The 122,631-nt window shown below is 43.2% G+C and overlaps 3 protein-coding genes across 3 annotated transcripts; 2 read left to right on the top strand and 1 right to left on the bottom strand.

The window, feature by feature from the left end:
- Positions 1-34,377: 34,377 nt before the first annotated feature.
- Positions 34,378-59,327, top strand: ddhd1a (DDHD domain containing 1a). The gene is made up of 13 exons (XM_073482748.1): positions 34,378-35,252; positions 37,215-37,391; positions 47,022-47,150; positions 48,592-48,739; positions 51,580-51,689; positions 52,008-52,114; positions 52,201-52,463; positions 53,415-53,490; positions 53,892-54,041; positions 54,296-54,360; positions 54,466-54,638; positions 55,110-55,307; positions 55,393-59,327. The coding sequence occupies exons 1-13, from the start codon at positions 34,454-34,456 to the stop codon at positions 55,578-55,580; spliced, it is 2,583 nt and encodes an 860-aa protein (XP_073338849.1). The 5' UTR covers positions 34,378-34,453; the 3' UTR covers positions 55,581-59,327.
- A 3,837-nt stretch (positions 59,328-63,164) lies between these two features.
- fermt2 (FERM domain containing kindlin 2) lies at positions 63,165-110,937 on the top strand. Its single transcript, XM_073482929.1, has 15 exons — positions 63,165-63,344; positions 65,367-65,524; positions 79,602-79,835; positions 92,200-92,328; positions 96,631-96,856; positions 97,022-97,124; positions 97,815-97,922; positions 100,714-100,848; positions 101,444-101,493; positions 102,101-102,225; positions 102,367-102,473; positions 102,566-102,784; positions 107,138-107,262; positions 107,556-107,697; positions 108,308-110,937. The coding sequence occupies exons 2-15, from the start codon at positions 65,368-65,370 to the stop codon at positions 108,479-108,481; spliced, it is 2,034 nt and encodes a 677-aa protein (XP_073339030.1). The 5' UTR covers positions 63,165-63,344; position 65,367; the 3' UTR covers positions 108,482-110,937.
- Positions 81,693-85,778, bottom strand: LOC141010172 (uncharacterized). Its single transcript, XM_073483041.1, has 2 exons — positions 84,968-85,778; positions 81,693-82,045 (listed from the first exon to the last, which is right to left on the bottom strand). The coding sequence occupies exons 1-2, from the start codon at positions 85,776-85,778 to the stop codon at positions 81,897-81,899; spliced, it is 960 nt and encodes a 319-aa protein (XP_073339142.1). The 3' UTR covers positions 81,693-81,896.
- Positions 110,938-122,631: the final 11,694 nt, after the last annotated feature.

Here is a 122,631-nt window from a genome sequence, read left to right on the forward strand (position 1 = left end):
AAATAAACGAGGGAGCTCTATTCTTTTTTTTTTTTTTTCCTCCATAAAACCCCATCAAGAGGAATGCTGGTAATCCATGTCTACTCCTCCATCATGCCTTGTTCCTCTCATTACCAGCCATGTTGTTCCTATTACGCCTCAACATCCTCTGCTCTTATCAAGATAAATGCGCTGAGATATCATTTCATGTTCCCCCGTTTTGCTTATTGCCTGCCCAAACACAGAACACAGGTTCACTGCACTGAACCAATTTGCTGCATGGTTGTGGTGTGGGAGTTTTTTTTTTTTTTCCTTCATCCATCCCTCCTTTCTCTCTCTCTTCCTCTATGTGAAAGCTTTTCCACTGACTTTCCTGGCCGTTCCGCTCATTTTTTTCCCCCTTCTTTAACATAAGGAGTTGTTTACTTGGCTCTTGTTAAAGATGGAACACAAGCCTCAGAGACTTGGGTTAGTTAAGAGTGATGCAGAGAGAGAAGGGCAACAGAATGTACGCGACAGATATCCATAACATAGAGGACGGCCAGTGTGCCCGAAGAGCATTAGAACTTGGTTTGACAGTTTCCACATCAGAGTAAGTATCTGGGGATTTTCAGTCTGAAATCGTTGTCTACTATTTTTGTTCCCATACACTAGATGAATTTGCACAGATCCTCTTATTTCTCCATAACAGAAAACCCACGAAGGGTGGCGCCCTGGTAGCTCAGTTGGTAGAGCTTGCGCCCCGTGTACAGAGGCCGTGTCCTCGCCGCAGCAGCCAAGGGTCATATTCAGGCCTCTGGCCCTTTGCTGCATGTCATCCCTTCTCTCTCCAGCTGTTTCCTGTCACTCTTTGCCTAACCTATCGAATAAAGCCACGACAAGGCAAAAATGTGATGAAACAAAAAAAAACCCATGACGGAATAACTCTGTATCATGTCTATTACATTTTTTCCATTGGCACTTGAATCAGGACTGAGATGGACCATCTCCAGAGTTTGGTCAAAGCGCAACTGACTGCTTCGAAGAGGGTTGTGGTGGGGTCAGACGGATCCATCCTCTAGATCCATTCTGTCATCACGCAGTGTTTCCCACACATATATTTTACTTGGTCCGCCCCGGTACATGTTATACATTTATGTTTTGTATCCGTCCGTCCACACGCTCTGCAGAGAGAAGGACGATCTCTGGTGTTGCATCCTTCCTGTTACCGCCCTGATTGTGATGCGACCAATCCTGTTTAACGAAGGCTTACTCCTTGTTTTGTACAAACTTTTAAGTGCACCTTGTTGTGGCGATGTCGTTCGGTGCGCGTCGATTTTGATCGGCTACATAATAAACGAGGTTCCCCTCACTTAATAAAAACTAACTGCTGACGAAGAAAATGGTAGAGAGGAAACAGAAAGGGGGACAGAAAGGAAAGAGAAACAGACGGGGGAGGAAAGCCAGCGTGCGCGCAGGTGGACAGTTAAAGCAGCACTGTGTAACGTAGGGAAACTCTTCAACAGTAGTATCAAATAAAGATAATATTATGTAGTGTCCCTGTTTCATACATTTAAGCTACATTATGTTCTAACAGTCATTTCTTTGTATGATCGTCTGATTTCATGTCGTTCCTCTCCGCACAAACTGCAGACGTGCAGAGAGAGGACGAGAGAGAGACGGATAGAGACTGAGAGCAGCGCAAGTGGGAGAGAGCCAGAGAGCGAGAGCACGGACAAGAACAAGCACAATTAGCCAGTGTGTGAACAAGCTCTTGTTTATTGACTTTCAGGGGGAAACTTTATTAACCTGCCCAGCCTTGAATGGAAGACACCTGCTGTTGGCACTTAGGCTGTCATTACTGCAGTGGAGAGCCGCAGGGAGGGCCCTCGCCATGCCCAGCGCTGCCTGCTGTTCCATTGTCCAGCGCCCCATCATCCAGCAATTGAGTGCTACAACGTCTACAATGAGATTGCCCTTTGTTGGGTATCGTCGCTAAGCTGACAGACCTTTTTCCCCTCACTTGTCAGCAATCAAATTATGGTGAACAAACCCACCGACTCCGGTTTTGTTCCTTTTGTCTGTCAGTAAAAACAGGCGCTGCCCGTGATTGACTGTTTTGTTGAGGTTGCCGTTGGTGAAGTGGGTGATTGCGAAAGAATTAAACTTCACCACAATGCTAACAAAAAAACAACCAGTTCGGGTGGATAAAGAGCCTAAATGGGAGACACTGAGTCATTGTTAGCTTTAAGTGAGCCAATAGATAAGACTGGGCATCCTGATTTCACACACTTCCCTGTCAACGAGGAATTCAAACTCGCTACACCTCCCGTCATTTACAGTTGCTGCGTGAAAAAGCAGCCGTATGGAGTTAATTTTGGGTTCATTTTTGTCGCTTTGGCTATCATTTTTATTGGTTAAGTAATCGCTGACATCAAGGAACATGTCAGCATTGCTACAATGAAGTCCAATTGGGCAAAAACGGAAGAAAATGTTTCATGTCAAGTTTGACATGTACCCCTTTCGCACTGGACAAAAAACACAAACTAACATCTGGCTTATGTCTTTAGTGGGAAAGGGTACAATCTGAATTAATTCCCTGGGTCAAATGCCTCTCCAGTAGTCATGCAGTCGTCATGGGTATGTATCGGCTCCAGCTCCGATCGGCAGTGACGAAAGTTTGACACCCAGGTGGACATGCTCATTTTCGCCTTTTCCATTGTAATGCTACGATGCATGTTCCAGACATTGGTGCGTAAGCAGTTTTACACCCAGCCCAGCAAAGCTCAAAAATCCTTCACTCAGCGCTGAGTTTGAAAGAGAGACTGAAGGAAAAGATATGAAATTAACTTCAAAAATATTGCTGCCAATATAAATGTCAAATAAAACTGCAAAAATAAGAGTCAGGTTGCATGAAACAAGAATTTTCCTTCAACATCTGCTGGAAAGAAACAGGAATGCATTGTTACTGATCCCCTCCAAGAGTCTATGATCCGATCTGACACCGAATATTTTATTTTGCAGAGACAATAAAACAGTAGCTGTCAATAAGACGCTGTCTGTATGCACTTGGTGAATAAAAACAATTTCGATCTTGCTCGCAGAAAGGGGAACTAACTGTCACCGAGGAGATGAGAGGATAGATGGGTCCTCCTACTGAGTGATACTTCCTCTAAAGTGCATGGTGTCAATGGCTGACTTTCAGCAGAGCAGATAAAACCCAGCTATCCTGGCTTTTATCGTCCTTCCCGGGCTAGGGAGCACTGATACCGCCCATTACAAGGACAGCACTGAGGCGAGCTTGGATGCGTGGGCTTCAGTATGTCTGCAGCTAAAAGGAGCATCTGTGCGTATACTTGTGTGTGTGTGTTCGTCCGCTAACTGAATACTAAATAAAGAGGTAGGGGAGGTAGAATTATGGCGATAAAACCGGAGTGTGCTTGGTCGTCTAAAGTCTCTTTATGCAAGTGTGTATTTATTTATTTGTTCTCATTCAGGAAATTAGGTAACTGGAAACCAAGAGCAGTTTACAACCAAACATCCACAAATATACAAGCTGTGCACATCCAACTTTTAACCTTACTGGAGGCCAACGTGTACTCTGCAGACCCCTCGGGCAAACATTATGTTGATGATCAGAGCTCAACAAAAATAATGTTGCAAAGTCAGCTATTGGCTTGTCCTTCCGTCCTCCCAGTGCCCAGGCAACAAACTATCCATTTGTTTATACACTGTTGGAGAAGATGTGATAGCAGACACTGAATTTCCTGCTTTTGCTTCTTTGTGTGCGATTTTCTTCTTCTTCTTTTTTTTTTTGTCTTCGCTCTCATTCCTGTCACAGTTCTGAGCATGTTATGAGAGTCGAGGTGATTAGCTGTAGCAAAATTCCCAAGGATTACCAGTCAACTAACAGTTACAGGTCAGCCCTGCCTGCCTTCAGAAATACCACACTGTAAACAAGTCAAAGCATGACATAAGCACATGTTTTGGTCCAGGTTTGCTGCAAACCTGCATTCTACTGTACCCTCGAAGAAGCTGCTATATGATTGTATTTAAGGAACGTGCATTGGGTGCAGATGAGCTGTCAGTTTGTGTGTGTGAGCAGTGTTAATTAGGTGTGGAATGATGACCTTTGCCTGGCCTAAAGGGACCTTTATGCATAGCAGCCACGGGGAGATTAATAGGTAGTGCTAGGCAACATGAGAAAGCGGTCTGCAAATTCTGTCTCAAGTCATTAAAAACACTTCATTTGGCCATGCCAGCACATGCAGTGTTCAAGCGTGGACTGTAAAGCTATGATTCAACCATCTTCATGAATTTTGTTAATGCTACGTTACCCAGAATAAGTGACACGTAGGGCCGCGATGAGTGATAGTTTGTATACTTGTTGCTCGTGGCGTCTCGGCGACCAATTTGCCGGATAAAAAGCGGCTACATGTTGAACAATGCACAGATGACGGACTATTTGTGCAGATGAGGAATGAACGTTATTGTTAAAGCTTTTGTTCATTGTTCTCCCGCTAACAATAAAATATATCTCCGTGTGAGACGGGTCGATGTCTGTATAAATATAAATGTATTGTCATCTTCTAAAGGCGTTCATTTTGTGACTCCCAAAACCTCCATTCCACCCTCCGTCTGCTGCTCGTTGGCCAGACTCTGCTAACCAAGAGAAAAGGCAGAGAAGCGAGTGTGGTGGATAGAGCAGTTTAAATAGATATTATAGGATTAAAGGCACCGCCACTTTCTCTCTCTCTCCCTCCTTCTCTCGCTGCATCTTCCTCTCTGTCTTGAGTCGTTTTCTATCTGCTCCCTTATGTGTTTGAGCACGGCTGAAGCCACTTTTTGTGGTGCTTTTCAAGAGGAACCCCTTTGAGAGGCAGCTCCTCAGGGACTGGGGACAGGCAGTCGGCCAGCTTCCAGAGTAAACATATAATCATCCCTCGGACGGCTATAATTATATCTGGGACGTGAAGGAACAGAAGCGAGCGAGAGCCAGGCAGATACACAGTAGCAGAGGTAAAGCAGAAAGCCGTGCACTTAATATTTGTTTTCTGCCGTGAAATAGAGCTCAGGTTGTGTTTTCGGGCAAACAGGGAGGAGAGAGGCTGATGGAGGCTCACGGCCTGTTGTGGCGAGTTTCGGGTTTTTGTTCTGGGCAGTTTTTTGCGAAAGTGTGCACTTTAATGTCAAGACACGTCTGCGTCCATGCACACACATGCACACACACCTTGCATGCACATCTCCACCCACATGCAGTTGAACCACACAAGAAACAGTGGGTGGTTTCAGGGCCAGAATGGGGAGCTCCCCTCAGGCCTGTTCTTTAATCCAACGTCTCCCAACAGAGCAACTTCAATGCGGTTAACTAACTCGCAGGCTTTGTGGTCAACTACCATTCCACCGTGCCACGCTGAAGAGAAATTGATTACAGCGCCTGGCTGGAAAATGAAATGACTTCCAGGATGGTTTTTTTCTGTAATTAAAAATGAATTTGTCGCTCCCGAGCAGCGGCGAATACCTGTTTTCCTTTGCATCACCTGATTCAGTTTGAAACCAGCCAAGCCTTCTTCTTTTATGTGAAAGTTCCCCTCTAATTTTCCTTGTCTATGGTGCCCCGAGGCGGGTTGGATGGGGGAGGGGAAGGGTGACATCACGCCATTTAGGCAAATTCCATATGAAAGAAAAAAAGGAACGGCTGAAGCTATTCTCCATAAAACAGTGGAAACACTATAAAGTTATAGGAAGCGATTAGCTGATAATTAAGCAACCTAAACAAACCCCCCACCAGGTCTCACACATCATTACCGCCTCCCAAACATACAAAGCGGTGCACATGTGTGCACACAAACACACACACACGGTGGAGGTTGTCTCTAGGGCCGCAGGTTCAGGCATCAGGAGCAGCAGGGACCGAGGAGGGAGGGCTGAGGGAGCAGGCTGCAGCTGGGGTCAGGAGAAGGCACGTTAATCACCGCTATCCTGTCAACAACAAAGAGTGGGCCTCACCCAAATGCTCTGCTCGGTAGCCATAATAACACCACGTAGGTATCACTGTGAGTCAGGCAGAGGTGTCACCGGAGAGCCGAGGAGAAGGAAGTGAAGACATGGTGTGATGATGCAATTACAGGAGTAAAACAGGAGAGGAGGGGAACACAGAGTGCAGCAGAAAGCAACAAAAAAAAATCTCAAGTGGTTCCTTTTCTTGCTTAAGTATCACTTACGACCACAGGGGTTTTTTTGGAGAGGGATCCCACACACCCGCTCACCCCCAAATTAAAAAGCGATAAATTATCATCATTGGCTGGTGTCTGACTGACTTATTGCTCGTATGCCCCCGATCATCCCCGTAAACACAGCCACTCTTTTCACTCGACAGAAACTGAAAGACGCTGAACTTGGATACATTCTCTTTATTTTGTTTTTACCGTACCTCCATGACCTGTGATCTAGTGATTTTTAGGTAGTCTGCAGCTTGAGGAGGCTTTTCAAGTCCTCTGCTCCTCTCAGCCTCCACACACACGTGCAATTTTGTGCAAGTTCACCCCAAGAACTAGCTCAAAGTTCAGTTCACACAGATTAAAATGAACTAGTCCACATTCAACATGTGCCAATGACTCCCAGACTTACATATATGATTGCTGCTGGAAGGAGGCAGTAGTCAGTGTTACTGTAGACACTGTAGATAAATCTTTGATAGCGGTAAGTGCTAAACTCACTGAACACATTGCATTTCCTGTGACTAGCCTACTTCAAAAGATAAGTCAATTTAAGTTTCGCCACTTACAGTAAATTAACACAGCACTCTTCAGATAGCGAGCATCGTTACTTGTAAAAAGGTCAGTGTAATCGGTAAATGTGGGGAAATGTCACCGCAGTAACCCCACAACGCGACATATGGCTGTTGGAGATAGCCAGCAGGCACACCTGCTGTGAAGCAGTCACAGTTTGGTTAGGTTTAGGCACAAAAACTTCTTGGTTAGGTTTGGCTAACAAAACTACTTGAAAAGGATCAAGTAAGTAATTAGTAAGCTACGTTAGTAACATAATTGATTTGTTACCTACGTGATGGAGTTTAAGTACGTTACTTAAGTTAAAAGAACACAGGACACGAGCAGAGTGAGAGCCCTGTGCTTGTTTGTCCCAATCACAAACCCCTCCTGATTTCCTCCTTTGCTCCCCTTATAATTGCTACAGCCACAAGACGTCGCCAACTAACAAGCTGCTTGCACAGACAACCTACTATACAGCCTTTTTTCCAGTTAGGACTGCCTGTTCACATTCATTTGCCGCAGTTTTTCCACACTGTAGACTAGTGCACGTCTCTCTACTTAGGTAACCAGTCAAACTAGCAGGCACAATTTGCATAAAAATTGGATTATGCAAATTAATTTTTTTCTGTTTGTATTTTTAAAAACTCCTTCAAAGATTCACATGAGCCGGCTTCAGCTGCACCAGAAGCTGTGCTTGAAGTGCCAGTTGCACTAGCCATGCTGACCTGCCTGCTGCTGTACAACAGGCCGTGAGTGCTGTTAACTCCTGCAACAGTCAGCAGATCTCACGTTCATTAGTTGCAAATGGATACATTCTGTTCACCTTTCACCAACAGCATGAGCGTGTTCAGTTAAACACACTTTAACCACCTTCATGCATGTCGTTTCTTTTTGGTTTAGCCAAGTGAATGTGTTGTCTCAGGCTCCAGCAATTGAAACACAAGCCTTTCCTGCAGTGACCAGACTGCGACCCCACATTGGGTCACATTACTGAGCAATGGGCATGTTTAGATTTTTCACTCCAAAAGAAAACATCATTAGGATCTGAGAGTGGATTTCACTTTTCCCTCATGTCCGCAACTCAGAGGTAACGGTGGCCTCCCCCCACAGCAAGGACCGTGGCCTTAGACCTGACCTTCAACCTCCTGGCCCTCCACAGTATACACACACAAACACACACACACACACACACACACACGCATGTAGATCTGCATTTAAAATTTAAAACAGTGTTGCGACTTGCACAAGTGCAAACCGTCTCCAAGTGGTCTTTTTTTCTCTCTCTCCCATCTGGACTGTCTCTGCTCCAGCAGTTGTCTGATCTGACACTCAGCCTGATAATAGGGTCGGGCCCAAGTGAAACCAGAAACAATTTGTTTTGGTCTGAGCTATCATTCCATTTCCCATAAGCCATGCCTCTCCCTTCTCTCCTCTCAGCCCCTCTTTGTATCTCTTGCCAAGAATTAAAAGGAATGACTTTAGACACAGTTACGAAAAGCAGCTGCTGAGTAACTTTCCTCTCAGAAACACACTAAAGGCCATCCCAGATTTACATATCTTATTCCAAATCACAAACTGTGCATGCCTTTTAGAGAGCCCCAAGGCTGAAACAAGGCCCTCTGCCTGCTCAGATTGAACAGCGTTTCGGAGCCCTCCTCTGGAATGAATAAGGGAGGAAGTGGAGAGGCCGCACTCACCCTAAGGCAGGAAGTGACATACGCTCAGTGACGCTAAGCAGCAGTTGTTTTGAATCTTGTAAGACAAAAAGAGAGTTCTTTAGAGCGGCGATAGAGTGAAGGGGAGAGGACGAGGAAAGGAAAAAGGTAATTTGATTAAAGTCGTTGCCTACAGCAGCATTTCCAATTCTAAACATGTCTGTCCTAAACTCGCTGATGTAAACACGGCGTGCTCTCTGACCTCTGCAGTAAACATCTGTTCAGGGATTGGCTTTCACCCTCGTTCGAGCACCGCCCGACATGGCATTGATGAATACACTTTTAATCACCAAAAGGAACACATAAAATGAATCTTCATTATCTACTTAAGCAACTTAAGTAAACAATGCTGTCCTGTGAGCACCAGAGCCACAAGTAAGGCTGTGCATGCACACAAAATGTGACATTTCAAGCTAGTGATTAGTCTCTAATCCATGGAGGTTTACACAAACTATGAGTCTTAAATATCAAATGACTTTGGGGTGAAGAGTGTCAAACTTAATCCTAATTTATTTTAGGTCTCACTCCCCTTCATCACTTCTAGCCAACGCTGCAATTATCACTCCCTCTGTCTGTCCCCAACCCTCGCTACCAAATACATGTTGCTACAGTGCTGTTGGTATCATCTGAAAATGGAGACAATTGGAGTCTCGGTGCCTCAGGATACAGATGGACATCCCTTGGGAGAAAAGGAAGACCCTTGAAAGGGTGAGCAGCAGCCGGTGGGTCCGGGGCCTGGGCCTCGTAAAAGAGCCGCAGCCGGCTGGGCCGAGGGGGAGGAAGGAGGCAATTAAAAGACCCGCAAGTGGCCTAAACGCTGGTCACCAGCTGACTTTTATCGCGTCATGAAATAACTACATGCAGGGGCGATGGCAAAGACAGAGAGAGCTGGAAATGGAGAGAAAGAAATTGAGATGGAGGTCGATGGGTGGTGTGACTGTATGCTGGATTGGGGCTAGGCCTCGCCAGACCACCGCTGAGAAAACGGGCAGGCTATCAAGACAGACGACTTCCTACTGGAGTCTGATTATCCCCTGGAGGCCCAGGGAGAGCCCTATAAAAGCCTCCTCATTAAGACCGGACCATTTATAGACGCCTTAATGAGTCTAGGCCACTAAAAGAAGAGAGGGAACGAGGGACTGATAAAGAGAGTGTCCACTTACTACTTTGGGGTTCCTGTCTCTGCACCTCCCTGCCCTCAGAGGTCCAGTCGAAAAAAAAATCACAACAATCACCTCTGTAGGTAAAAATCACACACACACACACACACACACACACACACACAGCAGGGATACCAATCCAAACAGAGCATTGTCAGACATTACATTTTACAGAACCTAAAGTCAACCTATTTGTCCTAAAATCTTTGCTTTAGCACTGATTCTGTCATATATCTGATTTCACAATACGATTATCAAGGCCTAATAATTATGCTTTCCATCAAATTCATCTTTAACGATTCATCTTTATTGTGTGTTTTGTGTCTTTTTTTGCAAATGAATAACACGCACAATACTAACAAAGTTACTCATTTAATATAAATTTTTTTTCATCCGGCACTTATGTCCCCACCGCTCACAAAGTGACGCCCCTGCATGATATTATGTGTATTATCAACAGGATATCAATATTTCATTTTAAAACATCACTTCAATACCGGTATATCACAACAACCCTGTGGCGTGAAATTAACGGCCAGCTAATTATAAAATAAGATATTCAGTATTCTTCAGATTTTCAGAATCAGTCTTTCTCATCCATTTGCAGATAAAATAAATCATTTTAAAAATGCACTCTGATGCAGCATGCAGTCTGCAGAGTAACGAGTGACTTAATTTATCAAATAAATGTAGTGGAGTAAAAGTATTTGCCTCCAAAATATAGTAGAGTGGAAGTATAAAGTAGCAGAAAAGTAAAAAAAAAACTCAAGTAAAGTCCCTCAAAATTGAACTGCGGTACTTTGTAAATGTACTCATTCACATTTCATCACTGGTTTTCCCCCCGATGTATGCTGGAATGTACTCAAACCTCCTCATGACCTTTAATAAGATTAAGAAGTAGGATAAATGTGCTACTTAGGCAGCCCTGGAATCATTAATAGGCATCCAAACCACTTTATTGCTTTCTTAAGTCATGCAACAGGTCCTGCAGTTTTCACATCTTGCTTAAAGTCACCACTCACTCATTTTAATACATCATCCCCCGAAACAGCCCGGACAACAACTCACACTTTTATGCCTCAGAGGCAAAAACTCCGTGCATCCTGGTCCCCCGCCCCTCCACAACTGATAAACCACGCTGATCCTATCTGAGGACAACAGACGCTACATCTTGACACCAGCTCTTTTGGAGTGCACACACATGCATGTGTACCCACCTGCGGTAAGTGTGCACAAGTATTTAGATGCACAAACAAACACATTCACAAACCACACACTGCTGCTATAATCTTAATTAGAAGCAAATGCAGCTTTAGTGAATAATTCAGCTTCATTAAACGGGTACAAAAGGAGAGGAAAATTACATCTTCCTTATTTACGCTTTATCCAACACCATCCTCGAAAGCACATTGTAAAATCCCTGTCACACTAATCTTGCAATACTTATAATAATGCATTGCCCATAAATGGTGCAATAAAAATGCTGGCAGTAGTCCTGGAATCCTTTCACAGAGCACTTCTAATAACCGCAGATGGATTGCTCTCTCTACCTCTTCACTCGCTCGGTGGCACACTGGGCGTTATTCTCCCCCTCGGAAATAAAGAGGCGTTTTGTTCTGTCAGAAAAAGGGCTTTGGGGTGGTATCAGTGCGCCACTTTGTGCCAAGGCAGAGAAAAAGAAAAGCGAGAGCGACCGAGACGGTTTGAAGAAGAGGAGGCTTAGAGGAATGATTATTGACAGTCTTGCAAGCAGAGGGACAGAGAGTCAGGAAGGGATGAGACACCACAAAAAGACAGCATGATTAGAATCTTACACATTTAATTAGATAGTTCCCCTCCTGCGGATCCCTTTAGCATTTGAATCCAGGTCACAGCGTAATGCCGCGGCACCCTTGTGAAAGGGATATCATAAAGAAAAATAGTGTCCGACAATCAAAGAATAGCTGAACTCAAGGGCTCTTTTTTTTCTTTCATCCGAGCCGGGAAGCACCTTGGAGCATGAAATGTGGCTCCAATTGTTTCTCTGTGTGTGTATCCACCCATAGCGCTGCAGAAGGGTTATTGGCAAGCAGGAGGAGGGGAGTTTCGGGAGGGGATGCTGAGCTGAGAATGCCAGGAATGTCCAGCCCTGTTTACAGCCCGGGCCGGTTCACACCTGCAGGTCAGGGTGCTATCACCAGCCCCGGCCCCTCCTCTCCCTTCTGCCCTCCTCATTACAAGAGGGTCAAGCTCAGAGGTGACCTAATTAGAAGCTCATTACATCACAGACAATCTCCATTAGCATGCCAAGCTGCCCTGTTAATCCATTAGCACCACAGAGGCCCCCAGGGCAGCCTTTACATTCCTGTCCCTGTGGCCCTCACTCAGGGCCCCCCGCCACACACAAATACACTGTCACACACACCTATACCTGTTTTGATGAGAGACACCAAAATAATGTCCAACCACAAACATGAACAATTAGACAAATATTAATAAAATGTTACCCATAGCCTTATATATTAGATGAATTATTATGCTAAGTATTTACCTTGAAGAGAAAATCATGATATATATTGGTTTTCAATCACTACGTTAACAAGCACACTAGTTTTGCACTACTATTCAGAATGTGAAAATATTCAAAATATGATTCAGGTCTTGTTAAAAAGTATATTCTGAATTAGGCCTTATTCCAAATGTAACATTTTTCAATAAATCAGATGGGATATGGCGATATTATTCAGGTTTAAAGAGCATTATTCGGACATGTAGCGCATTCAGAACACAAATCTCACTTTGGGTTTTTTTTTATGTTGCAACTTTACATTTGTTTAGGCCCAGTTTTCTATTTTTCTTTTGTCACAGTGCTGTGGTTAGGGTTAGGCACAAAAAACACTCGGTTAAGGACTCCAAACTGCGATCGCCTTCTTGGCAGCCTTATGGCCTCTAACCCCACTACCATCCCCGCCACATCCTCCACATCCTGCTGAAGGTCAGGCATATTATGTGAATGTAATATGAGACATTTTGTACAAATGTAAATATGATACATAGCCTATGACACATACAAACTTGGACGTATCTGTGGTTTGCAGAACAGTTAGCTGCTAACATTATACCCTGGCGACTGGGCTGAAATGGCCCAAGCTGCTCCAGTCGTTCCACTTTTCCATATTTTGATGTGATAAATAACATGTAAGGCCATGTTAATCAGAGTATGCACAGTCTCATGTAAACTGGATAATTAGTGGAATAATCATTTTTATTTGCCATGTAAACGACCTAGTAGGAGTATTGTCTTTTTTGGAATATTTAGTGCATGTAAATGTGGTGATTATCCTTTAGGCGTCAGTCTTTGTTTTAATCGTATTATTCTGAGTAAAGTGTTATTGCTCTTAATTAAAGCATATAATTGTTTGATGAAAAAGGTCAAACCTTTCACCACTGGAATAAAGTAAAACAAATTTGTGAAAATCTGAATATATGCTGTGCAGTTACTTGAATTTTCTCAAGTAATATTGGTCCTATGAAACTTCTATTCAGGAAGAAATCACTTTTTGTTTTTGGTGGGACCCGGCCAACATGATTCGATAAAGCGGCGATGTCCTGACACTTCAAGGTCTTGAGGCACAGTGGGACAGGACAAGGAGGAGTGGGGGTGGGGGCCAGCTACTTCTGGGCTTTTATACGACTGTGGTCTCCAAGCGGGACTCCACCTGAGTGTTTTGGCCCGAGAACAGGCTGGAGACAAACTCAAAACATGTTAACTCTGTGCTCTGCCTTTCTACATCTGCTGAGGAGCATGTGCTGCTCCAAGATAAATCCTCTCCTCCCCCTTTTGACCATTAGAGAGAAATGAAAAAAGAAACACAAAACTGAAAGTCATATTTCAGCGGGCTGTTTTTTGGCACTGAAATTGCAAAAAGTTACAACCCTCTAAATACTTTTGTGTATTTGCACAAGGTCTGCTTGTCATTACCGTACCACTTCCAGCTGAAGTTTTAAAAAAGTGAAAAATTACAGATCCTCGCACAGTGAGGTGCTGCGGTGGAGTCCAGCATGTGTCAGTGCTCCCTTTTCCACTGTTTACCCCCATAAATGAACTTCCCTCTCTGGGTCTTTGTTGGATAAGGCCTCTAAAGTGCTGGGTGCAGCTGTGGGGTTGTGGCCCAGTGCTGGGGACTGAAAGAGCCAGTATCTATCTCCTCACTGGGGACCTGGGAGACACTGAGCCCCACTACCTTCCCTTTGAAACCTCTCCCCTCTGGTGACTGGCAGACCATACAACGCTCAGAGCTTTGTAAGTGACTCCATTGTCAGGGGCAGATTGAGAGGAAAAAAGGGGGCTAGCCCTAGGGATAGAAAAGCAAGGTGAAACAAAAAGGTCTGGCTCTGTGGTCTGAAGAGGGCAGGGATGGATCAAAGAGCTGGGTGCTGACCTGCGGCCTTTGTCCGTCAGACAGCCCTGGCTTCATTTAACCTCTCTCTGGAGGCCGGCAAAGCCCACTGGGATATCGTGCTACACAGAAGCCATGCCCTATGGGGACATCTCAGTGCCTCCTCTGCAACCCCTCCGCCTATCCCTCTGTCTCCTCCTCCACCCCTCCACCTGGGACAATATCACAGGCGAAAGTGGATGGGAGGGGTTGGTCTGTGCTTCGCCCCAACCTGTCAGGGATCCACCACAAAGGGAGCTGAGCCCTCACTCCGGATGCCCGGCGGCCAAGTCTTACCTTACTACACAGCATTCACATGGCCTTGCTGCCTCCCTGCCCCGGCTCCGCTGGGAGAGCCACAGCATGGAGGGAATCAGAACAGAGAGGAGCTCTCAGTCGCTCACCTGGGGATGGTAAACCTCAGCTATGTGGCAAACAAAGGTGAACTTAGTGGATCTCTGCTGCATTGTTTAGTTGGGGAAACTTAAATCTTCGAGCCTTAATGAACTGTTGAATAGAGAGGATTTTCTATGGTTCAAGGGGCCATGTTTGACTTTTAAAAACCTGTCCATCATGCTTTCTATAGGGGCAGGCCATACAAACAGGCTGTGCACAATACGTCCTCGGATCTGTTGTAAATTTTCCGCAACAGCACGAAAATTGCGCTGTTTACGGCAGCAAGTCATTCACACTTGAAACGTAATGAGCATGTAAACTGCTGCTGAGGGCTCTGCTCATCTCGATTATCATTAAATTCAAATTATTAGAGGTTTAGTTCCTTATAGAGACGTTGTAGTGACATTTTAGCAATAGGTTTACCAAACAAAAGCTGGATTACTGTGTCATCAGAACCAGAGGTCAAGGTGTGGAGCAGGTGAAGAGGAGGCAGGGTATGGGAGGCAAATGGACGCAGAAGGTGTACCTGCGCTGAGATGGGGATGTGGGGTCTAACTATGTTGGGAACGAAAGCGGCCAAATCGTCCTGCTTTCATTAGTGCGCTGAGTGAAGCCTCTGCCGAGGCCTCGATTCCCAAGACTCTCAGATAACAAGTGGCTTCCCACACTGAGGCTTTCTGTTTTCTGTTTCCTCTCCAATAAAACCAGCCAGGGAGCGAGAGAGAGAGAGACGGGGGAGCAGCAAGAGTGATAGACGGGTGGGGAAAGGGGAGAGGGGACCCCCTTGGTCCGTTGTTATCTGTCTACCTCAGTCATTTTGGGGAGGAGGGAGGGGGGCAGTTTGGTTTATTTTCCCCAAGCCCAATGAATGGCTGCCGACAAGGCATTTCTGATGGCTGTGATAAGATATCCCACCCCCGGTGTCCAGCCCCTGCAGCCCTGACCAGACCTCCTGCTCCAGCCTTTCAAGTAACCAGGTTAACCATCCTTCCAAGAGCTGGTATTGAAAGACAAAGTAAGGTGGTCTTGTGCTGAAATGCACAAATGTATCTGACTGAGTGAAAGCGGAAGGCAACGAGTGGAGGTCACTTATATGACCTCCCACACACAGTAATGCTCAGACCAAGACAAAAGCATTCCATAGGCAATGCCAGCCATCCTGTTAGTGATAGGCTCTAGATAGGGTCTATATAGGACTCTACTCCACGCAGCTGGCGGGTGTATGCAGAGAATGTTGTGTTTGTCTGAGGCCCAGCCACGTTCATATGGATGCAAACATTTTGGATGTACAGAGGTCAGCACTGCTGACTGTTTAGCCAGCTGCCAGCTGCTATCATACTGTATGATCAACATGTATCCTGTATATACACTGAAGAGAAAGAGTCATTCATGCATGTGTGATTTGATGTACATGAGTGAAAGGAGGATTGTCGTAATGCAAGGTTTATTGAAGTTCAAGATGATTATGCAGAGAGACTTTGTCACATAGAATTTGCATTGGTTAAACACAAAGTTAAAGGGACAGTTCAGTCCAAGACCACAAATAAATATTTTCCTCTTACCTGTAGTGCTAATTATCCATCTAGGCTGTTTTGGCAAGAGTTGCAGTTTTGGAGATATTGGCCATAGTGATGTCTGCCTTCTAGAATATTATGGAAGTAGATGGCACTCATGTGCTTGTGGTGTTAAAGTGGCAAAAAAGTACATTTCATGACCCAGTTACTCAAGATATTCCACAGACCTAATCATGTGCAGTTTTTTAGGAACTATTTTCTTGCTACCAAATTACATGGTATCACAGTGCAAACCCAAGAATAGCAACAGCTGGCTGGTCAGGAAGGACTGCCGAAGAGGTTGGTGTGTTTACTGGGGAAACCACGAGTCACAATTCCCTGTATTAGCACTGCCACTAAGCAGTGAAGGAGAAGCAGTTGTTTCTGTCTACGTTGCTGCAAAGTGCATTTACATTTCTAGCGAGGTGCACGTCAGGCTACGGCATAGCGCAAGCATCTACGCAAAGGCTAGGCGTAGGTATAATGTAGACTTGGTGAAGAACAATGAATCAAGCTTTTGTTAGCTTCACTTGCTAACTTTTTGTCCATGAGTAGCTGCATGTGTCCTTCTGAGCGGTGATACAGAAAACAAATAGTTCCTGAAACAGCACAGCACACTTATCTATTGATTATCTTGTTTAATCAGGCTGTGATTTCCGGAAAGAGTGCAATCTAGTTCAATTATATTCAAGAAAAAGCAGATATCTCTACGGCCGATATCTCCAAAACTCACAACCCAACTCACACCAAAACATTCTAGATGGTGAGAGAAAAAACATGTATTTTTGACTTTGGGATGAACTCTCCCTTTAAATGCTTTTAAAAGATCTATATATCTGTGCTACAGGTGCCGTCATATGAGCCGAGTCTGTGTGACAACATGTATGGACCGTTTCCTCCTCTCTATAGAGTACGCCTGTTTAACGCCACATAAAAAAGAAGTTAGGAGGAGGCCAAGTAGGGAAGGAACAGATGAAATCCAGCGGGGGCGGCCTTATTACTTCCTGTCATGTACCCTATCATCCCTCCTACTCTCCCCTCCCGCGATGATAATATGGCAGGAACACATTCAAACAAACACAAAAAAGTGCAACAAGATGAATGTAAACACACGCTCAGATAGAAACCGCATATACATAGCCAATATAACAGGCTGAAAGCACGCATTTATGATGCTTTCTTGTCAGCAGCGAGCATAAAGAGGAAGAGATGGGAGGCAGCATGGGCACAGAAGCTCAACACATGTACACTAATACACACAAACAGTCAGCCGCAGCATACTGAGCCAAGCTGTTTTCATTTAGAGGTCCACTAGAGAGCATGCACACCACCAAATGGTCCTAATCGAACCTCCCTGCTCTGCCCTGTGCGCTCACCTCACTGATAGCGACTGGAGGACGCGGTGGAGGGAGGGAGGGAGGGACGGAGAGAGGAGAGCAAGCGAGTGTTTGTGTTGGAGAGGTAGGGTGGCAGGGGTGATAAACTGTGACCTTCTCCTCATACTGCAACATGCCTAATGGCTGCTCTGAGTGCTCCAGCTCAAGGTGTCTGAGCCACTAAATGGACGGGTATTTTTATCCTACTCACTCACACACACACACTCATGTATTAACGCACACTGTGAATGGTGTGTAGAGCCATGGCTGACGTCCGGGTGCACCACAGGGTGAGCTTGGGCTGGCGAGTTGGCACGCAGCGCTGGCAGTACTCAAGTTCCTGATAGCTTTCAGGGGCCTTTGATGTTCTTTGCATCCCCCGGCCCCCTCGCCGCTCCATCCCCCGGGCCTCCCCCTCGCAGGAAATTGCATTCTGTCCGCTGCCATAGCAGATAAATGAGGCAGGAGAGGGGCTGCACACTGTCACCAGCCGACCTGGCCTGTCTCACACTGCAACCTGCAGTGTGTTAGCCGCGTGTGCTCCTATCCAACACCCACGGCTGGCTTTAGGGAGTGCACATGCACGTAAACATACACATGTGTCTCCTGGTGGCTTCGAATTACAAATGCTTACAAGTGATATTCTGCAAGTTGGACATTGGACACATACATGAATCAAATAATGGAGGTAAACAGAGAAATACAGGTGCTACAAACTCCCAATAGCAGCAAAAAAAAAGGCTACATACACTCTTCCTTTATCTCCCTGATATTGGCTTTAGCATCAGACAAGGATATCAACACTGTTCACACTTGCAGCTAGCGTGTCACAACTGATTACATCATGGTGAGATTCCTGCGATCCCTCCAAAGACATTGTCTGGGAATGTCGAGAAATAATACAGCTAAAAAGAACTGCTCACGCAATGGGGACCCCAGTGGTACTTACGGGCACGGAGGCGACTAGAAATTTACGGGACGCTGCCTATGAGCGCGTGTGTGTGCATGTGCATATGTGAGATCATGCTTTGCGGTGTTTTGAGATTGTGTGTGAGTGTGCACATGTGTGGCTATAGGTGCATGTCTGAGATCATGGGCGTATGTGCTACAAGTATGTTTGATTAGTGTTGCACTACATGCAACAGGGTCCACTGTAGCAAAATGAGTTACAGCTACATGGTGATGTCAGTCCTATTGGAACCCAATAGCACGACCCCACCCTGCATGCTATAGGCTTAGAGGTCTTATACTAGGGGGCCACTATGTCTCAACTTAACTGGTGCTCTCAGATGTTTTAGTGTAAATCAAATATTTCAGTCACATTCAATATCCACGTCAAAGTAATGATATACATGCTGCTGAACTTGAGCCTTATATTTCTGAGATATTTTGGGAACTTAAAGGTGCACTTCCACACTCCCAAGCGTAAAGTTTTATGTCGTGTATGACTCATGGAGGCCTCGAGCATGTTCATTACATGGAACATTTATTACTTTAATACACTGTCGTTTATCTTCCCACTCAATAGCCCTCCTATTTTCCACAGTGGGATGACTGAAGATGTTACACTGAAGGTAATCTGCTCCATGTTCTGTGTGGCCTCGACCGAGACAGGATGTAGCGTTCTGTTTAGGCACATCTTTTCTCCTCTGTTACTTGTTACCCATCACTTGATCTCATTTCTGTCTTTAATAGTTGTAAAGTTGCTGCACATTAAATCACTTCTTACACTTATCTATATTTGGGTAGCCATACAAATATAAGTGTGTCTGCCTCTTTGATCACCGATCTGGTCTTTCAGTATAGCCAAACTCACAATGGTCTCATTGTCTAATCTTACTCGTTCTGATCGCAGGTAATAAAGCTACCTATTAGAGTAACCAGGGTTACCAGTTATTAGTGGACAGGTGCATCAAGAACCTTGCTATAATCACAACTTAGTTCTTAACCAGGGTTGGTAGGGTTACTTTAAAAATGCATTCTGATACAGTTACTAATTACCTGTTAAAATATTTAATCTGTAACTTTACTGGAATACAGTTAACGTTTTTTTGTATCCTGATTACATGATCAAGTTCCATGTCTTCCATTACTCCCCAAGCCTGTACTGAACATAAAGGATACGGCGCATCACTGGATATGTTTCACGTGTGTTTCCATCAGCTACCTTTATGCAAATATATTAAAGTTCCAGTGTGTAGGATTGAGTGGCATGTGCACCCCTGAACACCCCTTGTCTCACCCTCCCCTACAGTGGCAGCTACGAATGTAGCTCTGAATGTGTCCTCTCTAGAGCCAGTGTTTGATTTGTCTGTTCTGGGCTACTGTAAAAACACGGTGCTGCAACACGGCGGACTCCTCCAAAGTAGATATGAAAGGCTCATTTACAGAAACACAGATTCTTAGTTTCGAGTGATTGTACACTAATTATTAACGCAATAACATAATTATGAATATTGTATTCGATTTCTGCCCCCAGATGACCTTAAATCCTACACACTGAACCTTTAAGATTGCGTAAAAAAATCATTATTGTATTAATAATCATGAATATATCGTTTAAACGGTGCATTTTTTTTCTGGTTCATGTGTTTCTTATGGCCGTGCATATGCAACAAGTGCACCTGTCACTTGAACTGAGGGCACTACAGTTGCTTGCACCCCCAACACCCTGCTCTTTATTTTTTCATTTGGTGGAGTGGAGGCATGTAAGACGTTAATGTGAAAAACAGAAGCAACATCCAGATTTATTTGATGTATTTTCTTTCCTTCAGCTATTGCACTTTTCTCTATTGTGATATAGAAACTGTTTTTGCAAAATTTCGAGTTTCTGCCGTTTCCACTTAGTCTTGCTTGACCAAAAGGGGAATAAACAGGTGTCTGAAAATGTACCTCAGCCATATTAACCTAGAGTACAATTACAGAGAAAGATGCAGGTGACAGAATGTGGAGTTCATAACATTGCTGATTCAATGAAGAATTCAGCCATGTCAGTGAGGATAAAGTTGGAGAAAAATATCCACTCTGGACTGTGTTTTCCAAAAATTAAGAGAAAAAGATGCATTTTTAATTAAAGAAATGGCCTCACTCCCTCACCCCGTCACCCCTTCCCCCTCTGTGTAACCAACAACACTCCCCTCCCCTACAACACCTTCCTGTTGATGGGAGTGATCCTGCATGTGGTGAGTGAGGAGAGCAAGGACACCATGTGGTTCTCTCCTGTGCAGCACACACACCACATGCACATACACACATTTATGTACACACCGACCCCATTACCCACCACCACCACCTCCGCAGCTGCCCCACATGACCCTTCATCCTCTCCTGAGCCGTAGCAGAGCGCCCCTACACATCAGCGGACCCCTGATTGACAGGCTGTGAAGATACACCAACATGGTCTCCATTTAGCTCAAGTACCACACCGCCATCACCTCTGAAACCCCCCGCCCGCCCTCCTCTCCATGTCCCAGGAGAAAACACACTTGAGCCAAAGTGTTTCAGAGCAGGATGTTTCCTGGGGAGAAAAGGTTTCGTCTCGGGTCACCGTGCACTGCTGGGATGGAGGGTGCTTTTTCACGAGGGTGTGGGAGGGGGGTGGTCAGCTTATGGTGAGAGGATGGAGGAAAAACCAAGAAGGGGAGGGGTGAGTGAGAAATGGAAACAAGGCGTGTGGATGTTTGAAGAAGCGAACCATGGCATAGGTAGGGTGGCAGTAGTGTGTGTGTGTGTTTGGAAGTGGAAGCTGGGTGAGTGGGTGGTGGGGTAGCGGGGTGTCTGGGGGTTAGAGAGTTTGGAGAGGTGAGGCGGCGGAGGGGGGTGCAGAGGGTGTTTAGTCCTGAGAGGAAACATTAGCAAAGCGAGGAGGAAAAGCTGCCAAATTAACTTCTCACCCTTTCAATCACACCCCTGAGAGTTCCTGCCCCACTTTACTTCTGCCGATCTGGCTCCACTTTTTGGATGAAGGAGTTCTTTTTTTTTTTCATCCTTTTCCTCTTTTTTTGCACTGTAGAGAAACATTGCACCCTCACACCAACCCATGCACAACCTCATGACCCTCTACACCCTTAACCATGCATTTCGTCCCCCTTGTTGCACCCCTGCTTCACCCACTGGCCAAAACCAACTACAAACACGACTTCCGCAGCCAATCAGCTTGCAGGACTTCCCTCTGCCTCCGCTCCCAATTCTGCGGCAGCGGAAGGGGCTTCAAGCATGCCTCTCAAAAATAACAGTAATGTATCAGAAATCAAACTCGTACCTTGTTAAACACATCCACTCTCAAACACTGGCCAACAGTGAGTGTATCGAGCCCCAGAGAACAGAGAAAATCGCTCAGTGCATCACATCATTCCAAGAAGGGAGAAAAAATCTGCATTAATGTGGGTTTAAAAGATCACCAGAGAAGTGGAGCAGATGGTCTTTCATGACTGGTGCTTTTGTAAAGCCATCCATGTGCATTCAGCTCAAACCCGCTCCAGCCCGAGCAGCACGGTCTGGAGTGCGGTAATACAGTTCAGACCTCTCTCCTCCTCTCTGTGGTTCTCTCCCACCCTCGCTGACATTCCTACACAGAGCCATTCTGGCCTAATTTGTTTGTATTTGTGCATTTTTTTTCCAGCTTTCCCCCTCTTTTCTGCGTCGCCTTCTTTCTTTTCTTGCTCCCTCTCTATCATGCACCAGATTAGGTGGTTGGTTCCTCCTCTTCAGGTCCCTTCAATCTAAAATAGATGATTAGAGTCATTCTGCAAGACAAATGTAACTTTTCTGGACGCTCTAAATCTGTTTAGGCACATTTAATAGTGTCAATTATTGTGGGGCCAGACGGGGGACTCGGGCCTTTCTGTAGTCAGGGCCCTTAATAACATTGGCTACAATGAGAAGCAGATGCTGACCCGCTTGGTCCCTTTGAAAAAAGACATTTGAGTAGCTCTGCTTCTAATTTATGAGCCCTCCTCCACATCTGGAATTCTTTATAATTAAAACATAAACCCCAAAGTTCTACTTCCACCTGTCAAACGTTGAGAAGATGAACATAGTAATGGGCTTCTCCTGCACTGGTGGAGAGATGGAGGGACTGGCTTTGCTTGTTCTTTTTTTAAGGGAGGGAAAAGGGGCAATAAGGGGGTGCAAAGAGAGCCCTTCTTGTGTGATTGTTTTGCTTTATGGCAAGTTCTGGTGCACTCTGTGATTCCAAGCTCTGCAAGCCACTACAAATAAATCCACAACAGAGTTTTTGGCATATTAAAATCACAATTTGGTCAAATCCTCTCAGGGTCAACCATAGGCAAGAAAAACTAGAACAAATATTGCGCCACTTTCTTTTCTTTTGAAGTCTTTTTTTCCTCAACAATCCGATTCAAAGTGATGTGAGACAAAAGCTTTACAGCCAGACAGAAACAAAGATTTCCGATCTCACACTCAGTGCGAACAGGAAGCATCACGCTCGAGATTTCCCCTACACGTATTAGCAAGTAATGAAAGCAAAGAAATGGATTTGCCATGGTTGGTGAATAACATAATTGCCCATAATAGGGTTTGTTCCAACAGATCAATAGGACCTACATGAGTGAGCGCCGAGTGTGTGTGCATGTGTACGTGCCTGCGGAGGTGTGCGAGCGCAAAGCCTCTCAGACTTAAAGCTCCCTTCATTAAATCGAATTAAGATCCTGCACCCAGCAGATTAATTTTCTTTGTCTTTTTCTTCTCCTTTCTTCCTCTCCTCCCTCCCTCCCTCCTTCCCTCCTCACACCCTCCTTCTGCGGAGGGCAAGACAAAAGCAGCTGTGAGAGGGGCCGTCGAGCTTGTGGAGGTTGGAGAGTGCAGCTCGTGCAGTTAATCCTGCTGTGAGTGCGGCCATGAGGACAGCATTCCTTCCATTTTCTCCGCTATTACCAGATCACCATAATTAAGTCTTCAGTGTTAACAGGGCAACCAGAGAGCTGATCCGCACCAGCTTCCTGTGGCTACTGCTAGAAATGGGGAGGGGGGTCCCACATGGGAGCAAAGTGAAAACAAAACGCACACCTGTAACACCTGCAATAAGGCTCAGGGACATATGAGCCTACATGGATGAACAGAAAAACGCAGCCGGACGCATATTTTTTATTCCCACAGTGAACGTCAGCATCCTGTTGGTGTCACGCTGCTAATGGGCTCCTCGCAAATCTCCCGAAGACAACTGCCCTCTGTTGCTGCTGTCAACTCGCACTGTCGGCTGTGATGAAGAGAGGCAACATTGTCTGCAGGTGCGAGGCAGTAAAAAGTTAGCTCCCAACAACGACATAAAAATGCACAGCCTCAAAGGAGATGTAGGCGGGTGTTTTTAAGAGGGAGGAGGTTACGCTGTTGTCCTGAGGGAGAGGAATGAGCACAGTGTGTGACAGGTTTTAGGAAAAGAGTGGGGCAGCAGCAGGGAGGAGAAAATGAGCTAAACAAGGTGGACCAAGAGGAAGAAGAAGGAGAAGAAGAAGAAGAAGGGGGTAGACGGTTAGTTGTGCACACAAAAAGGGGGAGGAAGTGGCAGAAAAATAGGGTGAGAGGAGGGGAGAGGGGAGAGGCGAGGGCGAGCTACTACACAGGGAGGGAGAGGAGGGCCTCTTTGTGGATCATTGACAGATAATGGGCTCATTAGGCCAAACGTAGCTTAAAAAGGCTGCGGCTCTCTAAACAAACAGAACGGGCGCTGAGGAGACGGATTTAAGCGCCCGACATGGATAGAGATATAATGAGGCCCTCCGCCCGCGTCCTGCAGGAGCAAAGGGAAGCCTACCAACTGGCCGCCCGCTCAAATTCCCCAACGATCAGGCAGCCTGCTTCAACCCCAGTTGCCCTCAGCTCCTCTGAAACTTTGTTTCTGTCTCTTTGGGTGTGTTTAAAGATGTGTTTTTCAAAAATACTTGTTAATCTGAATAAAGTATTATCCCTCTGTCCACACTAAGCTTTTTCTCCACAGTGAAAACTTTGAAAATGTGTCTCGTTCACCATTGCTCCCCGTGGTTGGGGTTTGGTCCATGGTTAGGTTATGGTTAGGCATCACAGAGATAACCAGTTGGAGTTAGGATAGAGTTGGGTTGAGGTTGAGCATCTCAGAAAATGACTGGTTGGGGTTGGAGATAAATTTGGGTTCAGGTTATGGGAGCAGGACACACAAATTGATGGGTAAACCAGACTCGGTCACGGCCAGCGGTTTTATGACGTAAAACACAACCTCCTGTCACCTCTGACCCTCTCTGTGATCACTTACTCTAAATGTGTTACTGTTAGGTATCGATGTCATTAATGGTTATCTGTTATGCTGATGTTTAACGTTACGTTTTATCAATGTATATTTTGCTTTTCTTGCCCGATCTATCTTTTCTACTTTTTGCCCTTATTTGTGATCTTTGTCTTCACACCCACACCTACCGTGTTCCTCTCTGCCTTTGAAACATAAAACACGATGATTCACGGGTTTCGAGCTGCGATCAAATCACTTTTTCATTCTCGTTAAGTTGTCTGACAACAGAGACGGAAAAATTGTTACTTTGGTTGCATCAAAATACCGGTGATCACAGACAGCAGCGGGGTACAAAACAGTAGTTTAAGATAAGATGAGTCTCATCCTGTTTTATCTGGTGTCTCATCTGTTGATGCTGTTGGTCCCGCACCATTAAGTTCGCTTTGATGCTCAGTTTTGCTGTTTGTTGAAAGAGTGAGCATGAAGAAGAGTTTTTGCCATCTTCCTGTTTTCCTGTGAGCTGTAAGCACTGTCGTCATTTTAGCTAGCTTCCTGTCTGTTTTGCGAGTTCAGTCAGGACGACTATTCTCTTGCTCATAATCATTTGAATAATCAGCTGTTCTCATCAGCCGATCGTATCTAGCCTATCGTCTCACTGCTGCCCTTGTTCAATATGCTTCTCTCTGCCGTTTTGTCATTCATGCTGCTGCCGTGCGCGCCCACCGCCTCCCCATCGCCGCACAGTCTTCGCAGATTCATCAGCTTCATTATTTCATCAGCCTCATGAGCCATCAATCTCTGCAGAGTCATCAGTCACCACCACAAGCGTCTGGACTCCATGGGGTGATTTTTTTTCAAGACTTAATCATCAAATATCATCTGTCATTATAAACAATTATTTTCTTCAGCCACTTGTCTCTCCTGGGTGAAATGGCATGTTGGTCATGCCAGGATTGCCACAGTAACACAAGGGAAATCACCACAGTAGACAGAATGTTGGAAATGTCCGGTCGTGTCTGTCTACATAAACGCCATTGACGACAACTGATGACGTATAAGGGTCTTGAAGGGGTGTCTGAGTTCATACAGGGAGATTTCAACCACTATTCCTCATGTTCTGTGGGGGCAAGGGGGCACTCGAAAACAAGGGGTAGGGGTAGAAATTGGAAATGGGATTGAGCCTTAGTGGTCTGGCCGACACCCCAGCCGCACAAGCAGTCTGTTTGTTGATGAGTGGGAAATACTCATTTTGACTTGTGCATTACATTGGTTCTCCCTCACAAAACACCTGGAGTTATTTATTTCCCGTCACCTTATAAAAATGCTGCCAAATTCATACTGTTCACAAGCATGCTGTATTATTCACTCATTAGACTCAGCAAGCCAGCACTGTCCTCAACCCCAACTCTCGCCCCGAGGAGCAATATTGCAAATGAAAACCCTCAAATAAAAAGTTTCTGAGGAGGCAGAAGAAATGCGAGCTGCAGTGTTTAAGGCTTGTGGTTAAAGGATGCTGTTCCAACAAAGACGTTTGCGGGAAACTTGAATTCCTATTAAGCAATTGGGATGCAAGTTGCATTGCCAGAAGGGGATGGGCCTTCAGTTGTGTTCACTCAGATGCCACTTAGAGTAAAGAGCCATTTCTATGCAGCAATTGCTTTGGTGAATAACAAATTCCTTCAGAGGTCCAAATTGATATTGTATGACAGCGCATGCCATTGAAGTGCTCCACTGTAGCATACTATTAGGTACCATGGCTGTAAGCAATAACAGAGCAGTTTGCCTTGAACTCCTTTGTAATCAACTCAGGGAAACGTTAACACAGGGCCCGGCCATCCAACCACTGAAACTGCCACGAGATTTATAGTGAGAAGAAGTAAAGAGGCTGCTGTCTGGTTCTCCAGGAAACCAAAATATCTTCCTCCTCCTCCCATTACAGAATGTTTGCCTTTGTTTGCCTTTATTAATACCAATATATTACACTGGGAAAAGCAGCAGAGAGCATTACTTGGAAGGGGCAGAATAAAAAATGGAGGTATTGTAAGGGAGGCCGGGGCGGTTTCTGTTCATCTCCAGCTGCTTCCCTGCTCATCACGCTGAGAACTAACATGAAACACACTCACGCTACGGCCTCCTCTCACACACATCTGACATCCATTAAGGATACTGATGGAGGACCAAGCCTCTGAGGGGACTTGCGGTCCCATCTCTCAGCTCCTCTCCTCGAAAAGAAAGGAAGGGAAGGGGGAGGACGAAAGAGATTGAAAAAAGGGGATATTTCTGACAGCTATTGGCAGATTGGTCCAGACTTGGGCTACAATGCATGCTCTCTCCAGATGGGCACCCAACATCTTCAACATATATTTTTTAAATCAAGATCATAAGAATATGTTCAATTTGGTAGACACTCTCTATGCAAAACACAGCCCTTGTATCACCAAATGGTGAATGAATAACATGTCAATTTCTTGAAGATGCAATATGTAAGAATTGGCCAACTGATGAATTCATATTAAAAATAAATAAAATAATATATCACCAGAGTAAAATGTTAGATCAGTTAGCCATGCAGCTAACAATCTGGGAGCTTGAAGCACCAGAGAAGTGCTGGTGTTTACACTTCTGACACAGGAGCTTTGGACCAGGACGGGCCAGGGATAGCTGGTTAGCATGCTAAACATGCTTAGCGACACAATACATAGACGTCATAAGAATGTTTTTAACCAAAATTCTTACATATTGCACCTTTAAGTCATTTTGGCTTGAGGACGGGTCCTGGTCCAGAATAGACCCCATTAACTTTTAGTGCAGATGCGGATCAAAGGACAGATCCAGGACAGATCTCATTTTCTTTATCATTGAGAGGTATGGGGTTTTAGACGTTGTTAATTTCTACAGGAATAATGCATGGATCAGATGTATTTCGATTATTAGTTTCTGGATCTAACCAATTTAAATAATCTTTATTTGATATTGGATGATGCTTGATGGAATAAAAGTGGACTGTTGGGCCTTGGAGGAGGTATACAACCATAACCAGACCATAAACCATAAACAGGAAGGGCAGTGAAAAAGAAATCTGAACAGATGGGGTGCAACCAAACATCACATAGCCCTATTGTACTTGAGAATCGATTGAATAATGGAATAAACATAATAGATTAATAAACAACACATAACTGCAATGCTGAAGGTTCTCATGACAAATAGACAACAGACTAGTAGACAAAGGTTCAAATATAGCTCTTGCCCTAGTTACCACAGCAGCAGTTTTGCAGAGTCTGGAGCAAACCTGTCTTGGAGAGTCCCCGGGCCATTCTGTAAAAACATTCCAAAGCCGTCTGTGGGATATGTCTATTCCCTGGGAACTTTTTCCCACTCAGATAAGTCAACCCTGACGGTGTGAAACATCATCTGAAAACACTGAAGATCGGCCCAACACATGTAGGTCTCCATGCAGGGCCACAGAGGTCCTAAGGGCAGAACACTCACCTTGTAAATGACAGGCAGATCTGAAAGAGAAAATGTACTCAGGCACAATGTGTTAGGCATCACCTTTGTGCTTATATAGGGGTTGTCATCATTCCTTGACGAGAGGGTGAAAGGTTGGTAGTCTGAAAGCAGCGCAGCACAGACTTTACTTCAGGTACAGACAGTGAATAACAAACTTATTTTAGGAGTTGGTTGAGAAGATCAATGCCACTCCCATATAAGTTCACTGAATTAACTCAGTTATCTTAACTGATACTAGAAACAGCTAGTCTAGTGACAGCTAGTGACCAAATCCACAATACCAGCAACTCTAAAGCTCACTAATGGACGTGTATCTCATTAAATTATTTAAAAGAAGTGTAAAAATGACAATTTGTGGTTTAACAAGGTTACTGTGTTGGACTATTTCTTGGCTCGGCTCTGACAAGACAACAAAACTATTTCTGGGTCCAGCCAAGAAATAGTTCGCCCTTATTTCCAGTCTTTATGCTAAGCTAACTAGCCTGCTGTTGACTGTAGACTTGTCATTAATAGACTAGAGCCACGTTTTACCACAGGAATTTCCTCCAGAGACTAGAAACCGTTGGAGGAATTCAGTGTAATTCAACCGCGGAGACCAGGGTCAAAATTAAGCTCCAGGAACATTATTTTAACCCCCAAAACATCCCTGCTCTGAGGGTAGTATCCTTCAAAAGCAGTTTGTTTTTTGCTCATTGTGCTTCGACACATCAACAAGAAGCAGAAGAAAGCGTATGACAGATGGTCCGAGGGTCGATCCCAATGCTTGCGCAAATATGGATGCCACTTCTGGTGTGTACTTTATGAGAGTGGTGTCAATCTCCTCAGCTTACTCTTAGCATGAAAGCAAAATAAGTCAACCAATTCCTTTAAAATGTCACATTTGGCAAGTGCACAAAAGAATGATAGATACACATACAGACTGACGGTGCTATCATTGGGAGAAAATGAGCCGGGGAAGGTGTTTGTCTAAACACGGTAACACTAGCTCCCTGTCTGATGTGTATAAAGCTGAGTGAGAGGAACATCACCCTGCTGTCTCCTCTACTTGTTTACTTCGGCATGTTACCCCATCGGGCCACCCCACGCGGACCCCCACACACGTGCACCCACAGCCCGCACAGACAAACAGAGGGATAAAGAGAAGGATAGCGTGAAAGAGAGGAACGACACACCTCATTAATCTTCCTGGCACTTTCCACTCCACGGCTGTCGGTTTTACCGGCGAGTTTACTTTTACGCGGAGGTGAAAGTGACTGATACCCAAAATGCAAAGTGTTCAACGTCAACCGCAAGTAATAATTTAAACAGTTTGTAGTTTGCATGCCATTCTATTTTCTGAACTCTTTCATGCCCTCTGCATCGCTCTTGTCTCTTAAAATGGACTTCCCTATATGTTTGGACAAATGCTTTCTTCTCCCAGCCGGCATGTTAAGGAGTGCGTCTAGTCTATTATGACGTGCTGAAGAGAGCACATCAAAACGTTCATGTACAGTTACCAAGCTTCCTGATTAGCTTCATTATCTAAAGATGGCCCTCGTGAAGTGCACTGACTCACCCTCGCCAAGTTATTTTGCTCAAGTGAACGACTTCTGTCTGCAGACACAAACCAGGCAGCAGACATGTCCACCTTATAAAAAGATTCGGCGTGTCCTTTTGTTCTACAGGAGCAGACAAAAAACATATCTGTCAAGCACGCAGCGTTCTGGCGGCGTGTTAAAAGAAGCGCACGAAGGTTGCAGTGACTTCCTGGAGTCTTGTCCTTACTGGGAGGTTTCCAGTCTGACAGTGGCGGCCCCAGGAAGTGACTGTTCAAACTGAATGCACCGACATGAGAGTGGTATCAATCGTCCCATCTAAATCGTGGCAAGAAAGTGAACAAGTATTTCCCATAATGTCAAATTATACCTTTAAAGGGACAGTTGGACCAGAGGCTAGCTAACTAAGCTGGCTAACGTTACAGCTTCCATTATACTCAATAGAAGGCAGGAAACTCTCCAAAACTCAGCAACTCACACCAAAACAATCTAGACGGTTAAATACCATTACAAGTAAGAAGAAAAATATGTATTTTTGATTTGGGGATGAACTGTCCCTTTAACTTTGCTTTTATGCAACTCTTTCCAGCCAGAGTCTCAGTCTGTTTTTTTGGTTGTCACAATAAATAACTACAGAGACAGTGACACTGACACAAGAACAAAACAATAGACTCGATCATGAAGAAGTCTCTCCTGTAAGAACACATTGTTATTAAAATACCGTCACATATAAAGAATTATTATTCCTGACAAGCTCACATTCTCTCACACAAACAAACCCGGGGACGGCTGTCAGGCCAGGCTCCAGTGCGGAGGGATATCACACTTGTGAATTGTGGCAGGCAGTCTGAATGACAATGGGTCTAGTAGCCCTGGAGGAGATCGTTATGGGCAGCAGGACCAGGCAACGGCTGCTGTGTGCCGGAGTCAAACAGCCCCAATCACCCACCTGGAACCTGGAGCCCAGACAGCCGGGGGGAGGTGGAGCCGCTGACCTGACCTCGGCTACAGGCTGCAGGGACGGAGGAGCCCCCGGCCCAGACAGATCAACCAGGGTTGTGATGTCTCTCTGCTTTAAGTCCCGCCCTGTTGGTGACCTGCGTGTGCCCCTCCCTTCCATTATATTTGCGCAAAACCAGTCTTGTTAAATTCAACTCCATTTTCTCTTAGCTTCTCCTCTTCGACACCCTTTTGACCACACCCATCCATCCCCACCTAAAACTACTCCAGTTTAATCACCTCTGGATGTGGGCGGGGGAGTGGAGGTGAAAGCCACACATTACATCATGTATTTACTTATCCAGAGGTAGCTAGCGAGTGACATGGAGAGTGGAGCTGGGGGTGAAAGGTGAAGGACTCGGGAGTAAATGAGTCATGACCAAAACCAAAGGGTTACATTCTTGGGACAAGGTTGCTTAAACACCAAAAAGGTGAACAACACCTCCACAAAGACACCGACGCATGTGCGGTTGGAGCACAAAAGTCCTAAAACCTTTCACCTGGTGTTCGTGTGATTGCTTCAGACAAATTTCTGAACTAATCCTCAGAGGCTTCCCAGATGTACGCGTCTTGAACATAACACCATAATGTTTCCCAGAATACGGAGTAAGCACTTTGAGATTATTTGCTATTAATGAAAACAATTAGGGGCTCAGGCTTTTGGTAGCCTGCCAACTACTGTTTCAACATTTTTTCCTTCCTTGCAAGTGGAATTTGAACTCTCTAAATTGCTTCCCTTTAGTAACAATGCCGTAAACACCCTCCAATCCCTTCTCAGCCATCTGCCCATGGTCAACATCACCTCAGTAACTGCTAGTGACATGTGCCGCAGATCGGCCTTGTAGTGCTTCCAACTACCCCACCTTAGCGAGGTGGCGCGGCTCAGAGAGACCAAACAGACCCGGTGAAGTCAATCGGCAGACTGTTCCGTTTAGCCTGAGTGTGGGATTTCTTTACTCAACGGAGAGATCCTCCATCCTGAAATAGGTGGCGGGGAGGGGGTGAAACAGAGGTAAAAATAAAGATGCAGGAGGTAAGGAAAGCAGAAGAACACAGGCCAAGAACGGAGATGGTTGGATGGACTTCCACTCATTCATCTCCCATGTCCCGGCAACCCTTGGCTGTCTGTTGGAGCGGCAATGGCCCGCGCGGAGACATCAAGCACATTCCAAGAGTCGGCCCAATTACGGGCAGATGAGGGGCAGTTCTCTTTGTTTAAGAACAAAGCCAGAAGTGACACAACTGGTCTTTAAAGGGAGCTCTCACAGCCGTGGCTGAGGAGAGGGGGGCCCGGTGGGTGGGGGAGGTGACCAGCTGGTTATAAATATCTATTTGGTCAGTTACTGGAAGGAAAATTTGCAGTTTGTTTGTCATCCACTCATCCAGGTGGTGGGCCTGGTGGTTGCAAAACATCTGAACAGAAAGCAGAGAGAGAGAGAGAGGCCAACCTGTTCGAGTCTGACTGCCAGAAATGAGGAATTTCACTAATTCTTATATGAAAGCCACATGTCATCCTCTAGTGTAAACCTGCAGAGAGAGAGTGCTCTTGGCAAGATCTCATTGCATATTTAACCCAGTAATTATTCTGGCCACACAGATTAGATATTACTGCAATGTGAATAAGGCTTGCACTCATAATTACGCAATGTCAGAGCAATTTTAATGACTGTCATCTGGCAAATGTCAATATTATAACATTCAGGTTGGGTTGATTGGGCCTGCAGAACATTCTCCAAAGAGCAACTTATAACTAATCAAGAATAATGAAAAAAATGAAGTTCAACATCTTGACATTTCTTCGGTTTTGGCCTCAGACTATCAAAACTATGACTTTGAATTGAGAGCTGTAGGTTGTCAAATTGTCTTGTTGAGTCGTGAGTATAAAATATTCATCCAAAATGGGTTAGAAAGGCGTAAAAGGTTTCTTTGTTGGTCAGGCCCATTTCTATCTGGTGCATGGGGCCTCTGAAGCCACCAGGGGGTGGTGAACAGGCCTTCGTGTCTAGTTTGGAGGGGAAAGATATATTTTTAAATGTGAAGTTGTTGCAGTTTCTTAATTCCTCAACAGATTTGTTATTATATTCAAAATCAAAATCATTTTAAAGGAAAATGCAGCATCTGTCTCATTTATGCGCATTTGGTGAATGATATAAAGAAGATTCTGTAAATCCTGCAAGTTTTCCGGAGTTTCTTGATGAAGGTGCGCCTCAGTGTTTCCCGTTTATTATAATTTTCTTTATGTTTAATTTGATGGGGTCAAGAATAATCCACTTCTCAGCTGTCCATCCATAAAATCCGTATGTTTCAAACGATCATCATTTTGCCAGAATAGAGCTACATGCGCTGCTACAGCATTGTACTATTCCATTGCTCCTCCAGAAGCTGCGATTTGCTGTGAAAGACCACATTTTTACAACCACCTTTCAAGCCTACGGGGGGTGTGAATTTGATACTCAAAACACTGATTTTGGGTGGAGTAACACTTTAATAACGCACATTGTACGAGTGGCTGTTGATGGCCAGAAGCGTGCAGTATTGGCCTGCAGAGGGGCGGGACGAGTTTAAAGTTTAATTCCCACTCTGCAGTAAATTAGAACACAGCAGGGTAATGTCTGTTTATCCCAAATACAGCTGCCTGGGCCTCTCTCCTATCCCTCTCCTTCTCTTCCCCACAGACCACACCACCACGGCCCCCAGGATCACCTGGACCAGCCGTGCACACACACACACACACACACACACACACACACACACTTGCATAAACAAGCACGGCAGCACATGCATGCATATGCACACAGACTCACACACTGCACTACTGCACTCCTGCACTCGGACACAGAGATGTAAACACACTAGAACAGATAGATTCTCGAGTTCAATGACACCAATGAACTTAACATGGGAGGCAATTAGTTTGTGGCTACTTGCTTCAAGATGGAAATAGTCTATATAGGAGTTTGCAGTTTGTGTTTGTTTGCCTTTTGTGGCTCAGAAAGTTTGCAGTGATGCTTGCATTGGGATGTTCCTCTCATTTGGTCCTCTCCTGTGACTAGAAAGTTTGCAGCAGTTTAGGTAAATCACTGTAATACCTCTAAAAGAAGCAGGCCAGCTGGGATGTTGGATTACAATGAGTAGGCCTTTGCTGCCCTCTAGTGTCAGATCGGGTCATTGCACGTTGTGAGCGGCAGGTGACCATTAATCGGAGTCTGTCTCCATCTAGTGCGCCACCAGAAGCACGCATTATTCGAGCGAGAGGGGATAGAAAAACAAAACATGTCGTCATGCAGCTTCTACGTGCGCGTTCGTGACTGAATCCCGTGATCTGTGCGTCAGCTGTCAAGCCGCACAACACGCATGCACGCCGCGGTGCTCGTCTGTCGCTGTGCAAGGTTTGTTTGGACAACGAATGAATCGGAAAATGCCACAGAGACCCGGAACACGCGAAGTGCTGTGACTGTAACGTTTCTCCTGCCGAGCTGGACTGAAGCGACTCGCTGACAGGAAAGTTTGCTCTGACTGAGGTTTATGTTAGTTAGAGGTGGAGGAGGAAGGTGAACAGGTTTTCCGGTTGCAACGTTGCAGGCTTGCTAATAAGCTAGCATCGGACCAATGCAACCGACCGGCATCGTTAGCTTAGCTCGCTAGCAAAGCTGATGTAGCGGCAGATGCCTAGCACCGTACGGAAGGAAATGCAGCGCGAGCTCGTCTTTAATTTACTTTAATTTGTCTTTTTTTTTAAAGCACTCGTTAGTGTTTAAAAAGGGTAATATGTTGAGAGCGTCCCTCGGGTGAGGTGACAGGCGAAGGAGGTGGCGAGGTTTGGGTTGCTCGGATAGTTATGAGCAGTTTCCATTTTACAACCAAGACCTCCACACTGAGCTCGTCTTTGGACGGTAAGGGTCCGCCGGTCAGCGTCGACGCGGCCAACAACAACAAGGAGTGGGCGCTGGGAAGCGATGTTTTCCCGTGCTGTCACGAGATGAGCCCCATGGACGAGACGATGGAGGCTGGGATGTCCTCGGTCCAGCCGGGACTGGACGGACACCTGCCGCTTCTCCACGCCGCCAGACACCACGGCGCACAGGCCGGGCTGCTGTTCGACCTGAGCTCCCCGCCAGCCTACCTCGACAGCGGCTCCCTGGAGTACAGCGACACCGACGGGAACAACGCGGGTCCGTTGTTCGAGAGGAGGAAGAGGTCGCGGTCCAACAGCTCCAGGCACCGCTTCAGCGAGGTGGTCACGGAGCTCGGTCCGGAGGAGGTGCGGTGGTTTTACAAAGAGGACAAGAAGACTTGGAAGCCCTTTCTCGGGCATGACTCGCTTAAAATCGAGCTTATGTTTCGGAAGTACTGTGAGCTGAACCCCGGTGCGGCAGGCTCCCAGGGCAGCGGTGAGGAGGAGGAGTGCGGCGGCGGCAATAACGGCGTGGAGAGCAGAGGGCTGAACGGCGCGGTGCCGGTGGAGACGAGGACCAGCAGTGTGCACGGAGGCCGGGGCTCCCTGGACACATCCACCGTGTCCTCTGATGAGAGGGACCCTGACAGCATTGAAATCAACGTTGAGCCTGTTTGTGTGCGGGGAGGGCTCTATGAAGTGGATGTTAAAGAAAGGGAATGCAATCCTGTTTACTGGAAGCGTGAGTATCATAACACATCAGGTGATCAATGTCTATAAAGCCATATTATTGCTTTGCATCAGTCACAAGTGGTGTTGCTCCACTCACTGGCTGCATCACTGAGTGCATGTCCATATGCAATAATCCCCTCATATATACTTTATATTTCTGCAGCGTAAATGGCTGACAGCATGCAGATTAATGACCCACAGCCACTCACAAGTCAAACAAAACTAGCAGCTCATTAATCATTCACTCATCTTTTCTTGCTGACTCCTGCATTGTTTTTGCAGTTTTTCCTCACGTGCTAAGTAATTACTTACTCTTCTCTGGACATCTCAACAACCCAAGGAAGTCAGTCAGTATTGGCCTGAGCTGATGCGTGCTAACTAATTCATGGATAGTTCCTGGAAAAGGCAGTGGACAAATGAAGGCGGTCACTATAGACGCCTCAGAAAACCTGACCTCGATGAAAGGGTTCGTGTGTAGCTGGTTCTTTTTGAAGGTTAACGCCAAGTGACATTTCGAGAAGCAGTTCTTATCCCGAACATTCATGCTGTGGATGTAAAAGTCCTTTGTAGTCAGCTCAGGCCCTCGCTGTGCCTTCACAGCTCGGCCTATACGTAGTGTTATGTTAACACTGAAGACCCTGATGCACTACATGGGAGATGGAAACTAATACAAGAAGAGATTGTTTGCAAAAGTGGAAAGAGAGAGAGAGAGAGGCCAGTACATGTAATGGGAGATGTGGAGAGGAGAGATGTTTATATACTGTAATCCAGGGAGTAAAACATCTATTGAAATACAAAAAAAGGAAGGATTTGGTCGGTGTGTTGGCATGTATTTGTAGCAGTTGTAGGTTTAAACATGTGCACACAGCAAACAAAGTGAAAAGGTCACTTTTCCCCCATGACGAGACTTATCTTCTCCGAACAGACCTTAACGAATGAGTGAATAGTACCTACTGTGAGCCTCTATCATGTGTCTGTCCTGTGTGTCTATCTTAGCGTCGTGGTGGGCCTCTATGGCTGTAGATAAGAAAATGCTCATGTGTCAGAAAGTATTCCTACACTGCCAGCACAATCTTATTCACCACCAGAGATTCAGTTAATAATTTCACTCAAGACTGTAATCAAAACTGGCCTCGCTCCATAAGCCTCTGAGACTCGGCCCTCCTGGATTTGCCAGACTTGTTGAGTGAAATGGAAATCAGTGTTAAGTAGGCCAAAACTCATTCTGAAAAGCTAAGTGATGCACTACTAGAAAGTGACTGTTGTATCACTCATGTGTGGGGGATACAATGTGCAACCCATGCCTTCAGCCATGATGACAGGCTCAGGCAATTATAAATAAATCAGGAAACAAATACAGGACTGTACGTCAGCGAGATAGACATCTTTTACAAGTCACGGACGTGAGGATATTCACGATCATCTCAATTCACTATTATCCCTATAATAAAAATTCACCACGCTGAACTCATTGAGAGGGGTTTTTTAAATCATGATCCACAACAACAATCTTTTATCATCCCATGCTTAATAGTGCGTATCCTCAAGCCCTACCTAATATGAGAACATTCGCAAAGCTGATGTTTTAAAGTGCATTAAATCCACATTTCTTATATCCATGTTTACTAGCTTGCAGTCGTGCTCATCCCTGCTGCTGTTGTTGGCACATTGCTTCATAGCTTGGCATCTTACTACCATCTTTAGATTAGTGGAATAGTGTGAAACCATTGGCAGGAGTATGTACCATTTCATCCAGACACTTGTGTATGTGCGTCATAAACAAGCGCACACTTATAGAATAAACAGCTGCGTAACAATTTTAGGGGTCAAAAACTCCACAGGGATCCTTTAACAGGCAAAGAGCAAATCAAAGTGTAAAATGAGTGAAAGAAGGCTTGCTCCAAAATGTCTGTCCCCACACTGAAGTCACTCTTTTGTATGTAAATCCATGTTATCTTTCACTGTGTCACAGAACAAGACCACATTCCAGTCATGAGAGGCCAGTGGTTTATCGACGGCACCTGGCTCCCGTTAGAGGAAGAGGAGAGCGACCTCATCGAGCAGGAGCACCTGAGCCATTTCCGCGGGCAACAAATGCAGGACACCTTCGAGACGGATTTGGTGGTCAAGACCGTCGATAGCAAAGATGGTGAGAGAACGGGAGTAAGGGTAATGTTCTAGTATTATTTTAGGAATTACTCGGCATCTAGAAACAGCTTCAAACTGTATCACCACTGAAGTATTTGTTCTGGTAACTAAAATCTGAAAAAATAAACATAGTTACTAACTTGATTATAACTAGATTTGAAGGTGAATATTTTCATAGAGTGTGGGAGTTTAAATAGAAGGCTAAAACATTATTGCTCACTCCACAAAAACAATTGAAGACTTCTTTACTGCTGCATTCTCCAACCCTGCAGCATTTTTTTTTTTATCCGAGGCAGGCAGCATCTTGTAAAAGAACACCTTTTATAGTGCTGTGTGAGGGAAGTGAGGAATTGAAATGCTCCCATAGGTGTTATTAGCAATAAACTCCATTTAAAAGTAAAGTCGTTGCCTTCAGGATAAAGCTAGAAGAAAAGCATTGCGCAGTCATAAACGGTGAATGATGTGACAGCTGTGCCCGCTGTAGTATCGGTGCACGGTCAAGAGAAATGAATGACGCAGGTGCTTCCATTCACGTGAGCGCAGGTTTTGTCGTGTCACGCTCCCAATGTAAAGCAGGTGCAGCTCGTACATTCTGGCTCGTCTCTGTCTGGCAGGGGGCTGGCACAGATGAAATGTAGTACACTTTAGCTGTGAAAGGCAATAAGAAAGAGGTCCTTTGATTCAGCAGTCTCCTTAAGGGAGCCAGATCCACAGGACCTTCACTGGTGATGAATGTGTGGGTGTGTGAATGTGGCAGATAAATAGAAAGGAGCGCAGAGGGAAAAGATGCAGTTAAAAGAGAAACTGTTTAGTCTGTGTTATACACACATATACACAGAAACATGCATCAAAACATCACCGAGCCAATGTGGAACATTATGCAAAAATGTAAATCTTCCACATAAATCAATGAAGCACAGTGATTTATCGAATAATTTTAATTCCTCTAACCCTGATTAGTTGTATTTGAATAATATTCGCATAACGACTGTTAATCACTGTTAACTTGCTATAAACAGAAGTCTTGCAAGTCTTAAAAATGCTTGATTCTAACTGTTTTCAAGGTTTGGAATATACTTGAGTACTAATCCTTGAAAAATGTGTTTCATCGACACAATCACTCATGTTTGACAGTCCCGTCGTCACGTGTCTGTTGTCTCCTTGCGTCAAAATTAGTAAACACTGTCAAACAAACAACTGTCTACTCAGAATAGATTAAGGCCTGTAAATAAGTGCATCAACAGAGCACAGGAAAATTAATACAGTAAGAAGGTGAATCCTGTTTGCGTCGTCCCGTTTATTATACGCTCATTGCTACTAGAACACTACCTGAACTGACTCACAGAAGTTTTGAGACAAAACTGGAGACGAGCAATAGTGTACATGTACACACCGGCACTAAATGGTCTGTACATGGAAGAGGGTATATAAACAGCCACAGAGGACAGAGGGATCATGGTTAGATTATCTGCAGGCCAGGTGTGTGAATTCTAGCACAAGGGCAAATTGGTTGGAGGCCCCTCCGTTGCACGACATATATATCATATGACCTTAGCTTTTCCTGTGCGTGAGCTGCAACGTTGAATAGTGCCTTAAAATTCTATTATGTAGTGAGAAATATGTGAATGGACTGCATTTATAGTGCTTTTCCAGTCTTACCGACCACTCCAAGCGCTTTATAACACAAGATAGCATTCTCACATTCAGACAAACATTCATGCACTGCTGGCAAAAGCTACCTATGCGCACTCACATACTGATAGAAAGCCCAAGGACACTCAGACATGTAGTCTGCAGAAGCCAGGCACTGAACCACTGACCTTCCGATTAGCGACCACTCTACCTACTGAGCCGGAGCCTCCCTATACAGATATGTACATACGCTTACAACATATGTGATTAAAATCCAATGCTGGTGATATTTGTACATGTTCCTTTAATGCATGGAACTTAGAAATATAATCGAGCATCTGCTTGAAACCCTCCTGCTGTCTTTGCTGGCAGATTGTTTTCCACTCCTATATTTAGCAGAGCGTTAAAGCAAAGCGAGTGATAGATCACGTTAATTCCCGCTGTTTCAGTCTTTATTACAGGGAGCCTTTACAGTAGAGTGTTTCATCTTGGAAGCAATAATCCTAAGCACTAGGAGCTGTAAGTCAGCTACCTTGAACTGCATTACAATAGATAAATGGATCATGAAGCCAGTGAGCTGCGTGCGCTCTGACATTACTGCAGTACACACATTTCTCCTGCTATCTCCCCCCTCCCTGTCTCTTCTTTCTCCTTGGGCCTGAGTAGCTCGCTGAAACTAAAGGTAAGGAAAGCACGAGACATATGGTAGACATACTATCGTGCTATCTACGCTGGCATAGCATCCAGTGATAGCATCGCAGTGTGGGCAGGACAAAATGTACATAATGTCCTGTTCTGTCATGATCCATATGTGCTTTTCTCCTTATTCTTCAGGAATCCTAAAGGCAAAATCAGAAGTAACATTGCTCATGTGGTGTGTTCTGCTAAAGAAAGATTTTAAAGAAGATCAGTTTTAGTGCTTTAGTCATATATGAACAGTGGTACATTCACATTATCAGAAGAAATAAGGGTGATTTGATGGCTTTTGTGAAATAACAAATTCACAGATGTTTGAGTCAGAAAGAGCTTGCCTGATCAACATTTAAAGTGTGTATAGATTTTTTTTACAATCTTCTTTATCTCCCTCACAAATTCATCATCCCTAACAAATTGTTTTGTGTTACTGTTTGTAACTTTATAAAGAGTGACTGCTGACATTTGAATGTAAAGTTGTGTTATCAGAGAGGTGTTCGCAGCTCTTATATCAGTTATTGAGGCTGAAATGGCCTCAGGGGCATCACAGTTTATCGATTTTATATCGATTTCTTAATCTTCTACTTTCGATAGGCCAACTTTGATCAGGAGATATTTTTTCTAATCAGCATGGTGACACTGTTGGATGTTGAAGCTATACTGAGGAAAATGTCATGTGCAATTTTCAGAGGACGCAAGAAATATTTAATTAGAGGATTAGAGGATCCTGTCTACTCACTTTAAGCTTCCCTGATTTGTTTGCGTATGTGTACAGAGCAGTAAGCCTGTGGTGAAGACTATAGGGTGTGTGGCTTTACTGGGTGTGTCCCAGTCTGTCAGGCATCACAGACGTCAAGGAAAAATAAAACCAGCAGGCTGGGCACTGTGTCATCTGTCAGCATAACACTTTTGGTATTTCTGAGGTAGACACACTGGTTTATGTACGCTACATATTCAGCTGCATATTATATTTACCCAGCACCTGAGGCTTGGAAGACACTGCTTAGAAGAACCGGAAATTGCTAATCTAATAATAAGCTCTCATGTTTTATCTATTTATTTCTTTGTGTGATGTTAGATTTGGTCGTGGCTTGTGTTTAAAACAGTATATGTGTTTGAAATCATCAGGTGTGTCGAGTCTTTCACCTTTAATCGGCATGAGCTCGTCTAAACCTGCTGCTTATTGTGAAGACAATCCCTAGATTTGTTTGGTCTGATCTGGAAATTAAAGGTGATGGTACAATCAAGTGACCACAAGTCATGCAGTGTGATCTAAACCCCCGAGGATGGTCATAAACTGCAAACTATCACACAGATCAATTGATCCTCAGTACATCCTTATAAGGATTCTGTAAAGTAGACATTGCAGTCATTAGGGAACACCTATTTCTGAATGGATCTATATGCGCTGTAATGTCCAGATGGACTTCACTAATAGCTTTTACAGCAAACAAACTTCCTGTGCACTCAGCAGGTTTCTCCTCCTCCTCCTCTGCTAAGAAAGACACTGCTGACATTTGCAAGTCTGATGTCTGTGTTATCACGGAAGGAATGATTAAGTCAGAGCTGAGCTGAGACTTGTGGACTTCGCCGATTTGATTAACAAATGCAGAGGAGGTCTTTTTACATGTCTGATCAAGACGTCCATTTACAACTGATTGACTGATTTGATCGACATAAAGCTGCTGCAAGGAGCTCATTTTTTCAAGTGGATAATAAAATTTGATGTGGTAGCCATCAAACCTTATAACACAGTCAAGTTATTATTGTCAATGTGAAAAACCTCTTGTCAGTGTAGGATTTAAACATCGTTTAGTCCTGGTAATTGAAACAAGATTAAATATGCGTTAATATTAAATATAATTAACAGCCGCAATTGTATCACTTTTAAATGAGGACTCCAGTTACTTGAACAGGAAAGCACAATTACAACAGGTTCATCAACTGCGTCTTTATTCCTTTTATTAAGCTACAATAAATTACTATAATGTGCATATTGTTTTCTCTACAGAAATATTGTTTTGAACCACACTGCATATTCTATTTTTACAGCTCCATGTAAGAGTGATAAAATCTTCTTTGTTACACTATTTATTGACACTAAGTAATGCTACTGTACATGCTTCCAGGAACTTTTACACTTTTGTGGTGTTTGTTTTTTGTGTTTCACTTCTTTGCAAAAGGTCTGAATATGTTCACTAATTTCTGGTCATAGAGGGGTGTTGCGTTTTTTTGGTTTTTTTTTTAAAGCTTGGCCCTATATTTATATGTTTTGGTGTGTAAATGATTTATACTTACCAAAAGTTTGGAATCGGTCCTTAGCTGATAGCTGCAACACGCCTGCAATGGCCACCTCTGACTGTCAAAGTTACATCCACTAAAAGTGCTAGTTTTTGCCACTGACAGGCTGAGGTTGTGATTGTAAGTATCTGACAACATTATGAAAAACGGGTCCTGCAGAAACGGACCTGTTTGTTGGATGATGAGATCCTTTTTGTAACCAGAAACACAAAACAAAAACAGAGAGAAAAAATCAGTTAAATTCTTAGCCAGTACTTCTTGCTTGCAGTTCCTCTAGGTAAACTCCAAACTTCCCTCTCCAACCCTGACTCACATTTCCACCTCGTGAAAATTCAGAGTGTGACTTCTCCTGAAGCGAGACGTGTGTTTCTGGTTAAAAAATGATCTCTTTAATTATCAAGAAAAGTACATCTCGGCAGAAATTGATTCGTAATGTTGTCAGGCACTTAAAATAACAACCTCAGCCAGTCAGTGGGAAAAGACACACTTTTAGTGGGCGTAACTTTTACTGTCACAGTTGCCCCAAAGGATTACATTGTAGCCGTGTCACGGCTGCCATCTAGGCAATCTGCTGGACCAATTCCAAAGCTTTTTGTACGTATGAATTATTTGCACCCAAAAACATGTAAATATAGGGCCGAGGTTTAGAAATACAGAAATGACCCATGTAAATACAGTAATAGTTTTCATTATTTTCTTCTTATTTTAGCCATGTATTATGTGGGAAAAAAGCTTTTGCCTACTATATTGAAGTATTTAACAAGCAGAATGTTTTCCCCTTATTCTGTCTTTTAGAGTAGCAGTGTATTACACACATACACAAAAGTCTTCTAAGAAATGGTTAACTTTGTGACATGTTTAGTCTTTACAGTGACGACAATAGATCTCTGTAATGAGTGTAAAACAAATGCTACCTCAGTCATCTTAGGCATGTGTCAAGCAGCGCTGCATTTTGAGTTGTAGGCCTACATGTACACTGGCCTATTACTTGAGCATTACTTAGCCTCCAGGTCCTGTCAGTAACCAGTACTGGCTCTGTGTCCAGGGCCTTGAAGTGGTAACCTGATAGCAGCGCTGCTTGATAGATTGGCCTGTTGAAAAGTGATGACAGCGGTAGCCTGTGTGACTGACACCAGGGTAATGGCCATTACTCACTCTCTCTTGGTTGTTAGTTCTCTCCCACCTGCCCCCTTTCTACCTCCCTTTTCTGTTCAAATGGAGTGGATATCAGACGAGTGCTAGAACCACATGTCACAAGCGCAAGCGCTGCCAAGGTACTGTAAAATACCACGTTATTTTTTTTTTTATTTCTGCTGTCCTAGATGCTGCTAGCTTGTATCCTCTCTCCTAGTAGACCCTAGGTCCTCATGGAACTAGATTTTCCTTTCTGTTGTGGTTCAGACATGTCCAGTCTTAATATTTAGAACTAGACCTAGGCTCAGTTAGAAATGGTTGTATTAAAATGGATTTGGCTGCTCTTCCAGTTCTCCATTGCAGCCTTAACTGGGCCTAGTTGCTAGAACTCCTTCCTTTGTGCTGTGACCCAGAGTTTGGTACTTCTGCTGTTGCTGCTTTTTGAGGAAGTCTTTGCATCTGTCTCTCATCTCCTTGTTGGAATAGTGAGTAGACACTACTGGGGCAGGACCCCTTATAGCAGTGGATGTGAAATAAATAAGCTGGTCCTCAAAAAGCCACCCTTCTCTTCCCCCTTTTTATCTCTCTAGCCCCGTCTCCCACTTTCTCTCTCGTTGCTTTCTCTCTCTCATCCCTTCTGGCAGTATGACCGTCATTAATGAACCACCAGCTCTCGCTCTAAGGGCAATGAACAAAGCTCTCTGTTGAGAGCCAAGCACAAGCGATGAGCTGAACAGAGGAGCTATTGTGGGTCTTTACTATAGCCCCCTAACATGGTGCGGAGAGTCGCCCTCTTAGAGGTCCATCACTGTCCTAGTTTTGGGTGTATTGACCCTCGTTAAAAATGCTGAACAGATAAGTGTACACTCATTGTAAATCCAAGCATACGTAGATCTGAAGAGAGACCTGTGATTTTACTACCTGGGTTATGACTAAGTAGTACACTTTTTAACTTATGTTACTTCAACATCCCACTTTTGTCCGATTGCTCCTTACAAGAGGTGGGGAACCCCTAATAAAGGGTTAGTTCATAGCTGATAAGGCCCTTATAAAATTAAAGCAAAATAGTGTTGCAGCATTCTCCAAAACAACTGAAGCGGATCAGGATTTGTTTTAAAACGTAAAAATCAGCCGGAAAAAATATAAAATGGCTCCATACCAGCGTAATTCATGTCTCAGAAGCCCCAAGATCCAACATTGATTTGTCTTTTCAAATCAGTTTGGGATCTCAGTGTTTACAGGAACTTGAATTATGCCAGTGGAGCTGTATGAAGCCATTTTGTGGTTTGTTTGTTTTTTTGGGTGGTTTTTTTCTGTTGCTTTTTTTACATTTTAAAACAAGTCTACTTCAGTTGTTCAAGAGAATGCTGCAACTCCAGAAATGTTCTGTGGACTATGAAACTTCCCTTGACTTTTCATCGACCACAGAATGAGTAGATAATGACGGAATATCCGTTTTTGGGTCAACTTCTCCTTTAAGACCGTCAATGAAAACCTTATTAGTTCCTTATAATTGTTTATAATTGCTCAACAAACCAATTTATTGAGTTTGACTAACTGACCTTTTATGTCTTTTAAGCTTTTAAACATGTTTACAATGCATTATTAACACTTAAATAGTCTTATTAAAGCATAAACATGTTGAATAAGCATCTTAAAGGACTTATTCTTAGTCTTATTACCTAACAACTAATGCTTATTATAATGACCTCAGTATAAAGCCTTACTGGGAAAGTAGCTGATATGTTCATCATGCTATAGCTAAGAAAAAGTTATTCAGAGTCCTAGACCAGCATCACTGCACACTGTACATGTGATTAGTCCATTTATTTTCATGTCTTGCACCTCTCCTTTTTAACTCTCCACTTCTATCATCTTCCCCAAACTCTCCCACACACAATTTCCTTGTTTCTCTTCCTCTTCTTCTACAGTTTACCCAGTTCCTGGTCACATTCTTTGCCCCCCAGCCCTTACTTTTTAGCCCTCTCCTCCATGTTGTGTCCCTCAGTAATTCGCCCAAGCAGTGTTAGAGAACTGCCTCAGTAAACCCTTCAACCTCTCTTGGTTGACTGCCAGCTCCTCTGTACACTTTGATCCCCTTCCTTTCACAAGGCATTGCCTTTCATTGTAAAACAGGAAGCGTCCTCGCACAACCCCTAAGCACCACTTCATCTGACTGGCTACATGTTCACTTCTAATCTAAATCCCATCAAACTAATATTTTATATTGATAAAGCCAGCTGAATTGAGAAATTTGACAGAGTTTCTGTTCTTTCTGGACTCCTGTTTTACAGTTGCTACAAATAAAGCTCAACAGTTTGAAGTGGCTCCATCCACCCTTGTATGATAACAGTGTGCAGGTCTTACTGCAGTTGCCACTGTCCTCTGAGTCCATGAGGTAGATGAGGAAAGGAGGCCACTTTAAACTGTTCAAGATGAAGCCAAACTAGATGATTAGTGATATTGTGTGGTGGTAGAGGTTAAGCATATGTTTGCTTTGCTGTTGAGTGGTTTTATTTGAGAATCTTTAAAGATCATTTGAAACATGCAACAGAGGAAACCGTGTTTGCAACTATATCTCTCACCTCAAGTTCCTCAGGAGCTTTATTCTTTTATCTGACTAGAAAAAAACAACATCCTAGACTTCGTTATTCCTCATTAAACTTGTGCCCTTTACTCCAACACTTATGTTCCTTGTGACAAACTCTCCTTCCAGACCCTTCCGGCCCATGTCCGTCTCCTGTAGAGATAGCCATTCCTTTTTGTCCTCAACCAAACTGGTCTCAGCTAAGGTGTAACAGCTGCTTGGCCTTGTATTACCCCATGGTCATGCTTGTCCAATGAAGAAATTAGCCAGCCAGGCGGCCACAGAGGCCCATCTTAACTCCACCATGTGACACACAAACACACATGCTATATATCTTGTTTTATTAACTTACATGGCAAGTGAAAAGAGGAAACCTTTTGACATTCAGTAAGTCTTTGGATCCCAACTGCTTCTTGAAACACCATAGTCAAACGTAACATCTTCTAGCATTTCATTTTGCATTGTTTGTGGAACTATGCTGTTACAAGTGCCAAGCAAACAAAATGGTCATCTGGAACATTTTTATTTTTCCAAGTACTTTACCCTGACCTTAAAGGGGTTTAATCTCCAGATTGGTTCAGAGCAGTACAAAGAGCCATGACTTTGCTCTGGACCTATGCCAAAGTCTTCTACCAATCTCATCCAGATGAACTTGACTGCACTGTACATTTAAAGGACATGCTGCAGAGACATAAATAACTCAAGTCAACCAGTTTCATTTACTGCTTCAAGCTTCTGGAGAAAACGTTGTCTCCTCTCTAGTCATACCTCTGCTCTTACTCGCCCTCGTCACTGCGTTACACTTTGAAGCAACAACATGGAGATAAAACTGAACTGAAAATTTAGAAGTCAGCAGCGTAACATGGCTTCACCATGATAATGTGCAAGCAGGACAGACGAGCAAGAGCTGAAATATGCAATCGTGGTGTGCAATAGTTTGATGTGTTTTTCTTTCCAACTGCAGATCAATGCTCCAGAGTGCATTTGATTGAGCTTTGTGTATACCGGTAGATCGATCCTAGACTAAGGCTTTTCTGTACTGCATTTAAGATGATCACAATTTGGGATAATTCTTACAATGTTTTCAATCTCTCTCTCTCTCTCTCTGTCTGTACTTGCCTTGAAATGTGTAATCACAACCCTTTGTGTTGGTGAACCTTTTCCTTCCTGATTTTTTCTCCCTACTCTTCGCAAAATCTGCCACACCACCTGCCCTCCTCATGTTGCTCTGTCTATTCATTCACTCACTCACTCACTCACTCCTCTGTCACTGCCCTCCTACAGCTATCCACAGTCTGAAGCTGAGTCGGACCCATGTGGATTGGCACAGCGTGGATGAAGTATACCTCTACAGCGATGCCACCACTTCCAAAATTGCACGCACAGTCACCCAGAAACTGGGCTTCTCCAAAGGTTTGTAATGTACACACTGTCATTATCCATCTAATAAGGGCAAACAGGGGCGTGATCATACTGTGCATGTGTATTTGTACTGGTATCAGTACTGAATCAATATGAAACCCACTGTTGGAACAACTGGCCTTAATCGTTACTGTACTGACCAATTGGATGGTGAAACATAATGGACGTAAAGCATGTCCGTCGTGTTTATCTTCTAAGCTAGCCGCACCAACGGATAAATTGGGTCTATTCTCGGCTAAATCCCGTCCTCCGTTCAGGTTTCGGGGAAATCCATTCAGTAGTTGTGTATTCATGTTGACAAACCAACTAACCAGCAAACGGACATGGGTGAAAACATAGCCTCCTTGGCAGAGGTAAAAATAAATCATGTATTGAAGATCAAGATTTCGATCCATCAAGATGTACAGATAATCTTTTCATAATCACACCGTGGCTCTCTGAATTGACTTGTAAGGTTAATTTGCTAACAGCTAATAATTAGTAGTAGAGCTGAATCTGATGGGAATGTCATTGGTTTAGCATGTATTTTGTCATAAACCAAGATGATTATGAGTGTCTATACCAAAAATTTATAGCAATCCATGCATTAGTTGTTGAGATAATCCAGCTTGGATCAGAACGTTGGACCGACGACAACAAGCCAACATTGCCATCCATAGACCTAGCATGGCTAAAAAACCTACACTGCTTCCCTGCACATCACAAATGATACTGCTGCATTCAGTTTGCTGTCATTTGCTATTATTAAACAGTTTAAACATGGCTGGGTACAGTTCAGTCTGCTAACTGGATTAGCCCAGAAAATCATGCAGTGTCCATCTGCCATTCTCAGTGGCTAGCTTTAATGAATTGGCCCAAGTGTAACTGAAGAGTTTGACCCCATATCCAATGTTTGATCTGGATGGATGACTCCCATCTGATTTCCCAGCACTACAGTACATTTTCATCTTCTGCTTGCAGATTATAAGAGGAGGTGTTGGCTCTGATTGTCTCAATCTCCCCTGACACACAGATGCTCAGTGATGGGAAATCTCCTTAGTGTTATCCAGACAGCGGCTGAGTCCATTGGCTCCTATCACCTTGCCGCACAGTGCATGACTGGACCAGACTACAGATTCTAAATTAGGACACACACTCAACCCTCAAGGCACATTACAGCATCAGAGACTCGGGCTACAGTCACAGCAGGACTTCATGTCTCACCTACTGACCTCTTTGGACTCAGAACAGCGCGTTACTTAAACAACATCTCTGAGATATTTATAGCCTTGTAGTGGAAATGTGCTCATTTTAAAATACAGCACAGAAAATACTTATACTTAAACACTTGGTTCCTTTTACTTATTATTCATTTTCTTACTGTACAAAAATCACAAACAAACAGTTAGCTACAATAAGTAATACCCCAATCCTGTCTTCTGTCCTCTTCTAGCCTCCAGCAGTGGAACACGGCTCCATCGAGGCTATGTTGAGGAGGCCTCACCTGAGGACCGACCTCCACAGACTACACACGTTGTCTTTGTGGTTCATGGGATTGGACAGAAGATGGACCAGGGACGCATCATTAAAAACACTGGAATGTGAGTTTTTAAAATGATGATTTGCTTGAGGATTTGCTTGTATGCATAAAATGTTGTCTTCCCATTCCATTAGAATCCGTAAAGGTGATAAGGCAGGTTTAAATTTATTCACATTCACAGATGATGTGATGTTTGAATTGCCAAAAAGTTTATTTGTTCCCTTTCTCTTCTGTCTGTCTCACACTTCTCTTTCTGCTGTTCCTGTGGCTATTATAGACATCTCACTTCTTCATACTTTGTGCTTTTTACTTCTGACTGTAAGGACACAGACACAAAAGCGTGATAATATCTTGTTCCCTTAAATGGTTATGAAGTGCTATAGCATTTTTGTGTGTGTTTACTGACAATGGGTTTCAGATAAGAGCTTGTCTGGCAGGTTCTTGTAATTCCAAATATCTAGTGTATTGTACAAGTGTATAACTTGGTATGAGGTGTTCTCACCTCCTCCCTCAATCTTTCTCACTCTTTGTCTTCTCCTGGTGTTTTTCCACTTTATACTTTGTAGTGTAAAATTGCCTGCAGTATGCTGGCCAAGAGAGCACAATGCTCCGAAACTCAGAAAAACACAAGGGAACAAGGAAACATATTTGCTTGATGCATTGCATTCATTGAGGCTTTACAGCAAAATGAAATACAGAGATAAATATGCAACACAACATGAGGCAAAATATTTGTAGGAAACCAAAAAGCACTGCATCCTAATATTGTGTAAAAATCCAGATTAAATGCAAGCTATCCTACCGTAAAAACCTAATCCACATTTTCAAGCCTGTACTTTCATGTGTGCCAAATATAACTTCTCAATGTGTATGAGCAGCACAAACAAAAGTCAATTTCCTCCCACTTTATCAAGGTGCTGGCACAACTTTCAGAGATGGATATCTCAAAGTTTTGGCACATAAAACCAAAGCTGTCAGTTTGGCTTGTTACCTGATCCTTTAACCAGCCCATCGACTTCCTTTTGCTCCTAGAAGGCTTCATGTTATCATAAGAAACTCAATCATTAGCAAATATTTGTATAAAGGCAACAATGGGGAAGCTGCAAAGAGAAACCTGATGAAGGAAGTTATCACCAGCTGCAGCTCATAAGTGTATGGGCTGATGAACACAAAAGGCTGTTTCTAGATCCATGGTTTGGTTTGTCCATTTTAAGCTACTGTAGAAACATTGGTGCAACCATGCCCCGAGGAACAGGGCTGGGTTTTGAGCATATTTGATATACTGGTCAAACCGTGTAATTACAATGAGATACACATTAGTCCAGAAAGTTTTTTTTCCCCATAAGCTTATGATGTGAACAGGGCTGTAAAATGCTGGATTATCATTGTGAGCATCACTACCCTTGTGAAATGACTCGTTCCACTATCAATATTTGAGCCATTTGGTCTGATAATATTGTGAAAGTCTAGGAGAGCTGAACCATTAAATTGGATTTAATAGTTTATTCCCTTTCCAGTTAGTAGAGGGCTGAAAGGGAAGTTTAGGACCGCACAATGCAAACGATCAGAGTAATTTCAGAGTTTTTGGCTTCATGTGCCACTGAGCAGCTTTCATATGTACGCTGCTGTATCCAGATCCATTGTTGCAACATGGTGAACTCATTCTAAGCTAACTAAAACCAAAGCAGAACAATTCTTAGTTTCAGGTAATTACACACTAATGAAATCATAACTCTGAATATTATATTTCATTTCTGCCATCCGATCCTCCTTTATCCCCCAAAATCCTATACCATGAACACTTAAGCCAGAAACAGTCCTTTTCATCTTTCTGTCTTCATGTGATGGTCTGTGCAAAGATATATGTGACCCTGAATGGCACCACTGCTCTGGCCCCTGGTCGATGAGCATTACAGGCAGTAGTACAGAGTGTGCAGACCAGAGCCATGTGTGTCTCTGTGTCACAAAGTCATCGTCTGGCAACAGCCCGCAGCTTAGGCTGGCTAAGCAGGTAAAGTAGACCAAGTCAAGCTGCAGAGAACTTTAAGCCCCACTACCAGCTCCCTGTGGATTACAGCGTACATGCTTTCCTCAAACGAGAGGAACGATCAAGCTGACACTTCTAGCAAGTTCCTTGTTTTGTTTTTATTTAGATCCTGAATTGATTTCAGCTCAGAGGGAATTGTGTTGGGTTTAGGACATTATTGTGCTCTAAATAAAAAAACAGTGTCTGTCTTTTTAAATCCTATTTTAGCTAAAGCTTGAAGTCAAAGCTCACAGCCCAATTAATGCCAGACTAAAAGCTAAGGAATCCGTGTGCATGCAGCACTGAAAGCTCTGAAATGTAGCGTTCAACCCTCTGAGCATTCAAGTTCCCCTGCAGACACACCAGCCTGCAGGTAGTCCAGTCAAAACCTGCATTAGCTGCCCCATTACAGGCCAGTTACCTAAAAGCCTCTCTCAGCTTCCATTTACCCATGTCAACGCCCTACCTCAACCTCCCTCTCTTTGTGTAGTTAGTGTTTTTCCTGCGAGCTAATGCTGCCCCATATAGGACAAGTAACATTGCAGCCATTGTGTGTGTGCTGCATGAGGGAAGCTGCTGCATCAGTGAGCAGCAGAATGGGCGTCATTCTTCTCTTCCCGACAGTCATTAAAGTGTGTGAGAGAAGTGCAAACACAGCCTCCCAAGTCAGTCTGTAGGAAGGCCGGATACACGTAGAGGAAGTTACTCATGCACTCAGTACTTGTCATTATAATACACTGCTGTTCAGACAATGTGATGGTGACATTGTTTCTAAATCAAGCACTTGGTACTCCCTCTTTGTAGCTGAATGTTTGGGCACATTAACTAATATATAACCAGAACTAAACACTGTGGGCTTTATTGTGTCTGTTCAGGCTGAGGGAGGGTGTGAGGAAGATGGAGGAGAAGCACTTTTCGGAGCACAACGATGAGCATGTGGAGTTCCTGCCTGTCGAGTGGCGCTCCAAACTTGCACTGGATGGAGGTAAGTATCTTCTTAGTATCTTAGTCTATATCTGCACAGTGATTACAGTTAAGACCGGTTACCTGCTGCTCTCCACACTCTTATAGTTTTGTAAGGCAGTTTTGTAATGGTTTGTTACACACAGCCGTTTGGAAAGTTGCCCTTGGTGACCGGACGAACCATGTCTGTCATGTCACAGACTAACTTCAACCAATCAGATCTCTTTTATTGCATTAGTTTGCATCAGGTTTTATAGGTGTAACTCATAAAGTGGCCACTGATTGTGTTTGATTACAGGCTTCGTCATTAAACTGTGATATCGGTGCTTTGTTTCTGTAGATACGGTAGACTCAATAACACCGGACAAAGTGAGAGGACTGAGAGATCTTCTCAACAGCAGTGCCATGGACATCATGTACTACAACAGCCCCCTTTACCGCGATGAGGTGAGTGTTGAATGCTCCCAGACACCTGAAGAATTCTCTGTGACACCATTTCTCCTTAAAAACTTGTACACTCCCTGTCTCTCCAGATTACCAAGGGCCTAACCCAGGAGCTAAACAGACTGTACACACTTTTCTGCTCCCGGAACCCTGAGTTTGAGGAGAAGGGAGGCAAAGTGTCCATCGTGTCCCACTCCCTCGGCTGCGTCATCACTTATGACATCATGACGGGATGGGATCCCGTGCGCTTCTGTCTGCAGGAGCATCACGCTGTGGAGGAGGAGCTGGACCTGCGCTGGATGTCCTATGAGGAGAGGCACCTTTTAGAGCAGCTGCGGGTCACGAGGACGAGGTAGAGCTTGCTAATATAGATCTTCAATGACTTCTAACTTGGCCTCAGGGACTGCCGTAAGAATCCTGCAGAGATTTTTATGAGGAAAGAGGTCAAGATCTGAGGGAGGCATGAGACAGACTCTTGATTAAAACACATGTTTTAATAGTCATTTGAGGCAGTAGTGAGTTTGGTTAGTATTCTGCTGGTAACCAATGAACTGCCTACATGTTTAATTTGGACTTCATTATGACAAATTTCTAATTTACCATCAGCTCTCTTAATGTGAGCAAACATTACAAGCTGTCTATACCTTTCGGAGCCACTCTCTTCTTCTATTTCAATATCGATACCTAGCAATTATCTCCCTTTTTAGCACACATAATACAGTGTGTGCTGCTCCTCTCATGTTGCATTTTCAGGTGGCAAAGTTGTGATTCCTGTTTGTTTTGTGAGCAGAAGGGCACTGACAGGACAAGGCTTTTAATATATCTCTTCTGCACCACCCATTGCCCTGTGTGTGCATTATCATTTAGTGTGTGCACCATTACCTTAGATCAACAACCATTTTTCCAGCGGCCTCTCGTTTGTGAGTGGTACTAAGATTGGTTTATGAATGGCTTAAGGACATGCACTCAGAGAACATTTTCTACAGATGATAGGAGAATCAGAAGAAAAAAGGTATGATAGTGCACTGTGGGACATCAAAAACAGATTTTATATGAGCTGATTTTTGAAGCTGAAGTTTTTTGCTAGTTTATTAACAGGATGCCTGCAGTTATTTAAGTCTTAAAATGTCTTAAATTCAGTTTTTAGGCCTTAAATGTCATTAAATAGGCTCAAATATGAATTTCTGATGTCTTAATTGCCACACAGATGTTATATAATTTCCTTTATCTAACTTCTGTCTAGTTTCCTTTATGTCTGATACCTGTCAATGCCTCGATTAAATTATATCCTTTTCTTCTTCAGGTTAAGAGAACTGGAAAACCAGCTCCTCACACTGGAGGCCTCTAAACCCTCAGCACCCCCAGCCCTCAAATTTAAGGTAGGATCCATTATGTGGATGTGTACTACATGACATTACTCTGAAACAATAAATAATTGTGATTTACGTTGTTTTGTTGAAAGGATATTTGTTAAGAAGGTCAAACAGCGTCAAACCATGAAATTCCTCATGTAAATATTTATCATAATAATGTGATTATTTGTGTCATGATTGACACTATTTTATTAACAATTACATTAAAAAGAACAAGGAGCGAACTTCACATTTTACATGTTGCTCCATCAGGTCCGCTCTGTGATATAAATGTCCTAAAGGAAGTCTTTGTGGTGGTAGACTGTGGTTTAGCTTTTAACAGCAGCACTAGGACAGAAGCGCTGTTGTGCACTAGGTATCTTTTAGTTTTTTGGATGTTTATATAATCTTTGCACCTTTTCTCACAGGTGGAAAACTTCTTCTGCATGGGCTCTCCACTGGCGGTGTTCTTGGCCCTGAGAGGGATCCGCCCCGGCACCAGCTGCCACCAGGACCACATCCTTCCCACCGCCATCTGCAGCAGGCTCTTCAATGTCTTCCACCCCACAGACCCTGTGGTCAGTCCCCCTTGATTGCTCCAGCTTTTACAGATGCTGTCTCTCACTCAGGGTTATGACAGCAAGTCATCATTTCCTTTTGTCGTTTCTTTTCATTTAGGGTGTGATTTATAAGCAGGAGTTTGCTGTTTTTACTGGACTTGCCATTTTCCACTGTGCTCTGCTAACAGGAACCAGATTTGTAACTCACACTGTTTACATTAAAAATGTGCAGAAGTTCAGTCATTTATCTGTAGTTTTATTTCTTTGTTCAGGCCTACAGACTGGAACCCCTCATCCTCAAACATTACAGCAATATTGCCCCTGTTCAGATACACTGGTAAGGACATGAATCTTACCTCTTATGACATTTAATGTTATCCCTTGTTTGTACACACACAGATTGTATGTATGTTCTGAATATTTGTTTTCTTTTATCTATCAGGTGTAGTGCCACTAACCCCACATCCTACGATGAGGTCCGACCGACCTTCCTGAACCCAGTCAAAGACCCAACATCTGACACTGAGAGCATCCCCAGCCCCAGCACGTCTCCTGTCCTCCCCCGCAGACACTATGGAGAGTCCATAACCAGTTTGGGCAAGGCCAGCATACTTGGTAAGACATTACCATCACTTCTCAACTTGTTGTCCACACTTAGCTCTGATGGTGTACATAATTAGAACAGTCCGTTATGAAGAAGAGTCTCATTCCCAACTAGTCACTAGTAAAAACTAAGGCAATAAAATACATTAAAAGCTGAGACACCCTAATTTAAACCCAGGCTAATTCAGAGCTGAGCATAATCAATTTTACTCTCCTATTTCATAGGTGAAATCTATTGTTTCCAGTGAGGTCCATCATCTGTAGTAATGTAAAGGCTCACTTTGACAACAGCACTATGTCAACAGTGCCATCATGTGGACAGATGGAAATGTTAGCTCATACACTTTGCCTAGACTGTTAAATACATTTAATTAGAGAGTTGAAAAAAGAAACAAAAGTAAGTATTTCAGTCTTGTCCTAAACCACATCCCATCCAACATATCTCTTTTTTTCTCTCTCTCTCACTATCCACACTCAACGTAGGAGCGGCGAGCATAGGGAAGGGCATTGGAGGCATCCTCTTCTCACGTTTCTCCCGCTCCAACAGCCAGCCCTCAGTGTCTTTAGGTCTTGACGGAGGGTCAAACACTGAGGAAGAGGAGCAGAAGCGAACAGAAAGCCAGTCAGCATACGGCCTCTCCACCATGGCTCGGCCCACCTCACCCACTGCTGACACTTCACGTTAGTTCACCTGACCTATCCGACACAAAACAATGTCAAGTCTCACATGAGAGGGTATTATAATGTCTCTTTTTGTGCCTTACAGTGGAACTGGAGCGGCGCATCGACTTTGAGCTCCGAGAGGGTCTGGTTGAGAGTCGCTATTGGTCAGCAGTGACCTCACACACAGGCTACTGGGTCTCACATGACATCGCACTCTTCCTGTTGACCTTCATATACAAGCAGAAGACGCCACCATCTGACCTGGCAGAAGATACTCCAGACCCGGACTGAGGCAGCACATTTCTTACAACACATTCACACTTGAATGGTGTCTTATATCCTTGAAGAGGTCATCTTCTTGATGAGACACAAAAAGAAACATTTATTTTTCATGCACAAAAACTTCTCAAATACACTAATCATCTCTTTACCTAAAGCTCCCTGTGATCCAGCTCTTTTAACACTTGGGAGTAATTATTGACCAACTGACCTAATTCCAAGACGTGCATTTTGGTCTCTTTTTGTGTAGTTTGTACACAATTGCACACCCTAAGGGTGACAGTGTTGGACAAGGAACCCCTAAGGAGGTGCACCCTTTTCCAGTATGACCACGAGCTACATATAAACACAGAATATGATACTAATGAGTTGGATGCATGGATTTTGTTGCACCCAAAGGAAGAGAACTTTAACTTCATTTCCAAGTCTTGAACCTTAAACAGCCTGTTGATAAAGTGTCCAAATGTTCTCCTGGTAATCACTGCTTACATCCAGCCTCTCTCCATCAGACTCATTCTGGAGCCTTGTGACACACTTGCCTGACCCTCCGTCATTGAGGCCTCGAGTTCTGTTTTTTTTTTTTTTTTACAAGGAGAGAGAAATATAATTGTCACAAAACAGAAGTTTATCTTTAAAATAGAGTACTACATCTAAAAAGAAACTTAATGCTAACAAGCAAATGCAATGCCTTTCAAAATTAGCCAAATATTATTGTTCATGCAGAATATTTCTGTTTAGTTTTTCTTAAAAACGTAGGGCATTATCCCTTTAATAATGTTTTGGAAGTACAAAGACAGACATAACAAACATGCTATTTTCAGTTTGTTTTTCTTCCACTATTATTTATTTTTTTATGTTCGCCTCTTTTTAACATTGTTTGACTCTTGACATAGATATGCACCAAAAGAAAACATGAGCTAAACTCCACTTTTATATTCTACACAGTCAACAAAAAGATAGTTCCTTTTGTGTTTAGTTTCCTGCAACTAAACAGTACATTTTTTGTTAAAGGACCAGGGACAAAATGTCTCTTGCAGCAGATCATTGCATCATCAGTGTCCATGTTACGTTAACACACAGGTTTACAGCCACATGTATCATGACATGCATATAAATGTTCTTTAACAAAATCTCTTGGTGATGTCATTTAAAAGACAAGAGGCCTCACTCACAAACCATACTTCTATCTTAAGGACATGTTATGGAGAGAGTTTTCTGTGCTATATCTTTATATTGATATCTAGAGGAAATCAGTGGTGTATTTTTTCTTAAAAAAAGAAATATTTTTCCTAGAGATTTTCAGGCTCTTGTGGACAGACAACCCAGATCTCATCTTTGGGAAAATGGGATCCAAACTTGCGGCCAAATAACATTTATGTGTCTCGCTTATTAGCTACTCGGCTTTACTAATGCTAAGGCTAACTCCTATGATAAAGAAATTGCCCTCGGGTAAAGGTGAAAGTAGCTGCTCTTTTATTTATGATACGTTGCACGCAAAAAGTTAATTGAATCTTGTTTGCCTTTTTCGTGACCAATTCACTTCGCCCCTTTTGAGCAATGCATATGTCAGCTTGTCTTTTTATCCGTGTGGAAAAAAAGGTTTCTTTAGTCTTAAATTTGTGTTTTTTCACACTAGATGTCTCCTTGCCTAATTGATAAATTTACTCCCAAAAAGAGAAACAAATGTGGACAACTGGAGGCAGCAAATTATACACTTTGTTCACTGATAATAACTTTTGCTGCTTGTCATGACTAATGCCTTCGCTTTGTCAGAGCAAAAACAAAATTACTCCAGTAATGATGAATTGTATGCCTGTCAAATGTGGTCCTTTTTAAAAAAAAAGAAAAGAAAAAAACACGCCCAGCAGAAGTTACAAAACACACACAATTTGCATGGACTTAATCGTAAATTGAATGAACAAGAAGACATTGCAGAGAGTGCCAACACACATCTAAGAAACTGCTTTGTGGTCTTTATTGAGTAGAAACCACACGTGATTGTTTATGGATTTCAAATCATTTGTAAGACATTTGCAATGGATGAAGAAATGGAATCAGATTTTTCTGGGGTTAGTTACATGTGACAGACTCGATTCTTGTCAGTGTCAAATTTTCTCTGTGTCCTGCTTGTTACAATGTTGTAGTTATCAACAAGCTTCTTTTTAATTTTGCTATGGTGCAAGCTGCTGGTTTACTGTTCCACACAATCAAGGGCTGTTGACTGGTCCACCACTGATTGGAATCCATTTATTGGGTTTTAACGTTCTTATGCAAAGGCCTACTTTCTGAAACCAGATAGGTGACCGGGAAGTAAGCAGGGACAAATAAGGGAGAGGGATATGAAAGTGTTCATCAGCTATGGATTGCACAGAAAATTTTAAGACAAAAGCCCGATGATTTTATTTGTTGTGCTGAGCATGTTTTGCATTAGATGCAGAAAGCAGTTTTAACATGTTACTTGGAAGGCAGGCATGAAATTTACTTTATAGACCTTAGACATGTAATGCAAAATACAAGGACATTTCCATGTTGCCTCTCCATCTTGAAGTCACACAGTGCGGGTTCAGACACAGCAAATATTGTAGGAGTGTGGACAGACCATCTTGTTAAAAACAATGTTCCTGCCAGTCTCTGTGATTTGGCTGTATGTGAAATTTTTCCATTCTCTTGATTCAAGCACAGATTTTCAACTGTACTCACTTTGCCTGTTACAAAAGAAACAAAATGTCAAGATACATTGTACTTTTGACTATATGAGCATTTAACGCACAGCATTTTGAATGATGACAATATTTTTTTCTTGTTAAAGGCACCATAAGCATCAGGGAAATGTCTGCTGTTACATGTTTCGTAACACTGTTGTTGACACCACTTTGAAGCCATTATTAACCCTCAAAGACCGAGAGAGCTGCTGGCGGCTAAAAATATCTATTGTTCTGAAACGTTTAATTACTTTTGAACCGCTAATCTATCCATATGCTTTAAAAACTCAAGTAAAGCAGAGTTTTTTGTCTTGTTTTTGGGCATTCGGTGAACATTTTTACAGCACCATTATCTGTTGCATTGATTCGTCAAGAAAACCCATGTAGTTTCTTCTTCTGGGACAACAGGCAATGGTTGTAGCTGAGCTACTTTTGTTGTTCATGTTTAATGGATAATATATTTCTCTGAAACAAGTCACTTTTGTTTCAGTGTCCTCTGTTATGACCTTTCTATTTACTCTCTGAACTTTTTTGGACTACATGGTCAATAAATTAAAAACAATAATAAATAATTGGCCGTAACTTGCTTACATCCATTCTTAGACAAAGCAAATGCAAAAAATTGGGATTTTAAATTTGCCCGACTGACACTTAAGGTTCACCTGAGTCAATTATTGTATGGCCTTTGATGCTGACTGCTAGAATAGGAAAAACAATAAATACAGTAGAGTCAGGCAGCCCCAAAACTTGTTCTAGGTCTTTGAGGGTTAAGTAAAAGAATGAATCGCTGTCATGTATGCGTCTTTGAAAATGTTCCAATGTTAATGCTGAGGGGCCTGCAGCCATATGTTATCAATCACTGGGTGAGAAAGAGAAATACGTATTGAATGAAATGTGTTCAATTTGTGTCAAGGTACCACTGTTGCTGTAACTTTGAATGGAAGTCTGGAAAAGTGTTTTTTGTCTGTCCTTAGAGCTGTGCAATAACCCATGCCTGTAATGGATTCTAACTGCCATCCAAAGCACTGTATTTATTTCCTTTTATTAAAGCATTTCTTTTTTGGATACAATGGCTACTACTTCTTCTTAATCTGTCACATCCCAACAATCTGTTTTTTGCTGTCGCGTAGGAGGAGAGGTGCTTGACATTTCCAGAGGAAGATGGTCCCATTGCTCATTTCCAGGCTGATTTCTTTGGAGGACAATAGAGCTATTTGTTCGTCTGAAACTCAGATCAGATTCTTTCCGAGGCACCCCCCCGATGTGAATAACAAAGCTGACTTATAGATCGTGAATGGGCCGCATTGTGATCCTCAAGCGGTCATGGCTTCCACATGAGTTACTCGCGCTTTTATGCTGTTAAGCAACATCTGCAGAGGCAAGGCTCACAGATGGGAGCAGTTAGAGCAGAGGTGATTGGCAAAAATAATGCACCGGGCCCTGCTGTTCTGCAGTTTAGCCAGAAGAGGTCAGTCATCTATAGGTAATGCTGGAACAAAGACCCCTATTGACCATGTTGTCCAGTGCCCTTTCTCTTTTCCTGTTTCCATTTATTGCCCTTACCCCAATTGAGCTATTTTGACAGTTATTGATGTTTTTATCTATAATTGTGTGACTTGATCAATTATGTTCAAATTGGCAGAAAATACATAAAAAGTGTTACTTGCGTGCCCAGTTAAATATTACACTAACTGCAATCAAAAATGCTGAAAAACTTACTTTTAGTTTTTCTAAAGATGACTCATGCAGACAGTGTAAACCTCTTGAAGCTGTCCCCTTGCATCATCCAACCTTATGCCTCCTCCTTCACCTCCTCCCTCCCTCATCATCCACATCATCATCATCAGCAGCGGCAGCCGAGCCAGCCAAGCCTCCCTATCTGAATCCCCTGCTCTGCATCTGACTCAAATGTTTACTCTGCAATTAAAACAAAGCCTATAAAAGGCAACGGGTCGGGTGCCAGACACCGACGAGGGGGTCGGAGCTGCGGGGAGAGTTTATAAATTGCTTTGATGCCGAGTGCAGTGTGAGGGCCCAGATTCCTGAGCTGGAGGATTGGAGCTGAGCGAGTTCACCGGGGGACCGAGCCAGAAACGCTGATGATTCATAGGTCTTCGCTGCAGACCACTTGGAGAGTGTGTGTTGGGGTGTGTATTGTGCTTTGGAAAGAAAGGAGACAGCAGCACTTCTCTCGCTCCATTTTTTCCCCCCTCAGCCTGTCATTTGTGCAATAATTTGATTGAATGCAGGTATAAAATATCATCATTCATCTGCAGCGGTGAAGACGTGAGCAACAACCTGCAAAAGATATCATCCGAAGGGATGAAGGAAGCCAGGATCTGCACACACTGATGACAAGCTATTACATTTTTTTACAGTGAGCCCCGCGCATGCTGTCATCCCAGATACAGATGACGACGTCCCATAACAATTTTGAATGTGGTGCTGGGCGAAAAAAAACTTTAAAGCTGTCATATTGTACAATTAAGCAGTTGTAGGTGCTATATAAATACTGTGAAAGCATCAACACGTTCAATCTACAGAGAAATGCACACATTCAGAAACTGTGCCTTTAAAGGAGTCGTCAGGACTTCCATTAGGTTGTGATGTCACAAATGTACAGTCACCGCCCTCGGCAAAGACCCCAGTATTTCCAAGGTTGCAAAAACCAGACAGATATTATCCGAAAACATGGTGGGCGGTGCCTGCTTGGGCCTGTGAGGACTGACCAATCAGAGCAAACTGGGCTTTTCAGAAGGGGAGGGGCGTTAAAGACACAGGCACTAAAACAGAGTGTTCATACAGAGGTAGAGGTGGTTTACTAATACTTTAGTTCATCTGTTGGGTGGCTTTTGAATCTCCTCCAGGGGATTAATATAGTTTTATCCATATAATATTGCATCATAATGTATTTGTTGATTCTATTTTGTGTTAACCTAAATCTGCAAAGTAACTAATAAGTTAGTAAAGAGTAAAAAGTAAGATATTTGCCTCTGAATTGTAGTGGAAAAGAAATATAAACTAGCAAAAGATGGAACGTACCAGTAGGACAAAGTACAAGTACCTCAAAATTGTACTGAGTAAATGTACTTAGTTACTTTCCACTACTGAACATTAGTACAACGTGGGAACACCTTTACTTTCCTTTCCTTCTCCACTCTGTAAGATGATATGTTTTATTGTCATTACATTACACATCAGAGGTTAATATTGCACTTTTACTTTCAAGGTTCTTATTACGCTCCAGAAGAATATAAAATAATATTTTATATGATATAACATGATGAAATATAATGGCTTTTTCTACTTTAAAACCCCAAAGAGTTCTGAACTAGTTGCCTCCACATGGAACAGCCACAGCCCTATAGTAAAATCCTCCTTAAATATATGTGATGTGTCAGGACTGAAAGCAGATGTGTGTGTACATTGGCTAATTTCTACTCTTCACAGTCTTCCACTGGGGCTTTTTAGGGTAAAGGCTTTAGTCCACACTGAAGGAAAAATGAATAAACACTTAAAGCAAGGTATTAAGACTGTTAAAGTGACAAAAACAAAAATGTCTTGTTATTCTGTGCTCTTGCTCCTGGGGCTTACGACCCAAAGGTCCCTGGATGCTGCTGCTGTAAGGCTCAGCAGCACTATATTGCCATAAAAGGCAGCTTGAGATCTTAACTGCACGTCCATTATCCCGTTGGATTTTGGACTGGAGGGTTGCAGTTTGACCAAATCTGTAATAAAACTCATACACCATCGCAGAGACGCCTTATTCCATTCACGTTTAGAGTTATCTTTATCTATGTTAGTAGTAGTTAGTAAGCCAAAGGAGATATTGAATACATGACAGTTTTTCTTGCCATAAGTGAGCTACAGAAGTGGAAAATTGGAAGAGATGGCTCTTAAAGGATAAATTCAGCCAAAAATGAAAATTCAGTCATTATCTACTCAGCCTCATGCTGATGGAAAGTCAGTTGTCATTTCTGGGGCTTAGTAGATGGGGACTTGTTTTAAAACATAAAAAACAACCTCATAAAACATAATAAAATGGCTACATATAGGTTGTCCGGCATAATCCAAGTCTTCTGAAGCCCCAAACAGATCCCAAACTGAGTTGAAAGACAAGCTGTCAAGCTTCAGACTCGGTCTCGCCCTAACGCTTTTAGCTTAGCTGCTACGGTGAAGATTTTGACTTAAAAAGGTAGGAAATAACGTCTTCTCCAATCAAATTGGGATTAAGGGCTTCTGGACACTTGGATTTCACCAGACAGGCTGTCTGGAGCCATTTTATGTTTGTGTTTTGTTGTTTTTTGTTACGTTTTGAAACAAGTCCCCATCTACTTCAGTCGTTTTAGGAGAATGCCGCAACGCTGTTTTGCCGTGACGCTCCGGGAATGTTTCGTCGACATGGACAGTGGATAACGACCGCGTTTTCATGTTCGGGTGAACTTATCCTTTAAAGAAAAAGAGAGATTTTAATGTTTTAATGTTAGATAAAACTATTCATACTGTGGATTTATGCAGATTAAACCCCACCCCAAGGAAAATAAAAACCACATAATTATCTCTGCTGTCTTTTGTGAGTCACATGAGGGGAATTACTTACCAACTAATGATTTTTTTTTTTAAATAACCATGACTTTTATATCTACAAAAAAGGTCAGAAAAGGGAGAATGAACCCACAATTCACATATTTGGGGTGCTTGTGTGTGTTGAGTGTGTGTGTGCCTGTGAGCTGACAGGGGTGGATGGGAGGGGAGTGGGGGGTGACCAGCTAAGCTCCCAGTCTGAAAGGAAAAGTGGGACTGGAGCACAGTGACGTTATCTGAGGGGAGGGAGGACTGAGAGGGACGGCTGGACTCCATTAAGCCCGAAGCCTGCAGGGAAACTGTTTGGGATACTTCACTTCTTCAGCGCGGTCTTCGGGGGATTTCTTTCTGGGTTTTTTCTCTTCATTACCTAAAAAAAAAAAAAGACTCCCTACATGATTTAAAGAAGAGGGGGGGGACTTGTTTTGTACCGTGTAGTCGACTTTTTTTTTTTTTTTTTTTACTGTTTTTTCCCCCCGTCTTTGTGAAGGTGAGTTAAAATGTTCGCCCTCTGCTCGCTTTAGCCGCTACGAAATGCTGTGAAAACCGTCTTTTTCCTCGCCGTTTCTTCTCTTCTGACACGTTTAAGCTAGCTTCACCCGACAGCTCTCGATAATTTGAGCCACTTCGTCCGCTTTCAGACACACTTTTCTCCGCCTTGAACCGACCCGACTGAGCGAAGTGTGCATGCAGCCGCTGGTGCTGTTGAACGGGGCTGTGCTTACATAATGAAACCCTCTCTGTCTATTTGTAAGAGTGGCTTTACCGTTATTTTAACAAGTGAAGCGCAGATATTAAAAAAAAGAAGCTGCCAGAGGTCCCTTGTTGAACTTGTAGTCCCGGGCCTGGAGCCTTTGTTCCGCCGTGTTTATTGATCAGTCGGCGGGGTTTGATCGCCAGGCCACTCTCCCCTCCAGGACCAGCCTCCCATCAGAGAGTGACAGACAGTCTGTAATGTCACTTTTTGGCAGGCGCGTCTTGTTTCCCCCAGTAAAGATCACTGTGATGCACCAGACTGTAGATGTCTTCAGATTGTGTCAAATGATCATTGATCACAGTGCTGTCACAACACTGTGCTAATAGTGCTGTAAGAAGTATCTTTTTAGTTTAGGACCTTTTACTGGAGTACAGGGAGACATTACCAAAAATGGGAAAAAATGCTCCATTCTTAGCACATGTTTTGCATTCAGAATGAAATGATCGCCAGTCGTTGAAGTAATTTCTTGCTCAAAAATCTGTTTTCAGCCTTTTATGTCATATTAAGCTGAATATCTTTGGGTTTTGGACTGACTGGGCATTTAAAGACAACACCTTGGGTGGACTTTATCCACTATTTTCGGATTCTTTACAGACCAAACAATCAATCAGTGTATAAGATTAATAATCTTATAGAATATACACTCATTTTTTTGCAGTGATCTCACAAATGTGGTTATCAAACACGTGTGTGTGTGTGTGTGTGTGTGTGTGTGTGTGTGTGTGTGTGTGTATGTTACAGTTTAACAGTAAACTTTATTGTCTGAAATGACGTCAGGTCACTGAAACAGTAAACTTTACTGGGAAATTTAGTGATTGTAAATTACTCCAAGCATCTTTTTCTGCATTATGTTAAAAAAAAACAGTTTCCATATCGGCGCACATCAGACAACATACACACCGATACCGATATGTCTGTGATGGGCCAATATCAGCCGACCAGTATATCTGTCGACCTCTTATAATGATCGGAAGTAAAAGTATGAATGAAGGTTGGACCTTGTGGGCAATATCAATACAATCCTCCATTGTTGTATATGTAATTTTTTTAATAATCAAAATATCAATGGAAATCTGTTTCTAGATGAAGTAATCAGATGGAAAAGTGTGTAGGATTTTCTGCTTTTCTTTGTCATTTGTGATTGTAAATGAAGAGTCTTGGGGTTTTAGACTGTTGGTTGGACAACAAAATGATCATTCCATCAATCATGGAAATAACAGTTAGTTGCAGCCCTTTAAATCCGTACCCTGATGACATCACTATGACACCATCATGGTCACTCTTTCCAACTTTGGAAAGATCCTCCAGAGCAACAGAAGATCTTATGCAACTGTTGTTACAGGCTGAGTATTAATGACATGACACATGATAAATCACTGGATAAGGATAGCATGGCTAACACTGTATAGCACAATGTTATGGTAACATCTCTGATGGTGGATACATCTTCTATTGTCAGATTGTCCACCCTTAGATCCTCTCATACCATTGGTTTGTTTAAAGCAGTGTGAATGTAAACTCTTCAAAGTAACCAGCTAACCAAGTAAATCTACTAAGTTAATTTACACCACTTGTAAGTAGACATGCTCAGAAATATCAGCCAACAGTACAGTTCTTTCTGAAGACCTTCCATGTGTGGTCTGTGCACCACAATTATTCCTTTCCAAGAGGGTCAAAAGGTTTCTTTTCACTCCAGTGTGACAGAAATTTGGCTGGACATTTGTTCCCCCTCCTGACTCTGGGTCTGTTTGGCAGGATGGCGCTGGACGGGATCCGGATGCCCGATGGCTGCTACGCCGACGGGACGTGGGAACTGAAGATGCATGTCACCGACCTCCACAGGGACGTGTCACTGAGAGTCACCGGGGAAATCCACATCGGCGGAGTCATGCTCAAGCTCGTGGAGAAACTAGGTATGCGTGCACGCAGCCATCACGCAGGGGTCAGAGTGGTTCATCTGGGCTTTTCGAAGCAGCTTATCTGAAGTGTATTAAACAGGCTTGAGCGAACTCTTGATTGACTAATTCTGACACGTTAGAAATGATAATCTACTGTGAGTCTGCAGATTTCAAATGCATTCCTTTTTGTATCAAAGTGGATGTGGTTGGTGGTATTTCCGTGGCTAATGTCTGTGTGTGTCTGGCTGACTCGTGTTATTTGTTCATATTTGTTGGGCAATAAATACCTCAAAATAGTTGCTATTCTGAGAAGTGAGATTCCACTAAGTAAACATCACCCTTGTATGCTAACATACAAACTACTTCTGAATTCTGACCGAAGTAAAGAACATTATCCAACTTTGTGAAGGCGGGGAACTCAAAAATATACTTTCTGCCAGAAACACTGAGAGAGAATGTATGAAATCAGAGGTTTGGGACAAGCTACATCATTGTCTTCAGAGATAAAAGTGAACCTGCTGTGTGTAAAATATTTTCTAATTGTGCTGAAGTATCGAAATATATCTTTCTTTTACCTTTTGTCCCATGACACCAGCTCAAAGTCCAATTTGTGGACTTTCAGGGTTAATTATCCTCTTTGTTACCCTGCAGTGTATATGGGTCAGTAACCCAAGGTATAAAGAAACCATACACAGCTTCCCTCCCCCCTGTGTATCATGCACTGTTCTGTAGCTGCAGTTACGCACTTGACAAGTTTGGGTGCAACTAAGCATAAGAGTCCTCTGTTCCAGCCACTTGAACACTGCCCTGTTTCATGGAGGCTGGAGAAAGTTCAGCGGCGGTGGCAGTGCGACTTGGGAGTGACAGTGTGTTGTGTGTCGATGGTGCTTGAATGCTCGGCATTCCTGCAGCGCTCCAAGGTTTTATTCCCTGCCCACGGTCCCGTTTTTAGCTCTCCTGTTAGAGCTCCACATAATTGAGGTCTTTGTTCTCTGTGGTCGTCTGTGCTGCGCAGCATCCACGCTAGGCGAGTGCAGTGCTGCTGCCGCGTGTGGGACAACATGAATTCGTTGGTCCTCCCACCCCGGCTCCACTCAAGGCCCAGCCTTATCCATTGTTTGAGCTGTGTGGGCGCTTTTTTTGTTAAAGGTCTGGTTGAAGGGTATGACTTTACTTGTGACAGCTTCTCTTTGGTAAAGTGTGGGGAAAGTCTTTCAGTGATGGCTTAATGTGTCGTAAAAGTTGAATACATGAGGTGTAACGGAGTAATAACGTTGCAAAGGACTTTTATTGATATATAAATCAAAATTGGTCACATGTGTTTGTATTGTATTGCAGTTTTATCAAGCTGTATTGCGATCACGCAGACATTGTTAACATGTGATGTGAGCTGACCCTTTTTCTTTTGTTTTCATCATCATTAATTTCTGTTTTCTTTCTTAAGGATGTAGCTATCCTTGAGATGACTTTTTTATCTGCTCAGGATTCCGGTGGTTTGAGGTCTTCTTGTTGACAATAGTTTTGATTTGTAGAACATGGTTGACTGTATGTTGTTGTTGCGCCAGAGTAAAATAACAGGACATGGGTGTGCGTGGTTGTTTGTGCCACTATCTTATCAAAAACATTCTCTAATTCCAGCCTTTGTTGCTATTATCATCCACATTTAAATCCCCTCAGCATGATCATACTACTAGTACTTTTACTGCAGTTAAATTGGCTTACTGAAGCACGCTCAGTGGTAATAGATGCTCTGATTGAGAGGCAGAACTCTTGCAGTGAGGGTACTGTGCTCCATGACTGTTGGAGAGCATAGAGTGAGTGTGGGGACCTTTCATTTGACTGCAGTCTCCCTCCTAGCCTGAGTCAACAGGTTGTTTTGCATTGTAATCATTAACCTGTGCGCAACGTAGGTTTGCCACATGGGCACACACGGCAGGAGACTGTACACTGTTCATGACACGCAGAATGCTGTGCTGTCCATGGCCCAGAAAATGAACGTTTTCTAAATGATCATTTGGAGCAGTTTGGACCAAGCTCTTGATTGAAATGTCTAAGAAATAAGAGCTAAAACATGGCATCTCCTTGTAAAACCAGACACCACTGAAAATATTAACATGTTAGTGTACAATCTGAGGTTATCTGTGCAAGTTAATGAGTTACACCAGAGAAAGCTATAACCAAAATGTTACTGTTCTGTGAGAAAAATCTTTTGTCAGTAACCTGCTTCCATACTTCCCCAGCTCTCACTGGTGACAGGGCTGCCCATTCCTCACTGAACACCTCTTGAGTGCTGTCACATACCTTCTGTTGGATTTGCTGATTGCTTGGATGTGCTGGTTATACATAGATACTGTACATGTGCAGATGTACATGCACGTATACACGGTGCTGTGAGAAGGCACACGTAGATATGACAGAGTTTTGGCAGGCGGTGCGTCAGTGTCACATTGAAAGGACATCCTGGTGCAATGACAAATCTCTGTCCTTCCTCTCTCTCTCTTTCTGTCTCTTCAAAATGAAGGACCTCTTGTGATTCACTGACTGCTTTCCACAAGGCTGACAGTGTTCTGGGTTTTTTTCATTTCATTACATTTGTTGCTGTAGTAGCTTTCAGAAGCAGACGTGCTGAGGTCTGCAGTACGATGGGCCACTGTTCTCATTAGTAGTATTCGTGCATGTGTTTTCACATGTGAGCAGGTTGGTGCGCTGCTGTCAGTGGGTGTGTCTCGTCAACATGTATCCCGCTTCCATCTTTCAGCTCTTCCTGTGAGCCGCAGGTCTCTCGTCCACATCGCAGGCTCAAGTGGCCTTCGATAATGGATTAAATAGACAAATGCCAGGAAGGCACTTAGCTATTGATCACAGTAGCAAGTGCTGCGTCCGTTTCCCCTGCAGCCCTGCAGGAGAGCAGTATTTAAGGCCAGCTGATTGACAACCCCCTGGTCCCACACTCCTGTAATCCTTTCATCCTTCTATTGCTTACCATCATTCTCTGACTTTGTTGATGTTTTCAAAAGTGCCGCCTTCCTCTCTAAAAGCTAATATTGTGCCATTTAGAAGGGAAAATAAATATTGCACAAACAACATTAGCTCATGCAAGTTTTATTGGATTAAAAGGGATTGTTTTGAAGGTACATCGCTTTTAGGTCTGGCAGACTATTGCTTACAGTAAGTGCTAAAGCTGTCAATGTTTCTCCCAATTGCATTGCTGTTTTGCACACGCTAATGGTGGTGGTGGAAATGCCAACCTTTTCAGTGATAATGGTGTACCCTTTGATGCCCCTAGAGTAATAGCATAGTGGAATGTAGTTGATCTGTGATCTATAGGGTTTTATACCTCATGTATCAAATTTAACCATCTTAATCATGTTAGATCTTAATTGACAATCCAGTAAACCTGTCAATATTAAACAGACAGATAATTGAATGAAGTCTGGGTTGCAAAGCTGGGGGCTACGCTAACAACTCAGAGCTTGTTGTTAACCGGCTGCTGATTAGCTTAGCATCCTTAAGAGCCCGCTGGGAATGATGTTGTTCATTTCTCGACAAAAGAAACAGCCAAGTGTTGTATGGCAAACACTGATTATAAAGGTTTTTGAAATTAACTCTGCCTTCTCTGCCAAGTCAGTCACAAAATCTTTGTTAATATTAAACACCATGTTTTTACCTCAACTATGGTAGGGGCAGAAGAAGGAAGGATTAATCACTAATTTCACCAATGGATGAAGAATGGGCAACATCTTGTGGTAGTGACAATAAAAACCTTCTTATCTCAGATTTACTGTGTACTATAAAGAATTACACATTATTTAATCTTGTCGGGTGTCAAATTGGACATCTTGAATGTTGTTTTCATTAAATACCACGAGCAAAAGTTCCTTGCTTTAAGTGTTTTACAGAATAAATGGAAAGCAAAGTCATGATTGATTTATTTTTTTTATGATCCGAAGAAATTATCCAATCCATGAGTCGAGAGTCACAGAGTTCTGTCCTGTTGCACTCCTACCTTCAAGTCAAGAAGATGGTCAAGCCCATAGATAATAACACATTTTAGTTAAGGGTGCAAATTGCTGAAGAAGCAAGTCTTGGAACAAGTAGCATTAGCTAGAAAGAGTAAATGATTGGTGAGAATGTTGCTACACTCACACTGCTGGAGGTATCCTGGTTGTATTGGCTCTGCTTACCCTCTCAAGAGACAGCTGAGGATAGAGGGTCTGGACGAAGCAGAAAAAGGGAGGGAAAGAGAGGGGGGGAGGGAGGTGTGTGGGGTCCATCTCTCCGTCTCCACCTTCTCGCTGTGACGTTAGCCACGCTGCTAGAATTCCATAAAAGTCTTCGACGAAGCAGGAAATGACTTCCAGGGTTTGGCATGTTGTTCCCTGGTCGCTGCCGTCATTGCTGGATTCTCTGCTTTCTGCCTCATCCTCCACCCCCCCCTTCTCTTTCAACCCCCCCCCCCCCTTTTTTCCTCTCTCCCTCTTTCTCACCCTTCTGTCTCACTCCCCTGTCATCGAAATACATTTTGTGGAAAATATTTTTATTATTTGTCTCACTTTTTAAAAGTTTTGGCAGCCATGTCCTAATATTCGACACCGTCTACTCCTGCAGCCACGTAGCATGGCTTAATAATCAATAGAAGCACAGTACATATTGTTCGCTTTCTCGTGGTTTCTGATCCACGTTCATGTACACTGACTCTTAAATGTTCCATAAATAGAACTTAAGCAAACTAATTGGGCTAGTGTGACTCTCATAGTTCATGTGGTTGTTTCCAGCAAGGGGCCTGCAGATTTTTGGCTGCCGTACCACCAGCCAGCCGCAGAGAACTTTCCCTGCATGTCAGAGAAAATGTGTGTTTTGTATTTGCGATGACCTACATATTCACATTGCAAGTGAATAAGCGAACATCATCCCACAATCACTTCGGTTTTGCTCGAGCAAATCGTGTAGGAAACACCAGTTATTGTTAATATTAACAAGAATTGACTTATATGTTTCCCCTGAGCAACTTTGTTTTCAAGATAATGCTCCACTCTGTCAGCTGTTTGAGTTCTGTGTCCTTTTTGCGATGCCAAGATGCTGTGTGTTGGAGGTTGTGGTGACCAGAGGGAGATGGCTTTGGTTTGACAATGGAGCGCAGGTTTCATTAGGAAACAGACGCGATATAACACAGGATGCCAAACTTCCTCTTGGCTTTTTTTTAATGCGCGTTCTCCCTTGTGCCTTCCTTGCATTCCCGCCTTCCTGCCCTCTCAGTGTCCTCCCACTGAAGGGAAAGATGGGTCTTTAGTCCCTGCAGAGAATTTGATGAAGAGCTGAGATACTGTGGTCATATCTGTCCTGATGACGTGAGAGTTGTGCTCACATCTTTACGTTGACTATCTCACACCAGGACAGTGGAAGATTCCTTTGATGGGTGGCTATAACCACTTCCCCTCTCCTCCTGTCATCTTGCCATGACACACAGTTCAGATATATTGCCTTGCGTAATGAGACTCATTGATTGCGACTCTGGAGCCGTCCTACACGTCAGGCATTACGAAGTGAGAAACGGCCTGGCAGCCTGTGTGATCGTCCTGCTCTCTAATCTCTCTGACAGGAAGTAGTTAGCCTAAGTAGCGGTCCTGCCCAGGCCAGAGCTTTCCTGTTTCACGAGCAAGATGCTGCAGTGATTGTGCTGCTCTGTACTCGGTGCTCACACACAGACCCCTGGCCTATATATTTGCATATATACGCATTGTTTCCCATATATTAGAGGTAATTTTAGCAGCCCACACAAATAGATCTGCCCCAAACTGAAATATGGAAGTTATTTCCTCTTGAAATGTAAGTCAGAATGTTGTGTGTTCCCATATGGATTAGAAAAATGACCTATGATCAGTTCTTGACAGATGCTTTAGTACTATGAAAGATAATTAAATTACATTATGTCGAGGAAAGAAACCAGCTGTGGTAGTGACTCTGTGCTATGCTAACGAGTTAATTATTTGCACATTGTGCGAGGAAAAGCTAAGCTGTGCTAAACTTGACTTTGACAGCTGTGAGTTTCGATGTGCTCCTCCCTTGATGAAGGGTCATGTCGGAGCAGCTTCAGCTGCTTCAAACTCCAAATGTCTCTCGATGCATTTTTTCTGGAAGTTCTGGTCAGTTTACAAATATGTAGATTTGAAAAATAGTATAATCAATTTGCCAGTTTTTCTCGTTATCACTCGCTGTCCACTTTCAAAGGACTGCCCTGCTTGTTAAGGATGATTTAATTAGTTATGTTTGGCATCTCAAACATGCAGTGGAACAAACTTTCATGGCTCCTCTGGGAACTTGAAGCTTGTTGCTTTTTGTCCCTCTCACCTTCCTGTAGTGGCAGGCAGTGCGGTGGGTCCAATGGAAGGAAATATTGGAGCAGCACATTGTTGTTGTAACACCTGTGTGTCAGTGGAGTAAACTGATATGTTTTCGTCTCGGTTCTCAGCCCACATTTCATTCATTTAAACACGTCCCCGCCTCTCAGTCTGTCTCTGTACTCCCACTTTTACAGAGTAAAGGGGCAAGAGAGGTGTTGGTTACATAACCAAGAGAACATAGATTGTGTAATAATAATTTCATTACAGCCCAGTCACTCTTAGAGTTTAAAAAATGATATACATGCAAGCTAATTTAAAGCTTCTCTCCACTGTTTAATTTTCTCATTTGCTTTACAGCAGATGTGTCTAAAAATATGTCCATAAAAACAATTATCAGAATGATCTTCAAATTGCTTATTAACAGTTAAACACTAAATATACAATTAATAATAAAAAGAAACAAAGAGGAAATATTCATAATTAAAAAGCTGTAACCAGGAAAATCTTTGTTGTTGAAAGAGATTAATGAATCACTCGGTTAATTGTCCAAATGTTAAACCTGAAGTTTTCCTCAGGGTTTTTTATAGAAATGCGACCAGAAGCTGTGGAGCAACTGACTTCCTGTTGACCTCACAGAGGCATCAGTGGGGCGATTCATCACAGTCCTGAGGGGACGTCTGGAAGGATGCATACATGGATAGAAGGACAGATGAATATTGTCTGTCTGCTCCATTGATCTTAGTGCCAGAGTTTCCTTGTAATATCATTATTTCACCGGGTCCCTGAACACTTAATTGTATAAAGCTGTGTCAGGGCGGAGCGGGAGTACCCCCAGTGTTTTGCTGTGTTTTGAAAATGACACAAATGGATACAAACTATATGTCTCTAAGGAGGTTTCCTCTAATAGCCCTCCTGGCCTCTCCTAATGCATCAAAGCCAGCAGCACTGTTCCACTCTCCTCTTACTGTAACAAGCTAAATTTCCTGTTAAGAGTTCAGCCTCTGTGCTTTCCATTCTCAGATGGTAAGCCAGAGCATTACTTGTGTTCTTTATGCTATAGCAAAGTCCTTTAAGGCAAGTGTTGCCACTCGGCAGCCATCTTGGCAACAATCTGGGCGGTTATTTCAGGATAACAAGACCAGGGCCTTATCTAAATGAATGAGGAGAGAGCCATAACTTCTCTTTTAATGGTCACCAGAACATAAACTGCATGTATAGAGTTACCAGTTAAATCTGATAAAACTGAGCAGAATAAAGTTTAGCTTTTTCTTGCAGCTTATACTTCTACTATGCATTATTTCTTAACTTGTTTTAATGTATTTTAACCGCCTTTAATGTAATTTTTATGCCCCTGTAAAGCACTTTGAGTTGCCTTGTGTCTGAATTGTGCTATACAAATAAACTTGCGTTGCCTTGCACAGTTTCACGCCACCAACTTCTTCTACAGAGTGCCCCAATGTGACACCGTCAGATATGATATGTGTCATACAACAGCCATCTCTGACGTTGCGGGCTTGTCTATTCAAAATGCATTTGATCCAATGTGGTTTTTCCCGGCTCCTATGACATCTCTAGCTATGGATAGATGAGCATGTTTTGGATGTGTGTATCAAGGTTTCCTTTCTTCAGAAATTACTGTTTTATTTTACGCCTGGAAAATCTGTTGAAGTCCGACATATTTAGATCTCTGCGGTCAAAATGCCCAATGAAAATAATTTAATCTGAGCTCAGTGTGAATTATAGTAGTAGTGGAGTAGTGGAGTAAGAGATTCTGGAGAAAGATAGTTGATTGTTAAGTCTCATTCCCAGATGCACGCCATCAGCAGTCTCCATGCTTGTGTGTCTGTATGTGAAGCAGTAGTGGCAGTACAACACTACTGAATTGGATCAATATCTGTCACAACGTCCCATGACACCTTTCAGGCGAGCCATGACCTTAAAACGTTTCTGTATCACTGACACGGTGCATAACCTCGATGAACCTCTTTGTGTCTTATTTCCGCAGCCTAAAAAGCTTTAATGGCAGCATTAAGTGTCCCTTTGTCTAAATGCTTTGTCAGGTAACGCTTGAATGATTGAAAGGGTCCAGACTCTGCAGAATCTAGTTCTAAAGGCGCTGTGTGTTGCATATTTAATGCCTCTGATAAATGGCATGTTATTGACTATTGGCAGGAAGCTGAGCTGTTCTATAATAACTGACAGAAATAAGCTCAGCTAACCTCCTTCAACTCAAGCTGTCAGTGGAAAGCACTTGAGTTTTAATGGTATTGGTTAGTGAATACTCAAGGACACAGCTGGAATAGATTTGAATATTAGTCGATGATTTTATTCGAGTCAGGCGAAATGATGTGTTCGCAGTGTTTCTCAGTCTTTGTTGTGTACAGGGTGGAACAGATGCATTGCTAGCATGACTTTAGAATTTTCTTTATCTGTTGATCATTCGTCACGAGTCCAGAAACGAGTTTGTCTGCTGTCACCTCTGACATATAGCGATGCTGACGACTTGATGCTGCGTGCATTGTCTTTAGAATCAGCCAAGGTATTGTTGAATTTACAGTATCGCATCAATCTTCCGCTCTAATCTCGTGTGACTCTCTATCTCATGTCTGCCGTGCAGATATTGTCATCACCTGTCCCTATCGAACTTGTTGCATACATGTTGGGCATCTGATGTTGATACTATCTAGCCTGAGTACACATGCAAGTGAGCGCCTAAAGGCCATTTACAGTAGATCTAATTTAAGGACAGTGCAGCAGAACAGTTGCTTCCTGCATCTTTGCTTGTCAATACCGACCTTCACCCTGCTTCAGACGTGGAATATATTTAGAAAGAGAAGAGCTTTCATGTTGTAGAGGGGGATAAACTGTGTGTGTGTGTGTGTGTGTGTGTGTGTGTGTGTGTGTGTGTGTGTGTGTGTGTGTGTGTGTGTGTGTGTGTGTGTGTGTGTGTGTGTGTGTGTGTGTGTGACAGAGAGAGTAAGACTGACAAACCTACAGCTCTTTGTTGTGTATGAAAACAAGTCGTCGCCTCGTACCATTGCCCCCGCGGCGTCAGCCAGGAGTCACCAAGGAAACGGCATGACCAGCCTCACCCAGCTGTAAGGTTTTTATCAGCTGATGTTTGAAAATGACAAAGCCTTACACTGCATGTTGATCCATGGTTATCACTGATAGGGAACAGCTTGGCCCCGACAGCTCATGAAAAAACATTTTCAGAGAAACTGAACTGTGCAGACGCAATGGAAAAAACCTGATTTTTAAGTGTGTCTGCACATAAACCACCTCCATCAGTAATGCTCAAGATTAGCCTGGATCTTGCTTCAGGCGTCAGCTGACTGTCATTGCTTTGTTAAAGGATTTTATTTTCTCTTGGATCCCAAAAGCCCAGTGTCACATGTACAGCTGCAGTGATTTGTTTATGAATCGATTAGTTAATCAACAGCTGTTTTTAAGTCATGCTAAAATGCAGCTTACTAAAAGAGCTAACGTTAAACAGTTCCAGCAAGGCATTTAGTCATTTGTGGGGATTCGCTGCTCCTCTTTGTCTCATTTTGTAGTAAATTGAATATCTTTGGATTTTGGATTGATTACAGGCAATTTGATGATTTCACCTTGGCCTTTTGGAAACTGTGATGGACAATTTTCACTGTTTTCTGGCATTTTATAGACCAAGTGATAAATCAAGAAAATTGCAGCAGATGAATCAATAATGAAAATAGTTGCTCGTTACAGCCCTAGTGACATTTGGGCAGGACCACAGGGTGTGCATTTTAGTTGATCAGAAAATCAACTCTTGAGTTGGCTTGTATTGTCCATAATTTGACTTCCACTTATCATCTCTGTTCTGTTTCTAATGAATTGTGTGGAAAAGAGCTGTCAAAAGTCACATAATATGTTTTTCAACAACAGATAGAAACCAAAAAAAATGCTTACAGAACAGTAAACCTATAAATCTGACAGCTGAGTGTCACTTCAGCTACTGAATCAAAATAGAATAACTGCCTACAAAAACAGACCGTAGAGATTTCAGACGTCTACTTGTCGCAAACACACATGGTTTGCAACAAGTAGACGTCTGAAATCTCTACTGTCTGTTTTTGTAGGCAGTTATTCTATTTTTCAAGCAGGAGATAGAACTGGAGACACTATTTATGTTTAGTATTTTTGGCCGGTAGGATTTAATTTTGAATTTCCGCTTCCTGCGAGCGCTTGCTCTGACTCGCTCTGTCTCTCATTATTGTGCGTCTTCTCCTTCGTCCTCTGCTCATCCTTCTCATCTCTCCTTTCATGCCCTTTCTCTCATTCCTTCTTTCTCATCCTCTCGTCCCTCCCCCTCGCAGACAGGCCTCCATAAACATTGCTGCCTCCCAATGTAAACACCATGGACACTGAGTAGGAGGGGAGGGATGGAGAGAGCAAAGAGGAGTGATGGGAAGGAGAGACAATTCAGTTTCCTGTATATCTAAATGAAAGCCTTGAAAACTTGGTGCATCAGTACGTCATATGAATCCATGTCTTTCTAAAGCTGTATTTCTCGCTGTGGTATCTGGTGCACAAAGCAGAGGAAGTGGTCTTGGTCAGGACTCGGGAGCTGCCACGGTGAATGAAAATAACTCAGTTTGACAGAATTTATGGATTAATTTAGCTTGTTAAAGCCCACATGCGCACAAACACGAACAGCTAATGTAGTTAATGGATGGATAAGAACACCCTACATTCGACAAACCTGTGCACACACACGCACACACACACTATCTCTGTATCATCTTTCACATCCTGCAGAGGTCATAAAACATGGTTTTGCCATTCTGTTTCCCCTCCCCTTGTCTTTCAAGCCCTGTTTGTGTGCACACACACACACATACACACACGTACACACAGATATCACTCTGCTGAGGAGCTGTGGGCCCACATTTAATGCACCCAATTACTTAGCCCCCCGCTCCTCTGGCTGCTGCATTACGTCAGGCTTGGCAGGCTGTATTTTTAGCTTGGAGATGCCATTGGCCCTCCCTCTCCGTGGATTGAATTACCACCTTGTTGCTGAAAGAACCCAATGGCCGCCTACCCGAGCTGCCCCTCGTCCAATCACAACACATCGTACCACTGCGTGATGACACAAGCAAGCAGAAGGAAAGACTACGTCCGTTAAGGTTTTGGCGTTGGGAGGCGACAAGGAAACAGTGTAGCAGGAGCCATTGAGAGAGTGTTAAGGGGAAAAATGACCAGCCAAAACGTGAATTCATGCCTCGCCACAGACTGTACAGTGGTCATGCATGCTGAGTACGAGGACGTTTCTATAGAACGTGGTCTGTGGTGAAGACCTGAGCGCCAAATGTTAACGCTAGCTGTTCTGCATTGCTCCCAGACACCAGAAATTACAAGGTTGTATGAGGGGAAAAACTGTGAGCAGAGTTATGAAAATACATTCAGGTCTATTTTCAATTTTCCTCTCCCTGCTCCCTCTCATTATTTCAGCCTTTAATAGCTGTAGTGCACTTAAGGGAGCATTTTCTCTGATGGTAGCAATGAAGTCGTGCTCTGCACAGCTGAGACATCAGAAAGGAGCGATGACAGCCAGACCCCATGCTGCTAGAGGAACTCGCACAGGGTCTCAGAAAGAAAGCCTGGAATGTTTTCACTCAAGTACCAAGTGTTTCCCCCCGGAGTAAACGGTATAAAACCCAACAGCTTGACAAACAGCCCCCCTCCCAAAATCAATTCACACAGTCCTAGGCCTCTACAATGACATCTGCATTGATATGCTGGTGGTCACTCTTTCTTCTGAAACGTCCCTCGCCATCTTAATCACCAGTGTAATCTCTTCCTCATTCCAGTTTGCTTTCCTCACATCACAGCAGTCTCTTTTCCCGGCTCTAAGCAGCCAATCTGTTGTTTCACCTTCTCACCCACTAATCCCAATCATTCAGCTTTCAGACAGGCTCAGCAGGAGAGTGTCAACAATGCATAAGGGTGCCCCTATGTAAAGTTAAGGTCAGGGGGAAACAAAGGCAGATCGTGGAAATAGGAGGCCACTCAAGGTTTAGGTTACCATGGCACCCAGCTGTTTGACATATGGAGGAGGTAGAGCAACATTCAAGATAGTTCCTCTTCTTTGAAAAGCCATATTCCTTTCAGAATGAGCAGAAACGGTGTGCATTAGTCAGGGTTGGATTTTGTTGATCGCCATGTTGATTTACGTTCTTCTCGTTCCATGTATCAGAAGGTAATTGTAGTCCATTATCGCTCTAGTTTGTCCATTAGTAGCTGTGTCCTTCTGCGTGTAATAAGTAAATGCAATGTTCTGATGTCACATTTAGATGATGTGCTGCCAGCCTTGAACACAAAGAAGATGCATTTCTGAATTAGGGTCAAAATACTGCTCTGCCTGTTTTTTAGGGATGTTCAGCGTTCCTTCTAGAGCTGCAACGATAAGTCAATTTATCGATTTGGTTTTGAACTATTATTTTTGAGATAGTTATGGGGTGAAGTACCTACTGTATACTATTGTTGTGATGTCTGGTTTTTAATTTTTGCCATATTTATGGTCATGATGCTGCTGTAGATAACAACATGTTACTCTAAATCTGTCTGTACGCCTTCAAACACTCTTGCTGCCACAGCCATATGTAAGCTGAAGCGGTTCAGATCGACTGCTTTGATTAAAGGATGACTGTGCAAAGTGACGTCTGCTTCTGGACACAGTGAGAGGAGAGAGAGAGACCTGGAGCGAGACAGAGGATAGGCTGGAGAAGCAATGATGGGGCGTGTGGGCGGAGGAAATGAGACACCGCTTTGGGAAGTGCCTTCCTGGACTAATGCCGGAGTAATGACATCACTACTGAGGGGGAACATCTGAAAACTACAGGCCTATTCATTCCCTCTAAACTATCGTAGACCTCTAAGGCCTTTAAAGTAACACATGTACAGAATAGAGTACATAATAAGAAGATTGAGATTTTTAATCCTCTGAAAAATGAAGAAAAGTCCTTGAGCTAGCTGGCCTGCTATTCATTCTGACCTGCTTAACACACTTAGCTATTTTGTGAATATAACCCATTATGGTGATAGACGGATAAGAAATTGATGCACTGTCTTTGAGTGTATTTCACCTTTTGCTTTGAAGTGATTTGCAGCTCAAACACAACTTAGCCCATCACAATGCTGCTCATATAGAAACCAGAGCAAGGTGATCTGCGCAAACAGCTGCTTTGAGTTCCTCTTAAATCCCTGCGGTTTTCACCTTCTCCCTTGAAGTCAGACACACACACCATGAGACCACAGGTCCGTCCCCATTGTGCTGAGCCCCTGCGGAGCGAAAGCCTGGGAGCTATGAGGGGTTTTGGGTGGCTTGTGTCTGCTTTTAGAAGGATCATGGTGCGCCTTCGGAACAAAGAGGGAGGCATGAACCTGATATCCCCACAATGTCACACAAACAGCCACGTCTTTCACACACTCAGTCGTCTCCTCCTTCTCACTTTGACTTCACCGCCCCCGTGCAAACCTTTTCTGTGCCCCCCTCTCACCCCAAATGTGACCCTCTGCCCTGGAGGGGACATATTTGGTGAGCTCAGGTCAGTACAGTGCGATGGATACAGACTGAGAGCTCTAGTTACACTTTCCTTTTGCCAGCAATATCTTTGCCTTGCTGTCCACCAATGTATCTATTCAGTCTTTTTCTATGTTTTCTTTTGCATCTTTGCTATTAATATTAAAACTAATCCTCTCTCCTCTTCTCTTCCCCTCCATAGATGTGAAAAAGGACTGGTCAGACCATGCCTTGTGGTGGGAGAAGAAGAAGACATGGCTGCTGAAAACCCACTGGACGTTGGACAAGTACGGCATCCAAGCCGACGCCAGGCTGCTCTTCACGCCACAGCACAAGCTTCTGCGCCTCCAGCTGCCCAACATGAAGCACATGAAGGTCAAGGTCAACTTCTCGGACCGCGTCTTCAAGGCCGTGTCCGACATCTGCAAAACTTTCAGTAAGTGGAACGACTGACTCGTGTGCGTGGCAGCGGGTGGAGCAGCGTCACAGTTGTAGCTGAGATGTGGAAAACAGTCGTGAAGCAAATGTGAGATGAGGTGTGACTGATTGCCAAAGAGTTATGGGAGTGAGCGTAGAATAGTGGTGTAGTAGAACAGAAGGTGCCCACCCTGTAAGAGTATTTTTGGAAATGTTAATCATGTCCTTCCTCTCACTTTGTTTTTATTCCTGGCAATTTGTTGTGTTTATTAAACACACTGAGCTCTGCACACTGGAGTCACGTCTCCTGACTCTGGAGTCGTGTCCTTGGAACCTGGGCTCCATTGGTCTCACAGTAATGTTTAGTAAACAGAGATTATCAATCCGTCTCAGGCTTATGACACAGGCACACACCAAAGCAAAAATTCATATGCGTGTAAATAAAAATCATACTCTTGCTCACTGTCTTGCTTAACTACCATTTTCTCGACTAAAATCGTGTCCAGACCTAACTGTCCCCCATGGATTTAGTCGTATACATGGGTCACTTACACTCACTATTGATATCTTCCATCACTGGCACCACCCTGTCCTGTCAGACGTGTCAAAGGTCACACACCGGACCCAAGGGACCTCTGACCTGCTAACGCCCACTTTTCCTCGGTGCTTGCCCCTGCCTCAGTCACTGTCTCCAGTAGGGTTTATATATAATAAAAACCTTCCATCAAGGCAGGGTCATAGCACACCTGTTGTGTCTTTGTCACTGGACTGTGTCCAGCCAGCAGGATCCGTGGCTCCAGTAGCCGCACTCCTGTTTTTATTGGCTGCTACAGGTAGCACTCAACTTTGTTTTTAATTTGGAAGGAATGGAGTTTTCAGAAGGAGACTGGGTCGGCAGAGCAGTTCTATGAAATTGATAAGAACAAGTTTTACTTAATGTAAATATACAAAGGAGCTGTTTTTGACAGCAGAGGCAGGGAAATGGAGGAGTAGAAGGCCTGTAGTCCTTCTCTTCTCACAGCCAGGCCTTGTTAGGAATGTGTCTGCTGCTTCTGTAATAAATCTATTTCAGTCAGGACCACTTTTGTCAAAATAATCTTTATTTACTTGCACAGTTTTATTTGGCGGTATGATACTGTTCTGGGGCCCCCTGCTCTTCCACGCGCTTGCGTGGAAAGCCTGAGGCAGGAAGAGCACCTTCCTGCCCTTCACGAGCCATCATGAACGGCATAAGCAGGGAGCGCAGCAGCAAAAGAAAACCCAGACAGAGCAGAGCAACCAACATGAATACAGGAGGAGCTGGGGTGGAGGTGGGTTGCGAAAGTGCCAGCAGCAGAGGAAGCAGGAAGGAGGGTCGGGCGAGAGCAGATTAAATACCCCGCTCTTAATGCAATTTCCCAATAGGGAGCGGGCACGCAGAGTCAGCTGAGCCATCAGCTGATCTGCGCCGGTGATGACAGCTATGCAGTTAGAGCTTGACGTCGTGGCCTGCCAGAACTAACGCTACGCTCAATTTCAGTCAGGACCACTTTTGTCAAAATAATCTTTATTTACTTGCACAGTTTTATTTGGCGGTATGATACTGTTCTGGGGCCCCCTGCTCTTCCACGCGCTTGCGTGGAAAGCCTGAGGCAGGAAGAGCACCTTCCTGCCCTTCACGAGCCATCATGAACGGCATAAGCAGGGAGCGCAGCAGCAAAAGAAAACCCCCAAAACGACCATACCGGCAAATCCTGGAACCTCTGCTACAAGAGATGCCAGGAAGCTATCTAGGATGAAATAATTTTTATACAATTTAATAGGGAATAAGCCACACGCTGCCTCTTAATAATAACGATGATAATACAATAATATAGTAATAACAATATAATAATAATATAATAATATAGACGTAGCCAATCATGCCTATGAATGAATATTTATTATATCAAGAATTACAGTGAGAGGCTCATGGCTTTTTGAGCATCTAGGATGGCTTTATTGCCAGGACGCACGTAACGATTAAAGGCAGAAGAAGACCACCTGCCCATAGCTTTCAGGGTGGCCACAGGAGCGACCATTGCTGCTGTCGTAGCTGCTCCTATGCGGAACGAATGAGGAGTGTAGCGTTCCGGAGGGAGACCGCAGAGTTGGCAAAGGAGGCGGAGGCGAGAGGCGAACCAGGCTCGTGACAGGGGCTCCCCTCTCTCTGTGACGAACAGCGGCTCCTGAGGGCTGGCTTGGGCACGGCTTTTCAGATAGCGGACCATGGAAGACAATGGACAGAAATCAGAGTTAGTTTGAGAAATGATGACAGATGTTCCCCTTCTATCTCTGTCAGTTTTAGAATGTTTTAAGAGGATACAAAAGTAGTGACTGTGAACTGATACATCGCCTATGGTGAGGTCTTGTGAAGGATCAAAAGATCGTGAGCGTGTAGTGAATTCTCCGCACCTTAAGAACCCGTAAAAAGCTATGAGGAAAACAGTTTCTAACAGTGAGTCTGTATATGGACCAAAGCACCCGTTCCTTAAGTGAGTGATTAACTTGTGCAGAAGTGGAGGAGTAAAAGGGAGACGGATGTCATTGCCTTGAGGTTTCTCTCTTTTAAAGCCGTTTAGCAGAAGCTTAATGGATGGATTTTCTAGTAAGCTGTTGGAGGACGGGTCCAGGCAACGCAGGTGAAACTGGACACCTGCGAGGAGGCCTTTGATGGAGGACGGCTGCATTTTTCGGGACTCAAAGCAGTGAACCAGAAAAGCACATACAATGGGAATACTTATAGGAAGAATAGCAACAGAGAAAGAGAAACAAAATGCTGTGAAATAAGACCATGCAGAGTCATACAATTTTAATGTAGACTTCGCTAAACCAGAACGCATATAGCCAGCAGCTGACAGCATGTATTTTTGCAAGGTGCTGTCTAATCTAGCACCGCATGGTGAAAGGGGGGGCAAGGCAGGCTGGAGGGCGCAGCTTCCGGACACAGTCTGTGGAATTTCTGAAATTCAAATCGAGACAGAGCATCAGCAATATTATTATCCAATCCTGGAATGTGCGCTGCGCGGATGATGAAGTTCCCCAGCACGGATTCCCAAGTAAGGCGTCTTACAAATCTGTTAATAAATGAAATAGATGAACGCCCTTTGTTGATAATGTGGACAGCTGCTTCATTGTCACAAAAGAAAATAATTTTCCTCCTGGACCAGGATTGCCCCCAGAGAAGACAAGCTATAACGATTGGGTATATTACCATAAGCGCAGAGGAAGAAGCACTAGCTGGCAGAGATGACAATTCTTTTGGCCATACATCAGCAAACCACTGATTATCAAAGAACCCCCCAAAACCCACGGAAGGAGCTGCATCTGTGAATAATCTAATGGCCAAAGATGATTCAGTATTGTCGTTATAGAAAAATGAAATGCCATTCCATTTCTCGAGCAGCAAAGACCAAAACCGGAGCTCTGATCTGCACCCTTCATCCAGAGTTACTGTGTCATGAAGCTTTTCAACTGACTTTGAGAGGTCGAGAAGCCTGGATATGAATGAGCGGCCCTGAGGAATCACGCGCATGGCGAAATTGAGATGACCTAGAGGGAGAGCAGATCTCTTTTTGAAATGGACTTTGAAACCTGTTCCTTCATAATTTCTCTGATGCGGTTTAATTTCTCGAGAGGCAGGGAAGCTTGCATGAGGACACTGTCTAGTTTGATACCTAGAAATTCGATGGCTTGAAGTGGACCTGAAGTTTTCTCCTCAGATAAGGGGACTCCCAGGTTTTTGAAAGTATCTTTAAGAGTGATAATTGCGTGGTCTGGCTTGGCATGAGGATAATCTACGAGCAAGAAATCGTCTAACAGGTGAAGCACGAAAGGCAGCTTGCAATTGTTTAAGAGAATCCAGCAGAGAGCTTCAGACAATGTGTCAAAGATTTTTGGACTGCTGCGACACCCAAAAGTGAGCCTAACTGCAAAATACAATTTCTCTCTCCATTTCACGCCGAACAGATGCCATTGGGAAGGGTGCAAAGGCATGACTTTAAACGCATCTGTGATGTCGGCCTTTGATAACCATGCTCTTCTACCTGCTTGTTTGATGAGCTTAATGGCATCGTCAATTGAGGCATAATACAGAGAGAACGGCGGGAGTGGAATGAGACTGTTAATACTTTGACTTCATCATGATGAGGAGCTGATGAATCTATAATGAGACGCTTTTTACCAGAATATTTCCGGGTAGCCACACCTATGGGGTTTATGCGAGATACGGGGAAAGGGGATTTATCCAGAGGACCGATCATAAAACCCTTCCTGACTTCTTTTTCCAGCAGAGTGTCGACAACTTCAGGCTCTTTTAAAGCAGACTGCAGATTGCTACAAGAAAAAGACAATTTAGGCAACCACAATAACCCAGCCATGAATCCTTGAACCAGTCCGGTAAGCAAATAATTGACAAAGCAGCGGTTCGGATGCTTCTTTAGAGCCTTGCCCAGCTCAGCCACGTTGACTGGGGTTGAAGGTTTTATTTTTTCTTTTCCTTTCTCACAAGGCGGGTTCGTCGGGGGCACACAGACTTTGGATGACTGTCCCCACAATAGCTGCAAGCATGAATATATTTACAATTTACAAACCTGCACACATTCTCATTGAAATTATGGCACATGGGAGTCCAAAAAGGTGTCACCTTAGTCTCATCGGATTGCGGGACTGCCGGTGGATGAACTATAGCCACGGATTTGGGACACATATTGGGAGAGTGCGAGAAAGAGCCACAAATGGAGCAGGAGAGAGCTTGGCGACCAGTGCAGTGCCTGCTGATTAGAGCCAGGTCGACTACGGACCAGTCCAGTCTTTGGTTAAACCTCTGAATGAACATGGCGGCCTTGGCAGAGAATGATTTATGATATTCATAGAACAAAGTTCCACCGTATGTTAAGGCAAGATCTGCAATGATGGCCAGATAGGTGTCCAATTCTGCTTGACGGGATGGATAGACCTCACAGATTACATCTCTGAACACACCAAAAGCAACAGTAAATTCTGCTAGAGTCAAGGTCTTTGAAAGTCTGGGGTCACTATCCTTTAGCATCACAGACACATCACCACAATCTACCACACGCTTGTCACTAAAATCTGAGCACAGCAGGATTTTCACTAAATTGACATCATTACCTGCAAGGATCTGGTTTCTCAGATTGAAGGAGATGGCAGCAGCAGGAGGGTAGAATGGCACACCGGTGGAGATTGGGACTGCACTACCCAGAATCCTGCGCGGGATAGAGATGCCGTCGAGGGGCGCCGGAGTGACGTCACTGAACTGCGTCGCGGAAGAGGCAGCAGCAGCAGCAGGTTCCCGGGATGTAAACACGGCGGCCTGGAACGCAGAGCTGGTGGATGGAACGGCGGCGGCTTCTAAGGTCTGGATCCTTGAATTCATGCTGGAAAGGGAAGACTGAATAGAAGACAGCGCTGCCAGGATGGCGTCGTTTGCCGGAGCTGAGGAGGCGACTGCTGTGGCCGGGGCTCTGGCTCTTTTGGCCGGCGGGGCAGCGGCTGGAGTCGGAGCGACTACTGAGTTCTGGGACCAGTGTTTGCGCTTTGGCTGCGCTTTCCGAGGAGCGGAGACAGGAGGAGCGGAGACAGTAGGAGCGAAGACAGTAGGAGCGAAGACTGGACGCTGAACTACAGGTGGAAACCCAGCGCAGTTCAGGAACAGCGCAAACAGTTCCCGGTGAGACGCTCCGACCGGAGCAGAAACATCATTGCAAAACGGGAACTCCAACAGTTTAGGAATCGGCCAGTCATCGATTGATGGTGCGATTTGGCCGGTACCCTTTCCTGCTATGCGAGAGCTTCGACGGAGAGAAGAAGGAGCCCTCTCCTCGTCGATGGCTTCCTCTGATTCAGAGACTCGGTGAGGCTCCACCATGATGCCGTCGGATTGCCACGGGTCTTCATCATCGTGGACGAGGGGCGACGACATCGAGAGCAACAAGGTAAATACGAAAGTGAGCAAAATGTTCTTCATGCGGGAGCTTGCGAAAGTGCCAGCAGCAGAGGAAGCAGGAAGGAGGGTCGGGCGAGAGCAGATTAAATACCCCGCTCTTAATGCAATTTCCCAATAGGGAGCGGGCACGCAGAGTCAGCTGAGCCATCAGCTGATCTGCGCCGGTGATGACAGCTATGCAGTTAGAGCTTGACGTCGTGGCCTGCCAGAACTAACGCTACGCTCAATTTCAGCTTCTCAGAAATTCAGGACAAATTGCTTTTGGCTGACATTGCGCGTGCCAAGTTGTTGCAAGACGTTGTACGGTGGCTGTAAAGGGTCCCTTCAGAGTGACATGCCTGTATTTATGTATCACTCTGCATTATTGTTTGCAAAAAGCAGAACTTATGATAAGGACAAGTTACAAGTTTCTTAACTGTAACTGTGGGTATGACAGCTGACTAAGCCGACTTACATCTGGTCTGGCCTGGAAGCATTTCATTTTTTGTTATCTGGGCAACTTTGAGTTTTACAATTTCCTGTGCATATTTTCTGCTGACTCTCTGTCAGCTGCTCGGCATTGGGAATAAGAGGGACAGGATAAGACGAGGCCCGTCCAACTGGCCTTCGCTCGAGACAGCAGAAAGGGAGGGACAGATCCTGGAAGATAGAAACGGATAGAGAAAGTCAGCTGAGTTTCTCGGCTGGCTTCCCTTTCTTTTTCTCATACTAATTTATTTTTTAGGGTATTTCTGCTCTTGTGTTTGGTCAATAGGTCACACAGAGGTGATTTCCTGTTCCAAAACAAGTTCTGAATTCAGGCCTCTGGTGTAGTATTTGCCCTTTATTTATCCCCACCCCCTCAATGGTTTATTTATCTCATCTCTACAGTTTAAGGATTATATTATGCTCTAAACATTTGGTCTATTATTTGTAGTATCAACATACAGTATGTTTAACCTCAAACCTGCTATTTAGTCTTCTTTTCAGTCTCTTTAGCACAACTCAAAGTCCGACAGTGAGCGTCCCATACAGTGGAAAAGCATAGAAAATCAACATAACACTCCAAGTTAGAAGTATAAAACCAATTATCCCCGCTGTACTTCTTCTCCCATGTCCATGGCAGCTGTGTCCTGACACAGACACAGTCCATCTGTGCAGGCTGGGAACTGAGACTACTCAGCAAAAGGTTGATGTACTGTAATACATGAAAATCACTCAGTTCCACTCCTGTTTTGACCTCTGCTTCCATTTGGCAGCTCTTACATCCTGTGCTGCATTGCTCACTTGATGGTGAAGCGAAGGCATTGGGGATTTTCCACTTTTAGTCGCAAGATAACATATTGTGAATTTTGTCAACAAGCCTGAGAATTTGTTTTGAAGTTTGAAGTGTTTATTGTGTTGTAATGCCAGCTGAAACTGGAGATGGAGATGCTGCAGGGGCTGCATTAAATTATTTTTGTCCTTAATGATAAAGCTACCAATTGTTTTTTCAATAGATGTTAGAAAATGGAAGTAAATGCTTGTCACACTTTTCTGGAGCACACACGGACATCTTTAAATAGCTTGTTTTGTGCAACGAACATTTGAAAACCCAAATATATATTCAGTTTTCAATTACATTACCAAAGAAAAGCAGCAAATCTTAACATTTGAGAAGCTGGAACCAGCAGATATTTGGCATTTCTGCTATATAAATGACTTAAATTAATAAACAAATAATCAAAAGTGTTTCTGGAGTCAACTGATCAATGTATAGACACATTATTTCAGCTTTAAAATACTGTATGAAAAGCAAAAAAATCAGGTCTGTAGTTGAGAAAAAAATGAATGGCACTGAAGTGACTCTTCAGGCTTCATCTGCCCAGCGAATGGTCACAGTCAGACATAAGCTTGTCCCGTCTAGACAACCTGGATTCACTTCCAACACATTAAACACACACATACACCTCCTCCCTCTGACAGGAGGCTGTTTTACTCTTCCTGTGAGCCAGCGCACAAAATGTACTTTTCACAACTGACTAACACATGACTGTGGACCTCAGAGCCTGAGGTGGTACAAAAAAATGAGGCTGCGTCTCTCAGCAAAGCACCACTTCAGGCTAACAAGAGTCAGGCTGCTCCACTTAACTGCTGTGGGTTTTTTAGTCAGCACTCCTTTACTACCCTGTGTGGGAAAACTGAGACACAATAGAGGCAGTGACAATACTTTAACTTGTTGCATTTGTCTGCACTGCTCTGAAACGTTACAACTGGAAAAATGGACACCCAGACAGGAAAGGATGCAGACATCATAGGACAAAAAGAGCACAGGAGAATGAGCTTAAAGGCAGACAGTGGAGAGGGCGTGTTGCAAGCGTCTTATCCTGCAGAAACCTTTTTAGACATGTGGGACTGTTTCTTCATCATTTTGGTCCGGCAGATTTATGGCCCATCAACCTGTGGTCTGCTTGACTGGCCCGAGTGTGCTGGTCACTGTTGTCATAACACAGGAAGAGTGCGGTTTGGCTTCACCTTCAGCTCTAAAATTGAAGTGCATTATAACCTCTTTTGGGTGGCCTTTTAGCACCTTTTGAGCCTCCTGTCTGATCGATGAGGAGAACCTCTGACTCTCTTATTAAGCTGCTGGAGTTGGTACCATTCGAGAAACCAGAGCAAGCTAGATTTTGTAAGTATCCAACCGAAAGAAAATCCAACAACCTCCCTTCAGGCATTTCTCCAAAGCCACTGCTACAAAACAAATGAATGTGCACTGACTGACTACAATGACTGACCTATAGCTCTCGTTCACCAGCTATTTGTGAGTCGTGACTTTGTTCCACAAGCCGTTTCAGGTTTTTTAAGTCTAATAAATACATAAATATAGCAAAATAGCCGTCATGATTGACCTCAATCTTCCTGGCCTGGCAGTTACAGCTTACTGTGGCACAGCACATCACTGTCATCGCTCACCGTATCCAACTACCCAATGTCTCATTCAATTGTAAGAAAACACCTAACTATCTTAATGAATGTAAACAACGAACATGGCTGATGTTATTACTCACCAGTGTCAAGCTAGCATCTTGCCAGTGGGAAATTTTAGCTGCACTTTCTCTGTCATTCTTGTGCGACTAGCTCACTATTAGTTTCAGCAATACATACCCTTAGCCTTGTGGAAGACTGGTCATTAGCAATGAGTGCACGTGCACAGTACACATGGGCTCTATCTATGCAGATAGACGGGCAACTAGGCGTTCAATCTTTCTTGATTGCTGTCTGGATGTTAAGAGATTTTCTACAAATATAACAAAATGCCTCTAAAATAACACTAGCATTAAAATTGGAGCCAGAAGAAGAAAAAAAAAACCAAAACATCAGTAGAGTTCTGTTTTAGTGCCTTATGTGTTTGTACTGGATCATAGCCTCGTTCAACTCACCCTAAATGTCTAAAATCACATTTCTTTCCATCAGGTAGAGTCCTTAAACATAAAATATCAACACCATCACCATTCCTATTAGACTGCGACTGTATGAGTCATTTTTTGTATGAGTCATTTTTTAACTGTTGTTTGCCTTGGAACAAACCTATGATTTATTTGCTCTTGAGTATTGATCAGTCAGCCGTGCAGACTAATGAGGACCCCCCTCACAACACTGAGAAGTACTCAAGGGGGAAAAGCAGGGGAAATCACTCCTCTTTAATTTCTTTTGTCCATGTAGGGTCTTAAACTGTTTGCACGGTAAACTTTAGTGCTGTAAAATTAGACTGTGACGGTGTTTGTGATTCTTCTGCGGCTGGCCTTACTCACTGCAGTGAATCATGTGTTCCAAGGAGTAGATCTTGCAAGCCCAGTTGGCTCTCGGTCAACCCCTCTCCTCTGGCTCCAGGCCCGGTTACTGCCACATGTCTGCAGGAAGGAAGATTGGGGTCTTATTGTCTAAGGTGTCATTTCTAATAATGGAATTCAACCAGCTTTTGTAAGCACTCTGACCATCACTCAGCCGTCTTCCTCCTCCTGACACCAGCCACAAGTATGTGGTGAGTGTGGGAGTAGTCTTTCCCACCAGATCATGATTCTTGAATTATCACTACAAACATTCAACACTCAACTGTCAGCAGAAATTGAGTGTAACACGCCTCTCACTGAAAAATACGAGTAGAGGTGTGTGTTTTTTGTATTTACTCCCTCGCCTGATTTGGTCATCGTTATCTCTGTGTTTTTGATGATATTCATACTTTAGCAGACTTGAAATCTCCATCATATCAACTACGCCTCCACTCCCTTCATGGGAAAAACGCATGTCTGTCAATTTATTTACCTCACCCACTCTTTTCCCACTTCTTTTGTTTCCCAGGTGCCTCAAACATTACTTTTACAGGCACATTTGTACTTTTGTTCCCTCCTCTGGTGATGGATCCTAAACCTGTCACAGAAAGTAGTTTTTTACCACACTGAGTCATGGTTTTATGAAGATTTTGTGGCCAAAACAATTGCCTTTGAGCAGAGACGATAAAAGATATTATTGTGGATCATGATAAAAACACGTAAGCTAGATAGGTTGATCACAGTGAATTTGCATTATCGGGATAATCGTGACTATCTAGCACGTCAACATACATTCCTGAATGGATTTCTAGATTATTTTGCATTGCCACAAAGGTGGAGCTGAACTCTTTTCAGTCATTTCAAAATCCTAAGCCTGTCACCATGGTATCCCCCACAAAAAAAAGTTAAATCGGATGTGTTAAAATGTATTCAACCTCTCACCTCCAGTCAAGTGATTTAAGCAACTTTTATTGCCATTTTTTTAAGCAGAATTTTACGACTATCGGGATAATATCATGAATTGCAATTATTTTGTCCAGTATGATCATGACAGGAAATTTTTCATGACATCTGAATTTCCCTTGATATCAAAATGGGTACAGAGTATCTTTTTTTTTTTTTTTTTTTACGATATTGTATTGAAGTTAAAAAAATCTGGTTTTGTGTCCACCTTAATAGAAGTTATGATATGTAAGTTTCATGGAAATAATTCATCATCAGACATTTTCCTGCGTATTGCTCATAGGTAAGTTCCTTGGTGACAATGAGATCATAAGCCTGAACGCTGAAAAGTGACATCGTAGTAAAATGCCACATGCCTCTGCAGTGCCTCAACAAGAGACGCAGTCCTGCCCACGTATGCACACAGTCTGATACACACTTGGCTGTGTGTATTTGGCTTCCTCGCTCAGCTCAGTGGGGCTAAAGCTCGGCAGCACGCCTGCAGCTCACATGGCTGTATAAGGGCACAGGGATTGTGCTTCACCACTGCAGCAGAGCGGGAACAGAGGAGGAGGGAGGCAGCGAGAGGAGAGGGAGAGAGAGGGTGAGCTCCCATCTGGTAGTTCTTAAAACTCCTGGAATGCTTTTGCTTTAGTTACACAAACTAAACAAGATTTCTCACTAAGCCAAGACGTTCTCTCTCCCTTTCTGCTTGTGCTTTCCTCAACACCCTCTGCAACCTGTCCAATCAGTCTGCAACACCTTTCCAATCCTTCATCTCTAGATTTATCACAGTGGACGTGAGAAAGTGAATATTTTGGCAACAGGCCTGCACAGAACAAAGTGAAAATAACAATGAAGGCGCCCAAAAAATAAGCTTGTTTAATTAATATATATGGAATTCTGAGAAAACCAAATCCAGCTGAGGATCCAGATGTGCTCGCTTCTAGACTACCACCATCTATTCTAGTCCTGACACATTCTGGCCATCTCACTACTACATCAGAACCATCCTGTCTTAAAACATCATTGCAGTGCTGAGTGATGGTTCCCTGGTCTCCAACCCAGAGGGGAAAGAAGCTGCTCTGTTTTAGTCATTATGTCTTACTGTCCTGCTCACACACAGTCAGGATGTGGTTGTTTGTTTAATTCACAGCATCTCTGTATCTTCAAGAATGACTTTTTGGTGCTTTTGTGAAAGCTACGCCGTCTTATTACTCGCCAACAGCAACTGAGTACTGTTTTTATGCGTGTGTGTGAGAGGAAAAGTTGGAGGAAAGCGGGTAAGAAGGAGATGGAGGTTGTGTCTGCCCTGTCTCAGTTGGGGATTACAGTTAAAGCGAGATTTGTTGGGGCCATGAGAAAAGGGATTTGCAATTTTCCACCCCTCGTGTGCACAGCTGTCTACAATTCTTACCCATCTCTTCTGTCCCTTGGCTTTCTCTTACACTATGACTTTTTTATCCTCAATTTTTTTGTGAATTTAAGTTGCCTTCATTTTACTGTATTCGCCTACATTGTCTGCGTGCTTTGCAATAAGTCATGTGGTTTATTTGAAGCCTGTAGTTGAAACAACACAAATGACTTGTTTTTAAGTGACTTGTTGTGAGGCAAGCTTATGTTTATGTGGCATGAAATGAACTTTCTTGCTCTCTTTCTCCCTCCAGATATCCGCCACCCAGAGGAGCTATCTCTACTGCGCAAGCCCCGTGATCCCAAGAAGAAGAAGAAAAAGCTGGAGGAGGCGGAGGAGGATGATCTGGAGCTGGAGGGTCCGCTGTTAACCCCTGGATCAGGTGAGCTGATGGATAGTATCTCCTACGTGGAAGCACTTCTTACACTTTGCTTAAAGGAATCAGTTGAATGGTAAAAGGGAAGGAATTATTGTCTTCCTTGAAATAAGTTTTGCACTTCACATGTTAAGATGATGTGTTGAAAGAGATTTGGCTCCTGCAAACTTAAGTTTTTAAGGTTCAAGATCAACTTGGAAGTAATTATGGAGCATTGGGTTTTATTTTTGTTTTTCATAGTGAAAAGTAATCATCACGTTTTCCCTCAAGCAGCAGGTTGAATAGCAGGTTTCCCTGGCCGCTGTGGAGCATCCTCCATTCTTTTTTGTGTCCTAATTGCGCCCGTGGTTCTCAAACCGCTAAGATAACTCCAGATTGCTGCACTCTGCTTCTAGTGACCAAATATGAATGTGTGAGTTTGAGGCCTGCATGGGATCCGCAGCCCCGGCTCCCGATTCCTTGGCAGGGAGGACCAAGAATGGTTGAGATTCCACACATAGTTGGTCACGCTGCCATTTTAAACCCAAACCAGGCTACACGACTGCACTTCTACTGGCCCTCCTTCTCCTCCCTCCTTCTGCCAGTGATGGGAGAGTTACAACCATGTGAGCAGGGAGGAGCAGAACAAAACAGGCTGTGCTGCTGTCACAGAGTTAGCATTAAGCAAAATGGCTAATTCTATGAGACAGGGTGAATGGGACGCTTTGTGTGGTTGGAGACTCTTCTTCTCCGGCCTCTGGTCTGTCCGCTGGTGTCTTAGACTCAGCTCAGCATGCACATACGTATATGCTCTCATGTGAGTGAGAGTTGCTGACCTTGAAGCTAGTTTCAGATTTTGTATCTACGGTATTTCCCATGGATGGAAAAAACAAAAAGCAGCAACGTTCCATTTTTATGGACAGCACATGATGATCACACCCAAAGTTGCATCATGAAATTTCAAGGCTTCATCACGAAACATTTTGTTTTCGCTGGAGGACTGTGGTCACACACACTAGGTGGTGCAGAGAAACAGAGTTTCAACAGGAATGTGGAGAATCTGTTTACTGTCACAGCTCTCCCTGTGTGTGAGCGTGCACACACACACACACACGCACTTCCTGTGTCCTCCCGATTAGATCGCATGCTTCAGTCAGAGAGTATATCTCATTGCCAAGTTGTAAGGCACTATTTTGTCCCTTGTAGAGAAGGACTGACCGCTTCGCTCAGGTCTCCTGATAGGAATCACAAGGCTTTGCAGAGAGGCAGCGATGCAGTCAGAACCACAGCACTGTTCAGCCAACTCCTTCTGTACACTCCACAGCACCGTAGCGTAGAGATGAAATAAAGGAGGGCTCACTTCTGCTCATCATGCTCTCACTGATTAGAGAAAATTCTTTTAGATACTTTAATCATATTTAGAGCTGCAGCGATGAATCTATTAATCAATTTCCAAGCAAGAAATGACAAGAATTTATGGAATCCAGCCTCTCAAATGTGATTTTATCTGATTTTCTGAGTCTTCTTTGATAGAAAACTGAGTATCCTGGGTTTTGGATTGTTGGGACGAAACAAGACATTTGATCAGCTTAAATTTTGGGAACTCGTGATTGGCACTTTTTTATTACTTTTCTGAGACTTGTTTGATTAATTGATCAATTGGAAATGAATATAATCATTATTGAGCAAAAATTTCCCCACTTACCTTTGCTTTATAGGGTCTTTTGCCTTTCAGCTGAACCATGTTTAAAATAACTTGCTTGTAGTTGACACTACTGGTAAAACAAATTGATAATAAGAAATAAATTCCTTATGTTGTAGCTTAGATACTTACAGTGCAGATTACTGTACATATACTGTACCTTAAACCTGAGAACAGACATGGGTGGATGGTGACTACGTGACCAATTATTTATACTTTAGGACTGGCAATCTTTTTCCAAAACCTCAACCTCTACCCTTCAGTGTACCATTTACTTTAGGAAACTCTATGTCCCCTGTCTGTCTGTCATGTCAAGTGCCCACAGAATTGGTCATTTCTCTTAGAAAAACCGTGTTACTAATCCTCAGCTGTTGTCACAACTGGGACTGATGTTGGCCATGATGCCAGCCCATTGAGTCCCTCTGGGTCTACCACAGCTTGACGTGACTGTTGTATCTAATTATCTCCGCTGTCAGTGTGGAGAATGACATACCTCAGAGAGCCAGTGATTTCTATTTGTGCTGCAGTTTATACATGAAGGGCTGGGTCACGTTGACCAACGCCTCGCCTGTGTTTTCAATCAGTCATGCTGCGTTGGATTGCTATGAATGGGTGGATGGAAACGACAGAACCTCACTAGTCATTCCAGGGTGATCTCCCTCTGCGAAAGAGGGTAAACTGAGTCATCACCCACTTTGAGGCGAGCAGTTGGCAGTGCCCGTGGAAATGCCACGGATCTCCCTATTCTTGTATTTCTCTACTTTTGTCTTTTCTATTTCCTCCTGTCCTCGTAGAGTTCTCAGTATCTTAAATCTGTCCACTTGATGTTTTGTTCCCATTTCGCTTCTTCCCTTCCACCTCTTTCCTGTCTTTCCTTCTCTTACTCTTTCTCTTTTCATCCTAGCCTCTGAGATAATATACATCGGACCTGTCAAAGGTAAGCTTTCCTCTTCCTCTGTCCTTTACTCTTCAGCACTGCTTCCTCGCCCTTGCCTTCCCCTTCCTCCCTTCCCTCCACCGCTCCACCGCCCCTCCCTCAGCTGGAGCTGGAGTGTTGAGGTCACATGACATGTGTAACCTTTGGGACTAGCAGCCGAGTCACCTGACTGCCCCTTCACAGAGGAAGTCAGCTGATTCGGGTTGTCACATGATAGACGCTTTGCCTCTCATTAGAAATTAGCTCACTTCAGGCCTGCTCACTGCGCCTGCTGACTGTTTTGCAGGATAGCCGATCACTTTTTGTGAAAGTGGTGTTTACTGAGATGGTCATAAATTATTTTGCTATAGTTTCCTTATTATAGGATAACTCCTGTTGGTCCATATAATCCTGTATACACACCACAACCAATAGCCCACACACGACGAGCTTTATATGAAAATCAAATCCACAAGAGACACTTTCATTTATTGACAACCCTCTCTTGGTTTACTTCTAGTCTTAACAGCCCATGGTGGTCCAGCTCCATCCATCTTAACCCTCAATGGATCCCCAGTGTGGGAGCATTAGGGAGTCAAGTCATGCTAACATTCTTTGTGCCTTTTCGTCTGTATGAGATAGTCCGTAAACAGGATGGAAGGGAGGCCTTGTTGTGTTTTTAATGGGCTGCCAGCTTTCAACTTACACATCTCTCTGGATATTTGGGATTCCTCAAGAGACTCTATGGTGGATGGGAGTACTCTCCCTGACCTGATGAACTCAGCATTAGGGAAAAAAACCTTGAAGGAACCCCTGAATAACACCCTCCCCCCTCAAGGGATGGGTGGCCATAGCCCTGCACCCTGTTCTCATGACCTCAGCTCGCAAACACAAACACACACGTGCACACTCACAAACACGAACCAAGCCCACTTCCTGATTTCAAAAGGGATTTAGTGGTTTAGCCGGTGTTGCTTCTTGACCTGGGCCCTACAGAGGGAGAGAGGGACTGGAGGGGTATGGGGCCAAAAATGCTCCCACAAGGCCAACCAACAGGAAATGCAAACAGCTTGTTTCAGCCAAAATTCAAAGGAATTTCAAAGCAAAAATAGACGGATACTTTACCATTTAAATCCCTTTTTCAATAAAGACGTGTAATAAAATTCTGTTGCAGATTTATTTTCCAACCTAACATGTTTTTGTCATAGTCCATGTATCCTCCTCCCATATGTTTCCGTTCCCTCTCTCCTCTCTGTGGCGCATTGTGCAGTAGTTTGCTGTGTGCAGTGCATTCCTGCAGGTTTTTTGACTGTGAGTAAGTGGGTGACCCCGATCATGTTCTGCAACATCTGCATGCTGATCCACATCAATCCCGCCATCAGCAGGAGGACATTGTTGAAGCCACTCATCTGCAAAGTGTGGGCTGATAGTCACGTGGTGATGTTGACCGCTAGCTGGCCTGGCTAGGCTGCAAGTGTGTGTGTGTGCTGTTTGAAAACTGTACACCCCTTTTTTTCCATTTAATGATGCTGTTTTTGTAGATGTATAGTATTTGTGAATGTGCACTTCTTAGAGACTGATGATTCAGTGTGAAACAACAGTTACATTCACATCCAAGTTATGTATGTAATAATCTTCTTTACATTAATATGATTTTCCTGTTGGATTTCAGTGCACTATAAGGGACTAATTGGTGGCTGTTTGTTTTCAGGGAGCATCTACTCCAGCCCAGGCTTGTACAGTAAGACTATGACCCCCACCTATGACTCCAGAGACGGCAGCCCGCTGTCGCCCACCTCTGCCTGGTTTGGGGACAGCCCCCTCTCTGAGGGCAATCCCAGCATCCTCGCTGTCAGCCAGCCAATCTCCTCACCAGACATCCTGGTCAAACTCTACAAGCCCCAGTCCCTTCTGGATAAAGCCAAAATCAACCAGGGGTGAGATGAACTTTGCTTAGTGGTTTGGTGGTTTGGTAAAACTGCTCTTAGTCAGAAGTGCTGTGGTGGGATTGGAGTATTTTTAGGGCTGTGCAGCTGATCAAAATACTTGCAGAATGCTGCAAAGAGATCGTCTCTGAAGATAAATTAATTTTCTGTGTACAGGTGGTTGGACTCATCCAGGTCTCTGATGGAGCAGGATGTAAAGGAGAATGAGGTGCTGCTCCTGAGGTTCAAATACCACAGTTTCTTTGACCTCAACCCTAAGGTACGTCCTACAGACAAACAATACAATTTTCGCCTTGAAAATGGAATCCCCAAGGGCATTTGTTAAGGTCACAATCTGCCAGTAAACGACTTAACCTTTTTATCCTTAGCAGAGTTTTGTAATATGGTCCCCAGTGAGGACAGCCATCTTAGATGCTAATACAGGCATGCTCGTTAGTGTGATTCTGGTCAAACACTAGAGCATTTTTTAAATAATTTTATGGATGTTAGCCCATAAAGGTTACAATATATGACAACATACTTTGACTTAAAGGGGAACTCCATCGCTTTTACACATCAAAGTCTGTTTACACGTCTTTGGTAGTACTTCCAACAATGTGAAAAAGTTGTATAAAACCTTTTTGTGGCTCAAGAGTGAGCTGTGCAAAGCCTGATAAATTGCCTTTTTTAAAATTATCAATTAAAAAATTAAAAATTATGGTTATGAGAAGTCAGAAGAAGTGATCTTACTCATCTCTGCTTGAGGTTAGTTGCTCAAGGCTCGAAGCCAACAGAGTTTTAGAAATACAGTGCTAAGCCAGTGCAGTACTCTTCAAAGTAGACTAATTGAAAGTCGATGGATGCCACATATGACTTCTTATTAGTGTTTCTTCCAAATATAGTTGTGTGTATCAGAGAGCTTGAGACTGTGTTTACTCACTGCTTGTTTGTTTGCTTGTTCTCTCCACAGTATGATGCCATCCGAGTGAACCAGCTCTATGAACAGTCCAAGTGGGCCATCCTGCTGGAGGAAATTGAGTGCACAGAGGAGGAAATGATGATGTTTGCTGCCCTGCAGGTAAAGAGAGAGTGTGTGTGTCTGTGTGTGTGTGTGTCTGTGTGTGTGTTTGTGTATGCCTGATCTCAGTTTTCCTGTTACAGCGTTGTTTTGTCAGGGTCTGAAATCTGAAGACCTGCAGTCCTCTTTTCATCCGTCAATGGGCACATTGCCTTTTCAACCGCAAGCTAATGAATTGGATGGGCTTCCGGCCCAGAGCTGAGTTATATGGCTGCCAGTTCTGCTGCTGCATGCATATTAAAACTTGGATATTGTACAGTGCAGAACGAGTTAATGGGGGCATTATCACACATTATTCCCACTGGGCTTCTCAATATGCCTGAATCTCAATCAATTACCTTTTATTTCTGACTCATAGTTAACAGAAAAAGGGGAGTCATTAGGCTTCTGACCAAAAATATCTTATGAATAATGAAAGCAATTAGACATTAATGTACCTCACTTTTTATCTATGTGAGGGAAGTGTCACTTTGAATGCCTGGAAACCAGACCAAGTGAGTCATCAGCGGAAGAAATTAAACATTATATTCTAGTTTTCCTAACTGTTCATGTTGATGTATTCCTACAACATTAAATTATCCTATGTTTGTGTTCTGGGCCAAGGCTATTTGCTTTATATAATGCTGCAAACCTTGAGGCAGCTTGCTGCAGCCATTCACACAGAGCTGGACTATAGAGTCACAGGTAGAATCAAACACACAAGTTTCTCTTTTGAGACGAGTTTAAAGAGGAGGAGAAATGGGAAGCAGTGGAAGTGATATACAGATGTGATGCCCTTTAGCCCCCTCAGGTAGCCCCCTGTACCCTGGGGGTGGTGCACTTGCTATTTCTGACCCTCATAAACTGTGAGTGCCAAGACCTGCGGACGCCACCCTGTCCTCACCCCCGGGGTAATTATAGAGCATCTCGGGCCACAGCACCCAGTGCCTCGGCCCAGACCACCCGGCCCCCCAGTGAGACCCTGTCTCATAGACCTGCACACATTCTTCTTAAAGCCCTCTTACACTCTGAGGTGTTAGGTGTGTTTCATCAGACCAGTTATAATTACACTTAACTGGTTTCTTGTTACTCTTCCTGAGAGAGATGCTAATCCGAGTTGGGTGTTTAGACTGGCGGCTACTCTGTCACTACCTGTCTGTTAGCGGTTTGGTAGCTGCTACTATGTTTCAGCTGGGTACTATGAGCTCAGGGGTTTTTAGCTAATGTTTCACTGGTGATACACAGGGTCTAAATAAAGAGCATGATTGTCCACAACCAGTATGTTGCTATGATGCTATCATCTGGATGTTTTATGTTGCCAGCACATATAAATGAGAAAATCAGGAGTCAAGAAAAGTGATTGACCCTTAGGGGCATAGGTTGGACTTTGTACCTCAGCCACTCATAAACCCGAACCGGAAACAACCCCCTCCCCCCAGTTTTTAAAAGACTGTCAGAGTGGAATAGGCGGAGGAATGGAGCGTCATGTCGAGCCCTTTGTCCCACATTCTGTAACCTTAGCTGGTTAAAGCCTCACATATCTCCCTCAAACTCTGCCTCTGTATCTCTCACTCTCTCGGCAGCTGTTCATTCATATATTGGTGGGGGGTTGTTGATGGGTTGACATTATAAATACCATTTGTCAACAAGTTGTATTTAGTGTCTGTGACTCACACTGAGAGGGAAACATGGTCAGGTTTTCAGGAGAGATGTGCGCGATTAGTCTGTAAAATGTTACTACCCTCGCTAGTCAGTACCAGAAATATTAATCTTATGTTATTAATGTACACATTAAATTAGATGATGACATGATTAACCTTAAGAAATAAATTGTGTTCACGTCTGTTTTCTGAGTGCTTAAACTGAGTTTAAACTCTGGTTAAATGTCAGGGACGTAAGTCGTTAGGAACATCCTGAGTTTTCAATAATGGCCCCATCCTGTTGAATCAGTGTTTGAGGTTTCAAAAGAATGTCCTTTATTCTAGTTTAGCATGTGTTCACAGGAAAAACATTTTCAGAGCCTGTTACAGTTTAAAGACGTGCTGAGAGAGCATGTTGTCCAAAACAGTATGGCTCAATTCTCTCAGTGAGTCATCATCAATCACTTCATCCTCTCCTCGTCCTGAAAGTAGTTACCTCATCTTCATCTCCTTCAAAGATAAAAATCATTGTTTCATCGCTGGTAAACTCAATGGTGCATACTGGCAGCACTTGCTAACATAAATGCCAACACATGTTAAAGTATTTATGTGGCAATTATCACAGACCAATTCACTTTTATAAGACAAAGTTTGAGGGTTTATGTGTCGGTAGCACACATAGCAGGAAACTTTATAGATATCAGTAAAACTGCTGATGAAGGTGTTGGAAAAGCTAACAATTTCTAGCAAAGCGATATCCATCACTACCGTCCTGTTCTTTTGTTACGCCGTTATCTTGGGATGGCTGTTGAAGGCTTCAGCGAATCTGGTGCATAGAAACATTCTGCAACTTGAAGATTGTAGGCTGTAACTGTGCTGTGAGAAGACTTTGAAATCTCTCTCACAGAATCATAACCTTTTCTCCAACTAGCCTCTGCTCTCCCAAACCTCTGCTAAAGTGCATAATGTACCCGTGTGTCCAAACTTTCATGAAGCTGTGGACCCATTTCTATTCCCTATACTGTAATATTTTCAAATCTATTGGTGCATATATTAAAGTGCTATAAATATTATGTAAATATGTAGAATCCCTGGTTTAACACAGAAAATGAAGCGCTCAAAACATATTTAAAAAATGGTTCTAACTGGGACTATTTCTTTCTTTTTCTCAGTACCACATCAACAAGCTGTCAATCATGTCTTCAGACAACCACATGAATAACAGTGAGAAGGAGGTGGATGAGGTAGATGCAGCCCTGTCGGACCTGGAGATCACTTTGGAGGGAGGGAAGACGTCCAACACACTGGTATGACAACAGCTTCACATTCACTGCCTGGTTGTGGGCTACATGCATTGTCGTTCTTTAAACATCATTATGTGAATTTACTTCCCAAATTGTCGCGGCTTGGCAGTGCGTTTGACCCTCTGTTTCTCTATTGTATTATGATGACGTCTCCTGTCATCGTGGATAATTAAACAGCAGCAGAAACATACAGACACCGTACAGTGAGGAGGGGAAATGATGATGAATTTCCATGAGAGTGCAAAGTTACACACTGCTGTTTATGAGGCCTGCATCTGACAAAAGACTGGGGGTGTGAGATATTTGACACTTACACAAATAAACCCAACACAGGCTGAACACGTTGAAAATGTGTGTCCATTATTATAGCAGCCCCGGCCAGCTTTAAGAACTTGTGAAGTTTATACAGCTTATCAGAGGAAACTGAGCTTTGAGATATTGCATAAGAAGTGTTTTCTTTAGCATATTCTACTGAGCAGTGACATTGAAAGTGTACAAAGTTGAGCCTGAGGTCATTGTTTTTTTTTTTTTTTTTACCACTTTAACATTAAAGTTTCCAGGTTTAAACTGACAGTGTTTTTTTGTTCTTTCCTGCTAGGGTGACATCACGTCTATTCCTGAACTAGCGGACTACGTCAAAGTCTTCAAGTACGTCCACATCCACAGCCACCTCGTCCAGACCACATGCACTTGCACTGTTATCAAAAGCAACTGTGCATGAGTGCGTGCAAAGATTGCATTTGTCCAAAAGATGCTGACTCTTCCAAAGAAGCAGGAAATAAAAGTTTCGGGCTAAATGAGCAAGCTGTTGTCTGGTTTGCATCAGTATAATAGGCAGCATTGTTTGCCAAAGGACATTTGCAGGCTGAGCTTTCAGTTTAGCTTTTCAAAGTGATTACACTTGGACCACGCATATTTTTAACCATATTCATTTTTGGCTTTAAGCCTGTGCTGACAGGCAGGTGGCCCCTGGGGTGGTTGTCTCATAAAATGTATAAACCACAGGGGGTGATATCAAGAGGCATTTCCTCTTTAATGGTTTTCCATTAATGTTCACGTCCAATGCTGGCTCCTTTCCTATTCACCTCGCTGACATTGCATTTGAGATGCTCTCCCTCTTTTTCTCCTCCCTCCTTTGTACTCCTGTATGATCTCCCCTCCCCCACTCTCCCTCTTGACCACTAATAAAGAAAAGGGGGTGTTTTTTCCATCTGAAGTCTAACATGTCTTCCTCTGTCTGTTATATATTTTCCAGACCCAAGAAACTGACACTGAAGGGCTATAAGCAATACTGGTGCACATTCAAGGACATCACAATTTCCTGTTACAAGAGCAAAGAGGAAGCACATGGGACACCTGCTCACCAAATGAATCTTAGAGGTGCAAACACACAAGAGATGTCATTTCATATCCATGCAGGAATTTTAATGGTACATTTTTCATTTCATGCTGGTGTTTCCAAAGAATGGGTGTGACCTTTTGGCCTCTTCTTCCACTCTGCATTTTGGCTTCCATGCATAGGTTGTGAGGTAACTCCAGATGTTAACATCTCGGGTCAGAAATTCAACATCAAGTTGCTAATCCCTGTGGCTGATGGCATGAATGAGATCTGGCTCCGGTGTGACACAGTAAGACTCAAGTTTTAGTGCACCATTTACGATCATTTCTTGTCCTTTTGGCCGTTCTCTAAACATCAGTGTTTGATTTTCCTCTTCTCCAGGAGAAACAATACGCCCATTGGATGGCTGCGTGTCGCCTGGCCTCCAAAGGCAAGACCATGGCCGACAGCTCTTACAACCTGGAAGTCCAGAACATTCTGTCCTTCCTCAAGATGCAACACATGAACCCTGACCCTCAGTTCATTGAGCCAATCACCACAGATATCAACCCAGAGTGCCTGGTGTCCCCGCGTTATCTGAAGAAGTACAAGAACAAGCAGGTAAGCCTTGCACACTGTGTTCCTGTCACTGTGTATTGTGTGAGCTTGTGTACTTGTTTGATGAGTCGGTTGTGGAGTTTAGACGGAGCAGCGTCTGATGCTTCCCAGATGGGCGCCTCCTGGCATCGGGCTTGTCTTGCACTGGAATGCAGCCTCCCTCTACTCCCCCTCCTTTACTCTCCTCCTCTTCCCTCCATTCCTTCTCCCCACCCCCACCCCTCTGTCCAAGGGGAAACCAGGACAGCAGACATCCAAACCACTCAACAAGAGTACAGTAGAGTTGCTCATGCCGGACTGTAATGGATACTTCCTCTGCTCTAGCCTTTGTGCTTGGAGACAAAAGAGTGGAGATCTCATTCAGTGAACATGTAGGTGATAAGTTAATCCGGCGAGAATCAGAATATATCTGTCTAAACACAACATTAAGGAGCGACCGCAGCAAACATTTTAACAACCAGGTGTAAGGATTACACACTGAGAATGAATGAACTTTCTTGCAAGCGTTAGGTAAAGTCCACAATGTGCCCAGCGGATTTGCATGTAAGCAACAGGCTGGTGTGTGTACAAAGGAACAGCTGAGCACACGGCTGCCATAGCCGTGTTAGCTGGGGATGGGTGAGGGAGGGAGGGAGGGAGGAGGCGGGTGTTACCTCCTCATAGCTTACTCACTCAGTCTGGATTTGTTTAAGTTGTAGTAGAAAAGTGGAATGTTGCTAGGAGAGTTAAAGAGATATTTGGAGGGTGTTGGTGGTACAGTAAGTGATGATTCAGAAACAGTCTGGGCCATCGCCTGAAATATACTGGACAGCTAAAGAGAGGGAGAGGTGGACAGAAAGATTGATTCAGGTCCTGTAAATGGTTGTTAACATGGCTGGTTGAGTCTGTGTGCTGTAGGCAAGTTCTTCTAGTGGGCCACAAAACAAACCAGGCTTGTTCTTTGTCTCTTTGATACTTCTTTAACACAGGAAATGTGAGTATGTTCCCATTCATATGGGACCGCTGTAATCTCTGGACGTCACTGTTCAGAAAATGCGGTCTCACACACTGCGCTGCTAAAAATTCAGAATGAACCCAAAATGACAGAAGTGCTCAAGGAAGTTTCAGTTCTCCTTTTCTTTATGTGTCACTTTCTACCTTCTTAGACTACTCAGGAAATCCCTCTATTAGAGGTTTGAGAATCTATTCTTAGATGAGTCATGATTCTCTCTTAAAAGATAATATCTCGATGAAGGAGAGTTGATCTTAGAAATGTAAAACCCAAATCTTGACATAACGATCCCTCGTAGCAAAAGACCGGCCTCTATGTTCCTTATGGTCAGTGTTGGTTTAACCCACGTCGTCGTGTCACTGTGTTGGTCTGACAGAGGGAGAAGTACTGGTCCACTTCTTGGTTAGCTTCTGCTCCACAAGCATTCGGATCCTTGTCTACTGTTATTTGCCTTAGAGGATTTATTTCATTGGTTTTCCTGTAAATCTGAAACATGATTCTGAGGATATTCTACAGTTAAAGACCTAACCAGCCCAGCATTTATATCAGGATGAAACATTAATCATTTTGCGTGCCATCAAAACCTTATTCGTTCATTATTGAATGCGAACCTGATCATTGTTGTTTTATCTTGGTTAAAATCATGAGCTGCTCAGATGTCACAGTCCACTGTCCACTGACCCCATTTTCTTTAGAATATGGACAGAAAACTCATGTATCATGTATCAGTTTTTCTCAGAAAGACAAATGGAAAAAATAACCTGCATGACATAATACATTGCCTGGAATAGAAGCTAGCATGAACAGGGGGCAGGACTTAGACTTTTTTAAGGACAAGGGTGTGTGTCTGTCTGGGGCAGTGTTCTTTCTCACTCCCAGTCCCACTCAGATAGGGGGTATCCCCAGGCGCAACATGAAATAGTAGTGGCATTATGTACAGTATGTGTATGTGCCCGCACACTCACACACATGTGTACTCGCGTGTAGAGGGCGTGGGGCACCAGGAAATGAGCCGTGCCTGAGAATGCTGCGCGGGAAAACCGTCTGGGAAAAGCCCGTTCGCTCTCAGTCAGCCGCGACCCCTCCCCACCTCCCTTAAACTGGACTTCCTGTTGCATGACTGGTCCGGAGAGACTTCCGTGCCTCAGCTCCCAGCGGATACACACACAGGAATTTTTAGATTAGTTGGACCAGTGTGGTCTCTGGTCAAATCCATACATTTACACTGGAGAAAGCAAACATTAGAGACATAATAATAACCTCCTGGAGCACAGTGACATGGCACTCCTTCATCCCAGTGCTGCTTAGTACATACCACCATCTTGTGGATGAAAGAGGAATTACAGAGAAGCTGTGTGATTATTTTAATGGCCCCATTGTGAAAGCTTGTTAAGAATAAACAGACATTATCTAGACCTGAAATGTACAGCTCCCACTTCCTGAACGTGGAACCACACAAACGTTGCGTAAACTCCCTCTTTTCTCTTATAAATGACAGTCTGACTGCTGTTGTGCTCTCTCTCCCTCCTGTGGCTGAATACTGCATGACTCCAACATCCCCTTTCCCCACTTTGTTTCTGTTTTTACAATTATGACCTCCTACTTTGTTTTTGGATCTTTCCCCTCGACAATGATCTTACTTGCCTGTTCTCTTTGTCCAATCTTTCCTTCTTTTCTCTCCTCTTGTTTGCGCCTCCTTCATTCCTCTGTGTCCCTCTTCCATTCCCTCCTCCCATCTTCAGCCAGGCCATATCAGGGACTTGGTAAGTTGAGTCATGTCTCCACTGGGTGCCTTTTAAGTCTTAGATACCTCTGTGTGTGCATGAGTGTATAAACTCTGAACACTTTTTGTGTCCGGGTCGCCTCACCTAACCATCAGTAGTGCAGCTGTCATGTCATAGCGGCTGTTAGTCACAGTAGAATAGATCCTTCGTGTTAGTTTGTTTGTTATTTGTCATTTATTTAATGTTTTTATGGAGCCATAAGACATGCAAAGGACACATAAATCTATCAATACTAGAGATGCATCGATTGCAATTTTCCTGACGGATTCCAATTTTTTAAAAGTCTGACCAGCTGATTCTGATCTATCTAAGAACTATAATTAAAAGCATACGCAACCTTTTTTTAATGGAAAATTCAGTTCAATTGTATGCTCCCAAAAAAAAACACAGGCTATTAAATAACTAATAAAAGTTGGCCACTGGTCAGGTAGCAGATGGCATGTGTGTTAGTGTCTGACACTGACCGGCCCGTCGTAATCATAGCCGGTATTGCAGAAAACTGCCCGATTCCAGTCCCTGGCAGGTGGATCGGTGCACCTCTAATCAATACAACCATTGGCCATTTGTGTCGTTACATTGGTGGTATGGACAAGCAGTGAGGGTACAAAAAATGGGATATTCAGTCAAATAAATGGACCTTGCAGGCGTTTTGCATGTTTTAGCCCATTTAACCCAAGTTCCATATTCTACACATTGATGCCAACCATTTTTCAAAACAACTCAAAAAGTTTTTAGATCGAGGGAAGCTTTAATGTGTTTTACTTTTCTGTCTGTACAATATGAAAGACTATAAACTTTGAATGCTAGTAATCCATCACAGAAAAGATCTTTTTTTTGTTGTTTGTTGTTTTATTTTTATGCGGATGTGCTTACGAGAAGCTGCAACAAGTCCTAAATTGCTTCTGCACAACAACGAAATGATCATCAACAAATTCCCGACGCCCACATTTCATTCGTTTTTTCCTTCTACATTTTATTTTTCCGACACAGCTCGAGAATGCAACGCAAATCAGTAGCTGACTGAAGCATGTGGGAGGTTTGCGAAATGAAGTTCACTGTGATGGATTACTTATGTCTGCTGATTTTTATACTGCACTCACAAACCAGTGTTGAGTTGGAGTCAAGAAAAGCACATTCATAACCCTTAAACTCTTAGACAGGAGGTCACTCTAGGTGATACACGCCTCCCCTAGTTGAATCAGATAATAAAATTTTTGCCTGCAGCCCTGAAAAGGATTTAGGGTCAGTAGGGGAATACACACATGCATGCACACTCGCACAGATTGGAAGCTTTTTGGGCTCATTAACTGTAGTCTGGCTCCTCAGGGGGCTCATAGGTTCATATTTGTTTGTCTGTGCTGTGTGAAGTAGACTGTTACTGTCACAGCTGTCTGGTTATTGGCTTACAGTTTGTGTGCTGATGGCTTTATGGAAGCAGCCACGGCTTGTTTACACAGTGGGTTTGTGTGTGTGTGTGGATTCGGGTGCATCAGGTGGTTGAAGCGTGGCGATGGGATGCATTTGTTTACAGTTTGGAGTGTAAAGTTGTGTGTGTAATGAGTGCGATTGTGTATTTGTCAGATTTCAGCCCGGATCCTTGAAGCCCACCAGAATGTGGCCCAGATGAGTCTCATCGAGGCCAAGATGCGCTTCATCCAGGCGTGGCAGTCCCTGCCTGAGTTTGGAATCACTCATTTCCTTGCCAAGTAAGTTTGGTCATATCCTGTTAAATGGCTTTTATATTTTCTGATAAAAAATCCATGCCTATACCAGAGTTCAAGATAAAATCCCTGAACCCTGTAAAAACTAGTAAAACAACCACCACGAGAGCTCATTCGGGAGTAGCAATTTAAGTATGATCAAAAGCCAAAGAAAAGAAGTGGGTCAACATCTCATTAGAGGGGGCAGATCTGATGTGGTGGGGCAGTTTGTTCCACAGACTGGGCCTCGCATCTACACACTTTGATTTCACAGCGGATTCTCATCTTCTTCTCTGCAGGTTCCAGGGTGGAAAGCGGGAGGAGCTGATCGGCATCACCTACAACCGTCTGATCCGGATGGATGCCAGCACTGGAGATGCTATCAAGACCTGGCGCTTCAGCAACATGAAACAGTGGAACGTCAACTGGGAGATCAAGATGGTAGGGAACCCACTGAATACCCTTAAATATTATTTATACTTTACTAGTTATTTGTAGCCTATAGGAGACCAAAGGCTGAAGACCAAAAGTGCAGCCCACTCCTCATCTCTGCTTGAGACTAGCTTCTTAAGGTTATGTTAGCCTCTATTAGCCTAACACACCCAACTGCTTTCAGGGTAATGTAGGCACCAGGTTGCGACATGGAAGATACATGAAATAAAAAAGATTTTTCTGGTTCTGCTGAAGTTTTGTTTGTTGCACACTGTCCAATGTGAGTCAATGTTACAGAGAGATTCAGGTTGTCAGCTGTAATTGTTTTCTGGTATTTCTTGTCATCTTAGAAAGTAAATTGAATATCTTCTGGGTTTTTGACTGTTTGTCAAACAAAAAAAAGGCAGCCCAAGCTGATTGTAGCGTTAAAAGAAATTAACTTAAAACATCCATGTCAAAATTCTCTGGATACAATCAAAAGTAATGAAGGAAACATGGGGCATCTGTAATAACCAAATTACAGTTTTTGCTCATAAGTACAGTCTGCAGGACGAGCAGGATTACATTTCACTGGTTTCCATTGAATCATGACTGACATGCTCTGCTCTGTGTGATCCAGGTGACGGTGGAGTTTGCAGACGAGCCCAGTCTGTCTTTCATCTGCGCCGAGGTGGATTGTAAGGTGGTCCACGAGTTCATCGGCGGCTACATCTTCCTGTCCACGCGTGCCAAGGACCAGAACGAGTCCCTAGATGAGGAGATGTTCTATAAGCTGACCAGCGGCTGGGTCTGAGCTGCCCAGAACCACCGGGGGTCAACGATTGTAGGTCAGGGGCCAGGAGGGGAGTGGCTGGGTGTGGGGTGGGCAGTGGAACCACAGTGTATGGGGTTTATTTTATTCTATTTCTCAGTGTTTTTTTGTTTTTTTAATTGTTTTGGAGCTGTGCTGATGAGTCCAGAACAGCACCACTATCGCCATGGCTGACAGTTTTTATTGTTATAGTTTTTTGCATTAACGCTGACAAGGTCATTTGTTACAACACTAATATTGTGGTGAATGGATGAACTTTTCGAACCCCTGTGGTTGAGCAGAAGCCTTTACACAAACCCGAACCAGGAAGCTTCTCTGTTTTCCTACAACGACGACGACCACCTTGCCTCCTCTCCTCCTGGACCGATGGCCATCAACTTACGTCCATGACAACCCTTTAAAACCAATCAGATTTAATCCCAAAGAATCTTTTTTTTTCCCTCTTCACTCTCTCTCACTGTCATTTTTTTTCTCTCTTCTAGAACTGGACTAAAGGAGCTGACGAAAAACTGTCATTAAAACTTATCGTAATTGTGGTGCCACGGATATTTACAGTTATATCAAATTATTTATCCTAAAAGACAGATTTTATCAGACAGCAGTGGCCACTGATCACAGCACTACATGTCCATCCTATCCACTCTATGAAGGGTTTAATCTCTTTGAAGTCACATGTAAGCACTTCGACACTATACAGTCCTGTTTATGAATAAGCTGTTGTTAAATTTCCTTTTGCTTTCGTTGTCTTTGTTTCAGAGCTTGTCCAGATCGATAGTCTCCTCTGTGTCGACTTTCTCTTGAAGTCTCGTTGTATTAGCCGACAAGTGTGACATTGAAGAGCCTCAGTTTTGTTTTGTATTTAATAGACTGCTAATAGTGAGCGTGTCTGAAAACACACTACAGTTCAGTGCACTAGGATGAGTGTTTTGTGGGTTTGAACATCTTTTCCAATTTATGTTAAAGTCCTCTGTGCAAATAATGTTCATCTTAAGAAGTCATTAATTCTAGTTAAGTCTATGTAGAGTTTCTTAAAGGTCCAGTGTCTAGGATTTAGTGGCATCTAGCGGTAAGGTTGCAGATTGTCATCAGCTGAATCGGCTATACATTTACGAATACGTTTGTCTGATCTGGACTGTACACTAACAAAAAACTAAATTATGAATAGTATATTCTATTTCTGCCCCTTAATCCAAACAAATCCTGCACAAAGGACCTTTTAAAAAAAACCCTGTTTTTAAAAATATTGAAAGAAGCTTCATGACTTTTTAAGATGCCTCCCTCAGTTTTAGGCAGCCCCCTTTGAAGGAAAGGTGTTTTCCTCTTCTGTCCTGGAAGTGCACATTCAAAACCGTATGTGCCAAACTGCATTGATATTTTGCCAAACATATCTGTTAATGGCTGCTGTTCCGACCACAGTTACAAGTTGCTAAATCTCAACAGCATGTTTGGAATTGCATCCAGAGATCTGAAACCCCTGACGCCTCATTGCTAAGTGCATGTACACTACATAACAGGAGGGCTCATCACTCCCATGTTCCACCTTTTTACTTTTGTTGCCATTCTGTTTCTCACACCATATAGTATTATTATTATTATTATTATAGTTTTTATCATTACACACCAGCAAAAGGTCACCAAGTTTGAAGAATGAATATGCAACGTTTTTTTTTTCTGTCCTCAGTATGAAGGATCAGTAAATGAAGTATTATTTTTTTTGTAACTAATGTAAAAACACAAACGTTTTATAGAATTGTACAGTTTTTTTTTTTCTGCTTTTTTGGGAAAGAGGGGGGAAGCCATCTGTCAACATGTGTAGTATTCAGAATTGTGCCTGCTTATGTTGTGGTCTTACTGAGTTTTCAGATGAAGATATATATGAATATATATGAAGATAACACTAGTCTCAAACTCCAGGTTTGATTTAAGATATTTGTCGAGTACATATTATAATTTTTTTTTTAAAATACAGATACGTATGCCTTCTCAATGTGCTCTTTTTTCTTCCATTTCTGCTTCATTTTATTGATTTTCTTTCTCTTCTACCACTTGTGGATCACAATGTCCGTTTGTGGCCCTGAGTTGTGTTTTTAGCTCAATCTTTAGACTGACAGTGATACTTAATCTGCTGCAAATTTGATTTGCTCAGCGCCTTTTTAAAAAAAATACTTCACTTATTTGTCTGGTTTTGTCACAAATGAAGTGTGCCATTTAATAATGTCCGTATGAAGGAAGCCTACATTGTTTAGACCCTGGAGTTTGAGACAAATCGGCAAAAGTGAACAGAGGTAAGAGAAAACCAAGCCTAGTCTGTGTTTGTTTTCTCTGACGTTGTTTTTGTTTGCCTCCAGTGTCAGGAGCAGCGGTGCATGTCCTGCTGCTCCGTTTTCTGACTGTAAAAAATGCATTTATTTTAAAAAATAAAGTAATTTTTATTTAAAGACAGCGTCTTCTGGCTTCCATTTGCCCTAACGCAGAATGTCTAAAGGGATACGGCTGGTGTGATTCTGTATTTTACCTGTCGTCAACAAATCCCATGTATCCCAGACTAAGACTAACAAAGCCTTAGGATAGATTTAAATCTTAGGAAGCAGGTCACAAATGTATAGGTTATTTACATATGAAGAAGTTCCTGTCAACCACACATTAATTCCACTAAATCCTCATGACAGCGTTACTTCCCTAATGATTATAAAATACACATGTACCCCAAGTTACGGAGTTTAGATATCAATCTTTTCATATGAGAATTGATCCTAGAGCAAAAAAAAAAAGTAGAATTCATAGCATTACTTTAGCATGCATATCCACACACACCTCCTGCATACATACTTCATGTGCACTGGTTATGTTTCTCCACTAGAGAGCAGTGCTTCACCAGCTGTGCTCCCCACCTCTCCACCTCTTTCCAAACTTCTCCAAATCTGACATGTTTACCCGGCGTCCCGGCAGAAAACCTGAAGTGCCAGATTGAGAAGGAGATTAGATCAGCGAACGCCTGCAGACAGTCTGTCTGTTTGCAGGCTTTTGCTCACAGTGGACACGGCACACGTCAGTCTGTCACCTGCTGAGCAGCTGGGACAGGAGGTGTTGGTGGCCGTGATGACTTGGGAGCTGCTCACACCACCTGATGTCTGGTGTAGAATGGCAGCAAGGACAGCACAGGTTAAATAAGATGCAGACGATTGTGAGCACAGGTGCTGATCATTGTCCTTTTTTTTACATGAAGTGTTGGTAATACTGTGGCATTGTGTGATTCTGGAGCCCACATGTATGAAAGACTTCATTGGATCAGTAGGTAATTCATGAATCTTCTCTTATCTGGTTGGTGCGATAAAAACCTGCAGACTCTTCTGCCTTGATGGCACATTTTTCTGCTCTGCTACTGGCCACATTTCATCTCATTTTACCGAAAGCCCCGAACCTAAAGTATCCTGTCATTAATAGCTGACATGACGATTTCAACAGCCCATGAGCTTGTATCCACCCCGCAGTCAGTTGTGAGATTAGATGAGGTGTTCAGCATCGCAGTGGGAACAATGAATTGAATTCTGCAAGAACATCCTGTTCTGGTGGAAGATGAGTCTCAAATCAACACTTAAACTGGCAGTTTTGACAGCAGCAGCTTCCAAGAAAAGAGTTTGAAGCACAATGCAAATCAAGTCTTTCGTAAAATGGGACTTACACTTGAAAGGACACTCTCCTGTAACTATTCTGTATTCCCTACTCAAGTGGGGATCTGGCCCATTGTGTTCACACAGTGTTGGATGTAAAGACGTCTCAACGAAGGCTCCACCTAGTGACGTGGAATTCCTCAGAACCCTTGAGAGGAGGGGGTTGGATGACGGCCCTGATGCGACAAAAAAGGCAAATGCGGTAGGAAACTTGAGGATGACATTTATAGATTGTGCTGCTCACAAACAATTCAAATGCAGGAAGTTGAAACATAAAAGAAGTAACACAATGCAGGGAGCAATGTAGAACCTGTTGCCATTCAACACAGCAGCTTCCTGGTTGAATCAAGTGCATAGTTCAGTTTGAAGGAAGTGCTGCACTGCTTTCCTCATTCCTGAAGTTCACAGCCGGTTAAAGTCATTGTTAATGTCACGGGCATCGCTTTCTAGGAAAGTGTTTCTGACATCTACCCCTTTCTCTTCCAGAGAACGGTCTGCTATTGATAATGTCAGACATGACAGCAGATGTGCTGATTAACTCGTTTTCACGCAAGCCTTGAAATTTCCTTGAAGAAAACGTGTCTTTTCTCTCAGACCGATGCTTTGACCTTGTCTAGATCAATTTTTATCCTCCTTTTCTAACCCACAGTCAAGACGCAATTGTCAGAGTACATTTCATGGTGGCTGGAGTTTTAGTAGTTGCTGCCAGGATGAAAGAAAGTGAAGAGATCTTGCAGGTTTTACACCATGCATGGTCCCCAGAGGATGAATCCAATCGATTTTAGTGAAATACCATGTACACAATGGATTGGCCAAGTTTCGTACAGACATTCATGGTTTCCAGACAATAAATCTTAATTACTTTGAGTGTGAACTCCTGACTTTTCTTATAGCACTCTCAGCAGGTTGGTATTTTTGTTTTTTCTTTACAAGTGTTCTGTTGATTTTCATGCATTTTTGCACAGAAATTCATGGTCCCCAGAGGATGAACCCCATTGATTTGAATGACCCCCTCATGTGCTGCTGACATTATGTAAACGATTGATTGGTACCAAATTTCGTACAGACATTCATGGTCCCCAGATGGTGACTCTTGCACAACCACAAGGTTCTTTGTGAAATGTCAGTGCCAGCATTGGGGAACACTTTCTAATAACCATCATTAATAAATGGTAAATTTACAGTTAATAGTTATTTCACTGTTAACAACCTATGAAATGCTCTATAAAGCATTTATTAAGCGATTGTAAAGGTTTATAAACCTCAGCTGCAACTTTAAAATGGTGATCCAGATAATGTTTATGGATCAACTACACAGTATTTATTCATTAACCATTTACAAAGTATTATAAAAGTCAGTTGCTATTTTTTAATGAACAATTGCTTAACAAATGGCATTGTGAGCATATTAGCATGCTCATGCCACCTCATTATGCTAAAGAACAGCCTCACAGAGCCAAGAGAATGGCTGTAGACTTGCGGTCCTCATAAGTTTTTATTCATGCCGTTTCTCCTTAATTGGCTTGGGTTGTAAAGTAACGTTCTTAATCTCCATATTATGTTTCCTAATTGAAGCCATGGTGTCATTGCAAAGTAAATATTTTTTCAGCCTAATTGAGAGCCTTGGATTTTTTGTTTTGTAAATCATGAACAAATGTTGTGAACTTTAATCGCCAAGCAGTCTGATGTGTTTCCAGAGTGTGCGCTGGATTAATTCCCTTATGTGATTTTTGCAAGCCAAGCCCAAACTGCGCAGCGACACTACTTTTTCCTCTTTGCTGGAGAAATTTACTCAGCATACTAAAAAATCCCCGTAATTAAAAGGCAAAAGCCGCATAAACAATGTGATTCATTCTTTTTTCCAGCCCCTTTCCATTTCTTTTCAGCTTCAATTCCTTCACTACACACAATATGTGGGCTTGACCTCTTTAATCCATGCATTAAAAAATGAAAAATCCCCCCCAAAAGAGAACTCACACATGTTATTCCCATTATCCTGGACAGTTCAGTCTAGATATGTTTTCGTGGAAAAGCCCCGGTCTGGGCTAAATGCTGGAGAGTGCCAAGACTCTTATCTTGATGTCATCATTTGCACTCTGGAAGTGCTAAACGGAGTTTAAAGGCTCTACAAAACATGTGTTCAAATCAAAGGTTAAATAAATTCCATTGGCTCACAAAATCATGTTCATTTTTGCCGTCGATTAATCCAGTGACGTTAGTCAGGTGGGTATTGGTGAGATCCAGTTGTAAACAGATGTAACAGGCCTTTCAGATTCTATTTAATGAGATCTCATGGAGGGAAGTTTACATATTGGTGATTGTCCTGAAGTCTTCCATCGCCTGTTCTCGTCTTTATAGAAACATAAAAAGCAGTCTTACCCCAAAACAACATCTGACACCGCTACGTCTCATCTGTTGGATGATTACTGGAAGCCTGAGGTCATCCACCTTGTTAGGCCTGCTTTGATGAAGTCTGGGACGTTGCGCATGCAGTTGCAGAAATTACGAGCATGTCATTAAGGTCTCAGAGCTGGTCCGGAGGGTGTCCTCTCAGCTGATGAGGTCATGTCACATGGTGTTTATAGAGACGAGATGAGCCAAGACGCTTGCATCATCACTTTCTCCTGCACGCAAGAATTTTTACGGTCATGCATACATACAGAGCACACAGTATACACAGATTGTGTGCAGCAAAATTACAGCTAAAGCTACAGATGTTTGTGCATTCCCGCTCACGTAACATTTCAAGTTGAATCCTCTCTCGGGCTATTTGCTGTGGGAGTCTTTTATAAAGTAATCCTCTTCTCCCCCAGGGACCTTTTGGCTTTAAGCACTGTTGCACAAAATTGGGTAATTTGCATCGCCTTGCTCGCTAAAAAAACTGTTTTTGTTTGGCTACATCTTGTTTTTCAGCCGAGTTAATGCAATTTAAAGGCCCGTCGTTGTTAGAGAATCCATTTGGAACAAACAGACAAGTGTCAGGTTCCTTTTTTCATGGCGCTGGTGGTGGAAGAACCTGTCTTTGCCTGGGGCATGATGGGAGTGTGCTGACTTGTCTGACAAGGAAGAAACAGATGTATCCTGGGAGATATTTTGTCAAAATCATAACACTGGAAGAGTCAACAGGAACCCTGCTTTTGAAAGAAAAAAAGGCGACTGAGGGCAGAATTTAAGAAAATAAGGTGAAAAGAGAATCACAGATAGGTCGCTAGGGACATATTTTTTCTATTGAGGCATTTTATTTAGCATGAACTACGCCTCGGTGTAACATATTGAAATAAAGCAGGTGTTTTTAAATTGATCCCTTTTGATCAATAGTATTAACAAGGCCATCACCTTTTAGGACCTCACAGGCGCCTTCTCTCTCAATTTCATCCCGTTTTATTACCTGTTTTCTCTCAATTGTTCCCAGATACCAAGACATAACAAGAAAATCCGCCTGTGTTAATCCCAAAGTCTCAGTGTCCATCCCTGTATCTCCACATTATCTCCCTGTGGTGTTATGGCAAGTTACATTACTTGTCTTGCCAACAATAAAGACCGAATGAAACTTGCAAAATGAAAGTGGCTCTTTGGCTCTTGCTATTACCTAGAGGGCTCTGCTTATTGATCGGCTAAATTAGTTGATTTTGACTGTTAACTGGCAACAAAATAATATGGGGTGGAGAGTCAGTGGGTTACTGGCAGGACAGAGGGGAGAGCGGAGAGGACTTAAAGGGACAGTTCACCTTAAAATCTAACATACTTTATTTGTCTTCTTACATGCACTGCTATCAATCCATCTATTGTTTTGTTGTAAACTGTCCGGTGTTGGAGACATCAGCCTTAGGAACTAGATGGCACTCATTCACATTTGTGAGTTTCATAGGCTATTTACCATATTGACATTTCTACAAAACATGTCATATCACGTTCACATTACATGTTTATGACTTTCTATCTGGAGGCGGAAGGGGCTGGATCAACATTTGTAAGCGAGACACTATAGCATATTTTTAAGGAGACCTTGGGACAGTTTTCAGCTGTGTTTGTGGTGACAGAAACCGGGTGACTTTAACAACACCTCGGGACATCTCTGGATGGAACAAATAAACCTGACCAAGTGGTTTCTGTTCCTAAACCTAACCAGAGCATAAGCACAGTGTTGTCACGAGATAAAAATGTAAAAATAAACATAAAAAACTGTCCCTTTAAACTGAAACGACTCTATATCTGAGTTGCTATACAGCTGTTATAACTGACAAATAAATCTGCAATGCTGTATTTACAGATGAACATATAAGAGGTATAAAGGTTCATATTGAAGGACTTCTTCAATATAATGTGGACTGAGAGTTTTCAGAGGCCCACATCATTTATAATGACTGAAGTGACTTAGTGTATTGAAGAATAACACACACAACCACAGCAGCCAGCCGCACACACTTCACACACCCATCATTCAACTGTCTGACTGCTGTGATGAAGATGGATCTAGTTTGCGGTGTTTAATGGTGTGTGGCTCCATTACAGAGTCTTTTGCCCGGCGAGTTGCTCTGAAATCTGACTTGAGCACACCCCAGAGGATCAGCTGTGATTCAGGATAAGTTCTGCTTCTGCAAAACTCTGGTGTTAAGCCGCTGCCTGTGGGTAAAGTGAGATTATATGTTTCTCTGGTGTTGGTATGACGATAGCAGACAGGGGAAAACAGAGAGGACCGACTGAAACACATCTCACAGTGACAAAGTCTTCTTATTACCTTTGAACTTTGTTGTGCAGCAGCTGTAGTCTTACGATAAGCAGTTTCAGGGTTGAATATGTAATTACTATTCACACTTAAACAGTATTCTTGGTTGTAAGACCACAGATGTAGAAAATGAGTTAAAGTTAACTGTGTCGACTCTGCTTTCATATTAAAATGCCAAATCTGAAAAAAAAAAAAATGTAAAAAAGAAGTTATTTCCACCCCTTACACATGTTCTGGAGTCTTGTCCAACTAGTTCTGCTGTAGGTAAATGGAATAATAATTAATACAAGATTAGCGAGAGCTCCCTCTCTCCCTCATCAAGCAACAGTCTGAATTTAATTAGGTATTGATCTTTTTATATTAAAACTAAATGTGTCATCGATTGGACAACCAGCTTTTATTGGTAATGCAGAACTCAGAGCTGGGATTCAAAGCAAATTTCTCTGCTGTGTTTTATAAAGCGACGAAGCAGCTCAGATTGATCCGAATATGAAAGTCGTTTCGTTCGGATGATGGATGGTTCAAATCTAATTAAAGCGGCTGGCTTTGTCAAAGGAATATTCCAATGACGGTCCCAAAATTCACACTTCAAAAGAAAAGAGCAATGCAGTTGTCAAAAATGATGGCAGTGTGAGCGGTTGTGAATAGTTTTAAAGAAAGTGACAGGTCTTTCTGTTCCAGCAGTGCGGGAAAGGTCATATGGATGATTCCTATAATCTGACAGATCATCTGGAGTGATCATATGAAGACTTTTGACAGCCATTGTCCCTGAATGACTCATTGTAAAAGATATGCCTTGGAGAGAGTGTAATAGCCGTAAAAAGTGATTCTGCTCCCACAGAGTTCCACATGAAAGTGGAAAGACAAAGCAGTGATGTGACAAAATGTCTTAAAGGAGACATATCATGCTTATTTTCAGGCTCATCGATTTATTTTGGGTTACTCCTAGAAAAGGATTACATGCTTTAATGCACAAAAAAACACACCAGTTTTCTTATCTTAACCCTAAAGGAAAGGAATTAAACAAAAAAACATGGTGGGTGTCCTTTAAAAACAACACAGAGCCCAGTGTTATGACATAACTTGGCTTCCTGTGTATCTAATGTGATTGGTTAGGGGGCCACATGTGAGGGATATTCTATCAGGCACTAGCAGGTAAAATCAATACCAGATCCGAGGTCTAAATATTTTCTTATTTCACACCACTTAGGGATTATCGGAGTGGATTGTTACACTTGACCTGGTTTGATAATGTAAAAAAAAGTGCAGCAAAGGGCGCACACATGTACATACACACTCTAATTTCCTCCCTTGACAAGTAAAATCTAAACAAGAAGTCTCAGACACCCCCTCCTCACATAAACACACAGTCCACCTCCCTGACTGTTCCACGAAGTTACCAGGAACCGCAAAAAAACAGCTCTGATGAAAGAAAATCAAACACACACGGTTTGATATTCTCTGCTGGAACAAAGGCATAAAATCTCAAATGAAAGCATGCGACGACTCACACACGGCGCACGCACGCACACACACATGCGTGCTTTTTGAAGTAATGTATGCATGTCAGCTCGACCACAGCGAGACATGTTTTTTCTCTCCAGTGAGCTCTCATGCCGCTCTGTAAGCAGTGTCTGATGCGTGTGTCTCATGCCTCACACTGTGACGAGTAAACAACAAACCACATGCATTCAGTGTTTGATTAGTGCAGCAGTCAGACAGAGAATGAAGGAAAATAGAGACTAATAGAGAGTGTATTGGGGAGTGTGTGAGTGTATAGCAGCCATCTGGCCATGTGGGGAGATGAGAGGCAGCCGGCGGTTTGGAGCAAAGGGTCCCTCGCACCGTTCCATTCCTCTATCGTCAGATCTCCATGTTTACCCTACTCACCCCGGGGACTGAGGCACCTCGTTCTCCCTAATCCAGCCAGCCTGCACAGCTCCTCGTCTAACATCGCATGCTGGAAGGATGTTTACGTTTTCCAAGATTTTGGGAGGAGAGATGGAGGGTGTGCAGAAAAAGTTGGGGGGGGGGGGGGAAGAAGGAGTGCCAGGTAGAGCTCTGACGGTTGCTTCTGCCTCCTGTCGGAGTGCTTTTGATTGGGAAAAAAGCACCGATTGTGCTCAAGGAGAAGGAACACAACACCAATTGAGATCTCAACCAATTAGTTTTATTTGGCGGTTATATCATTACAAGCTTGTGTCTTGCGGAAGATCATTAAGTGAGCCCACACAAATTCCAGACAAGACTCCAGGGTTATGAATAATGCCAAATATGTCACACAGAATAACAAGAAAGATTTCTAAAGGGATGCAGAAAGCACATAGGCAAGCTTCTTGGATAAAAAAATGTGACTAACTGAAACTGCAAAATATACTATTTAGGGGGATTTAGGGGTGGAAATACAATATAATATAATATAATTGGACAAACCAACTCTGTAGGGGAGCATTGAACAAGTTGCAATCTGCAACCACACCACTCGATGCCACTAAATCCTACACACTAGATCTTTAAAATATGTATGAATAATTCAAAAGTGCTGCTGATCCAAAGCTGTTCACCACTGGGAGAAGAACTCAGAGATGACTTTTTAACTCTTAGGGTTTACAAAGTGTGGATTCATCTTCAGTCCTGTTTATCAACCTGTCTTGATAGACAGTCAAGAGTCCAGTCAAGCTCCAGTTTTGAGACATTTTAATGCAGAATGTCTACATATATTATCTTTAACTAATACTCTTAATATATGTGTGATGAAGCACTACAACAAGCAGACACAGAGCACAATAAAACAGTATGAAAACAATTATGTAAAGCTACTTAATAGAAAATCTCCGGGGAGTATTTGGAACATTAGTTTTTAGAGGATAAACTGCACTCAGGTCAGTGAAGCAGAGCCACTCCGGAAAATTACTCATGGAAAACTCAAATAAATAACTCCCTGTTAAACCATTCTGCAAATTTGGTACGGTGGTGAAAGAAAAGTAGGACTGTAATTAGCAATGCTATGTTAATGTTTATACTACTATATGAGTAGCGTGTAAAATATTCATGAAAATCCACTAAAATAGCCGTTATTTGTCATTTCTCCACTGCCGTTCCCTTACCACAGATTCCAGTCCCATAACACATTGCGGAAACTTTGAGCCACGTAGGCAAAACCTGAAGGATGTTTCAGTCTCTGCGGTGTGTCATCCATCCAAAAACTAACCTCAGCATTGAATTGAGCAATGAGCAGTGTCAAGCTTTCAACATATTTGTTGGGCAATCATTCTCCAGGCTGTTATTGAGACTGGTAGTGCCGCACACCAAACTTCCAAACACACCTCGAATTGGCTCTGTGTTTTGCCTCTTTCATCAGAGCAAATACTCAGCCAGTTGTTTCCCGAGAGAGACTCAGCTGCCCGAATTCCCAAACTCACTAGCAGGAAACAGCTTATGCCCTTTTAACCCTCTCTGCTTGTGTGCGTCTGTGTGGTTAACATGTGTGCGGACGCATCACTTTTCCCTCTCGTTTTTTCCCTCAACCTGGAAAAAGTGACTCATTACAGCGAAAGTGTTTGCTCATAGGGGAGCGCAGAGGTAGAGTTCAGTATGTGTGTCACAGTCTAGAGAGTCTAGCACTGTATCCAATACTTTCTCGCTGCTGTCCCAATGGCCTCGCAGCCATAGCAGCAAAACAATCCCCATCCCCATCCAGATCCAAAATACACCATACAGAGAAGGCGTTGTAAATCAAAGTGGATTGTCTGAAGGTGAAGCGTGAAAAAAAAAAAAAAAAAGGCCTCAGAAGAGTCTGAAAACATTTTTCAATCCTAAAATGAACTATTTCCACATGCTCCACCAGATGGTTGAGCAGCTTGCTGCAGCGTGGAATCGCAAAGCCAGACAAACTGTAACATGATCCCAAGGAAGCTTCAAGGGATGGATGAAAAGGAAACATCCATATTTGATTACTGGTGTGCCAAGTATGACTTTGTTTGGCAGCATGGATTAGGCGTAATTGGTCTTGGTAAATATATTGTATTCATAAGTGAGGAAACTAAATTACATCTGCCATCAATTCAGCCGGTGTAACTTGCTTACAAGGCACCTTGCAGCACGGAAATGCAAAGCCAGACAAACTCAAGTGTTTCCAGTGAAATCAGAAACATTCACACTTGATTACAGGACGCCTATCTGCTTGCAGGTCACAGGAAGATTTGTTTATCCTTTATTGTCGATTTATTTCCCTGGCTCTCTCAAATGACCCACGGACATCTGCCAGTACAAATGGTCCTTTGCTTAATATGACAAATAACGATTGCTTAAATGCTCATCATTTCTCCCTGCAACATATTAATCATCAGCTGCAGGGACCCAGAGGCAAAGAAACAGAAGCGCATAAAACTTGAACTATCTCAGATGAGCCAAGTCTCTTCAGAATAAAGACGGAGCTTATAAAAGAAGCCAAGCCAACCAAGGGAGGAATTAGAGCTCTGTGGGGAATTTGGATGACTCACAACCAGCCAAGCAAAACATCAGACAGAAACAATCACACACACTTCCATACAGTTACACTGCGGCGTGTGTGTGAATTCCCAGGGAGCACATTCCTGTTGGCATGATGGTAGAAACAAAAGATGGTAGATGGCAGTCAGCAGCTGCTGGCAGTTTAGGACAGACTTGAACGTTGACACCTCCCACACATCTCTCGGTGAGTTGTTGGAAAGCGTTCAAGTAGTGCGAGCCTGCCTAAACAAGCAATTCAAAGAAGTTAGGCTACTTTTTTATTGTGAACTTGGGGAATGCCCTAGTTGCTGTTCATTAAGTCATTTTGTGGGACACCTACTATAATCTGAGATATGTGAGGTTTGAATCACAGAGACAAAAAAATTTATATAATTATAACTTTTGTCAACATTATAGTCCACTGAGTAATTGTGCGTTAACAAAGTGACCAAAATGCATCCCCCTTGTTAACCTGCCGCCCCCTGCTCTCCATCCCCTATTAGCAGAGAGAGTGCAGGGACAGAGGGGTTGTTTAGCTGACTTATTGATCCCTCATCTGACTGAGCTTTGTACAAGGTAGAATCCGCAGCCCTGACCATGAATCTGAAACCAAAAGAATCCAAAGAGTCAGTTTGCAAGTCACGCTTAAATAAATTGAACCAGGTCTGACCTCCCCTGTTACAAATTAACAAGAAGGTCTACTGGGGGCACACACTATAACCACAGACAGGCTATTTAAGGTTTGAGTAATAGAAAGTAGGTGATAAAATATTATTGCCACCATCTCAGTCCAATGGCCAACATGCCCATAGGGGCTGAAAGTGTCACTGTTAATATAAATCCAGTAACAAACAGCAGGTACTTTTTCTCCTGGTCTTATCTTTCAAGGTTCAAGGTTCAAGGTAATTCATTTGTCATCGAAAGTGAAAGTTTGTAACTCCTTGATACTACACAAACAGAAAGCATGTATAGTTTTTTGTAAAGACGTTGGCCTATAGCTTACATAAACATGTTAACACCCAGGGAATAATCATGTAGTGCATTTTTTCAGGTTAAATTTGTGTCTGGGTGAATGTAAACAGTAGCAGGAAGATGGTGACGATAATGACATTCCTTTGGGACACACAGTCATAATATGTCAGATGACTCAAGTCAATTAGGTAAGTCCCAAGTCATTTTTCCATGGGCATGTCAAGTCAAGTAATGTGGGGTTCTCGTTTAAGACAAGTCACTTACCCAAGAAA

This window comes from Pagrus major, chromosome 16 (assembly GCF_040436345.1).
Source record: "Pagrus major chromosome 16, Pma_NU_1.0".
NCBI classification, from domain to species: domain Eukaryota; kingdom Metazoa; phylum Chordata; class Actinopteri; order Spariformes; family Sparidae; genus Pagrus; species Pagrus major.

Coding starts and splice junctions, on each gene's coding strand:
- ddhd1a (XM_073482748.1), top strand. CDS start 34,454: ATGAGCAGTTTCCATTTTACAACCAAGACCTCCACACTGAGCTCGTCT. Junction 47,151..48,591: donor GAAACTGGGCTTCTCCAAAG/GTTTGTAATGTA, acceptor GTCCTCTTCTAG/CCTCCAGCAGTGGAACACGG. Junction 52,115..52,200: donor GCCCCCTTTACCGCGATGAG/GTGAGTGTTGAA, acceptor CTGTCTCTCCAG/ATTACCAAGGGCCTAACCCA.
- fermt2 (XM_073482929.1), top strand. CDS start 65,368: ATGGCGCTGGACGGGATCCGGATGCCCGATGGCTGCTACGCCGACGGG. Junction 97,125..97,814: donor TCTTTGACCTCAACCCTAAG/GTACGTCCTACA, acceptor TTCTCTCCACAG/TATGATGCCATCCGAGTGAA. Junction 102,474..102,565: donor TCTGGCTCCGGTGTGACACA/GTAAGACTCAAG, acceptor CCTCTTCTCCAG/GAGAAACAATACGCCCATTG.
- LOC141010172 (XM_073483041.1), bottom strand. CDS start 85,778: ATGTCGTCGCCCCTCGTCCACGATGATGAAGACCCGTGGCAATCCGAC. Junction 82,046..84,967: donor GAGAAACCAGATCCTTGCAG/GTAATGATGTCA, acceptor CTATCTGAAAAG/CCGTGCCCAAGCCAGCCCTC.